The 139644-nt window shown below is 39.5% G+C and overlaps 14 protein-coding genes across 16 annotated transcripts; 4 read left to right on the top strand and 10 right to left on the bottom strand.

Moving 5' to 3' along the window:
- Positions 1-1977: 1977 nt before the first annotated feature.
- LOC117804999 (CCR4-NOT transcription complex subunit 2-like) lies at positions 1978-14772 on the bottom strand. Of its 3 annotated transcripts, none has more exons than XM_034673511.1 (15): positions 14644-14772; positions 10228-10359; positions 10036-10108; positions 9721-9868; positions 8628-8861; positions 6938-7017; positions 6687-6812; positions 6298-6464; positions 6066-6186; positions 5822-5978; positions 4042-4103; positions 3604-3653; positions 3375-3475; positions 2954-3098; positions 1978-2722 (listed from the first exon to the last, which is right to left on the bottom strand). In XM_034673511.1, exons 2-15 carry the CDS (start codon positions 10345-10347, stop codon positions 2636-2638), a joined length of 1671 nt encoding a protein of 556 aa, XP_034529402.1. In that variant the 5' UTR covers positions 10348-10359; positions 14644-14772; the 3' UTR covers positions 1978-2635. The 3 variants fall into 3 exon arrangements, with proteins under 3 accessions (XP_034529402.1, XP_034529403.1, XP_034529404.1); XM_034673512.1 differs by having other exon boundaries at positions 6298-6428; XM_034673513.1 differs by lacking the exon at positions 14644-14772 and having other exon boundaries at positions 6066-6428.
- Positions 14773-19827: 5055 nt separating this feature from the next.
- Positions 19828-20307, top strand: LOC117805261 (histone H2A-like). The gene has a single exon (XM_034673939.1). It carries the CDS (start codon positions 19874-19876, stop codon positions 20252-20254), a length of 381 nt encoding a protein of 126 aa, XP_034529830.1. The 5' UTR covers positions 19828-19873; the 3' UTR covers positions 20255-20307.
- Positions 20308-22215: 1908 nt separating this feature from the next.
- Positions 22216-22626, top strand: LOC117805270 (histone H4). The gene has a single exon (XM_034673947.1). It carries the CDS (start codon positions 22259-22261, stop codon positions 22568-22570), a length of 312 nt encoding a protein of 103 aa, XP_034529838.1. The 5' UTR covers positions 22216-22258; the 3' UTR covers positions 22571-22626.
- Positions 22627-24146: 1520 nt separating this feature from the next.
- Positions 24147-24607, bottom strand: LOC117805262 (histone H3). The gene has a single exon (XM_034673940.1). It carries the CDS (start codon positions 24600-24602, stop codon positions 24192-24194), a length of 411 nt encoding a protein of 136 aa, XP_034529831.1. The 5' UTR covers positions 24603-24607; the 3' UTR covers positions 24147-24191.
- Positions 24608-25882: 1275 nt separating this feature from the next.
- On the bottom strand, positions 25883-26326 carry LOC117805265 (histone H2B 1/2-like). Its single transcript, XM_034673943.1, has one exon. It carries the CDS (start codon positions 26309-26311, stop codon positions 25934-25936), a length of 378 nt encoding a protein of 125 aa, XP_034529834.1. The 5' UTR covers positions 26312-26326; the 3' UTR covers positions 25883-25933.
- A 2918-nt stretch (positions 26327-29244) lies between these two features.
- LOC117805269 (histone H4) lies at positions 29245-29801 on the bottom strand. Its single transcript, XM_034673946.1, has one exon. It carries the CDS (start codon positions 29606-29608, stop codon positions 29297-29299), a length of 312 nt encoding a protein of 103 aa, XP_034529837.1. The 5' UTR covers positions 29609-29801; the 3' UTR covers positions 29245-29296.
- A 2139-nt stretch (positions 29802-31940) lies between these two features.
- Positions 31941-32433, bottom strand: LOC117805264 (histone H2A-like). The gene has a single exon (XM_034673942.1). It carries the CDS (start codon positions 32391-32393, stop codon positions 32013-32015), a length of 381 nt encoding a protein of 126 aa, XP_034529833.1. The 5' UTR covers positions 32394-32433; the 3' UTR covers positions 31941-32012.
- Positions 32434-36963: 4530 nt separating this feature from the next.
- On the bottom strand, positions 36964-37681 carry LOC117805260 (histone H1-like). Its single transcript, XM_034673938.1, has one exon. It carries the CDS (start codon positions 37631-37633, stop codon positions 37013-37015), a length of 621 nt encoding a protein of 206 aa, XP_034529829.1. The 5' UTR covers positions 37634-37681; the 3' UTR covers positions 36964-37012.
- Positions 37682-42720: 5039 nt separating this feature from the next.
- Positions 42721-43670, top strand: LOC117805432 (histone H1-like). The gene has a single exon (XM_034674162.1). It carries the CDS (start codon positions 42721-42723, stop codon positions 43582-43584), a length of 864 nt encoding a protein of 287 aa, XP_034530053.1. The 3' UTR covers positions 43585-43670.
- A 2587-nt stretch (positions 43671-46257) lies between these two features.
- LOC117805263 (histone H3) lies at positions 46258-46798 on the top strand. The gene has a single exon (XM_034673941.1). It carries the CDS (start codon positions 46281-46283, stop codon positions 46689-46691), a length of 411 nt encoding a protein of 136 aa, XP_034529832.1. The 5' UTR covers positions 46258-46280; the 3' UTR covers positions 46692-46798.
- An 885-nt stretch (positions 46799-47683) lies between these two features.
- Positions 47684-48063, bottom strand: LOC117805268 (histone H4). Its single transcript, XM_034673945.1, has one exon. It carries the CDS (start codon positions 48045-48047, stop codon positions 47736-47738), a length of 312 nt encoding a protein of 103 aa, XP_034529836.1. The 5' UTR covers positions 48048-48063; the 3' UTR covers positions 47684-47735.
- A 2177-nt stretch (positions 48064-50240) lies between these two features.
- On the bottom strand, positions 50241-51037 carry LOC117805266 (histone H2B 3-like). The gene has a single exon (XM_034673944.1). It carries the CDS (start codon positions 51026-51028, stop codon positions 50657-50659), a length of 372 nt encoding a protein of 123 aa, XP_034529835.1. The 5' UTR covers positions 51029-51037; the 3' UTR covers positions 50241-50656.
- Positions 51038-54417: 3380 nt separating this feature from the next.
- LOC117805101 (histone H2B 3-like) lies at positions 54418-54845 on the bottom strand. Its single transcript, XM_034673699.1, has one exon. The coding sequence runs from the start codon at positions 54836-54838 to the stop codon at positions 54467-54469; it is 372 nt and encodes a 123-aa protein (XP_034529590.1). The 5' UTR covers positions 54839-54845; the 3' UTR covers positions 54418-54466.
- Positions 54846-59727: 4882 nt separating this feature from the next.
- On the bottom strand, positions 59728-135947 carry LOC117804670 (potassium voltage-gated channel subfamily A member 1). Its single transcript, XM_034672970.1, has 4 exons — positions 135847-135947; positions 135695-135753; positions 109240-111823; positions 59728-62806 (listed from the first exon to the last, which is right to left on the bottom strand). Exons 2-3 carry the CDS (start codon positions 135723-135725, stop codon positions 110091-110093), a joined length of 1764 nt encoding a protein of 587 aa, XP_034528861.1. The 5' UTR covers positions 135726-135753; positions 135847-135947; the 3' UTR covers positions 59728-62806; positions 109240-110090.
- Positions 135948-139644: the final 3697 nt, after the last annotated feature.

Genomic DNA, 139644 nt, shown 5'->3' with positions numbered 1-139644 from the left:
TCAGGATCTTTGAAAAAGAAACAAAATATATATTTGACATTGTAACATTCACTCACAAGTCGTCAGATTTGCCAAATATTGACAAATCAAATGAATAAAATAATAACCAGTCAAGACTCCTGGCTCAGTTTCATTACCAGAATATTTATTATTTTATTCTTTTTCCTATTAAAACACTAGCTGCCATATTTAATAAAACAGCCAACGGCCAAGTGCCTCAGTCCTCATCCTCCAATCAAATCTCCTCCAGCGAGTCACATGGGTCTGTGGGCGCGTCCTTGGCTTTTGTTGCTAAAACGTGGTTGGTGGTTTGTCGTTGTGGGGTGGAGTCGGGCATGGTCCCCTGTTAACCGTCTCCATGGTGGTCAAAGTATTGCATCGTTTACTGGCGGCCAGCGGCGGGAACGTCTCCACGCTTTCAAGACACGTTTCTCTTTTTGTATTTCCTCTTTTTCTTAAAAATACTGCCTGCATGTATGTGTGTATATATAATTCAATATATACATACATAACTGTACATTTGCACCTCCTGGAAGAGTAGTTTAAATAATGAAATTTAAAAGAAAATAATTTAATACTTTTTTTTTGGATGATTTCAGTTTTCAGAAGAAAAAAAGTGGTTCAGTATTTTGGGGAACAAAGTCTGTTTCACTGAGACGAGCGGATTGACACCAAACTCATGCCTGCAAATAAAATATAACGCTACTGCTAGTAGCTGTTTAGCTTAGCTTAGCATAAAGACTCAACTTAGTTTGTATGACCGCTACTAAAGGAAACAAATCCATGGGACTGCATGTCTAAAGAGTATTAAAATATATATTTACCTCATTTGTTGAATTGAAACAAAGACGTATTAAAATGAGTTAAAATTACATGTTGAGTTCATGCTAAGCTAAGCTAGGCTCAATTCCCTGGCTATAGCTTTGTATCAAGTGTACATACATTAGAGTTGTGTCAATCCTCTCATTTAACTTAATTTAAGAAAGCAAACAAGTCATTCCCTTAAAATGTAGAACTTCTTCAGTAAAGAGCACTTCGGCAATCTGATTGGTTGGACTGTTGCCGGGCGGAATACATAGTCCAATTACTGTAGGAGGTGATACAAAAAGTAGGAGAAATCAAAGATTAAATATAAAGAACTGGGACGCCATAGTCAAAGAAAAGGAGCTGAAATACTGCAATAAAAAGAAAAAAAGGAAATGATAAAGAAGGAATGGAGGAAATGTGGAAAAAAGTGGAATTTTGAAAGATGTGCTAACTTCTAAAATTATTTAATCGACTCAAAAGTGACATGTAGGAAAAAAAAAAAGTGGAAATTTTATATTTCGATATTTCAAGGTATGATTTATTTTGAAAAGGTGTTTCATTTAATTTTTGGTGAATAATTGGCAATATTTTATATTGATTTGAACAAAATATTAAATTCCATGAGCAGAGAAAGTGCCTACTAAGTTTGCATTAAGTGTTGTGTAGTTAAGAGAGCTTTTATATTTTCAAAGCAAGATTCAGAATTTACTTTACTATGTACTTTCTTAAAGTTTCTACTGAGATCAAATGGTGCTTGTATTTTTATATGAACATACATTTTAAATTGGGAATATTCTTTTTTTAACTCATATTTTAAAGCTGAATAATGAAAAAAATGAAGTTAATTTTCTGCCCCTTTTCTCTGTTTGTGCTTCTCAAAATTGAGTTTTATTTTTACTCTGTTAATCACAGTGAGTTGAATTTCTATTCGCACTTTTGGTCAGGACAAAAATATATTTTATGTCTGTAATTTTGGGAAACTACAGGATCTGAAGAAAGTACTCAAACATCTTGATTTGATGGTTTCAATAAATACAACTACATGTTGAGTTGTGACGAAAATTCACTGGGCTTAATAAGCTTCAGTGTCTGGCGTTACACTGGATAGGAAAGGAAAGTTTAAAATGAAACCTGGTGCGGCCACATGACATCCAAGAAACCAAAAAAAGATATTTTTCTTCTTTTATTATGAAATAGTGCTACAATGTACATTGCATTTCCTCTCCTGACTCTGGGCTGTCTGCTGATGTGTTCTCTGATCTGTGCTGCTGGAAAAGAAACCTGGTAATGTAAAGAGATGAAGGATATTTCCTGCCAAAGGTCAAAGGTTGGAGAGGTGAGACACAGAATGTGAAATAATTATCCATCCTGACTGGTGATTTTGCATTAAAATCTGGTTCTTCTTTAAAAGCTTCTCTAGACAAAAATAGTCAAATTCTTCAGAGCGATAGAAAGAGGAATCACTCCATCAGATGGACAGTTATTTACAGAGTGTGTGTCGCTGTCGCTGTCTGTGTGCGAGTGTGTGTGTCTAAGTGTTGAACTGTTTGTGCTCCACAAAACTGAACCAAACTCATGGAGGGAGGAGGAAGGTAAAATAAAAAAAAAATAATGAGGTAAAGAACAAACAGAAATCTGAAAAGTTAAAATCATAAAGTCTATCCAGTACAGAGGAGGAGGCGGGACATCCTCTCCCATCCCAAGTCCTGATTGGCCAGATTCACTTAGAGAGTGTGGAGGGGGGGAAAAACCTAGAGGATGATGATGATGAAGATGCTGAGCCAGGAGGGCCAATGGCAGGCAGGCAGGCAGGAGGAGGTAGAGCCAATCAGAAGGCCTGCTGGGCAGGATTGTAGTTGAATGTGGAGGGAACGTGAGGTCGCTCTTCTAGCTTGTCGTACTCCAGATGGAACTCCTGGAAATAACAACACACGAGTCAGATTTACGATTGTATGAGACTTATTTTAAACATGTTCCTTAAGCACTTTGTTAAAACATAGTAAGCTGTGTTTACACTAACAAGATGTAGGACACACATTTCACCAGCAACTTTTTGATAGATTAATCGGGCAAGGGGTTAGAACCGGACGAAGAGCAGGACAATTAAAAACAGCTGCATGAGTGTCTGTGTGTGTGCATGTTTCACCTTTGCCACCTTCCTCCAGTTGAGGCAGTCGAAGAAGTAGTAGGTCCCTCTCTCGTAGGCGTTGGTCTTCAGCGTGGGCTCCATCCCCGGAGCTCGAGTGATCCAAACCCGCTCCTCTTTATGGTACCTCCAGTCCCTGTTAAACCTGAACACACACACAAACACACAAACACACACGCAGGTAAATAATGGTTCACTTGTTCTCCTGACAGCTCTGACATCGTCATATGGGGGAAAAGAAGGAGTAAGAGATGCAGCACTACCAGATTATTCAGTCAGAACTACACCCTTGATGTATTCAACAAACAAAACCTGATTCAAAGTCTATTGAAACAAAATGTTATTTTGTTTTTTTATATTTTGTAATGCTGTTTGGATGGACATGAGGCAGGACTGTGTGTGCCTGTGGTTGTGTTCTTACAGTTCTACTGCAGCCAGAAGTTGTAGTAGGTCTCCTCCGTTCATATAGTAGAGATAAAAGAGCAGATCTTCACCATACCGAGACAGTTTGATAGCTGCTAACTGTGGACATAAAAAGATCACAGTTGAGTTTAGACATCTGATGCCTCACTTCATCTTCATTAAGTACCAAATGTGGCAAATCAAAAATGTGGCTGATATCTTCGACAGGAAGGCAGGAATGTACGCACCTTGTCCCTTATGTGGATGTTGGTTAAATACTCTGATGGGACGTGGAAATCTGCAGGAACAAGAAGAGGAGGAAAAACTCATCAGTTTGTGTCCACCTGATGAGTTCAGGTTGAATATTCCCTCCATAAACATCAAGAATAAAATCAAACTTTGATTGATTTTGCTATGTAAACATACTTCCTCCAACATGAGGGGAGTGAAACTGCAGTTCTGGTTGTTGTTTATCTTTAAGAAGAGGCAGAAACTAAACCTTTGGAACAATATTATGTAAACTTCAGCCTTCACTTCCAGTTTTACGGCTCATCAGACTCGTGACATGACTCAACAAATATAAAGACATTTTTCTTCCCCTAACAGTTACAACACTCTCATTAGGACACAGTCAGTTGTTTACACATGATAAACATCCTACTGTGGTGTAAGAAGTTCAAACTTACCTATGTCCTGCGGTCGACAGGGAGCCGACGCCCAGGGAGACGCAAACTTAGGATACAAATTTCTAAAACAGAGACAGAGAGAAAAAACAGAAAACAGTGAGCAAAAGTTAGAACTCTCTTGATGTGTTCATATCATAGACTGTATAAATAATGGACAGAGTATCCGTGGTGTCGCCTGTGGTGGGTTGAAGATCAAAAAAGCCTTGGAATTACTCGTGTACATTCACTTGAAGAGGAAAAAACTCCCACAGGACTCTGAAGTAAAACTGATAAAACAAATTCCTTTAATCCACAGTTTTGTTAAACAATCTTACTGGATGTTTCAAAGTCAAGTTTTCCTAAACAAATAATTATAATACTACAGTAAAGAAACCATGTGGCTCGGTCCTTGATTGATCCTCAACTGTCCCAATCTCACCCTACAGACACACGCAAGAGCTCTATCTCTTAAAGGGACAGTAACATACTCACTGCTGACAACAGTACCATACTGCCTTTTAACTTTACAAGATATCCACATGAATTAAATCTAATTACTTTTAGCTGACTCAACATATTTTATCACTTAACTTATACAATAAAATCACAAATATGAAGATTAACTTTCAACCCAAAATTGTTGATTATTTATTTACCTTTAACATGCCTGAACGTAACTTGGCCCTTACATCGCCCATCTGTTTCTGAAGCGCTGTTTTGAAGCCAGTCAGAATCGTTGAAATCAACATAACTGCTGTCGAGCTAGTGTGACGTAAAGAGGCGGGCTTTGAGCCTCCTAGCCAACAGCTACAGTGTTCCCGCCTGTCAATCAAGTCAACTGTGCCTCTCATAATGGAAAACTCATAATCTTAATATCTTTGAAATTGCTGTGTTGTGAAAAAAATTCACCCCCCGTACAGTGTGTGCCGATCAAGAAATTAGCTATCCAGACTACACTTGTTTTTTTTGTACCAGGCTGTAAACATGTTTATTTCTGCTGTAAAGATCAGCTTTTTTGAATTGGTGTGTATGTGGTTTCCGGTACTTCCGGAGCCAGCCTCAAGCGGATCCTCGATGAACTGCAGTTTTTAACACTTCCGCTTTGGCTTCAATTCTCGGGGCCTGAGGTTGCCGCTTGGTTCATATGAAGAGGCAAAGCTGAATCGAGTGTTTCAGTTTGTTACAAGCATAATTTGCATCACTGTTAAAGCAGAAGCATAAGAATAAGCCTCATCTTTTCAATAAATTGCACAGAAGTTTTTAAAGACATGTTTGAGCTCTTTACAGAAAGAGGTGTTGACTCCAAAAGGGGATAATCTACCAAAAACTGGACCGTGATTTTGGCTGTTTCTTTCTTTTTCATCTTCATTTGTATGATTTTAACTTAACCATCAACATTAAAGCAGATTGGGAAATATGCTCCCTTTCTTATTTCTGTGTGGGATGCTTGAGAAACAAAGACAATCAGTGCAAGTTGACATTTTACAGATAATGTTGAAAATTAAACATTTTTTAAGAAGTTGTGTTTTCAAGCTCCTCTATCCTGTTTTTAAGCTCCTCCTGCACACTTCCTGTCAGTGAGCTTCGGTTGAATTTACCTCTCGGGTCTGTTTGATCCTGGCAGTAATGTTCTGTCTCATTCTTTCATTTGTGCAACACAATAAATAAACAATAAAATAAAAGTAATGCTTAAATTTTAAATTTTTCCTCCTTTGATTTTGTTTAGCACACTAAGCTTCTGTTTATCTACGCTTGTGTTAAATGTACTGAACGTCAGTGTGTGTGTGTGTGTTTGTCGTACTCGGGTGAGTTGAGGTTGAGCCCGAGCGTTGTGAGGTCTGATCCCAGTGCCAAGTGAACCATGCCGGGGTCCGTCTCCGCCGCCCGGATAAACGTCAGCAAACCGATCATCCCAAACTGGTCCGTTACCATTCCGACCGGGATGTTGGTCACACGGCCTGGTGCGCAGAGACGACATGTTAGCATCATGTTAGGACTGAGCTCCTTACGTTCATCATCTCTGTGTGGAGGGTCTGCGGACTCACCGTCAGGAAGCACCTGAATCCCTTTCTTCTGCTGGTTGTTGTTGCTCGGTGCCGAGCTCTTGTCGCCGGGAAACTTTGGACCGTCTGAGTTGGAGGCGGGCTTTCCTGATGAGTTCAGATTCTGATTGGACGAAGAAAACAAAGCTGATGAGAGCGCTGCATGACTTAGGAGACGAGGAGACGAGACACATAGGAAATCATGGAAGAAGCAGGAAAAAGAAGAGTGTCTGACCGTTTTGCTGTCCTCGTTGGTGCTGGTGGGGTCTTTTGTTTGGTAGTTTGGCCCGGGGAGAGCTGGGAAATCCTCGTTATGGATGGAGAAGTCCTGAGACTGCTCACTGGACGGCTTGGTGACCATGCCAACTGGGAGACGGGAGGGTGTGTTAGATAAAACACCGTCTACAGGAGTTAAAGTTCACGTGAAGTCTTAATATTCCATTTGTTTTTGGACCAAATATCCCGATTTATAGAGACTCTGATCAATATCACATACAAATAAAATAAAAGCTTGAAATTTGAAAAATAGAACACTAAAGAATTCATTGTGTCAATCATCTTATCTTATCTGCATGTTTAATACTTAAAGAGTTAGCGCTTAGGCAATGACAGAGTTCTTCTTACCGTAGGGAGCCCGACCGGCCAGCGGGTTGAGCAGCGGGGTTGGATTGGAGCCTCCGTCCCTCCGACTTCTGTCTGCTAACGCTGGAAAATCCGACAGGTCCAACCCCGTCACATTCTCGCTGCCGTCTGACAGGGTGAACACAAAAGATGAAATACCGTCAAATGTCAGGGAAACTACACCACGGCCCCACGGGAGCTTCAACAATCAGAACAATGAAGGAAAAAGAAAAAATAGGTGTTTTGTTTCGTACCTGTGCCATTGAAGATGTTGTTGGAGAGGGAGTTGTTCAGGTTGTAGCCTGGATTCCTGTTCACACCAAACCCTGACATACTGAAACACACAGAGAGAGAGGGGCTGGGTCATTTCAGAGTTCAAACACTGAGATCCTTAGAAACAGAAGTGAAATCAAACCTGTCATCAGGTCGTATATTCTCTCCAGAGCTATTGTTTCTGAATTTGAAGTTTGGTCTCTAATGCTCGGTCTCAAACTGTTTTTAAAGACTGAAGCACTGAAATAAGTTTTGACCAGAAGAACTAACAGAGGAGAGGTTAACATAATGAAACCAGAAAAAGAGAAGCTCATGCTTCTGTGGATGTGACTCAGCTGAGACGGGAGTCGTGTTACGTTTGTATTCAGGTCAAAGTGAAAGAAGAAGAAGTGGTTATTGCAAACTGATGGTGTCACTGTATGTAAAGATGAATCAATGAATTGATCTGTTTATGGATAAAACATCTGATAAAAATGTTTTATTTTTGTGATGCTTGCAAACTTTAGATATTTTTTAGACTTCAGATGCCTTCAGACTGAATTGTTGTTCAGTTCAAAATGAATCACATAAACAAATTATTATTTTTTTTTTCGGTTTTCCAGCTGTTAATTTATGACCAGGCTTTCTCATCAGTCACGTTGCTGTGTCAAATACTTAAATCTGATTGGTCAAAACCCCTTGACAATAATAATTTTAGTTAATCAATTCTAAATGCAAAGCCAGGGACAACCCGGTCACACACAACATATCAAATCAATCCATGGAAGGAGTTCAGCAGATTTCACCTCAGCCTGTTGACACTGTGGCAAAACCATCTGTTACCGATAGCATCATGAACATCATGGAGGATATTTTTAATGTTACTCTCAAGGCGTTTTTCAACCAGAGGAACTTTACCCCGGAACCACTTGCGTTTCGACCAGTGGACCCAGGGTCTAAATTTAGTTCAGGGGTAGATAATCTCCCCCCTGAAAAGCCCCTGCTAGGGGGAAGTACTTTTCAAAGGTCCCAGGGCTTTCAGGGGGCGGGGCCTGCAATGCTGAACGTGTCTGATTGGTAGATTAACCGCAGTGTGTTTATTCCGCCCGCCGTCCACAATAACATCACACACATCTGCGATTCACTTGATTTCTCTTTCTTTCATTAGTTTTTATTTGTTCTATCTTTTTTGTATGTGTGTGTACTTTTCAAAAGAAGAAGCTGTGATTCTCTTGATTTAGCAGCTTGTAACAGTGGTCTTCTCTCAGCCCACCGTGAATGCGTCTCTCCCGGTGTTACGGTTTTAAAAGTGACCCTGTAAACTGGAGACCTTCAGCTGAACGTGTCAGTGTTTGTGGAGTTTACACAGCTGTTGAAACACAGAGGGAGTTCCTGGGAATGCAAACTAGTTTAGTTTTTTATTAAGATTTCATAATATCTTCATCAGATATTTAATGATCGTCTAAAGACGTTTATGAGGGATGCATCCGGCTGGAAGGTCTCAAGTTAACAGGGTTGCTGTTTAAACCAAAATACCGGCCGATCTCTGCCACGGCCTTTTGAGTTCAAAAGGATTTTAAAGCCGTGTTGAAACGTCTTTGCTACTCATGCTTATCTCCTCTCATGTGTTGATTCAGTGAATCCATCTGTGCTGAAATATAGCACCATCTAAAATGTGTGTGCGTGTGTTACCTGTTGATGGTGAAGGGCTGCCGCGCTTGCTGCTGTTTAGGCATCCCGATGATGCTCGGTGACGACCGGCTTGGACTCCCCATGCTGCTGCTCCTCCCTGCTCCGACTCCTCCGACTCCTCCCCCTCCCCTCTCCACGCCGACTCCGCCCACCATCCCGGGCGACTGACCCGTCGGACCGCCCACCTGCTGGTTGTGGTTCATCACGCTGCGGCTGCTCATGGGGAGGATACCCCTGAGGAGGAGAGGAGAGGAGAGAGGTTAGGAAACGAAGCAGAGGAAGATAGGAAAAGAGAGGAAGAACGGAAAGAGGAAAAAGAAGAGATGGGGAGGGAGTAAAAGAAGAGAAAAAGGAGGACCAAAGGAGCAGGAGGGGAATATAGAGACGAGAGGAGGAATAAAAGGAAAAGGAGGGACGGGTAGAGGAGAAGGAGAAGAAAGAGGTGGAAGAAGAGACAGCAGAGAAAGCGGAAGAAGAGAGGAAAAGGGAGGAGGAATGGAAAGAGGAAAAGGAAGAGAAGGGGAAGAAAAGAGGACCACAGAAGCAAAAGAGGGAAAAAGAGGAGAAGGGGGAATAGAAGGAAAAGGAGGGGAAGGAGTAGAAAGAAGACGAGCAGTAGAACGAGGAGTGGTAGAAGATAGAAGGGAAAGAGGATGAGAAGAAGGAGAAAGCAGAAGGAAGAGAGGGAGAGGAGGATCAGAGGTTAAAGAAGAGAAGGAGGGGAAGACAGGGAGGAACAGAAAGAAGAGAAGAAGAGGAAGGAGGGGGGTGAGAAGGAGATGGAAAGAAGAGGAATGAAAGATGGAGCAGTAGGAGAAGAATGGGATAAGAAGGAACAGGAGGAAGAAAGAAAAGTAAGGAAAGGCTAGAGGAGGAAGAGAAGGGGAGTAGATAAGGAGACAAGGGAAGAGGGGGTAAGATGAGGAAGAAAAGGAGTTTAAAGAAACAAAGGAGGAAAATGAAGGGGAGCCAGGGAAGAAGACGACAAAGTGACAGAGGACGAACAGAAGGAGTTAAAACAAGACGAGGAGGATGAAGAAAAGGAGGATGTGGAAGAAGACGAGAAGAAGATGTGTGGGTGTGTGTTTGGTACCTGCTGGGCGAGGGCGGCGTGTGCATGGTTCCAGTGTTGGGCGTACTGGCGTGACTCGGCAGCTGACTGCCAGACTGATTCAACCCGCTCCGACTCAACTGAGGAGCCGCACTGCTGTTCATCCCACGCATGGGGAACCCCAACGCACCTGGACAGAGACAGAGACAGAGACAGAGACAGAGAGAGAGAGAGAGAGAGAGAGAGAGAGAGAGAGCGAGAGAGATGTTATTAAGAAGTATTTATGTTCGTACTTCTTCTCTCTGAACTTGTTGTGAGCCTGTGTGTGATGCTGATGGTGTGCGTTCTTCATCTTACTCTGGGGGCCATATAAACTGGCTCCTAGCTGTGACAGTTGACCCGTTGAGGAAGCAGAGGATGACGCCAGCATCTGAAGACAGAGAAAGAAAACAAAATCCTTGAAATCTGGTCAACAAAAAGCAAGTCAGCCATCTTTTTTCAAGTCATTATTTTCTGACACTCTGCTCAAGGGTGTGACCGAACACTCACGTCTTTGTCAGGGCGGTGAGGAGGGAACATGGACTGTTGGGTGTAGTAGAGGCTGGAGTCGTCCGTGTAATCACTCTCTACCCCTCCCTCCATAAACTTCTTCCGGTTAGCACCAAACATACCGCGTGTCACCTGAGAAACAGACACAGGGAGTCCAGTTTAAGATGCTGTGAACACATGTTTATCAAAGCGACACAGTCAGGACTTAATTAGCATAGATATGCTCACATTCATACTTATTAAAATACTACTTTTAATTGAACACTTCATGGCTGTTTATCATTTCCTGCTCACAGTTTTAAAGTATTAGAACAAAAGTTCATCAGAATAGTTTTGTTGCAGGTAATAAATCTGAACATTTTGGTTTATTCAAAGGGCTGTGAACAGTTTTTTGGGACAAATCAATTACTGCCATTTTTTTTCCAATAATTTTTGATATTTTAATTTGTATATGTTAAAATGTAAGTCTAAAAGTTCAAATGCAGAACAGCTGATGGAAGTAGGAAACTTTTTCTATTATGTTTTTTGTGATTTTTAACATCTCAGAATATACTCTGAGTACTAAAATAATGTTTCTGCAATATATAAACTTTTAAAGCTGCATTCATACAGCTGCGAAAGTGGAATTGACTAACACTGTAGTAGAAAAATCACTCATATATTGTATAATGAACTCAGGTTGGCAAAATACCTGACTTTTAAACTTTGATACCATGGCTAAAAAAGCCCCTGAGCACTAAAAGTTTTCTTCTTTAGTACCACCCATAAACTGTTTAAATAATGGATGTAGCATCTGTGATGTCACCCGTCTGTTTCTGAAGCCAGGCGGCGGCGGCACCCATACTGGAAGTGCAGAACTCAACACAACTAGTGTGAGGTAAAGAGGCGGGCTTTGAGCCTCCTAGTCAACCGCTACAGTGTTCCCGCCTGTCAGTCAAGTCAGCTGTGCCTCTCATAATGGAAAACTCATAATCTTAATATCTTTGAAATTGCAGCGTTACGAAAAAAGTCGCCCCCCGTTCAGTGTGTGCCGATCGATAAATGAGCTATCCATATGTTTTTTGTACCAGACTTTAAAGGGGACATATCACGCTTTTTTCATCAATATATATTGGTCTAAGAGGTCCCCAAAACATGTCTTTAAAGTTTATGCTCAAAAAAACACTTTGAAATCAGATTTTGGTCTGCCTGAAAAGTCCTCTTCTTCATTCCTCATCAGAACACTCTGTTTTCCCTCTGACCACGCCCCCTCCGGAAGTGGATGTGCCTCGGCTCTCCAGCACGTTGATCTAATGTTTACATGTTGGCTGAATATACACGGCTGCTCAGAGATCGCGTTACTTCAACCCTCTGAATCTGATCCTGACGGAGAGGCGCCTGTAGCAGGACCTTTCTGAAGGATTGGTCATAGATTTAGTGTTTCTTGTTGTTTTATTTATCAGTATGTAGACGTGTGTCTTGGTACACAGCTACAAACATGTAGCTATGTGGCTATGCTAACTAGCGCTAGCACTTATCCATGATAAATAAACATCATCCACTAGATCTTCAAATCTGCAGACGTGGGGAGTAAAACCGACCTCTGCCAGAAAGGCAGCGGGACCTTTTATGAAGGATTAGTCACAGATTTAGTGTTTCTTGTTGTTTTATTTGTCAGTATGTCGACGTGTGTCTTGGTATACAGCTACAGCTACAGCTACAGCTATGAACATATAGCTATGTGGCTATGCTAATTAGCACTAGCACTTATCCATGACAAATAAAAATCAACCACTAGATCTTCAAATCTGCAGACGTGGGGAGTAAAACTGACCTTTGTGTTTATTAAGACAGCCTACAACTAGCATGCCTCCCTCCTAAGCTCCTTGTTTGCACACATTTGTGCAGGTAATGAAAAACGGGCGAGGGATTCAGTATTATTTTATACAGTCTATGGGCTGAACAAGCTCCGAGCTCTGACTCCGTGACAGACCGGATATTGTTGTTACGTAACAAAAACACGGAAGTCTGAAACGGCTCGTTTCACACACATTTACAGAAAGGTGTAGAAATCAAAACAGGGGCAGAATGGATTTTTTTCATTCTCGGGGGGGTTTGTAGACATGCCAGGGAGACATATTTCAGGTAAAGAACCATTAAAAAGTCAATTTTGCATGATATGTCACCTTTAAACATGTTTATTTCTGCTGTAAAGATCGGCTTTTTTGAATTGGTGTGTATGTGGTTTCCAGTACTTCAGGAGCCAGCCTCAAGTGGACACTCAAGAAACTGCAGCGTTTATTTGATTAGGACAATTCACCTTAATCAACATTTCAACAGTATGCCTCAATGTAAATATGCCGGAATTAGGACTATGGATAAAATTTAGCTATTGTGGTAAGGCAGGTACTTAGAAAATATAAAACATAAAACAACAAGTTTTAAAATTACAGGATGCCACAAAACAGTTAACAGGACACTGCAAGAACTGACTTAACAGATTATGTATACAAAAGGTTTGTGATTTTTAAAGTTACAGTAGTTCTCAAGCTCCCTGATGTGAGCTGGTAGTTTGTTCCAGGTCTGTGTGCCTCTGACAGACTATTTGGCTGAATTTGGTTTTACGTCTCTGAACCATAGACTGTATAAAATATGGTCGTAGTATCCGTGACGTCACCCATCTGTTCCTGAGAGCTGTTTTGAAGCAAATCGACGGCAGCAGCCATATTGGAAATGCAGAACTCAACCAGGTAGAGTGTGATGTAGTTTGAGCCTCCTAGCCAACAGCTATGTGCTCCCGACCGGGAGTCACGTCAGTCATGTCCTTATTTGGGCAAAACTCGTAATCTTAATATCTTCTGAACCGTCACGTTAGAAAAAAATTCACCCCCCGTACAGTGTGTGCCGATAGAGAGATTAGCTTCGTAGAGCCAAGCCGTTTTTTGAACCAGGCTGTAAACATGTTTATTAATGCTGCAAAGATCGGCATTTTCACATTCATGTCTATGTGGTTTCCGGTGTTTCTGCAGCCAGCCTCAAGCGGATTCTCAATGTATTGCAGTTTATAACACTTTCGCAAGGGCTTCATCGTTTGAGACCGGAGGTTGTGCTGTACATCACATCTCCTCTTGTTTGTGCTCTAAAATTTATTGTGTTCTTTTTTTTTATATATAAATTTGAGCAATGATTGAGGGGCAAGCCCATTCAAAACTTTAAAAAACAGATAGATATCAGTGTAGGTTTGAACATTTTCAATGTTCAATGAACATTTTCAATGTTCAAAATATTAAACTTCCTGACTATATTGCAATAATGGAAGTTGAAATCAAAACATCTTGTATAGACTTTTAAATTAATAAGAAGAAGTGATTTTAATTAAGCTGGTCACAACCATCCATTTACAGACTGACCCTGAGCTAAGCTCCTCAACATTTCAGCACATTGTGAGCCTCTGAGCAGGAGCACCAGAATATCACATCTCCATTTAAAGGTCTACCTGACTTAGAGTTAAACAGGGGTGAAAACGTGGCAGCTAAAATATATAAGGTGATGCAAACATGCAGCTCACAGCCGTGTGTGAGCAGTAATCTGTGTGGATTACTTCTGTTTACTATAAAAGTTTACAGCAGAAGTGATACTGAGAGAACATGTGGTCATTAAGCACCTAAAATATCACCCACGGAGTGACTTATTGTTGTGTTTGAGGTTAGAAATCACACCAAACTTTGTGAAAGCTGCACACAGCAGAGAGCAGCTTAAAGCAAAGCTGCAGCACTGTCGCAAAAAGCTAATGTTAGCCGTTAGAGCTAAAGCTAGCTCAGATACTCTCTGTGACGTTAATTTACATTTTAAACAACCAGTTTCTTAAGAGCCGGCATGAAATCAACATTATATCACAACTTCTTCAAAGCTTCCGGGTCTAACTACAAACAATGGCTGTTAGCTGAGCTTCACCTGTGAGCTCTAAAATGTGCCAGGAGCTCCAACTAGCTGACTAGCGCCTGTAAGCTAAGAGCTACTTCCATAGGAATGAACGGGGATGTTAGCACGAGAGCTAACACTCGCTGCTAGCTGAGCTAATCGGCTAACAGCAAAGAAAAAGCGGCACAGAAGGGTCTGTTTAAAGAGTTAGAAGGCTTTCCAGCAAACAGATAAGAGAGGTTTTTATACAGGTGTACAGACACACCACCGGGCTGAGGAAACCGGCAAACAGGGGGGGTTTAGTCCTGCTTTGGGCCTGCTGCGCCTCCGTCTATTAGTCCCCAAAACAACAACAAAAAGAAACGAAACCCGGGTGCCGGTTGTGAGATTAGTTTGTCCACTCGCAGTCAAATTTCGGCCGCATGGTAACTACAACACGAGTGGGATGTAATTCAAATGCAGTTATGGTCAGGTATTGCTGAGAAACGAAATAAAACCACCAAAAAAGGAGCTTACCGCATCAATCTTTCTTCCCCGCTACAATCCAAGATGGCGGACATCTCTTCGCCAATCAACGAGGATGCTGGGATGTCTTTCGCCTCTGACCCCTGAGCCTCCATCACTACTACTCCACCGAGCTCCATGCTCTACTTGTCTGACAAACCTGGACCATTTTACTCTATTATTTACCTAACTCTACTTTATATTATAACTCCACTGAGTTTCCACACTATATCACTCACCTTCAGTGTAATCTGAGGGGTTTAAATCCCATTGTGCTCAGCTACATAGCACTTTATTTGCTAACTGGGCCTTTCAGTCCAGTATATTAGGCCAGGGGTTCCCAAACTTTTCAGCCTGCGACCCCCAAAATATAGGTGCCAAAGACTCACGACCCCCCCTGTCCCTCAAAGTTATCTAATGTGGCTTCATTTAGCTGATCTGCAGAAAATGACCCTACCTATATGAGCATGTGGCTGTGTTGTTTCGTGCCGCCATTCATTTAAGGTTCAAAGTTTTTTTTATTGTCATACCAACTCAAGCTGTCGCATGAGATGGAACTAAATTTTGATTAAGTATGGTATAAAGTATGGTATAAGGCACACAACAAGGCAAACAATTTTAAAAAAGAAGACAAGCAAGAGCATTAACCTACTGCTACTGATGCTCTTGAGCCCACAACCCCCAAAATATAGGTGCCAAAGACTCGCGACCCCCCTGTCCCTCAAAGTTATCTAATGTGGCTTCATTTAGCTGGTCTGCAGACCCAACATATATGAGCACACGGCTGTGTTTCCTGTGCCGCCATGAATTCAAGGTTTAAGTTTTTTTTAAGAAGAAGAAGAAAGGTACTTTATTAATCTTTATTAAGAATTCAATGTTTTGCTTGTGCTATTTTTTTGGACATGCTACACACACAGTATATATATACAATCATGCACACACATGCAGTGAACATGCTTAGGGAGAGATGTCAGAGTGAGGATGCTGCCATCAACCAGCACACCCTGAGCAGTTGGGGGTTCGGTGCCTTGCTCAAGGGTCACCTCGGCAGTGCCCAGGCAAGTGAACCAGCACCTCTCCAGCCACCAGTCCACTTGCCAAGCTTCATCCATACTGAGACTGGAACTGGCAACCCTTCGGTTCCCAAGCCAAGTCCCTATGGACTGAGCTACTGTGGCCCATATTTTATTGTCATACCAACTCAAGCTGCCGTATGAGATGGAACAAAACTTTGATTAAGTATGGTGTAAAGCAGCCCTACTCAATTAGCGGCCCGCGGGCCACACAACCCTTGAGTGGACCAAAAGCAACCCTCGAGTGGACTGAAAGCAACTGCCGAGTGATTGTGACATGGGTCCGGCAAGAAAGAACTGTGCCCACTTTTTATATTTTTTCACTATATGCACTGATGTTGTGACTGCCTCAGATGGGACCAAATATGGAAAGGGACAAACTGTGTTTTTTGTTATTTCAAAAGAAAAAAAATACCTCAAGTTCTGAAAAGTTGCTGTTAAGCAAGTTACTTTTTTATGCACTTTCAGATGTGACCAAAACAAAAGATGGTGTTCCTAATCTGCACTTTTTTTTTGTTCATATGCACCTTAACATGTGCTTGTATTTAACTGTCAAAATGTGTTCAAGTTATGTGTTGGAAATGTACAATTTAAAGAAGCAGTATTTCAGAATAAGTTTAGTTTAAGTACTGCTCTTTTATTGTGTTGATGCCCTTTTGGATGTGGCAATATGTTAATAAACATCCAGTGTGTTTGTTCACTAACCTTAAACATAGGAGTCATCTGAAAGGCAGAAAACTTATTACATTTTCTATTTCCAAGTTTTTTTTTTTCAAGTTTAGCTACTATTTTTTGTTGGTATTTTGTACTATAATGGTTAAAATGCACTATTTTTATATAATTTTAAAAAAAAAACATTCTGGAAGAAATCTCAAGACTACCTATTTCTGTCTTGTGACCCCCCAGGGGGTCCCGACCCACACTTTGGAAACCCCTGTATTAAGCCACTGAAATGACAAGTAAAAAATAATTCTACAAGAATAAAGTAGTAAGAGTAAAAGTCACACATTTGTGAGAATAAAGTTGTGCATTTACAGAAATAAATTTGTAAATATACATATGATTTATAAAGGGGAGGTCATTAGAGGAGCCAGCTCTCTGAACTAAAATGAAGATCTTGGATCATCTTGTGAAGCTCAACTCAACAGATGAGGATAAACAGTGGTTGCAGAAGCATGCACAGGCTCCCTATTAGCCTGCCATCCTTCAGAATAGACCCAGTTTCTTTAATCTTATGACAATGTGATGCTGATGAGGTAAAAAGATTAAATATTGAGTTTTTTTTTAACACAAACCTATATTAAAGTATGTGTCGTTGGAGCTATTAACATTGTTTCATATGTTTGATTCATTTCACTAATCAATTCATGTATTGTTGTTTCATTTGAGGTAATAGGATTAAGTTTGATGCCTTAGATGTTATTGATATATTTCGTTACTCATTTTTATAGGTTGATAGCTTTGGACTGGGTTACGTGTATATACATGGGCAGGTAAGATAGGAGGGGCGGACGCCGGGGGAGGGGAATGGTTTTTACTGTGTTCAGGACGGTGTGGTAAATACATATTGATCCAAGAGAAAAGAACCGGGATCACTTTTTGTTCCCCTTCAGTAAAAGGAGTTATGAAAATGTACAAATGTCTGCTTAGGGCTTCCATACAGTTCGTCCAACCCACTTTACTTTAATCTGCAATCACCACAACACCAGAATCTATTCTCCCATCCATTTTGGACTTCTGTCCATTCTATGATAGGATATGAAACGATACAGTACTATGATTCCAGCCTTTTGAACCTCCATAACCCTACCTCAGCTGCTTTTTGCACATTAACCGTTTACTTAATCATTTACTTATCTAGAATACTGTCTGCACCTTAACATCATTTGCACTGTTATCTATTTACATTGTCCATTTTTAAACTGTCACTGCACTACCTGCACTGTGTACATAGGCTGTTTTTGTATAACTGTATTTTATTAGTATTTTATTGTATTTTATATTCAAATTTTTAGATATTTAAAAGCTGGAAGAGAGAAACAGCATCTCATTTTTCCTGTATGTCTTGTATATATAGGGAAAATTGAAAATAAAAACCTTTGAATCTTTGAATTTTTGAATCTTGAATAACTCCTTTGTATTTGATTTAATCACAAAGCACATTAAATACATCATCCATACACCACATTAGTTTGATTAAAAAGTGGTCACTTGTCATTTAGTTTGTAATACTACAGTAACTGTACTGTTTTTGGACTATTTTGTTTTAAATTAAAAAAAACATTAAATACCAAACCAATATCAAAACTGTGCAATGCCATACAAATGAAGAAACTTTTATAATTAACCCAAATCTTCAGAAAGACATAATATACATACACTTTTTTTCAGACTCATATCCATACCATCATAAAAAGATACACATGGTCAGCAATAACTACAGTTAACATGTTCATCATGATTAAAACATAAAAAGACATTTGTTCCAGTGATTCCAGAAACAAGGTAAATACCTTGCGTCACTTAATGTGGGCTGAGTGGGCTCCTTAAAATGACATTATCTGAACCACTAGGGCGACACATGCATTTATACATAACATTTCTTAGCACTCCAATAGCTGGAGTATTATCTCTTTAAAGCATATGTATATTATAATCATTATAATCAAATCACAGCTTAAACATCAACATGAAAGCAGATTTCTTATTTCTGTGTAAGGTGCTTGAGGCAAAAAGACAATCAGTACAAGCCTGGGTCTCGCCCCAAACTACATTGCAGAAATACTAACAAATTACGAGCCGTCTCGCGGCCTTAGATCCTCAGGTGGGGCATTTTTGAATTGTTCCAAAGTCAAGGCTCAATTGCAAAGGGGATCAAGATTTCTACATTAGAGCCCCTCGACTTTGGAACAACCTCCCTGAGGAGATGAGGCACGAAGAGTCAATGACATCTTTTAAACCTCCTCCTAAAACCCATTTTACATACTTGCTTTTATGTGACCTCATCCTTTTAACCGCTTTTACTTCTATTTTATTATCATTTTAAGCTTTTATCCAACTAATTAATTGTTTAAAATTATATTTGATTATTTTATTTTGTATTGTTTCATTTTTTTTAAATGTATGACTTAATGTTCCTAATTTATCCTTTTCACTTTTTCTAATTTTCCCGATCTAATGTCGTCCTCTCATCCGTCCTCTAATTCTGAAAACCTCTTTTGTCCTTTTAATGCTTTCATTTACATATCCTTATTTATTGATTTATTACAATGTTACAATGCCATTTAGCAGACGCTTTTATCCAAAGTGACGTACATACGAGAACAAGAACAACACAAGCAAAGATCTAGACAAGAGGAAACAAGATCAGTACAGGTAACAAAGTGCTTTAAGTCAATTTGGGTGCAGGTACTGCCAAGCAGTGTAAAGGCAATGCACAAAAGTAAGTAAGGAATTTATTTATTTATTTATTTTTAAATAAAATAAGGAACATGTACAATGAAGCAACCAAACCATTTAAGACCTTCCATTATCATCATCAACAATTAACATCACCACAATAAAGACCAAAGTACCAAGTGCTGGGTAACTCCAGAGCTGAACACAGATTCCCAGAGTAGAGCAGGACAGTGCAAATTAAAGATTATTTTAACCAGTATACCAAAAAGTGTATCTAAATCTGACTACCAACCAAAGCTCTAAGTGTTTAATATGAAATATATTTGAAAAATGACATGAATGTGAACAGAATGACACATATTTTGGGAGAAACATTTTTAAATAGAATCATTTAGACAGGATCAGTGGTTAGGCTTGTACTTCATGAAATCACACAAAAAAATATCACTTCTAAATCTATGCTGTAACAGAAAACGTGACCATTTACATTAAGATAATTTTTTTAAATTTATTAGTTTCTCATCCTCGCAGGAAACGCATGTGGTTTCCGTTTTATATTATTTTGAAAATCTTCCCGGAAGTACAAGCGGGCGTTATGTGACAACTACGGTGACTTCACAATTCTATTCTGACTTCTGATTGGACGATCAAACTCACGCGATTTCAGACCAATGAGCGATCAGCTAGGCGGGGCAAGAAATCATATATAGATGGAGATTCTGCCAACTGAGTCATCTTCTATCTTATCTTACAAGAAGGAAAATTCAACCATGTCTGGAAGAGGAAAATCAGGAAAGGCAAGAGCAAAGGCCAAGAGCCGATCTTCTCGTGCTGGACTCCAGTTCCCGGTCGGTCGTGTCCACAGACTGCTGAGGAAGGGTAACTATGCTAAGCGTGTCGGTGCAGGAGGACCAGTGTATCTGGCTGCAGTGCTCGAGTACCTGACCGCTGAGATCCTGGAGCTGGCTGGAAACGCAGCGCGTGACAACAAGAAGACCAGAATCATCCCCCGTCACCTGCAGCTGGCAGTCCGCAACGACGAGGAGCTGAACAAGCTGCTCGGTGGGGTGACCATCGCTCAGGGCGGCGTGCTGCCCAACATCCAGGCCGTCCTCCTGCCCAAGAAGACCGAGAAGGCCCCAAAGAAGTAAATCTCTGATATCCACAATAAACCAAAGGCTCTTTTAAGAGCCACCCACTCTTATCTAACGAGCTGATCCTCATTTAGATCTGTGAAGCGTTTTCTATCGTTTGCATCAAAGGCTGGTTAAATAAAGCGGCCTGCACTAACGGCCCCTACTCCCTCCCTAGTCCCTACTGCTACCCTACTGAAAATTCAACATTCAGGAAAGCTATTTTGCAAGTGCGCATATTGAATTTGATAAGACACTAAAGGAAATAAATTGAGAGTTAATTTGCTAGGTTAGATGACTCAAAAATTCCATTACTAGCTTTAGGTATTATCAATCAATTGAAGTGTGGTGGCTTTTTTCAAAATGACTACTAATTAGGATATGAAAAATGTATCTATTAAAAATATATTTTAAAAGGAAATGTGTTTTTCAAAAACTTTAAAAACAGATATCTGTTTTTGCAAATTAGCTCTTCAAACATAGAAACTTTGATTGAAATGTATCTACAAATTATTAAAATAAAAATACAACAATTTGTCTGTACAGAGTATAGAAGTAAAATACACAAGTAAAATTAGCCCAATAGTGCTCATTTAGCAAAGTAATATAATACATGTGTTAGATTACAATATTGCACATGTAATTCAAATATATTCCTAAATCCATAAAATATGTGGGTTATTCCTCAACATTTAATGAATATACGGTTGCAAAATTTTGAATTCTGGGGAAAAAAATAACAAATATAATGTCAAAGTAAAGGACAATTGTGCCTCTGCAAATTCAAATGCAATACTTGACGGTTGCATTTTGGAGGGAAGAGGTGTAACCATGAGTTTGTAAACAGCTGACATTAATAATGCCAACGTTTATCATATTGTTATTACAGAAAAATTAACTTATCCTAGGATCAGTTAAATAAGCCCAAGCCAGAGGGCAGATTTAGCAAATGAATATAATAATAAATTATGTCATGTATTAGATCACAATATTGCACATGGTTATTGAAATGTGTTCCTAAATCCATATGTGGGTTATTCCTCTCCATTAATTAACTATATGGTTGCAAAATATCAAATTCTGAAGGAAAAATAAAGAAACTAATGTCAAAGTAAAAGACAATTGTGTCCCTGCAAATTCAAATGCAATATTTGACAGTTGCATTTTGGAGGGAAGGGGTGTAAACCATGAGTTTGGAAACAGCTGACATTAATAATGCCAACGTTATTATATTTTATATTACAGAAAAATGTACTGATCCTCAAGTGAGATGTCCTAATATCTATTTTACCTGAATCCTTGCCAATTAACTAGTTTTTATAAAAAAAACATTTAGCTTCAGAATCAGAATCAGAAATACGTTATTTATCCCTGGGGGAAATTCATACACAATAAGTAAGAATATCTAATAATATTAATAGAAGAATTAATTCGTAAGATAGAAACACTAATACAATGAAAATATTAATAATTAAAGTCATATAAAAACAGAAGACAGATTAAGTTATGTAGAAAACAAATGGTTGAAGTCCCCCTGAAAAATATGAAAGTAATAAATGATGACAAATCAATACATTAGAGTAATAAATAAATAAATGATAATGATTAATGAAAAGATATACATTTATGTATAAATCCAACATTCGGTGCCATTGTAATCAACAGAGCTCTCTGAAATTCCCATCTATCAAACCCAAACACTCACCTCTGATTATGCAAATAAAACTTTTATTATAATTCGAGGACCGTTTAAGAAACAGTTGTGAAGCTGCGCCTTATCAGAGCTTTGAGAGGCTGTTTCTACCAACATATTGAATATTAATTTGAAAATATTTTGGAGGGAATTTCTTTCTACACCGGAAGTGTAATGGCTTACATTCTGTAGCTTGAAAGCGGATAGGATAACTGGCGGGCTCTGCGCGAGCTGCTTTGTTCTGTGACGTCCGCCAGCAGGCTTTAAATACGGACGCTTTCGCAAGGAGGGGCATCAGTTTGTCTTCTCAGTCTCACTGAAACTTGAAAATGTCTGGACGTGGAAAGGGAGGAAAGGGACTCGGAAAAGGAGGCGCCAAGCGTCACCGTAAAGTCCTCCGTGATAACATCCAGGGAATCACCAAGCCCGCCATCCGCCGTCTGGCTCGCCGTGGCGGAGTCAAGCGTATCTCCGGCCTCATCTACGAGGAGACCCGTGGGGTGCTCAAGGTGTTCCTGGAGAATGTCATCCGTGATGCCGTCACCTACACCGAGCACGCCAAGAGGAAGACCGTCACCGCCATGGATGTGGTGTACGCCCTGAAGAGACAGGGTCGCACTCTGTACGGCTTCGGCGGTTAAACAAGACCTCACTTCAACAACAACAACGAAAACCAACGGCTCTTTTAAGAGCCACCAACTACAACTACAGAGCTCATCCTGTATTATTATACTAGTAGAACTAAAATGAAGAAATAAGAATGACACTTAATCATATCAATCAATAGAAGACTACAATTCTAGATGTTAGTGTAAATGGATAAGTAAGCATATTTTTATCATAGCAGTACGTAATAATATGCAATTTAAGACTGATTTTTTTTTTTAATGTCACTCTAATTCAATTCAATATGACCATTATCAATATTCTTAGACGGTCTGCATCAACAACATAGAAGCCATGTAAAAAAAAAGCCTTGTATGTTCATGCATACACATCCAAATGTATTTTAACCAATCACATGCTGAAGGGACCATTCACACCTCATAACTATCAGTCATTGGTTACCATATAGTCCTGCACCCCGTGGAGGTGAAGGCTGACAAGATAATTATGGCCAAGCTCTCGTCTCTGATGGGACTTTTTTTTTTATATATATATATATATATTCATGTACTGTACACCTTGTTTGCTGCTGTGACTCCATGGATTTCCCCAGTCTTGGGACCAATAAAGGACTATACTAGTACTTTATGTTTGGAAAGTGTATTATAAATATCTTAATATAATAGAAATTGTCTATTTTACAGAAGATGCTAAATAACATGTGATTACAATGTGTAGATGTTATTTAGCATCTTCTGTAAAATAGACAATTTGTGTAGATGCAGTAAGAGAGTGAAGAGCCACCCACTACAACAATCTACATTTATGTGATTATATCAGTAATACCACTGCAAACAATCAATATTTACCTTTCTTTAAATAATTACGATTGGAGACTACAGATGAATACTATGTGTTTTCAATGCATTTCAGGGTAAAGAGTACTACAATGTTTATATAAAACACTTAATTTCAATAAAACAATGGAGTGGTAAATGTTCTAAAATTCACAAAAAGCCATTGGTTAAAGGAGCCTCTTTCACAACCATCTTGTGGTAAATGGCTAATTGACATGATCCATATTCAGGTTTTTCATTTCATGCAATCAGAAAGCTCATTCAATAAAGCATGGTTATTTTGTTCTTGTTCAAATCCTACTTTAACTGAAATATTTTTACTATAGTAGCAGCCTCTCCATTTAATGTTTTATTTCCATCCTGAAGTGCAAGTCATTTTTAATAATATAATACTATTTTATATACTTCCCAGTTGTGGGAAAAATAAAAGATAAAGATTGTTTTATCTTATCTTATTTCAAAAGAAGGAATTTAAGATGCTGGTCTCCCACCCTCCTTTTCTTGAACCTCAGATTTTAAGGGTCTGTTTTATAAAATTAGCTGTTATTTCATATTACTATGCTTTACACTTGTTTTTTTTATTACTCAGTACAGCATTTTGTTGCTTGTATTGAAAAGTGCCACATGAATATATAACCATATTAATTATAGTTAGTATTTCATCGACTGATTCCACCTTCCTCATTGAAATGCTTAATTTCTGGAGTGAGCGTGTTTTCATGTAATTCAAGGAAAATCTCTTTATACAGAAGTAGGTGGCTCTTAAAAGAGCCGTTGTGTGTTTGATGGTTAAGGTAACTTAAGCCCTCTCTCCACGGATGCGTCTTGCCAGCTGTATGTCTTTGGGCATGATGGTGACCCTCTTGGCGTGGATGGCGCACAGGTTGGTGTCCTCGAACAGACCCACCAGGTAAGCCTCGCTGGCCTCCTGCAGGGCCATGACGGCGGAGCTCTGGAAGCGCAGATCGGTCTTGAAGTCCTGAGCGATCTCCCTGACCAGGCGCTGGAAGGGCAGCTTGCGGATGAGCAGCTCGGTGGACTTCTGGTAGCGGCGGATCTCTCTGAGAGCCACGGTCCCGGGCCTGTAACGATGGGGCTTCTTCACGCCGCCGGTGGCCGGGGCGCTTTTGCGGGCAGCCTTGGTGGCCAGCTGCTTCCTGGGGGCTTTGCCTCCTGTGGACTTACGGGCGGTCTGCTTGGTTCTTGCCATTTTCTCCTGAGTAGAATCAAAGATGTCAAGGACTGCTGAGCGAGTCGTTTATATACGGAACGGCAGCGCGCGGGCAACGCTGATTGGGCTAAGACTCGCACGTGACTTCCTCCTCACCAACCAATGAGGGAGAACAAATCTAAAACTTTAAATTTACCGCTCAATGATGAGGGCAGCTTCTTAACAGTCCCTTTGTTGTGGTTATTTTAGTGTTTATACGTCTATACAGAAAGATGATAATAATATAACAGAAATATTAAACTTGAAATATAATTATAAAACGCGAAACTACATGAAACAATAATAAAACAATACATAAATAACATGAAGTGGAATGAAATGTGTGGTTGATTCAAACAAAGCATTGTTCTATTGCATTATACATGAAAAAACCCTATACAATGTATACAATGGCATTTATTTGTATGCACTTTTCAAGCTTTTTGACCGTTTTGGATTATCTGATCCTCTAACAAAAAGTCACATGTTGAAATAATATAAATGAAAAGATCTTAAAAAAAAATATATTCTGACTGCAGACTGAAAGTATAACTGAATAGATATTTTTATCCTAATCAAAGACTAGTACATGCAAACTGCATTATTATGCATTTGCCAACACTTATTTTTTGTGTTAACTCTAGTGTTTGCAGTTTTTTAATGCTGGCTGTTTATTGCTCGATGCAGAATGTGATTGCTTCAGGGAATATCACACAACATGAAAGCTGCCTGGCTTTTTATAAAAAAACAGGCAGAAAATGGCAAAGGGCCAATAATGTTGAATAACTGCCAGAAGTTGTGGCTAACTAGGAAATAGGGGTAGAGGCACTCACTCATAGCACACCTTTTTGACAATTCTACAGCCATAAAATCAAAATAAATCCAGGCAGCCTGAATATAATTATGATCTAAGAGGGAAGATTTTTTGCATGTTCATACTCACTGTAGCGATAATAAAACATTACCCTGATGCTTTGTTTATTTTACCAGTGTCCTATTGTGTGTTTATTCTTACTGCTTACTTTTGTGATATGTCCTGTAGCACTTTCTTGTCCAGGATGAGTGATAAACAAAATGCATTATTGTATTAATCATTACTCCAGGGAAGAAACATTGGATATGAATCTGAATGTGATATTATTGTCAAATTTCTACATTAGAATTAATTGATTGAGGCTGGTTTTCATTTTAAATAAAAAGACAGGTGTAGGTTTTATATACATATACATATATAAAATCAAAAACAGCTTGATAGGAACAGATTCTCTTTGGTTAAAGTGGGTGGCTCTTAAAAGAGCCTTTGGTTTATAGGAGTCAGGCAGCAGATGAATTTACTTGGAGCTGGTATACTTGGTCACAGCCTTGGTTCCCTCAGACACGGCGTGCTTGGCCAGCTCGCCGGGCAGCAGCAGGCGGACGGCGGTCTGGATCTCCCTGGAGGTGATGGTGGAGCGCTTGTTGTAGTGAGCCAGACGTGAAGCCTCACTGGCAATACGCTCAAAGATGTCATTCACGAAGGAGTTCATGATGCCCATCGCCTTGGAAGAGATCCCGGTGTCGGGGTGGACCTGCTTCATAACCTTGTAGACGTAGATGGAATAGCTCTCCTTCCTGGTCTTTCTCCTTTTCTTGCCGGGCTTGGCCGAAGTCTTGGACGCGGCTTTCTTGGAGCCCTTCTTGGGTGCGGGTTTAGCTGCTGGATCAGGCATGGTCTATCTTGAAGGTAGCGATTCAGAAAGAGTGCCGGAATAACGGTCAGCGGCTGTACTTAAAATGAGTTACATGCAAATCAAGTGTGGCGTCTCCACTCTGTGATTGGTTGATTCTCCAGCGTCACAGCGCCAGAATGCGGAAGTTCTTCAAGTCTGGCGCCCGCCTGTGATGGAGCTCATTTTTTCCCTCCTGATTGTGCAGTAATCTCGTGTAAACTTAAAAATCTGCAGTATTTACAGTTTGACAAGTTAATAAAACACAAATCTGCATATTTGTAACACACTTTATGATGTTAAACAGCTAATACACAATCAGGGGCAATTTGTATGTGTTATTAAGGCATGGGTGGCTTTTAACTTTTTAAACTTAAATGAATCATAATAATAATTTATTTATAGAGCGCTTTCAGTCAGTGCTTAAAGTGCTTTATAAAGCTTAAAAACAAATAACAAACAAAGACACAACACACCATTAGAAACATCAACCCTAAGCAACAGTAAACAGGTCGGTCTTCAGCTCTACTTTAACTTTAACCCTCCTCCCCCTCCTCCCTCATGTTCATCCTCCTCCCCTTACTTGAGTGTTCCCGGTCAAAATTGACCGGTCTGTTTTAACTGCACAAAACATTGCCAATGTCTCATAGTAGTGGTTAACATGAATAAATGCAGTGAAAATACAAATAGGCACTGAAAATGTATTCCAAACTGAACATGTAAGGAAAAAAAGAAATCGAAAACCAGAGACCAAACTGTGTGTGTGTGTGTGTGTGTGTGTGTGTGTGTGTGTGTGTGTGTGTGTGTGTGTGTGTGTGTGTGTGTGTGTGTGTGTGTGTGTGTGTGTGTGTGTGTGTGTGTGTGTGTGTGTGTTGGGGCGGTGTGTATGGGGATGTTTGCTCATCTGACCCATTCATTTCCTGGCGGTCACTTTTGACCGGGACCATCACAGGTGTAACAAGGTTGATCAAAACACTCAAAATCCAATGAAAGTAGTGATTATCACTTGTATATGTTCAAGTGCACAGTGTGAAGGATATCATGAGGCCTTGAGGCAATCAGATGTAAAACATAATATTTATGAGTTTTTAAGTTTTAAATTGGTCAGATGTGACCCAAACACGACAGAAAGGTTAAACACATCAACTGAACATGATAATCTAATGTCAGCAGGGAGACTGTTCCATAAAGTGGGTGCACAGAATGAAAAGGCCTGCTCACTAAAAGTCTTTTTAAGGACCTTAGGAACACTTAAAAGGCCTGTCCCCTGAGAACAGGCAACCAGTGAAGAGAGGAGAGCACTGGAGTTATGTGCTCAAACCTGTTTGACCCAGTCAGAAGGGGGGCTGCTGCATTCTGCACCATCTGCAGACCTCGTAATTAGCCAGTGGTGTCTCCCCTGTAGACCTGGGTTCCCTGCAGACTTGTGTAAAACCCAAAGTCACAAACCTTTGACAGCAATTTTAAACTTGATAAACATATAAAGTTTAAGTCAGTAGTTAAAACCAGTTTTTATCATCTGAGGCTTTTATCCAAATTTAAATCTGTTGTATCTTTAAATGATTTGACAAAAGACGAGGGGTGGCCAAGCTTTTTCAGTGGTAGCTCCTAAACTGTGGAATGAGCTACCCCCCAAGTCAAAATGCCCCCCACTCTGAATACTTTTAAATCAAATCTTAAAACTAATGTTTTACTCATTGCCTTGTAATACAGCATGAGAGTTTGTCTTGGTCTCTGTTTTAATTTACTGTATTTAAAATTGTACTATTATTTATTTCTACTGTTTGTATTTGTTGTGCAGCACTTTTTAAAATGTGCTATATAAATTAAATGGATTGGATTGGATTAGATATTCTCATGGTGTTGATCGATACCATGTCCTTCACACCTTAGTCACGCCTTGTTTCATAACCAGACACTTGTTTATGACCTGTTTAACTCAACTGTATTTATTCAGCACCTTTCATACATAAACACACGCAGCCTGAAGTGCTTCACACAATAACAGAGACAGAAAACAGCAATGGTAAAATTATAAAAGGCATGATTATACATAAAATACTTAAATGTGAATCCAATCAATACAGTAAAATTAATAAAATATGTAATAGTGGGAAAAAAAGTTGAAAATATGGTAGCATTAACAATATCAGATACAAGAAATAAATAGATACACATTAAATAAGAAATGAATGTTAAAGCAATGATTATGAAAATATGTTGTTTAAGTCTGTGAGCTTCGGTATGAGGAGACCAATTATTTTAGAAGCTGTAGTGGTTATGCGTGTGAGTTTGGCCTTGTTTCAAACAGATAACATGTTGGATCATGCTTTGATATATCAGCAGGAGGAGACAGGGGGCGACATAGAGTCATTTTTGTCACTGGTGTGCTGGTTGAAAGCGAATTGATAGTCCAATGATACTCGAGGTATTGAAAGCTATGGACTGTTTCTACAGCTTGTTGGTTGATGGTGGAGTGCTGAGGTGAGGAGGGGCTGATTCATAATTATTGAGCGGTCAGTGCGTCCGCCATCTTTTAAGCTATTCAGTCATATTGAATTGAATTCAACCTTTATTTAAACTTGAAAATCATTGGAGGGCAGGCCCTCATTTACCATGACCACAGGCATATAAAAGAAACATTAAACTGAATGACAAGCAAATTAAATAAATAACCCTAAATGTAATGTGATGTTACAACCATTGAAAAATAATGTTACACAAAGTCAGTGAAAACAGGTACAATCACTGGTTAAAAATAACGATTAAGAATGAATAAAAGAAACCAGTGCATTTTTTTTTTTTTTAAAAAAGGGCTTTGCAGTGAGAGTTCCATGCAGATAGTGCAAATACACAAATGCAGATTTTCCCAGCTCAGAATCAACTCGGGTAGTATGTATATATAGTTTAGTATAGGATGAGCTCTGTAGTTGTAGTGGGTGGCTCTTAAAAGAGCCGTTGGTTTTCGTTGTTGAGGTGAGATCTTGCTTAACCGCCGAAGCCGTACAGAGTGCGACCCTGTCTCTTCAGGGCGTACACCACATCCATGGCGGTGACGGTCTTCCTCTTGGCGTGCTCGGTGTAGGTGACGGCATCACGGATGACATTCTCCAGGAACACCTTGAGCACCCCACGGGTCTCCTCATAGATGAGGCCGGAGATACGCTTGACTCCGCCACGGCGAGCCAGACGGCGGATGGCGGGCTTGGTGATTCCCTGGATGTTATCACGGAGGACTTTACGGTGACGCTTGGCGCCTCCTTTTCCCAGTCCCTTTCCTCCCTTTCCACGTCCAGACATTTTCAAGTTTCAGTGAGACTGAGAAGACAAACTGATGCCCCTCCTAGAGAAAGCGTCCGTATTTAAAGCCTGCTGGCGGACGTCACAGAACAAAAGCAGCTCGCGCTCAGCCCGCCAATTTTTCTCTTCCGCATTCCAGGCTGAGGACTAACAGCTGCTGCCTTTGCTGTTGAATTAAAGCCTTCAAAATAAAAGCAGAACATATTGCAGTGACGCCATTATTACCCATAGGCTATTTTTCTTTTTCTTTCTTTTTCTTTCTTTTTCTTTCTTTTTCTTTCTTTTTCTTTCTTTTTCTTTCTTTTTCTTTCTCTTTCTTTCCTTTACTTCAGTTTATCTTTACTTTATATTTATTTATTTACCTCTGTCTTTCTTCTTATTTATCTACTCCCTTATTTCTTTATGTATTTATTTTGGTGCCTTGGTCCACAGTATCCTGTAACCTCTTGAGTCCTCTGCCTCCCTCCTCCTCCTTCCACCACAGATCAATATGGACAGAAAAGGGTTACAACACCTTGAGCTGTCCAACCAGGCTCAAGAATCACCTTAGCCTTGACCCATATACTCTTATAACTTGGGGTGATAGTGTTCAATAAGGTGGTAACACTACTGAATCTGGTCAACTTTGCATTATGCTTTTATTTCTAACCTTTATTCAACCAGGAAATGCTCATTGAGTTTAGATATCTCTTTTTCCAAGAGAGTCCTTGCCAAGATAGGCAGCAGCACAGTTACAGAGTTACAAATAGATAATATACAAATAGCAGACGCATACAACAGCTTCACAACAAATATCTTACATTATCATTTAAACAAAACATCTGCAGACAGATGCGTCAGCCTCCAACTCATGTAAGGACCGCTTAAAAGCACAAAAAAATGATGAGACCACAAAGTTTCAGATCCTTTTGTAAGGTATTCCAGGTCGAGAGTTCCGGCCCCTTAGAACACATAGTAATAGGAGATCCTGTGATCATGATTATGAGTTCCTGAGCTCTTTTGTGCAATGTAGGTGAGGAGGTAAGATTGAAGTAGACCTAAGATGCACTTATAGATTAAAAGATGCCAATGTTTTGGCCTGCGTGATGATAGGGAACACCATCCTACTCTTGAGTACAGCACGCATTGATGAGTCATAGTTTAAAAATTGGTGATAAACCTCAAAGCTCCATGGTACACGGTATCCATAATATGCTTTGTAAGCAGTTTAGCAAGATGGGTGCAGTCCACACTGGGTGTCTAGCTTTGGATAGCTTGCTAATATTTATGTTATTACTATCACGTAAGGTTATTACAGTATTACTTTATTGCTAAAACATTTGTTTAAACATTCACGCTTTCCTCAATATAAAACCTAATTTTCAAATTACATTCACCAAACCTCTATCTCTTCCTGCAAATCCAAACAATGTTGTCAGATCATACGCCAAGTCAATCAAAAAATAATAAATACTGAGCACTTATTACACACTACATTACATTTGTTTTTAAAAAAACGCTATTCTCAGGACATGAAGCTGTAGAAATAGTGTTTATTTTTTACAGTAGGATACATTTTTTTTTTTTAATTTAGCACCTGTATACTGTACAAAAAAATAAAGTAAAACTTATATAAATGAGAAGCACATTACAGTGTAATCCACAAAATCAAACTGAAGTATTTATGGTATCTACAATCATTCAAAACATGGGAGAAAAAGGTTTAGTATTTTAGCATCTCCTTATTAAAAGGACAACTGAAGATATATCTATTTATCTATATTTATTATTTATGTGTTTTTCTAAGTGTTTTTCTAAATGTATTTCAGTGTTCAAAAAAAAGGCCATCAAATAATCTGCATATTAAAGTCGTTAAATGAACATGTTTTTCATGGGAGCCGTCGTTCAGACTTTGCATTTTATTCATTTTTAAATCACTGTAAGTATTGGTATCAGATAAATTGTGAATAAAGTAATCCGTATTGTATTGAACCATCAAGTGTGGTATCGTCCAGCACTAGTGACCAACAATCTTTATTGCTGATGCCTTGGAGGGAAATCATGTCAGTATCAGTTTAAATCACCTACAGGCGAAGCAAACAGGAGTTAGTCAGCATTTTTGAGACAATCTTCACACTCCTGTAAACGAACTGACAACACAGTCAGTCCTGTGGATAATTAAGTAATTTATTAAGTAAATTAATATTATACATTGATAATAATAATTAATAAAGTTAAAACAATTCTAAAATATAATATAATAATAATAATAATAATAATAATAATAATAATAATAATTAATAAGGTTAAAATAATTATAAAATAATTATATAATATATTGTTAATTAAGTACGAGGAAAGCATCTTTATGGTAGAGCTGGGTGGCTCTTAAAAGAGCCTTTGGTTTATTGTGGCTGTCAGAGATTTACTTCTTTGGGGCCTTCTCGGTCTTCTTGGGCAGGAGGACGGCCTGGATGTTGGGTAGCACGCCGCCCTGAGCGATGGTCACCCCACCGAGCAGCTTGTTCAGCTCCTCGTCGTTGCGGACTGCCAGCTGCAGGTGACGGGGGATGATCCTGGTCTTCTTGTTGTCACGAGCTGCGTTTCCAGCCAGCTCCAGGATCTCAGCGGTCAGGTACTCGAGCACTGCAGCCAGATACACTGGTCCTCCTGCACCGACACGCTTAGCATAGTTGCCCTTCCTCAGCAGTCTGTGGACACGACCGACCGGGAACTGGAGTCCAGCACGAGAAGATCGGCTCTTCGCCTTTGCTCTCACCTTCCCTGTCTTACCGCGGCCGGACATTTTGATATCCGATGATTGATCCTCTCACAACAAAATTAAATGTATTTAGAAGGCAGTTGACGCATCTCGAGTCTCATGTGTTTATATAGTACTACCTTCTAGCATTTCATTGGTCATTCACAGCCTTAGCCTTATCGTCCAATCAGCAACGTTATAAAGTGTCACGTCACATGTATGTAAGTTCGGGACTTCCGCACAAAAAGTTTGGGACTCTTCAAAATAAATCTCAACAAAATGAATGTCAATTAAAAACATTAAGAAATATCAATATACAAAAATAAAAAAAAGGAAAATTGACATCCACAACACGACTGTGATGATATATAAAAAACATGCATTTATAACTAATTATATACATGAAGTATGAAAAAATAACCTATTATTGTAACATTAAGCAGGCCTTCCTATAAACACCCAACATCCAAAAGCAGCTAATAATTACATGTTTGTATATTTATGTCTACCTGACATTTTTAGTCACTTACAAAAAAATATAATTCATAAATAAATAAATAAATAAAAATCTCATATATTAATGTCTCTGAGTGTGTTTTTATACTGTTTGTTCTCATATAAAACCTGGTATCTGTATATTTGCTATATTCTATTTTATATTCAATTTTTATTATCATGATAATGATGATGATGATGTTTTTATTATTATTATTATTATTATTATTAGTATTAGTATTAGTAGTAGTAGTATTAGTATTAGTATTAGTAGTAGTAGTAGCAGTAGCAGTAGTAGTAATAATAATAATAATAATAATAATAATAATAATAATAATAATAATAATAATAATAATAATAATAATACATTTTATTTAAAGGCGCCTTTCTCTGCACTCAAGGACACCACAAAGATATATAAATATATATATATATATATATATATATATATACATATATATACAGTATATACATACATACACAAATTTTCATCAAAGGAAAAAAAAATCAAAATCAAAATGAAAACAATATAAACTGACAATGTGGTAAGATAATAGAAACAATAAAAAGTGACAGTGCAATTGGAGTCATACGGAGTAGGTTGTTTTAAACAGATGTGTTTTGAGTTGTGATTTGAATTGGTGGAAAGAATCAGTGTTTCTGAGTTGAGGTAGTAATGAGTTCCAGAGACAGGGCGCAGAGCGACTGAATGCTCGGCTCCCCGTAGTGGTGAGACGGGTGTAGTAGTAGTAGTATATTTTTTAAACTATGTAAGTACATTATTTTATGGTCATGTCGCCTGTTGTAAGCTGCTGGAACATCTAATGGATAAATAAATAAATAAATAAATACTTAAATAAATAAATAAATAAATAAATAAATAGTACTACAACTAATAATAATAAAAGCAGCATTCAGTGCGCTTTTAAGGAAACTTTATATATTATAAATCATGTTTTACGGCATAAAATGAAATGTCCCCTTCAAAGAGGGAGAGAGACTGCTGCTGCAAATATCTATTTCAGACTCATAGGTCCAAAGCATCATAAAAGAAAGTGGATAAAAGCTAGAAATAAATAATAACAGATACAATACAGGTCAAAAATATCTCGTGTCACTTCATGTGGGCTGAGTGAGCTCCTTCAAAATGTCATTATCTGAATCAACAAGGCGACACATACATGTATTCATAACATCTCTTAGCATTGCATGAAATATAGAGCAAACACAGCTTGCACTTGTCCATTTTGGTAATTTGAGAAAGATTCTATGCAAACTTTCTTCATTCAGTAAAACTAAATAACACAATCATGATTAAATACCCCGACCACAGCTTTAGTGAGGACTGTGTGGACCCCAGCTGCGCCTAGCTGGCAGCTGCTGTAACAGAAACATACCAACACACGGCGCACAGGGTGTCCTTGTTATCTGTCTGCTAACAGATGCTTGTAACGTTACTCTGGAGAATGTTTTCAGCTTAGTTAAGCGGCACAGTCACGATGCCTCACTGCTATCTTAAAAAGGAACCTTTAGCACTTTTATCATTTTGTATCATGTCTACTGATTTGATCATTTGTTTTGTTATACTAGTTTTAGGATACTTTAGTACAGGGGTTCCCAAAGTGTGGGTTGGGACCCTCTTGGGGGGGTCGCAAGACACAAATGGAGGGTCTAGAGATGTCTTCGGAATTATAATTTTTCAATTATCTAAACAAAAAGCACATTTTACACATTATAGTAAAAAAATATCCACAAAAGCATTAGCTAATCTTGAAATAAAATGAGTTTTCTGCCTTTCTTTTTACCAGATGAATCCTAAGTTTAGGGTTAGTGAACAGTTAATTATCAAAAGCATCAGTAGCAGCAGGTTAATTCATAGCGGCACAGGAAACACAGACACATGCTCATGTAGGTAGGCTAATTTTCTGCAGACCAGCTAAATGAAGCCACATTAAATCACTTTGAGGGACAGTGGGGGTCAAAAGACTTAGGCACCAGTATTTTGGAGGTTGCGGGCTGAAAAGTTTGGGAACCCCTGCTTAGTACATTTTGTTTGTTCTGTCTTGTAACTCTGTAATGATGAAGTATACCTCCAGGTACAAATAATGTCACTTGAACCTGATCATAACAAAATTGGTGATTGGGTTGAACTGCAGACAAATAACATCCCCTTTATCTCAGTCTTGTGGGTCAGCATTTCAGCTCATAAAATCCAGACTTCTTGATAAACCAGGAAGATCACCTCCCTTTACTCATGTAAAAAACTACAAATTAAATCTTGATCACATATGAACTCATTTCAGAAAGTAGAATTAACAGTTTAATTTATGCTAACTTTAGTAATAATAATTTTGTTTTCCTTTTACATTCCATTTCCACTACACATTGTTGCATGCAGGGAATCAGGTGTTAGATGACTACTGTTCTCCTGCAGGGGGCGCCCAAGACACCGTTTTAAAAGATACTACTTGTGTTGCCTCCAGGCTGCACTGGATATCCACCTAAACTTTAAGAGGCCATGCTTTTGAACTTTTATTTAATAAAATACAATATATATATATATATAAACACCAGTGAGATATATGAAACTAAAGAACTAGCTTACAAGTGTGGTGGGAAAAATACAGACATGATAGTATGTTGTTCTTGCTTTGATCAGAAGCTAGAAACATTCACACATACCAAACCTCCTGTGATTTGCATACTGTTATCTGTTCCCATGGCTGAGGAGCAGACCATAAGGTGAGAAGTCAGGAAGGTGACCAGGAAGCAAGAGGTGATAAGAAACTCTCTTGTTTGTCTTACAGTTCTTTGAAGATGCTTAATGATGTGTTAATACTATTCTCTGAAGAGGATAAGTAACGTGTTGTATCTTCACTCTGGGTCAGTTGAGCAGACCTTGTCTCGGTTGTTAGATCACTCTGCCATCTGACCGCTTTGCAAAGCTTACTGAAGGCCGGAATAAAGCTCACAAAGACAAACCGTTGTTTTTTGAGTCTATCATTTCCAGATTTCCACCACACAAGCTAGTGGTCAAAATGTACATTTGTACATTCTCTGTGTGCTCTTGCCCTACAATGCAGTTCCTCCTTTTATCACACCTACCTCTCTAACAGCTAACAGGATACACACTGTCTACCTGCAAAGTGAGAGATTGAGATATTCTAGCTATGATATTTTTTGACTAAGCTGTGTTCATTAAATTGATACATTAAAAAAGATGGGTGACTTGAAGATGGGCGTGTGCTTGAGCGATGGATTTGAGCTAGAAACAGATGGCGAAGAACACAATCAGTGAAGCTAAAGAGGGATTTTCTGTAGAGGAATCCTACATGTTCAAAGAAAAGCTCCAAATAATGCCTGCTGAGCACAACTGGGACGTTTCCCATTACTGTTAAACATTCAAATTTTGGACACATCTAAATTTAAGCCCATAAGACTCACTTCAATATAAAACACTAAAAACCCAAGAGCTGAACCCTGAAAACTGTCCCCTCAGTCAGCTGGTGAGGAAGCTAATCAGCCAGACTCCATCAGCACTGATCCAAAACACAACCAAATTAAACTCATCATGAAGCACTCCAAAGATCTGTATTTAGAACACTGGAGAAACCAAAGACTCAAAAGTAGAATTAATTGTTATTTGACCCTAAACTGTGATTATAAATGATCTGAATATCTGTACAGTGTCAGTAATACAGATGCGTTTTGTCTGTTTATGTACAGAACTCTGCATCAGCTGTGGTCGTTTTAAAGCACTTATAATAAGTTAATAAATGAGTTATACAACCTGGTGCATAACTTACCTATCTATTTATCAGATATGTTTACATAGTGTGTATACATATGTAATACTTCCTATATGTTATTTTTCATTGTACTCTATTTTAGTCTATCTTACCTTGTCATTGCTATTATTAATATTATTATATTTTTTAACTATGTTAGTTCCCTGTCCTTTGTTGTAAGCTGCTGTAACAATGGGGTCCAAGAAAATATATCTTATTTTAACAACCGAACCAGACACTGCTTCTTTTCCTCCCTGTAACCATTAAGTCTTTAAAGTAAACATGAATAAAAAGTTTGATAATAACTGTAGGAATCAGCTCTCTGTAAGATGTGGGTGGCTCTTAAAAGAGCCTTTTGTTTGTTGAAGGAATCTTGACAATTTACTTCTTGGCTGTTTTCTTTCCTGCCGTCTTTTTGACAGTTTTGGGTTTAGCGACCTTCTTGGCTGCCTTCTTCGGGGTGACTGCCTTCTTCTTGGGGGCAGCTGCTGCCTTCTTCTTCGGGCTCTTGGCGGGCTTCTTCGCCGGGGCTTTCTTCGCCGGTGATTTCTTAGCCGCCTTTTTCGGGGTGGCCTTTACTGCTTTCGCCTTCTTCGCGGGGGATTTCTTGGCGGGTGCAGTCTTCTTCGCTGCTGGCTTCTTGGCTTTGACTGCGGCCTTCTTTACTGGTTTCTTGGGTTTCTCGGCGGTCTTCTTCGCTGCTTTGAAGGACCCGGACGCGCCAATTCCCTTGATCTGAACGAGATCCTTCTTCTCGCACAGCTTCTTCACGGCGCGCTTGACCAATATTGGGTTCTCGACGCCCTTAGCGGCAAGAGTTTTCTTCAGGGCCACGTAGGAAACCCCTTTCCTCTCCTTGGAGCTGGACACGGCTTCCAGAACCATATCGCTGACGCTGGGTCCAACCTTCTTCTTTGCCGGCTTGGCGGCCTTCTTCTTCACTACCTTGGCTGGTGCGGCGGCGGGAGCCTCGACGGGGGCGGCGGGAGCGGTTTCTGCCATTGTCTTTGTTGAGTGTTTCTCTGGAGCTGATCACTGAGAAAGATGCTGGTGTCCCATCCAAGAGTGGAACTTAAACACACCATGAGAACCGTAGAGACTCAACTCGCTCTGCCGCTCACCCTTTCAGCGTTAAATCCGTGTCACCCTGTGTTTTCTCTCCACAAATAAAGCCATAAAATAAACATCTCCAAGAGGTCCTAATGTGTAAAAATGACTTTAACAGATAGAGAAGAAGTCTGTCTTCACATACATATCAAATGAAGCTTACATTAGATTTGTATTTTGATTTAGAAGCCTGTAAACCTAGTCAGAATAGTGCCACTCGGGACTTTGAACGGGAACTTTTCTTTATATTTTAGTTTCTAAAAACTTAAATACTAATCAGAAACCTGTAAAAACCAAATTAGTAATAAGATAAAGAGTTTGTTTCAAGGTTTAGTGAACAAAAATAAATCTACCCATTCTACTTTTGTTGTAAACTGATGTTAGTTTGACTCTTGCAAACACACTGAGAAGTGAGCTGGGGCATCACACTTGTTAAGGGGAACAGTGACTGTGCTTAGCATTGTATTCATTCTCCATGAATTAAACTTCAACAATTATACAAACATAAGGCCTTTTATGACTCTTTCAGATAAATAAGTAAAAACCTGATGATATTTTCTGCACTTATTCCAACTTATTGGGAAAAAAGTATGTATGACAGATCAGCCTTTATGTGGCCTGTGTTAAGTCTCATTGAATAGGGATCTTGCTTTTTTTAAGGTTACACTGAAACTGTATTTGTCTTGATCACCTGAGGTCCTAATGTGTAACAATCACTTTAACAGATAGTGAAGAAGTCTGTTCATGAAGTAGGTTCCTGGAATGGTTTCTAGTTTTCTAATGAACATGAGCCTTGTCAAGAGTTCATTTGTAGAATGACTTGCCTTCTTAATGTGTTTGAGACCATCAGTTGTGTTGTTCAGAGGTAGGGTTAGTACACACCGGATAGCCCAATTTGTAATTCAGATTATGGCAAAACCAGATTATTTCATGGTTTTGATGTCTTCAGTATTAATCTACAATGTTGAAAATAATTAAAAATAAATAATAACCATTGAATGAGACGGTATGTCCAAACTTTTGACTGGTAGTGTACGTCATTGCAATGACAGGATATAATTTCCTGGTCACACAGGCTAAAACTATGAAAGTAAATGTGCATTAAAATAGTTTTGTTGCAGTTCAAAAATATGATTTTTATTTTTGAGGGCTGTGAACTGATTTTTTTGGACAAAACAACTATATTTCAACTTTTTATTTCCAGAATGATCTTATATTCACAGATGTAAAAGGGGGTGCATGTAAAGCACCCCCTATTTCCCTGTTTATTTACAAGAACTAAAACTATACTTTGAATTCCTTGAATTGATTGATAACAAAAAAACTAATATAACACTAGACCTTTTTAATAAGTTTCTTAGAGAGGATTTCCCTCTTAGCAGCTGAGATATTGCATATATATTAATGTATGTATTAACAAGAGTTATTTGTCCCACTTTTTGTTTTTGTTTTTTCTTTGTTTCCTCTTCATTGTCTCTTGGAGTATTTGATTTGTCTGAAGCATATGTCTGTAGTGTTTGTCATTGTATTTTTTACCATGTTCAATTAAAAAAAAACAAAAAAAAAACAGTTGTTTTCAAATTTGTCAAGAAGTCAGATAGTGAATATATTTATTCAACTGTGTGGTTTAAATGATGCTTTTGAAAGTATATCGGCTGTATTTTTAAATAAATGCAGAATCTGCAGAAATGAGTGTGCCAAATTATTATGCAAGTTGGTGATTAGAGCATATAACTTGTGAAAATTAAAAACTAGGCACCATTTTAAATGTTCTGTTGATTGAAAATAATAATATTTACTACAACTGTATTAAAACTTCAACAAAAACAACAGTTTTCTTTACATTTGTATACAAAATAAAACTGTTAAAGTCTTTAAAACATTTCAAATGTAAAGTTTTTCTCAAATGTCCAATATAACCTCCTTTTCTTTCAGTGAGGGTCAGAGGTCACTGGTAAACTCATTTAGTGAGGTTTCTGATGACTTCTCTGCTGACTCTGTGAGCTGTACCTTATATGGCTTTCCAAAGAGGCTCTTTTGAGCTGTATTTCTTGCCATTACTGTAAATTATCTGCTTTATTATTGACCACAAGTTCTCAGTCGGGTTGAGATCGGGTAAGCAGGTAGGCCAGTTCAGTGTATATACATATATGTTTTCTTTTTTTTTTTTTTACTTTAGGGGTGGTGAGGTTTCATCCATTTTAAATTCCCCCCAAAAAACATGGAGAGACATGTGCATTTGAGGCCCCAGCTAGGTCACACCCTTCCAGGACACAGTGTGAACAGTAATGCTTCATGAAGGTCTGTAGGCCCTTTCCGAGTGGTTTTGAATAAAATACATGACAAAGAAGAGGAGCTTTCCATCACACCGAAAAGCGTGTGACCTCCTGCTGCCAGCAGGAGGGGCTATGGTAAAGCTGAATATTTGCATATAGATGTGTTAAGCCTGGGACACTTATCATGCATGAGTGTGTTTGTCCTGAACCAACAAGCTTTCAGAAAGGGGGCCAACTTAAAAGGAATAATTACAAGTGAAAAACACCCCAAAAAATTCAAGAAATGAGACAACAAACAACACAATAGTCCCTAATCACTACATGAGTCGAACATCCATTGCATGGCATGGAGTTTTTAACAACATAAAGCAACTCCATGTCCAAAAAGAAGTGTTAGATCAGGAGCCTTCGAGCATTATGTCAGTCCAGGCCTGACCACACATGACTGGAGACAACAGAGAAGACAGGTAATCACATCCCAGCTATTTATATACCAGCATCAGATTAACACAAACTGATGTGTTCAAAGTTTGCAAATCAACTTCAGAACTTCTCATGATTGAGCAGCAACAAGTACAAAATCAAAACTTGAGGAACATACGACAAGTAAAAACTATCTATGTGAACAGAGGCGTTATCAGGCTGTTTAAGGGGCAGGGGTGAAAAAACAAAAAAAGGGCACCTCCTTTCAAACCCCTGGTACCGCGCATGCGCCAACCAAGCATGCAGCCTGTTAGAGTTGCTCCTCTTTGATCATTTTTCTTTCTGATTTTTCTTCTCTTTCTTCATCATACTTTGTCGGATTTTTCTCTGGCAGTTTGTTTAAGTTGTGACCTCTTTTGGCCTTCCGTTGGTGAGAGTTGTGAATTGTTTTCATGATGAAATCACCAACTTTAACTTTACTTGCATGACAGTTTTACTAAACTATACTTTTGTCTTTGATACATTTAAATAATAATTTAATTAGGCTGATTTTCACCTCAACAGGTGGTAGTTTAGTCATGTCATTAATCCCCTGTCAAAACTGTCAAACAAATATTGAAAGTCTTATTGTACTTTTATTTTTGATAGTGCAGGCAGTGATTTTTATATTGAAAAACACATCTGTTTTAGCTCGATCAAGTTCTACATGGTAGCATTTCACTCAAGCTTGGACTCGACACAAAGGGTTTAGACCACATCAGCATGAGCAGGTTACAATTTCCTATAAAATGGTTAAAAAAAAGTCAAATACAAATAGTATTCAATACAACTATAGTGATTGAAACAGGTTTTTTTTTTGGGGGGGGGGGGTTTCCCCAAGATTTGTATTAATTTTTCACATTTTGACAAAAGGAACAAAACAAAACAATAACCCCGCTCTTTACAGTAGAAAGACCACCGGGCACAACCGCTGGTCAACCATTCAGACCAAGACATAATATTCCACCATCCAAGCTAGGGTATCTTCAAAAACAGACAAGATAATAACAAGCAACATTGACAATAGTTACCATATCAGTAACAGAATAATAACAGTTACTAAGAATGTCTATTTGACAGCAAAATCAGCAATAGCAACACTATTACCAAAAAAAACAAATACAAAAATCCCAACAGGTTTTTAAATGTCAGATGTTCCAGAAAAAAATATATACACTACCAGTCAAAAGTTTGAACACACCTTCTCATTCAATGTTTATTATTTATTTTAATCATTTTCAACATTGTAGATTAATACTGAAGACATCCAAAATATGGAATAATCTGTTTTTGCCATAATCTGGATTACAACAGTAGTCAAATAGGGCTATCCAGTGTGTGCTAACCCTACCTCTGAACAACACAACTGATGGTCTCAAACACATTAGGAAGGCAAGTCATTCTACAAATGAACTCTTGACAAGGCTCATATTCTTTAGAAACCATTCCAGGAAACCACTTCATGAAGCAGACTGAGAGAATACCAAGAGTGTGCAAAGCTGTCATGAAGGAAAAAGGGGGCTACTTTACAGAATCTAAAATATAAAACATATTCTGCTTTGTTTAACACTTTTTTTGTGAATTAGATAATTCCATGTTATTTCATAGTTTTGATGTCTTTGGTATTCATCTAAAGTGTTTCAAATAATTAAAATAACCCTTGAATGAGAAGGTGTTTCCAAATTTTTGACTGGTAGTGTATACATCAAGAATATAGAGTGAGACATTGAAAGGACAATGGCTGTGTCATTATGGGAGAGAGGTCCCAGCTCGATTTTCAGTGTGTTTGCAGGTATCAAACTAACCTCTTTTAAAACCAAACGAACCGTAAAATGTACATTTTTTTAACCACAAACTCTTAAAAAAATATCCATACTTGACATTTATATGTTTTAAGTTTGGGTGTGATGTGTTTTAAAGCGATAGAAGAGAAGTTAAGGAGAAAAACCCCGTAGCGGAACACATTACGGCACCAGCTTGGGTAGGTTTGAATGCTTCTGTATCAAAATACAGAAATATTTCAAGCTTTCTTTAACTCATAAGTAAACAGAAACTTCTACGCCATCAACTGATGTCATTTTTTTCGCTTTAGTGCGTCCTATTTTGTGTATTCTGAGGGTTTCATTGTAAAGAGAAAACACAAGTCTCTCACTTCCACTGACACGTTGCTGGGTTGAGTTGAGTCTCTACGGTTCTCATGGTGTGTTTAAGGCCTTCGGGAAACCGGTGTTACTACTAACCAACATGGACACCGAGATGAAAGAAGTTGTTCCCGCCGAGGCTGTGCCGGCTGAAACGGCCCAAACTGATGAGCCGACCGCAACTGATGAGCCGACCGCAACTGATGAGTCGACCGCACAGGAAGAACCGGAAGAACCTGCCAAGAAGAGCAGGGCGACCAGGGCGACCAGGGCGTCAAAGAAACCAAAAGTGCCCGAGGAACCCAATAAACCCAAGGCAAAAAAGCCACGGAAGAAGAAGATCAGTCACCCGGGGAACAAGGCCGGACACGGCTCTGGAGATCTCATCATGAAATACATGGCAAATTGTAAAGACCGTAAAGGCACCTCAGGTACTAAGATCAAGAAAGCCCTGATTGACAATGGTTTCGACAGGCCTGCTACAATTAAACGGGCTCTAGACACACTTGTGGAAAGGGGGGAACTCATTCAGTACAAGGGAACTGGTGTCTCTGGGTCCTATAAGATGGGCAAGCCATCTCGTAATCTGAAGAAGGCACTGAAGATAGCAGCAAGGAAGAAAGCAAGGTCTGAAGCGGCCGAGGAGTCTTCAAAGAAGACACCCACGAAATCTCCAGCAAAGAGCCCGAAGAAGGCAGCCACCCCGACCAGGAAAGCAGCTTCCCCCAAGAAGAAGGCAGCTTCCCCCAAGAAGAAGGCAGCTTCCCCCAAGAAGAAGGTAGCTTCCCCCAAGAAGAAGGTAGCTTCCCCCAAGAAGAAGGTAGCTTCCCCCAAGAAGAAGGCTGCAGCTACCCCCAAGAAGGCTGCTGCTTCCCCCAAGAAGAAGGCTGCAGCTTCACCAAAGAAGACAGTCGCTCCGACGAGAACTACAAGGAGGGTTTCAAAGCCCAAATCAGTGAGGAAGTAAAAGTTTACTTCATCAAACCAAAGGTTCTTTTAAGAGCCCCCATATCTTACAATGAGAGCTCAAATCCTACAATAACGTCCATTATTCAATTTCTAACTAAATAAGACCTCATTTAATGTTTTATAACGTTCAATTATGTGAATGAATGCATTAACATAAAAAAAATGCATCATGTATTTATAGCATCAGAATTATTTCATTTATCCTGGGAGAAAAATTCAGTTGTTTCAGAATGCTTTTATACACAGTATGAAGAAGTCAAAATATTAATAGAAAGAAGCAATAAAATGAGATATAAATACAAATTATATAATGTAACCTGGATTAATAATAAGTATACTGATAAATACAAAAGCACCAGGAATGAAGGTCTTGTATACAGGATGGCAGGGATATTGCACAGTGTATTGCACGTTATTACACAGAGTACAGAATATAGTTCATTCATCAGAGGGAGGAGTTGTACAGTCTGATGGCCACAGGTAGGAATGACTTCCTGTGGTGTTCTGTGGTGCATTAAGTGGGGATCAGTCTTGCACTCAATGTTCTCCTGTGATTCACCAGCACGTTATAGAGACGGTGAATAATAGGTTTTGATATAAAATAACTTCCTGTGAGATTATGGCCCACACCTGTGGAACACCCTGCCTGAGGATCTAAGGGCTGCCCAAACTGTAAACATTTTAAAGGCAAACTCAAGACCTACTTTTTTAGTCTTGCTTTTAACTAAGTTTTATCTTTATTCTTAATAGTTTTTATTTATTTATTTATTTATTTATCTATTGTTTAAAATTTAGCTTATATTCTACTTTATTTATTTATGTACTTATTGATTTATTAAGAAGATATTTATATTCGTTTAATGGTTTAATATTTTAGTGTTTTATTATCTTGGAAATGTATTTTACTTTGGTTATTTTAATTTCCTGTTTTGAGTTTTAACATCTTATTTTACCTCCAGTGTTTCCTCATTAAGATATCATGAGAGCATTTCCTCAGTTCATTCAGCAACTTATTTTTATTTTTTTATTTTATTTTTTTATTGTTTTTATCACTATTGTTGCATATTGTGTTCTTAACCTTAGGATTGTGGGGTAGGTTTGGGGTCGGGCTGGGAGTGAGTGGGATCTTTTTTTTAATTTATTCTATTTGAAGTTGTTTTTATGTACAGCCCTTTGTGTTACAATGTCATTGTATGAAAAGCGCTTTATAAATGAAGTCTGATTGATTGATTATGTGTCTACATGGAATAATCACTGTAATCCATTGACACATAATTATTGAAACCAGCATTGCATCATGATTTTTGATAGATAGAAATTGAACAATGTTAATGGATGCCATTATTTATATTCATATGTAGAAAACATGTCCTCAAAAAGGCCCTTTGTCGTACAGCACAGCATACACATATTAACAGCAGATCAGACAGAGACTCTAATAATCCTAATATCTGTTATCAGTGTTGCAATAAGACCATATCCACAGACATCATAAAAATTCACAGTGCACTCTTGGTCATGTCCACAATCATAATTAAATTAAATATAATAACATGGGTGTACTGAACATTCCATAGTACTCCTAGTAGACATCCATAGTCCATGTAATTTCCAAAAAACATTTTGGTGCAGCTTCACATGAAGTTCATCATAATTTTTGTTTTACCTGTCACTAGTCTGTGCAGATTACTTCTTTTGTAAGTATATGTAAATGTACTTATTTAGTTGTGTACATACTTTTCTTTATATATGCTTATTTGCTTTTTAAATGCTATTTATTTTTTAATTATTTCTATTTTACGATTTGTTTACTTTATACTGTTTTGCACTATCTACTTTGCTGCTGTAACACTTTTTTGGACAAATAAAGGAATATCTCATCTTATCCTTAAATAAGTGCAGTGAAGTACAAATGGTTTTCTAATGAAGTGCAAACACACCTTAATATCCTGAAACCAAATGTTAATAGTAAAAAAATTAAAAAGGTTTATAAAGGAAGGAATGGTCAAACTATGATGTAAAGCATTTCCTCCAGACTGGTTAATATTTATCTATTTTTCATGAAGAATCTGTAACTCCTGATGAAAGCTGGACGCAGAGTACACCTCTTAAAATATGTTCTACCTTCAGAACATGTCAGTTTCTAGATTTCTTCTAGATTTACTTATATCATCTTCCACCTAAGATCACCTTCTTTCCTGTATTTTTTTTCCTGGTTTCTAATTTAAATAAAGGTATTTTAAAGCGTATTTCCTTCTGAATTTTTTATTATTTATATTTTTCAGATATTCATTTTTATTTTACTTTAGTTTGACTTCAAATTTTAGTTAAAATTATTAACTTATAACTTATAATTTAATATTATCAACTTATCAACTTTATACCAGTGTTACTGTTGGAGGCAAATCACTAATATAATATATTATATTATATTATAATATATTATAATATAATATAATATAATATAATATAATATAATATAATATAATATAATATAATATAATATAATATAATATAATATAATATAATAGGCCTCTTTCTTTTGTGGAGAGAGTTCCTTCCGACTTGGATCACGTGCAAACTTGAACCAATCACGTGTTGCTCGCGCTCAGCCCCGGCTATATAAAGCCGACGCTGCTCCGACTAAATCATCGTCTTATCCTTCGTCAGAGGAAAAGCTGTCTATCTGTTAAAATGGCAAGAACCAAGCAGACCGCCCGTAAGTCCACAGGAGGCAAAGCCCCCAGGAAGCAGCTGGCCACCAAGGCTGCCCGCAAAAGCGCCCCTGCCACCGGCGGCGTGAAGAAGCCCCATCGTTACAGGCCCGGGACCGTGGCCCTCAGAGAGATCCGCCGCTACCAGAAGTCCACCGAGCTGCTCATCCGCAAGCTGCCCTTCCAGCGCCTGGTCAGGGAGATCGCTCAGGACTTCAAGACCGATCTGCGCTTCCAGAGCTCCGCCGTCATGGCCCTGCAGGAGGCCAGTGAGGCTTACCTGGTGGGTCTGTTCGAGGACACCAACCTGTGCGCCATCCACGCCAAGAGGGTCACCATCATGCCCAAAGACATACAGCTGGCAAGACGCATCCGTGGAGAGAGGGCTTAAATTACCTCAACCATCAAACACACAACGGCTCTTTTAAGAGCCACCGACCTCTGTAGAAAGAGTTAAAATCCTATTACTAAAATGAATACCATGTTCTATCCAGTTTATAAAATGTCTTAATATTCAGTTGGCACATTCGAGTTAAAAAAAAAAAAGTATATATGATTTCTTCAAACTAAAAAAGTGCACAATTTTTCTCAGTTTTTCTTTCTTATGCATCAGTTAAATTAGTCATTTATACAGGTTAAATGAAGCTTGATCTTTAATCTGGCAGCATTGACTGAATCATTTTCCATGAATATTAGTTCATAAAGTGCATAACTGTATTAGAAAATCACCATTTAACATTTAATCATTAATCTTTCATCAAAGTTTTTTGTGAGTGTTTCATTCTTCACTATAACCATACCACACATCATAGTACATGTGTATGCAGATTTTAGTCTGGATTATTAAATAAAAATAGAAACCTATTCCTATGACATTAAGTAGTGTTGACAAATATTGAGACTTTTGAACATAAACTAAAAGTGTATTTATTCATTCTGGGTTTTATGAAGTTTTACAATTTCAATCCTTACCAAATACTGTAATATTGATTTAACTGTTTTATTATTTATCTACTCAGTTGTATTGACATTTCTCGCCTTTTTTTTTTTTCCAACACTTTACCCACTTTAAATCTATTTATACTTTATTTTGATGCTGCAACTTTTTTTAAATATATGTTGGAATGCATTGGTCTTCATTTAATTTAATTTTAGTTTTTTATCTTTATTATTCTTTAAGATCTTCCCCTATCTAGCCATAGTTTTATTTCTGCTTCTTTGTTTTTCATTTGATGGCATTTGTAGGAATCACGCAATATAAATTAAACTTTATTCATTGAGGTTACACCCACACATACTTTCGCATAGCAATAATAGCGATAACATTGATATCTTTCCACACATATGTATTAGTATAACACAGGATGAGCTCTGTAGTTGTAGTGGGTGGCTCTTAAAAGAGCCGTTGGTTTTCGTTGTTGAGGTGAAATCTTGTTTAACCGCCGAAGCCGTACAGAGTGCGACCCTGTCTCTTCAGAGCGTACACCACATCCATGGCGGTGACGGTCTTCCTCTTGGCGTGCTCGGTGTAGGTGACGGCATCACGGATGACGTTCTCCAGGAACACCTTGAGCACCCCACGGGTCTCCTCGTAGATGAGGCCGGAGATACGCTTGACTCCGCCACGGCGAGCCAGACGGCGGATGGCGGGCTTGGTGATTCCCTGGATGTTATCACGAAGGACTTTGCGGTGACGCTTGGCGCCTCCTTTTCCGAGTCCCTTTCCTCCCTTTCCACGTCCAGACATGTTTATCAATCGAGGTTGTTCGGTTGAAGTGTGAGTCAGTTGGGAAGGCTTGTGTTTTTAAAGCCTGTCAGCGGACGTTTCAGAGGCACACAGCTTCCTGGGAGGGACCTTTTTTTTCTGAACTCCACCTACTCTCAAATCCATTCACTGCTTTGTCCTCACATTTTCATTTTATTTCACATTAATTATACCTGCATTCTCCTATTGTAATTTTTAAATTTGTGTATACATTATATATTCTTTGCATGAGTGAGGTTCTAATTTGCTTCACCAGCGTTAAAAACCACTCCAATATGTTGCAAAAAACACAAGTTACACAAAGCTGTTTTCTATTTTTCAGCCTCAACTTTCTTATTCAGTCATTCATCCTTGTGGACATAATATCTTCAATATGTCTAACACTTCATAAGCTATCATTGTGAAACCTCTTGTACCATGTAGAGGACATTCTAGCTGTCTTCATAAGGTATAGTCTGTCAGGGTGTTCTTATCTCTACAACAATTTTCTGGGGACAATAGATATGATGTAAGTTGCCACATGGGCATCTACTGTTTTTCTTTTAAGCATTCAATGTCTAATATGAGGAGACTTTTGATCAAGTAGCTATACAGTAGACCCCCTATAATGAACATTTTGATTCTCTTTTGTTGTACAATTTTGATTACATATTAATTGTGTCATGTATAGGGTAGAACACAAGATACCTCAGTTTGTGAATGGAGGCTCAGCCATCTGCTTTCATGTGGCGAGGGGATAGAAGAGCAGAGTGGAGATTATAGATTTAAAAAGTTTAGTTATTACATTTATATATGTACTGATTTTGCTTCAGGGTATTATCTTTTTTTACCTGCGGTTATTCCCAAACCTCAGTAGTGTCATTCTGACTGTCTTGAGTTAAAATGTGATTATAGTCATTGATAAGGTTACATAAATTCAACAATGTGCTCTTGAACGTGTCTGACTTTGCAAAAAAGGATAGGAACAGGTCACGGGAATTAACCTTTTTATTTTAACAGTGCAGTTATATAGCATTGATAAATGCTAAACAAGAATCCTTGGCTTTTTACTTTTTTACTCTTTTATTTCCTAAATTGAGCTCTTACTATTCTTTCATTGATTTTATTTATTGCGATATTGTGTATGAATAAATTGTATTTTAATATCTGTACAGCACTTTGGTCAACTGAGGTTGTTTTAAATGTGCTTTATAAATAAAAATAAATAAATAAATAAATCATATCATCACAAGGGACATAAAGTTGGCAGGGCATTTTCTGTCAGGCCCCCACAACTATGGAACGCCCGCCCTACCTGAGGAAGTGAGGTCGGCTTAAACAGTACCTGCTTTTAAATCACTCTTAAAAACGTACTTTTATAGAAAGACCTTTTTAGTATAAATTGGCTGATTTTAATGTTTGTTTTATTGGCTCAATTGTTTTACTCACTGCATTTTTCACACACTCTTAAGTCAAGTCAAGTCAACTTTATTTATATAGCACATTTAAAAACAACCAGTGTTAACAAGATAAAAAGTACAAAGTACATGAAGACAACAATAAACAACATAACAGGATATTACTTTCCTCCTCACGGGGAGAAGGCCAAAGAGAAGAGATGTGTCTTCAACAAAGATTTAAAACATTCAACAGTGGGGGCCGATCTTAATTGGAGTGGCAAGCCATTCCAGAGCTTGGGGGCCGCTGCTGCAAAGGCTCGGTCTCCCTGGGTTTTAAGGGGACTTTCAGGCACATCCAGGAACAGCTGGTTTTAACAGCTCAGGTCCTACAACTAATGTTTTTCCTTGCTTTTAATGCTATTTCAATCTCCCTGTCTATTTGTCACCTTGGTCTGAAGCACTTTGTATGTGTTTTGAAAAGGTGCTATATACATTAAATTATTATTAATACAATGAGGTACATAGTGACCCATGTGTTTGTGTAGACTGTAATTAATGATATTCATAACAAGTTCCAGATAAGGGAATGACATAGGGTTGGTTATACAAGAGGTTGAGTCAGCACCTCTGTTATTCAGCATGCAATATTTGGGTTCACACAGGTCTGCAGATTGATAAGGAAATCTCTTTAGTTGGGGTAATTGAAGAAGCCAATCATGAATGGCAATAAATAAATAATATTTATATTTAAACATGAGAACTCTTCATTGGGTTACAATTTAATAAGGAAGATTGTGCTCTTGCGTTTGGAGTGAGTGGCTCTTAAAAGAGCCTTGGTTTCAGGGTTTATGCAACAGTGCGGTTTACTTGGTCTTAATATTCATTTAGTATTTTTTACATCTACAGTGTCCAGGCACATACAGGTTAAAGGGGTATAGAATACATTTATTATAATAAAATTAATTTTTTTAATAGTCATATTATGACTTGTCTCAAAGTGGTTAATAATACCAGAGCTTCATATACACCTTGGTTATTCATCATGCAATCATACATGTGTCGATCTGTTGCAGTCATGAATGGCATCACGGTCTCTCTGCACCACACACCTCTATTGTGTAACAGTTTCATAAAGGAGGATTGTGCTCTTGAGTTCGGAGTGAGTGGCTCTTAAAAGAGCCTTTGGTTTGGGGGTTTAAGCAGCCAGGCAATTTACTTGGAGCTGGTGTACTTAGTCACAGCCTTGGTTCCCTCAGACACTGCGTGCTTTGCCAGCTCGCCGGGCAGCAGCAGGCGGACGGCGGTCTGGATCTCCCTGGAGGTGATAGTGGAACGCTTGTTGTAGTGGGCCAGACGTGAAGCCTCAGTGGCGATACGCTCAAAGATGTCACTCACGAAAGAGTTCATGATGCCCATCGCCTTGGAGGAGATCCCGGTGTCGGGGTGGACCTGCTTCAGGACTTTGTACACGTAGATGGCATAGCTCTCCTTCCTGGTCCTCCTCCTCTTCTTGCCTCCCTTGGTGTTAGTTTTTGAAGCGGCTTTCTTAGAGCCCTTCTTGGGTGCGGGTGCCTTTCCTGACATGATATCGATATCAAGTTAGCGAGATAACTAACATGACTGACACTGGCAGATTTTAAACACACAGGATGCAAATGACTCTGCGCTGTCTCCACTCTGCGATTGGCTGAACCGGCACCACGTGACTAAATGTTGAAGTCAAACCATGTAGTGTCGGTTGGACTTATCTGACTGTAGATCAGCGGTAATATGACAGAGAAACGGTCACATGAGACGGAGTCAGGAAGTCTCAGGGCGTTTATTACCTTTTTTTTTCTTACCCATCAAGCCCTCATTCCACATCGGTAATAATGTGCTGACTAAAGACTCTAAATAAGACTCATATGATATGACATACATGTGCAGTATTTTCATTTCCGGTGCAAAACCTTGATATCCATGTGTCATATTGTAATTTATCCCATTACATATTTTATTATTACATTAATTTACTACATGTGCACTCTGGCGTTGGCCAATTTACCTTATTTAATGTATTTAAAAGCTACTTTTATACCTTTCCTTGTATAGATAGTATTTTTATTTAGAATTTTTGGATTTGTTTTTATATTTATTTATTACCCTTACTGTCTTGTTGTTAAATTGTAATTAATGATATTCATAACATAATTTCCAGATAAGGGAATGACATAGGGTTGGTTATACAAGAGGTTGAGTAAACACCTGTTATTCAGCATGCAATATTTGGGTTCGCACAGGTCTGCAGATTGATACAAGGAAATCTCTTTAATTGGGGTAATGAAGAAGCCAATCATGAATGGCAATAAATATAAATAAATATATATATATATATATATATATATATATATATATATATATATATATATATATATATATATATATTTAAACATGAGAACTCTTCTTTGTACTACAATTTAATAAGGAAGATTGTGCTCTTGAGTTTGTAGTGAGTGGCTCTTAAAAGAGCCTTGTTTTAAGGGTTTATGCAACAGTGCGGTTTACTTGGTCTTAATATTCATTATATTATACTGTCTTGTTGTTAAATTACCATACACATCATACACACACAAAGGCTCTGTTAAGGGCCACTCGCATCCTGAAAGAGTTAGAATCCTATTCATATATTTAATTTAAAGCCATCCTTATATTCCATCTACCTGGTCTCGTAAGATGACTTGATATTTAGTTAGCACAATCAAGTTTTTAAAAAAAAATCATTAGTTTACTTTTTTTACAAAAATCTGAGCATTTTTTTTTCTTTCAGTACATGATTAAACATATAGTGATTTTTTTTTGCTCACATTAGTGTTGACAGAACTTCAACACCATGAATGTCAACATGCATTTCAAATTATTAGAAAGCTTTGCCGAGGAAAATTAAAATAGAGGAATATACTCTTTACATTCTGTGATACATCCGTTAAATTAATCATTTATACAGGTTAAATGAAGCTTGATCATTTATGATATCCACACATTGTGCCATGGACTTGAATCATTCCCCAAGAACATTAAAGTGCATAAAATACTTTGATTAGATCATCACCATCCTGAGATAACGAATGAACATTGAATTCAACTTTTATCATTAATATAATTTTAATGTGAGGGTTCGACGTGTGGTAGTTCTCGTTCATCAATCACATGTCACAGAACCAACCAATGAGAGGCTAGGATGACCGACCTCCTGATACATGTAATGAGAACTACAGAAGTACATTCAGCATGTTTTGGTCCCAACTAAACGACCCTGTAGAAGAAATTCGAAGATCCTAACTACAGAAATAATAACTTACATAGACTTGTAAGTAAAAAAACGGAGTTTGCCGCTTGGAAACGAGCCGAGTCAGAGCTCGGAGCTTGTTCAGCCCATAGACTGTATTAAATAATACTGAACCCCTCCTCCTTTTTTCATTACCTGCACAAATGTGTGCTAACAAGGAGCTTAGGAGGGAGGCATGCTAGTTGTAGGCTGTCTTAATAAACACAAAGGTCGGTTTTACTCCCCACGTCTGCAGATTTGAAGATCTAGTGGATGATTTTTATTTATCATGGATAAGTGCTAGCGCTAGTTAGCATAGCCACATAGCTACATGTTCGTAGCTGTGTACCAAGACACACGTCGACATACGGACAAATAAAACAACAAGAAACACTAAATCTGTGACCAATCCTTCAGAAAGGTCCTGCTACAGGCGCCTCTCCGTCAGGATCAGATTCTGGATCAGATTCAGAGGGTTGAAGTAACGTGATCTCTGAGCAGCAGTGTATATTCAGCCAACATGTAAACATTAGATCAGGGGTGTCCAAAGTACGGCCCGGGGGCCAATTGCGGCCCCAGGTCCATTTATTTATGGCCCCAAGCTTCCATCTTAAATTTTGTTATTTATAGCAAAGAAATTAATCACAGTTTCTTTCTACAAACAAAACTAAAGTCAATCCAGAAACGTCTCAAAAAGCTTCATATGGACTACCTGTCTAAAGCCAAAGCTCTGGGAATTCTGCAAGGCAGCAATAAAGAAGAAACATAAGGACTCTTAAAGTTGACAAGTTTTCAAATTATTGTTTTTATCATGATGTGAAAATGTTCTTGATGAACACTAAAACTTCAGAAGACACAAAAGAGGACACAAGACAAGATCAAATTCTGAAATTGTGCAGAAAAGGCAAAATTTGGTGCATCAAAAATGTTCAGAACTCAGGAAAATAATTATTTTGTTCTTAAAATGTTGCCTGCTTGTCAGAAAGGTCTTAAAAACCACATAAAAAAGAAGTGTGATGGAATCTAGATCATGATCCTGCCATAGGAAAATAATGATACAATACTTTTCCCACATTGCCGGACCCTAATGAAAAACATTTTCCTTCAGAAGAAGATAACATTTGCTCATGTGTACATGGCTTGTGGAGAACTGAAGACTACCTAGTTACTGATTTATTGAGACAAAATTTAAAATGATTGTTATTAAATGAATATTTCATATATAACTTTTGGGATTCCTAAGTCTCAGTAGGAGCCACTAGCCCTGAGGTATTCTGACAACATCATATGTGGCCCTCTTTGAAAAAAGTTTGGACACCCCTGCATTAGATCAACGTGTTGGACAGCCGAGGCACATCCACTTCATGAGGGGGCGTGGTCAGAGAGAAAACAGTGTTCTGAGGAGGACTGAAGAAGTGGCATGCCAAAATCTGATTTCAAAGTGTTTTTTTGAGCATAAACTTTAAAGACATGTTTTGGGGACCACTTAGACCAATATATATTGATGAAAAAAAGCATGATATGTCACCTTTAATGTTTTCATGTAAAGCACATTGAGTTGCCCTGGTGTATCAAATGTGCTACACAAATAAAGCTGCCTTGCCTTGAACTCTACAAGTCTTCATTGTGTAATAGTGCGAGAAGGATTGTGCTCTCGAGTTCGAAGTGAGTGGCTCTTAAAAGAGCCTTTGGTTTGGGGGTTTAAGCAGCCAAGCAGTTTACTTGGAGCTGGTGTACTTGGTCACAGCCTTGGTTCCCTCAGACACGGCGTGCTTGGCCAGCTCGCCGGGCAGCAGCAGGCGGACGGCGGTCTGGATCTCCCTGGAGGTGATGGTGGAGCGCTTGTTGTAATGAGCCAGACGTGAAGCCTCAGTGGCGATGCGCTCAAAGATGTCACTCACGAAAGAGTTCATGACGACCATCGCCTTGGAGGAGATGCCGGTGTCGGGGTGAACCTGCTTCAGGACTTTGTACACGTAGATGGCATAGCTCTCCTTCCTGGTCCTCCTCCTCTTCTTGCCTCCCTTGGCGTTAGTTTTTGAAGCGGCTTTCTTAGAGCCCTTCTTGGGTACGGGTGCCTTTCCTGACATGATATCGATATCAAGTTAGTGAGATGATTACCTGTAGGTACACTGACAGGTTTTAAACACATAGGATGCAAATGACTCTGCGCTGTCTCCACTCAGTGATTGGCTGAACCGAAAAATACGTCACCAAGTACAAAGCGCGGAAGTCATTTCCTGTAGTTAACCGGTTAAACTGACGCAACCCTCGGCAGGAAACATGAAGTAACATGTCCATTAAAGATGGAAACATATTGCAGACTGATGTCTTCTTCCTTATTTAGTATTTTCATATGATTTTTTTATATTTCTCATGAAGCCATGTATTGAATCAGTCACTTTTTTTGGCAAAACCATAAGCAGGTTTCACCTGTTAGACACAACTTCAAACACATTCTCACTCACTACAACTCATGTTGCACTGTGATGCACTTGTGTTGCACAATGGTAAGCACAAGTAGAAAAAGTTAAACACATTTGAAGCACAGGTGTCACAGCTTAGTTTTTTTCGATTGATAAATTAAATTCCATTGTAACATTGTATATATCTAAATTGTATTGTATTCTAGCTTTATTTATGTATTTTATTTTTACTTATTTTATTTGATCTTATCTTATCTTATATTTATTTTATTTTATTTTATTTTATTTTATTTTATTTTATTTTTGATCTTATCTTATCTTACCTTACCTTACCTTACCTTATTTTATTTTATTTTATTTTATTTTATTTTGTTTTATTTTACTTTTTATTTTATTTTGTTTATTTTTTTCTTGTCTTTTCTTTTCTTTTCTTTCCTTTTCTTTTCCTTTCTTTTCCTTTCCTTTCCTTTCCTTTCCTAGGCGAGCCCGGTTTGGCAGAAGCTTCGTCCCATCGGCCATAGCACTGCTAAACAGAATGCCACTGTAATGTGTCCGGCGTGTTTATATGTGTCCGGTGTGCATATATGTGTCCAGTGTGTTCATATGTGTCTGGTGTGTATATATGTGGGATGTGGTGCACCATTGCTGTGAAGCTGGGTGGATGTTTATGGTTATGGTTCTATCTATCTATCTATCTATCTATCTATCTATCTATCTATCTATCTATCTATCTATCTATCTATCTATCTATCTATCTATCTATCTATCTATCTATCTATCTATCTATCTATCTATCTATCTATCTATCTTTACTTTACTTTACTTTACTTTACTTTACTTTACTTTACTTTACTTTATTTTACTTATTGAAACTTCTTCTTGATTGTACTTATGGCTGGGTTGCTGTAACAACTGAGGTATGATCTGAAGACATTGTTTGGTTTTAAAGAAAGAGTCAGAGGTTTGGTGATTGTAGTTTAAAAACTGGGTTTTTTTGCTTATAGTGTTGAGAAAAGTGTGGTGGATGTCAAGAAAAATGTTTTAGCAATTGAGAAATACTATAATTATGCTATGTGTGGTAGGAAACAACTGTTTTTAGGACAGTAATGTGTCTAATACAACATATTGTTGATGTTTGAGATTAAATAAATATAAAACTACACATACAATAATGCTTCCTGTCTAGATTCATCTGTTTTACATAAATGAGGGATTGAACCCTGTGGAAACACACACAGTGTAAATACAGTTGTTGTGCATGTGATAGAAAAGCTCCCAAGCAGGTTATATTATGTAAAATCAATAACCGTGCAGTTGGTCCACTTGTGTTTGTGCATTCAAATCTTCAAGGCCTCCCTTTCTGAGACGGCTCTGCTGCAATATGAACCAGCCAATGACACCATCTAATGGACTAAATCTGAAACTGTACATTTTGTGATACAGAGAGAAGACTGGAATATGATATTAATGCAAAGCCAGTTAACATCAACAAGGACAGGCTAAATATCGATGGCACGGTACAAATCCGCTTGAACTTTTTATGATTCTCTCTACATCTTTAATTATGAGTTGTAAAAAAAGGTTAACGCAATAACAAAAACATTTCCACAGGGATATATAAATCCATTCAGTGCCCCACCGACCTTGAGAGACCAAAAAACACATGTTCTTGGGAATTTATTGAAGCATTTTGCAGAAGTTAAGTGTGGTATCAATTTTAAATTAGCATTTTAAAAGTCACTATATTGTCTAATTTTTTGGCCCTGCTTGGAGGAAGTATGAGGTGCAGGATACACCTCAGTTTGACCTTCAAAAACAAATCAGTATCAGCTTTAAGAGGGATTCTATACAGGTTATTTTAATGTCTAAAATCACTGCTGCAGGGTAATGTAAGATGAGGGGATTAACAAGATACTGCAGAAACAGCTTTTCTTTTTACATTTTCAGTACAAAAAATGCTTGAAAATTCATCTATTTTACTGTTGAAAGTAGGGTGATTTTTTTGTTTTGTTTTGCTTTGTAAAAACCTGGTTTAGTTTTTAATCAGCAGACATATAAGTGACCACTTTGTCCACAGGAGGCACAGAAACAGAAGTTCCTCATAAGAGCTTTAAGTATCCCTTGATTCATGTTTTATGAGCTTATAGAAAACTGTGGTGAGTTTGAAATACATGAAGTTGTTCAATGAGACAAAATTGAAATACAACCAGTCAGCGGTCATGTTTGAGTTTGTTTCAGTTTATTTCATAACTCTTCTGCATATATCATTAACAATTTAACAAACAGGATTCATTTTGTTAAAAACACAATGTAACATTAACGGGATGAGGTTTAACATGTTACACTTAAACCACTTAAACACAGAGAACATCAGAAAAAAAATTTGGCTTTTTCAGACCAATTTGGCAGCGTTGTTTTGGGGAACGGCGTCAGTAAAGGTACTTGATGGACGGAGGCAGCTTCACAGATGATTCACACTCACAGGCAGCGAAGTGTACGGACTCCACACGGGGGGGAAACTACCTCCACTACTGTTGGCAGAACACAACACCCCTGGGTGGATATAAATGTAGGGTGGCGTTCAATCAAAATCATGCATTAAAAGTAAAGATACACTTTGCAGGTTTTCCTACAAACAGTCGCTTTTCAAGATATGTTGTTAAAAAATATGGGTTTGAATGAGGGAGGACAGGTGTGTGGGACTAGCAGCTCCAGTTTGTGCCTCTGAGGGGGGGCGGTGATTGTAGTTTTTACATTTGGGAGAAATGATATAAAATAAAATAAAATAAAATAAAATAAAATAAAACAAAATAAAATAAGATGAAATATAATAGTATAAAATTGAATAAAAATAAAACAAAATAAAATGAAATAAAATAATATAAAATAGTATAAAATAAAGTAAAGTAAAACAAAGTGAAATAAAACAAAAATAGAATAAAATAAAAATAATAAAGACTAAATGAAAATAATTAAAATAAAACCAAATAAATGTGTTATATAAAATGAAAAAAGCTGTAGTATTATGAGAATATTCTTAAAATGATGGAATCTTAATATTAAAAAAATGGTAATATTATATGAATAAAACAGTGAGAGAAAAAAGTTATGACATTGCATAAAGTGAATTGAGGAAGTACATTTTGTGAATAACTTATTTTTAATTACAAAGTCACTCTCAGAAAAATACAAGTTTTTTATACCATTCTTTTCATTTTGTGAAGTACATGTTTTTTTTTTTAGGATGAATACCATTTTATGGTTGCTAACACATTGCTCAAATGTAAAAAATGACAACTCCCTGAAAGCACAAACTGGGCCGAGTCGACCACTGTTGCATTTAGTTTGACTTCATCACATATGGTGAGAATGCTTTTGTGTGTGTGTGTGATGTGTGTGTGTAATCTATGCAGTGTCTAATGGAGGATGTTTGTAGGTCTTCAGGATAAGGCTGGACATCTCCGATCTACACAGTACAGGGATAGCAGCTTCGAGGATACACAGAACACGTTTCACAACTGCAGAAAACAGGATTAAACAATAAAACAGGAAATACTGTAAACTCTCAAACAGAGGCCTTGAGAGGCTTTTATTTAGATGGCTCATTATTTCAGTAATGTCAACGTATTTTAGTGATGACCAGAGGTGGGCACAGCTAATCAACTTAAAATAGATCTGTTAACCGTTAATCTGTTAACAAGGACGTTAACTCGGATGTTGATCCATTAATTCTGTTCAAACTTAAAAGAAGTTAAAATTAATGTTAGTCCAGCAAAAAAATATAATCCAAACACAATAAATCCCTCAGATTACTCCAAATATACAGTGGCTGCATGCTCTTGCTCAAGTTTTCTGCAATCCATCTCAGCACCTAACAGCAGAGTCTGGATCCTTCCTCTTATTGAAATGTACTGTGGGTTCAATTGGTACACCTTCAGTGCTGCACTGCAAGTCAGTCAGTGGAACACTGGCGCCCCCTAGTGGTGAGAAGTTTGAACATGCATTACATGATGCAGATGTGACAGCAGTGAGATAACTTTTAACATGAAAGTTACAACATTAGACAAAAAAAAAACAAACAGAATTAAAATGAATTTTAAAATAAGCATTTTCAAGTTAACGTCCTTGTTAAAGGTCAATAAAAGTAGTGACACTGATTATTAACAATTCACAGATTCACAGACGTGTGCCCAGCTCTGGTCATGACCCTCCCTCTTTTGATTTGTGTTAACTTCCTCTTTCTGTTGATTGCTGCAGAAATATTAAGCGTTACTTTTACCAGCTTGATGCAGTTAAAGTCAATGAGAAATGTTGAAGCTTTGATTACTCTCAGATGTCTATAACATCTGAAGCAACTCTCTGTGGGTTGAGTAAATATGTTTGTTAAACCTTTAGATCACATTGACTTGTTTCAGAAAGTCAATAAATAAAGAAAGTCATGCCTTAATTATTTTCTCACCATCTTTGTCAAAGACTGTGAATATTAGTGGACCAGATCTATTTGACTTTAAGGAACTAGCAACCTAAAATCATCAAGCAAGGCATGCACCTAGTTTAAGAATGATGGAACAGGTTTGTATTGCTTTATTTTCACAGTATGAGATGGATAAAGTCATTGCTTATGACCTGGTCATGACAACCTTTGTGTCGGGTACACAAGGGCCATAAAGTACCTGAAACACTCTGGACTCCATATTTGACATTCTCTCACTTTCATCGCTCACATTAAGAGCTCTGCTTTAAACCTTAACTGATTTGATAATTCAAAGGTTGATTTGAAAATTCAGCTTGACTCGGAACAAATTCTTAAAGACGTTTCACCTCTCCTCCGAAAGACTCCTTAGAAGTGAAGAAACCTGTGGGAGGAGAGGTGAAACATCATCAAGTCCAGCCGCCTTTTCGGATCAAGCTTGACCTGGATGACTGAGAACCTTCACAGAAACCGCTTTGATAGATTGTACAAAGGAACCAACTAACTGGTCTGCAAACGGCAGCTGGAGTAAACAAACTAGTAAGGAAAAACATGTCAGAGTTGGAGTGGAGGATGAAAATATATAACATTTGATTCAGACAGTTACATTTGAAGAGGAGTTTAAATGAGTTTAAGACTCCAACATCAGTTATTCATGACCCCTCATTGCATAACAGGATTTTTTAGTGCACTGACGAACTCATTTAAAATATTTATAAATCTATTTTGGGACACAGCAGAATAATAATTGAACTTCTTTTCCAGAGCTTTAGAGAACATTGGTTCGTTTGGAGATTAATCTTCAGTAATCACGAGGAAATCAAATCTAGTGCATGGTGAAAGGTGCTTTGACAGGGATGCCAACTTTAAACGGTGCTGAAGAAGTGGACGTAGATTTACTGTTTGAAAAGTGAAGCCAACATAGAAGTGTCTTAAGCCTGCAGTTCTTCCGGCGGCCAGCAGAGGGCGTGCATTGGTAGCAAAAATAAGTCTGATTCTGTAAAAGTCTATGAAGAAAAGGTCCTACTCAGTTGATTTATTCCCTCAGTTAAAATTGTCCTAATACATTTATTGTCTCACATTGGACTCATTTCCTTAATCTTTTAAAAATATTATTATTTATTATTATTAATAATTTAACATGGCTAAACAGGATCACAGAGTCTGCAGGTAAACAATGTCAAGTTGGTTTGCTGAGTGTGGTTAACGTTAGCAAAGCTAGCAGCATCTACTTTTAGTGCTCCTTGCAGGTTAACATCTGCATGCCTGTGCTGGTTCCTTATTGCTCTGGTGGAGCGGTTACATGTCAGTTTAACCAGACACAGCCTCCATATTATCTCTATTTTCAAGATCAAAATACTGACAAACTGCATCTTTCTACGAGATGCTTTCCGTCTTCTGTGCTTGTTTACATCAGGGTAGTAGAGTATTAAAGCATGACAGAGGACATTAACCAGAGCAACAGCTCCAGCTAGTGGTGAGTGGGTGCACTGCAGTTCAGACAAAGCATATGACTGGCTTATTGTGGGTTTTAATACGAAGAAAATTAATAATTAAATTAACAGACTAATAATTCTTGGGCCGACTAATCGGGTGACAATATTTTAATCATTTCGTCAACTCAGCGCTCATGTCCCTAGCTTTTATCTCGGTTTTAAGTCTTCTTAAATACAGCATTATGTTTATCTTAATTATGGTCCCTTCTAGAGTCTCTAAAATTTAGCGACACAGCATATGACTGGCTTATCAGGGGTTTTAATACAAATAAAATGAATAATTAATTTAACAGACTAATAATTTTGGTGCCGAGTAATAGGGTGACAATATTTTAATCATTTCATCAACTCAAAGCTCATGTCCCTAACTTATATATCAATTTTTAAGTCTTCTTAAATACAGCATTATGTTTATTTTTTCAATTATGTTCCCATCTAGAGTCAACAAACTTAATGTTTAAAAACAGTGGTCCACAAAACTATGGGTAACTTTTGGGGGGCTACACTTATCTTGTTCAGTCTATGGTAATAACACTTTTATGTCATCTAACTAACCAATCAACAGCCATATCTCTCTGGTCCTGTTTTTATTTTTTTAACCTTTTTCACTGTGAATCTGGTTCTTACAGCAGGACTGGCCTTCCCTCTATGTTTTTTTTTTATTTGAGAGTTCACAGTATTTGACCTCCATTCTGGCGAACACGCATTCATTTTCTCAGGTTCACACATACTCATGCCACTTATAGTTGCTTGACTGATATGTAAGAGGAAGTACAAAATAACAGCAAGAAGAACAGGCCACACAAAGGTAGAGAATACTAAATACTTCAGATTCAAGCCCCTGAACAAACAGAAGAAATCAAAACATCTCTTAAAAAATCCAACAGCGAAGACGAGAGGAGCCTGTGGTGTCGGCCCCGCACTGTGAGACCCGGAATGCATCGTGCTGTCAGGGACACCGGTGCATTCAAAACACCGGTGTATTGTTATCTGAGATAGGCTATGGCTTTTGGCCCTGGTGGGAGCGGGAGGGGGATGCAGTCAGGGAAAGCTAAACTTGGACAAAACATCTTCAGCAAAAAACAAAACGTCCTCTCTCCTTAAAAATGTGTGCAGATGATTTTTTTTTCCCTCGCCTCTCATCTGTCTTTACACCGTCGTCAGTTTAGAAAAATAGAAATCAGGAAAACATTGTTACAAAAATAAACCAAAAAAAGTTTGTCCAAAGTCTACATCCACACGACAACTTCACATAAATATCGACTGATATTGCACAGCGAGGGATTTCTTCTGATAATGAAGTAAATCACTGACACAATTTGTAGAAAAAAAAGAACACGTTAGGACATTAAATGATCAAAACTTGCATGTCCTGCTTAGATTTGATTGTTGTTGTTTTTTTTCTCCAGAGAGACAAAGTGGGAGAGCAGATCCCAGGCCCTCCTACATCAGGCAGATAAATCCTCAGAGTCCTGCTCGAAAGAAAACGTAGAAAGAAAAAAACGCTTCTGAAGTATCACCGGTGAATTTTGGTTGAAGGCACAGAGTTCCAAAAAGGGTTTGTGGATGCTGTTTTTTTTACTGCAGCAGCAGTAGTTTTGAATGAGTTTGTCTTGGTGGAGGGGGTCGACTCTCCTGATGATCGGAGGGCAGGGCTTCAACTCTCTGTGGAGACACAAACAGACAGGACAGAGGAAGGACAACAGGTTACTGTTTATTAACTTCTTTTGAAAATCTGATGTGTAAAATGTCTATGAGCAACATGCAAGTTTACAAGACTGTCAGCAGCAAAATACACAACCATGTAAGTTGTCTGTGCAAGCAACTTTTCATGGCAAACCTTAGGAAAAAATGAAGCCAAAAACCAAAGTGCCAAAAAATTGTAGTTCCACAGAGCTCCACTAGAGGCTGACTCCAAAAGTGAGTCAATCCCCATAGAGCCCCACGTCAAAATGTCCAACTTTACAACAGAATTAAAAGTGGTGGGTAAAGAAGATTATGGGGAAAATACAATAAAGTTAGGAGGTAGTTTTCATTCCTTTACAACCATATTAATGAACAACATTCAAGATAATTTACATGTATGTAAGAAAAAGTAAAAAAAGTCAACACAATATACATGAAGCCAAAGCAGCAACCTCAGGGTCTGAAAAATAAAGCCAATGCAGCAGTGCAGATAATGACAGTCCCTTAAGTGTCCACTAGAGGCAGTCGCTGAAAGTGAGTCAGTCCCATTGACTGTATAAAGAATGGACTATCCGTGACGTCACAGATCTGTTTCTGAAGCCCTGCTTGGAAGCCAATCGTCGGCAGGTGCCATGTTGGAAATGCTGAACACAACCGAACTTGGTCCAAGCTAGTGTGAGGTAAGAAGGCCGGACATTAGCCTTTTCGCTAACAGCTACAGGGTGCCCGCCTGTCAATCAAGTCAGCCATGTCCTTATTTGGGCAAAACTTGTAAGTTTAATATCTTTGAAACTTGTACAGTGTGTGCCGATAAAGATATGAGCTATTCAGACCTAGACTGCTTTTTGAACCAGGCAGTAAACGTGTTTATTATAGCTGTAAAGATCGTATTTTTTGAATGGGTGTGTATGTGGTTTCCTGTGTTTTTACAGCCAGCCTCAAGTGGACGTTTGATGAACTGCAGTTTTTAGCACTTTCGCATGGGCTTCATATGTTAAGACTGGAGGTTGCCGCTTGGTCAGTCCCCATAAAGACCCATGTTAAAATATCCAACTTTACAGCAGGACAAAACATCTTTACAGCCTGGTACAACAAAAATAGCTTCGGTCTTTATTGCAATTTTTCCTATCCCTGTTGACTGTATAGGGCTGAATTGTTATATAACTTACCTGTATCTATTATATTAAGGCTTAAAGTTATGCATATTTAGGGTAGTGGCTTCTTTTAGTGGAAGGTGGGAGCTGCTTGTCTGCTTGGTGCTCACCTAGCAGACAGCTCTTGGCCGTATTTGGGGTTTTGGAGCCTTTTGGAGATTTGTTCAAGTAGATGTCAGACAAATAATCCGTCTGTCTTCGCGCTTTATTGGATTAACAGACCGTCTAAGAAGTCTGAAACCCAGTTTTCTCATTCTGTCAAACTCAACTATTATTCTACGTATACGTTAGCCTTAATCAGCAGGTGTCTGTGCTCACATAGCTCACTACAGTGTTTGTCAAAATTGATGTATATGTGGCAGCCCCTGCCTGGGACTCAGGGCTGTTGTCTGCTCATTCCCGTAAAGCCTCTTTTTAAGTAAAGCGGGTCATTTATGTACTCTCCAACTGCTCAATCTGCAAACATGAACACGAGCGAGCAGCAATATTGAAAACCTTCAACAAGCTCTGTGAGTCGCTTTAGTCTGATAAATAAACAATTCCCGTCAGATACCGCCACAAATAGAATCTAAATCTGTGGGAGAAAACAAATCTAATCCTTGAGCTCCACCTCTTTACTAAACACGGCCACTTCTGGGCACAGAAAAAAACAAAACATAGAAGGTTTTGGTGATAATGCCCAACCCAAGGCTTCACAACCGTAGTCCATAAACCAGCGGCTGACGTGACTTTTGCTGCATCCACTTCTTGTATGGAATCAGATTAATCCATATTTATGTTTGTACGCCGAGGTCAAGGGCGATGCATTGTTCAAACAGACACAACATGGATCAGGAAGTGTGCAGTCCTTTAGGCTGAAAACTAAACCTGAGACAGAACCGCATCTCTCTGCCAGGTTGTTCAAGAGATGGATTAAAGAAAAATATCAAACAGCTTTAAAACATAAAAAGAATGAGATATTTTTTGAGAAGTGTGTGTTTTTCCTCAAACTGTGATCAGAAGCCTCTGTATGTGCCTGTGGTCCTCCCACCCCCACCTTTCACCATCTTCCTCGAAGTTAATCCTGCGTGCAGCGGCAGATGGAGCTCAGAGCATCCAGTGCTGCTGTGCCCTCCACAGCTCCTGTAGTTATGAATGATTGCATGGTCTTAGGCATTAAGTTGGATCAGTGTAATCCACCGCAGCATATGCAGCCGCCCACGGCGCCAAATCCAGCAGGCAGGAGAACTTCCCTCCCTCACTCTCCCATGCCGGGGAGGCCGAAAAGTGTCAGCAGCGTCCCAACGCCCAAAACCTGCTGCTGCATAAACACAGAAGCATACTACCCAACACCAGCTCTTGATGTTATCATTACACACAGAACAGGTGAGGTTTATTTCATGAGCTGATGATGAAAAACAACATTGACTTTTAAAGTATGAGCTCGACCTCATCTTGTTCATCCAAAATTCACACCAGACAAAGACAACAGCAAGTACCCTGTGCTGTACTGGAGCATTCGCCTGTTCAGCCCTCAATGATTTAAACTAAGAATACTCTCTTTAAAGGTTAATTACGCTATTTTTAAAGCTGAGCCCTACACTCTCTTATTTATTTTTTTAGTGTAATTTGGTCTCTAAATGTCAAATAGATGCAAAATTCTTTGGAATAAAGTTTCAGACGTCAGGAGCAGTGTAATCCGTGACCAGTGGAAGTTTGTCCACTTTAAGTTATTGTCAGCCTCAGATTGTTATTCTAGGTGTCTGACAACATTACAGATACAATTAAGATATGACAAAATACACTAAAATAGGTTATGATATGATACAATAACCAACCAATAAGAAACTACCCAACATGATACAATACGATAGGACACAATAAGCTACGACACAATAGGGTACAGCACAATATGATGCCATACAGTACATGTCATGTGATATGGTACAACATGAAGCTGAACCATAGACTGTATAAATAATGGACGTAGTATCCGTGACGTCACCCATCTGTTTCTGAAGCGCTGTTTTGAGGCCAATCGGCGGCAGCAGCCATATTGCTGCTGTCGAGCGATTGTGACGTAAAGAGGCGGGCTTTGAGCCTCCTAGCCAACAGCTCCAATGTTCCCGCCTGTCAATCAAGTCAGCTGTGCCTCTCAGTGGAAGACTCGTAATCTCAATATCTTTGAAATTACAAATTGGTGTGTATGTGGTTTCCGCTACTCTCGGAGCCAGCCTCAAGTGGACACTTGATGAACTGCAGTTTTTAGCACTTTCGCATTGGACTCATATTTTTAGACTGGAGGTTTGCTGCTTGAGCTGAACCTGAATGAGAGAGATCGTGGTTTGGGAAGCTAAAAAACAAATCACTGCACTTCAATAAAATGTCAAAGCCAAATGAGCCCTTGTGCTTTCAGAAAGGTGTCGGTCTAGGCACGATGCTAGACTAACAAAGGAATGGACCAAAACCAATAGAGAAATTAGAGTCACTGATGGGGGGTAAAGCTCAGACTTTCATACAACTGAGACGAAAGTGAGCCAACTGATGGTGTCGACCTTCTGGTGAGTAGAGAAACGACTGAACCAGGAGACCTCGACCTCCTTGTATACTGTAGCCTCACTCAGCTGATTGCCATCAGCTGTGAAGGAGATCATTAAAGATGTTCCCAATATCGGCTGATTAGTGAGGAAACCTGTGACCCAGATTTAGATCTCTTTCTAATCCAACACTTCTATCTAATTTAACCTGCAACATACTGGATCAGTCCATAACAGATATTGTATAAGGTACGACACATAAATGGCATATGATCGGCAAATGAGGAATATGAAAAGATAAGACACCATATAACAGAATGCTACATGACAATACGACAAGATATGATACATCAATGTGAAACGATATGAAATGCTACATTATGGATACGATATTGTCCAAAGAGGTTGATTTGGTCTGACACAATATTATACTAAGACAGTTCTTGTTATTAGACCAGTGTGTTTTCTGTTTACCTTGACATGTTTCAGGGGGCGTGGTCATCCCGCCGCTTCAGGTAGGACGACCAAACCTGTATAAATCAGCTGACAGTCAAGTCACAACAACATCACGTGACTCCTCTGAGGATGACTGCAGGAAGTTTGTAGTTGAAACATGTCAAGGTAAAAAAGAAAAACACACCGGTCTAATAACAAGAACTGTCTTAGTATAAGGGCACGATATGAAACGGTACGAAACGATGAGATATGACATGATATGAAACATTATATTGTTCCCTAAGGAACATTTGACCGAAGAGTTGCATATATTTTGAAGGTTCTACAGTGGTATACAAAGAACGAAAAGAAACTGCCATTCACACCTACACAGAGCAATACATACCAATGGACAACACAAAACGCAACATGTGGCACATTACCCACACTGCACATGTTCCACATAAAACCCAACATAAGAGCAAAAGGTAAGAACACCAGGATGCTGTTGCCCAACCCATACAGCCCCTACTGATCAACTGGTGTGCAGTTGCTTTGGATTAGCTTGTTTATTGTGTTACTATGGAGTTTGATAAGATTAGTTTGGTTCCAACACAATATTAGAGCAACACACAATAACACAAGAGATGTGACAGTGCGGCTAGAGCTGAGTTTGTTTACTCTGTAGATTCACAACAAACTAAAAGAATGGATTATTTTCAATTCTTAAATTTGTTCTTATAGTCTGTTTTTTTTTTTTTTTTTTACCTTTGCTGTTTTAATTGATGTGTCCTGTAGCACTTTGGGATTTGCTCAAAATGTAAAGTGTGTTAGAAATAAAATATATTATAATTTGTTATCATTATTTTGATGTAAACAAAATTGCTACATTGATCTCGAGTGAAGATCTTTTTTAATTTAAGTTCAGGATCATTGTTGTCTGAAAGATTTTGATTTTACAGCTTTATAAGACTTTGTGTGGATCTGTAAAACTCCATCGATGATCGGAGGGTGATTTTAAGTTGAAATTAAATTTAACAGAAAGAGCCTGGTGTGAAGGCTGAAATTCCGTACTCCAAATCCTTCTCCAGATTCACTTTTCATACTACTAAATATTGTCTTTTTTTCTATAAAACTCCGAGTTTGGCACTGACACGCACTCAGTCAGATAAATAATCATCAATCTGTGGTCGAGGACAGATCAGGACGATTACAGGATCAGTGATGTCAGAAGATCCAATGATTAAGCCATTCAGAAAAATCCTGCAGACACGATCCTTAGAGTTCACGGAGAGGTGATGGTTAGAGTTCACGTTCTGAATGACGAATGAAAAGCTGACAAGCGATCAGTTAAAGTCAGGTCTGGTTTCACATTTATGATACTTTAGATATCCACCAATCAGAGTGTGTGAAGCTAATTCACAAATATGAGAACATATTACATTCTGCACGTAAATATAACTTAAAAAATAAACATAATTTTTTTTGTTTTGAGCTTAAAATGTACTAATTATCTCAACGTCTAATTCAATATTAATGCAAAACACTATTAACACCAAATTAATTGAAGAACAAGTCAATAATTTGTCCAACATAACCAGAGTGACTCTATCTTGGACCCCACTGGTCTCATGCTGTTAAATGCCTCTGGGAATAATGGCTGACTGTGCAGCCAGCTGTTAGTGAAAACAACAACGAAGTACTATCAACAACTTGAGAAGCCACCATGTGTTCAGATCAAATACAAGAAGAATTCACCACTCAAGATATGTCTGCAAAATGAACAGTGTCATCTATGGGTTTGTTACATCCCACATTTGTTCAGCTGTTTCAGGTGAGTCTCAGTTTCACTGTTAATACCAAGTCATGCAGAGGCTTCACTCTGGCTTACGTCAGCGGTATTAACCTGAAAAATCAACTGATATTCCTTGATCAACGTGTCTTCGCCAGGACTGTCCTCAAGAGGAGAAGAGAACGATTTAAAACGTTAACATGTTTGTTTGTTGAATGGAGATCAGATCCATCATTTCTGATGCATTCCAGGAAGTCAGGAAATCTAAACGCTGATTGTCTTATGTGAAACAGCACCAAACAAATTTGTGTTTCAACATAAATGTTTCATATAGAACAGAATGTTTGCTCAACTTTCACGCAGATATCTATTTATAGAGATAAATCAATAGTCGTCAGCTTACAGCTGTTGGGGCCCGGTGGCATTACGGTGGCTGGTGTTCTGCCTGATTTTGCTCTCCACACAGACTGTAGTCTGACACTGATAGTATCAGCAAGCTTTGGTGTATGCAGGGAACACAAACAGAAACCATAACACTTTAGTCACTTAACCACAGACTGAAATCCAGACCCCTTAGAGGAGATAATGTTGACTCAGTCCCACATACTAAAGTAGAAATGTGGATTCACTTGGCACTGAAAAAAGTCCCAGACAAATGCAATTATTTTTGAAAAAACAAGATCAAGCAATTCATACAGGAGATATTTTTGATGATTTATTATTTAGCTTGCAGTTAAAGTCCCAGAAGTGGTTTGTTATTGTTTGGATGTTTTTCATATTCTTCCTTGCTGTCTTTTTTTCAATGTTTTGTGTATTGTCTAATTAATATTCTGCATTTTATTGCTATTTAAAAAACAGGACAGCAATTTTATTTTCGACAAAAAAATGTGACTACCTAAAATTGAATTCAACTGAGTTATTTCAGACAGAGGATCCAGTGTAGGGCCCAGTTAACTTCTTTGGGTAATTTCCATTGATGATAAAAAAAAGTGCCCTAATTCAAGTTTGTAAAAGTACCTTTGTCATGTCTTAAGATTTATTTTTACTTACTCTTTGACTAACATGATAAAGAAACTCTTGGAACAGATCTAAACTGATTGGCACCTCTTAATTTGGAGATACGTTATTTGGATTAAGTGAACAAGTGCTACATTTCTTCAACATTGCTTTTAAAAGTATGAAATCTATCTGGGAACTATTTCTCTAAACAGTGGTTATTCTTATGATTGTCCACTAGATGGAGCTGCAGTATCTTCCACATTCTTCCCTTCTCCTTGTGGGAGTTCTTTTCTTCTTTTCTCCTGTTTGTTTTCTTTCAGAGGAGAGACACTGCTCTGTTTTTGTTTTCTTCAGTTGTTGAACTTTCCTCATGATATCATCTACATCTTTTCTTTCATGAAGTTGTTCATTCATTAAACCAAATACGCCGAACAAACTTGTGTTCATGGAAACAAACAGGAGTGAGGCCTCTTGTTTGTAGTTTCATATCTCTACAGATGTGATTTTACATTTTGATGTAAACGGTGAGATTTGGACGCTCTCTTTTGCTCCGGTGGTCTCTGAATCTTCTGTCCATTTAAAGCAGAATGTGTCGTGCATTTGTCAATGCAAAGCAGATTAAACACCCTGCATGTGTGTGTGCGATGGTTCAGTGCAGGCGGTATGGAGGAGTCACCAATACAGATGATGTGTTCTGCATGTCTGGCGTTACACAGTGTGAATATATGCACAGAGAAAAGCAGTATGTGTGTGTGAGTGTGTGTGCGTGTGTGTGTGTCAGATGTGATGATTCACTGCTGTGGTTGTGAAACATCACGCTAGCCTGGAGGCTGTTTTTTATTTATTATTTTATTTTTCTTGTCTGAATAGGAAAAAGGAGATGTATATTTTTATTGTTTTCATTTATTATAAAACTAATTTAAATTTTTGATTGAAAAACTTGACTGACCCTGAGTCTCTCTTTAAGACACGTATGACTTCATTAATATTTAACTGATTAAAACAATGACAATGATCGTAACAGTACGTATAATAAGTGGCAGCTGTCTGTCATTTGCTCGGGTACTTATAGATACTATTTTTAGAGGAGTTATAAAGTAGTACAATTCAGACGTCGTAGTAACATCTTTAAGTTTATATGAGCTGACAGGCAGCTGTACCAAGTCCAAGCTGTGACACATATATCTGACGGGCCATCTTATTATGTAAAACTATATGGGAATATAAAGAGAAAATATAGGCTACTATTCTGAGTCATTAAATTGACAGCACAGAAATCTAATGACATTTAAAAAAACGTGTTATAGTGTGAAATAAATACATTGATTGAAAAGACATGTTAGTAAATAGATCATTAAAAAAAAGCATTCATTTTTTTTGTATTTAATGCCACTAATTCTGGAATCACATACACAGATATTTGACGTTTGTCCCCCTCTGCGCCTCCATATAAAACATGGAGGGACAATGTCTTTTTTAACCACTGCAATACTGAAAGTTTATAACAACTGAACTTCCGTTGCCTTATTTTAGGTCTTATTTACTAGTTTATGATACATTTAAAATCAAACAATTCCAACTTGTTTGCTAAAAATGAACAAAATTGCAAGATGGAATACAAATTAATATGATTTTTCATATTTTACAAACAAATGTGGGCAACATTTCAGATTGTGGGGTAAATATGTGTCGGAGTAATGTCAGGTATAGAAACTACATCCGGTTCTGAAAAGCTTGTTCAAAAAGTCACACGAGTGCCCTGTAGCACTTTGACATTTGCTCCAAATGTAAAGTGCGTAATAAATAAAATATCTAAAATAATATATAATAGTTATGCGAGAGGGATACAAAATTTGCACAAATTGTGGGGTCATCAATTGGTAAAATTCCTTAAAAGAGCATCATTGGGGCGCTGGTGGCCTAGCGGTCTAAGTGCCCCACATACAGAGGCTACAGTCCTCGTCTCAGGGGTCGTAGGTTTGATTCCCGGCCAGTTGACCATTTCCTGCATGTCTACTCCCCACATTTCCTGTCTCTCTTCAGCTGTCCTATACAATAAAGGCAAAAAGGCAAAAAATATCACTTAAAAAAAAAAAAAGCATCATCAACATAAAAATTACATTAGCCTGCTCTGTTCTTTGTTGCTTGGGGTTTTTGTTTGTCCCTTTACAAACTTTGTGGGTCAGATTTGGGGTCCAAAACACTTGGCTATATTTCATTATTTGTCATTTTAAATGGAGGGACATGGCTCAGGAAGCATCCTCCACTGTTGCCATGCTACAGAGTGCTTTAAAGTGTCTTTAAAAGTGTCACAGACAGAGGCTGAAAAACATAGTTTTTGACTTCCTGCCTGCTGTGTAATGCTGTGCTTATCTAAGACAGGGTGCGTCAGGGTATTTGAAATAGTCCATCACAGTCGTCTTTTTTTATGCATGTCAAAATCAGGAGTTTATAAATTGGGATATGCCCTTATCCAGGTTTTGAGAGACACAAAATTGGTACCTGTTGAACTCTTAAAGAAAACTGGACGCTGTGGCAGGTTTCCACCTAACCCTAGTTCCTGATAGCTGTTGAATACCTGCGCTAGTGTGACAGCAGCCACACAAACATGACAGCGACACCAAGAGTGCCTTCTGGAGCGACGAAGATGCTGAGATTTTTTTATTGGTAATGAGGAAAACATAAATCAGCCGTTTCTAGGATGTAACAAATACTTAAATATCTCTTCATATGTTCACTCATGTGACATTTGTTCCTCTTGGGACACTACACAGAGGGTTTAATGTCAAATGTATTTTTTGATGCTGACAGAAACACAGGGCTTTATCCACGACCCTGTGTACAAATGTAATGATAATACACGTGTCTTATCTGTTTTTTCTTTTAGATTGTAGTATTTGGGCTCTGCAGCATCTCAGCGTTGCACAAACCAGACTATAAACAAGATTCTGATGATTTAAGATATTAAATAATCCCTCTAGCTTAAATATCTGTATTATTGGAGTGTTTGTTGAGTCTTAAAATAGACAGACATGTCTGAAAAATGTGTCTGTCGGATGTGTTTTCCTGCAGAGACCCTCGTTGACCTCGGGCTGTGAAGATGGGCGGCGGATCACAGGGCGCGCTCGGCATTATGTACTTAATAACTGACACTGCAAATCCCGGCAGGACGGGTCGTATCAGACAGCACACGCTGCAGCCCGCACGACTTAACTTGAGCCAAAGTGTTTTTGTGACTATTACACAAACAGCACCGCAGTTTAAAAAGGACACACGGACACACACACACACAAACACACACACACACACACACACACACACACACACACACACACACACACACACACAGACATACAAACACACACACTTCAGTTCTGGAAACATAAATTGACCATATCCAAATCTCTTTTCACACCCAACCTACATAATCCAGGGTCGGTCTGTCTGAATCCAGCATGGATGAGAATTATGTAAAATCCGACAGTAACAGACACTCAAGAGGAAGCTGTTACATGATATATTTTGTACATAGTTATAAAATAAACTAAGGGTTACTGGAGCCCTAAAATACAAAGCAATGATCAAAAAGTGTAGCTGTAGAATTAGGCTTCAAAAAAGACGGTAAACTTTACATCCTGTCTTTTCAATATCTGGATTTTTTTCACAAGGAATACCTATTTTCTTGGAAAATAGAATAAGAGTGTTGTCAAAGGATAAAAGCTGAAACAACTTGGAAAATTACACGTTATGGGTTGAGTTATACTTTGATACATTTCTGCAAAACACCAGCTAATTTTCCTGCAAATTTCCAGAAAGAAAAATTGACTTGTTTACACAAGATAAATGCTTCTTATGGCTGTGTACCTGTAGTGACCGCAATAGCCAGGTAACTCACAACACGATACGATACAAATACAGTATGATCTGCTATAATACAGTATGGTATGATACAATACAACATAAGGCAATAAGATGTGTTACGTGGCATGATGTAGTGTACTCTGGTGTAGTGTGACGTGAAGTGAAGTGGCGTGACAAGGCAGGCCTGACGTGAAGCAAAATGAAATAACACAATACGATACAATACAAGATCCAATATGATATTAAACAATACTATCCAATATAACTCAACACAGTATGATCTGTTACACTACGGTATGACGTGACATTAGATGCCATTAAGTGACATTACGTGACATTATGTGACTTGGCACGCTTGGTGTGACGTGAAAAAACAACACAATAAAATATAATACAAGATCCAATATGATACTATACAAAACTATACTATATGACTGACTAGGATACAATATGATACAAAACAGTATATATTACAATATTTTACGATATGATACAAAACAATACAAGACAATGAGATGTGATTCATGACTTGACGTGACTTGACGTGACTTGACGTGACTTGACGGGACGTGACGTGACGTGACGGGACGTGACGTGACGTGACGTGACGTGACGTGACGTGACGTGACGTGACGTGACGTGACGTGACGTGACGTGACGTGACGTGACGGGACGGGACGGGACGGGACAAGCGTGAAACAATATGATACGATACAATAGGGTAAGATACAACATAATACTATAAGATATTTTAAGTTTGGATACAATTTGATAAGATGATATGGTACAATGAGATACAACACAATGCAATACGATGTAATAAGGCATGATACAATATGTTACAATATGATACACTCCAATACAATACAATATGATGCAATACAAAGTGAACCAACAGGATATGATGCAATATAAAGTGAACCAACTGGATATGATACAATACAATATAATGTGAAATAATTGAATATGATAAGGTATAACAGTATGATTTTTTATGAAACATCTCCATACAATATGACATGAAAGGATAAAATACAACAAAGTGAGACAGGATATGATACAATATGAGACAATACAGTCTGATATGATTCCAGATACTGGATAGCATAGCTCACTATACTGATAATATTAAGTGATTCTCTGATAACTAATGAATTGCACTATAGTCATGTAAGACTACAACATGCTATCTGATCAGCTGAAAGTGCAGGATTAATGTCATTAGTGGCAACGTAAGGAGTCAAGCTGAAATTGTATCGTGTGGGTCAGGACGGTGTTTTATTGTCGTGTACATCCCAACCCTATATACCACAAATAACATGTTTAACATGTTGTGGTCAAGACATACAGCCATATTTCATCATTTAACATTATAGAGGAAGACGACTTTGGAAGCTTCCTCCACTGTGCCATGCTGCAGAGTGGTTTAAAGGTTTAGTGCCTGAAGGGCCTGGTACAAAAAAACTGGGTTGGTCTTTACACCACATGGAGTATGTCTATTTGTCTATATCTGTTGGTTAAATTAAGGCTAAAAGCTCAACATGATTAGGGGCGGGGCTTATTTGACTGACAGGTTGGCACGTTTTATCCTCAACTATGGCTTCAACATTAGCTCGCCTGTGTTTAAGTTAGTTGGAGTCAGCATTTCCTATATGGTGACCACCATCTTTGCGATTCACAATGCCTCATTAGAAACAAATGGGTGACATTGCTGAGACTGTGGGCATGTTTTAGACAGTCTATGATATTTGGTCATCAATCAAAGATGATGGTACTGGATTAAAAAAAGCATCAGAGTCCAGATCTCTAGACACATCCAAAACCAAAAACATGAACCTCATGACAGTCATTGGAGGATTACCAAACTCAGCATGAGTCATCCTCCAGAGATCAGGAATATCAGCACCATCTGTATTCTAATCCATCCAATGGTTGAAAGGATATTTCAGTTATGACCAAAGTGGTGAATCAACTGAGCGATTTCAGCTTCACCATAGAGCAGTGATGGCTAAAAATATCCAGAGTTAACAGAGCAAAGAAAATGCAAACCATCCTCAGGGAGCAGTCCAAAGCAATCAGAGAAACTAAAGCTAGCAACATATAGCATTGTTTCAGTAAAACAGATGCTAAACATCCTGTTAAAACAGAGTCATCTGTAGAGGTGAGTGTAGGGATGTAAAATCAATCTGGAGCCGCAGGAAGCAGGATTAAAACTCCACTCAGCCCCTGTAGAATTTCATTGGCGTTTATAAAAGTTGTGTTTATAATTCATCATAATATTCACTCTTCTATGAAAGCCCGCTTCCAAAAACTGGAGGAATGCTAAATGTTCCTGCAACGGTTCATCTGTGAGCCACAGAATTTCTGCTCCATTTATCCTTCTCCGGTTTCTGAAACAGTCTGAGAATGAATGAAGAACATTCGGCGCCGCTCGGCATCAACACAGCCCACGACTTCACACCCTCGTCCTCACCGAGAGGGAGGTGTGATGAAGATGGGGTGCGGTGAGACTGTCTGCTACAGAGACGTTCAACAGAGTCACAGATCAGGCATGAACCATTTTTATTCAATAAAAGAGACGCTGCTGAAAGAGGCTCTCATTCTCATGAAGGCACATTTTCTGTGAGCGGTTACATCACAGAAATGACCGAATCAGAGTCATGCTTCTTGGGAACTGAATAAAATATTAGGTTACACTTTAAAAAAATGCACGTGGTTGTACTGCAGGGGAGGAGGTTGTTTTATTTTGGAACAAACATTTAAAACTTTTAGGATCTAGGACTCAAATAATTCTGATATTTAAACATGCATAGGTCATTTTTTTACACAATTCGGGGTCCAAACGACTGACGGGAACTAAAAGTTTTTACAGTGATCCAGTGGATGGCTTTAACCAGCGGCCATGAAACAGGCTGTAATGGCAGCAATTTAACCCTTATGGGCAAACATATGATCAAATTCAGACCACAAAATGTCTTGTTTTTAAACTGACAGGCTCAGATTGTTACTCTAAGTCTCTAACGACATAAAAGAAAGGATCCCTACAAAGATGGACCTTTATGTTGAAGAGGAAGATTATTTTTTATTACCAGCAATAGCTTCTACATCACTCCTCAAATCCACTAAACTCCATTGAAGGAAATCCTAATTTTACCCTTAGAGAACACAGGAGTTGTTGGTCTACCACTGCCTTGAGGGGTTGGTGAGTTGGTGTTGTTGTGCTGTTTACTTATCCGAGTCAACTCAGTGGGATCGTGCTTGTGACGCGTCTTGCCATAAATCAAAATCAAAGTCCAAGGTAAGTGTTCCATTTATTAACAAAACACTCAAAAAAATCAATACCAAAAAAGATCTGAATAAACGATGATAATGACGATGACGGTGGCGGTCAACAAAAAATATTCAACCTCACTCACCCTCTTTGTATACCTCCCGCCACCCAACTGAGTAGGTAGATAAAAGGTAAACCACACCCATGAACCCAACACCGGAAATGAATTCAACCATAATAAGGAAATAATCATGATCAACAAATAAGACATGAAAAGCAACATTATGGCCCCTACACACATTATGCTACACACATGCTCACTGATAGAAGCAGGGGTAGACCAGCAACTTCCATGTTTGCAACGTTAAACTCATATTTTAGTCAATGGAGTCTGGATGCTTTGCAGAGAGTGATATTATCAGGTTTCAAAAGATGATATTTTTACATGGCTTTCAGCTGTGGAAGAAATTCAGATATATTTAACCTTAGAAAAACTAGCATCCCATTGTTGCGAATTCAAGTCTCACACTCAAGATTTCACTTCTGGCTCCGTTTGCAGGGGTGTTTTTACTATTTCTGTTCCTGTGTGTGTCCGGAGATCCTATGTGTAACCATGGTTGCATTGTTTACATACGAGATCAGCTGTTAGCAGCCCGAAGCATGTCGATGCTAAACGATGCTAGGCCCGATGTTCCCTGCGAGCTGAGGAGAAGGAGGCAAGGATGACATGCTGGTATTGAGGTGCAAGCTAAAAAAAGACGACATCGACCTGTCCTTCCACTAGGGCTGTCAAAATTGCTCCAAAATGACGTTCGAATATTCGCTCTAAAAAAAAACATAGGTTCGAACCATTCGAATATCTATATTTGCGCATTATGTCAATCACAGGTGGACAAACTAATACAAAAAGATAACTACTTGTATATGTGTTTTTATTTATGATAAAACATACCTACACATTACAAAACAAGTAAATGACCTAATGGTTTATACCGTAACACTTTTAAGACCGGAGACTTTTCGCTCGCTCGCTCGCTCGCCCCCCTCCCCTCTCTTTGCGTAATGCACTGAGTGAGTGCTGAACAAGACTTGTGCGAACAATTAAAGGTCCCGACTCTTGTCCCTAATATAGGCAGGCTTCATTCAGTGATTGAAGCAAATATTATTAACATTAATTGAAGTTAAAAACGAAAAAGTAGTCCACTCACATTCTTGGCGCTTGTATAAAAAAAGAGGAAAAACTGCATTTTATCCCAGTGTCACTGATTGTTGGGCTCTTTTAGTCCACTGTCAATGTAGGGTCTTAGGCCTGACAGGTTATTTGCCAAAAACACAAGACAGTCCACCCGTGAAGAGGCCCGATCTCTTTGTTTTCACTGTATTCCCAGCGGAGGAAAAGACGCGTTCAGAGCGCACTGAGGATCCGGGGACGGAAGATTTCTCTCTGCCGTCTGCTTCACGCTGTGCATGTGCGACTCCTGTGACCTGTCCCTGACGGTCATGCAGTGCGCCCACTCGCAAAACAGCGGCCGATGTGTTTTTTTCCACAGTCGAATATTAATTTTCGCAATCGAATATCCGGTTTTTTTAAATATTCGAATATATATTCGAATTTAGAATATTCGTTGACAGCCCTATCTTCCACCCAACGTTATGGGGAATGTAAGATCTAACAACAATGAAGATAAGGTGGGCGAGCTAACCCAGCACCAGAGGGAATACTGGCAGAGTAGCATAATGCTAACAGAGCTAACACCGGACACGAACGCCACATTGGAAGGATTTCACCTGCTGTGGGCGGACAGGATACAGGAGAGCAAGACTGAACTAACTGGTGAAGAAGGCCAGCTCAGTCCTGGACCCTGTGGAGGTGGTGGCTGACAGGAGAATTATGGTTAATCTGTCGTCTCTCATGAACATTTCTTTTCTAGATATATTCTTGTTGGAATTCTTGTACTGTACACCTTTTTGTTTGCTGCTGTAACTCCATGAATTTCCCCGTTGCGGGATGAATAAAGTAATATCTTATCTTATCTTAAAACAATAAAAGTATGAACAGTTAAAAGCACCAAACGTACAAAAACAAAAGTACTTTTTTTCTCGATGCGAGTCCCTTTAGGAGTGGAAAAGTACCAAATATATCATTCTTCCTCTGGTTATTATTGATGCATTTACGCACAAGCAGTATTTTCATTCCACAGCTGTGGTTAGTGAGGCGTATTGTAATGACTTTATGCGTTGGTCAGAATCAGTACATTGTCATTTTCAAGTACACACCGTTGAATACATGGAGATGAAATACTGTGCCCCACAGATCGGACATAAAATAAATTAAGTTAAAAATAAAAATAATGGGTGCAGACTTGGCCTAATGGTTAAGTTGCGCGCCCATGTAGCGGGAGGCCTGGGTTCAAATCCAGCCTGTAGCCTCTTTCCTGCATGTCATTCCCCCACTCTCTCCCAGCTTCCCACACCATCCACTGTCCTCTCCTCTATATAAATAAAGGTGTAAAAGCCCCAAAAATATAACTTAAAAATAAAAATATAGAACATTTTAGCTAAAACAACTTAGCTAAAAAAAAAAAAATTAAGTGTGGGTGTTGAGGTGAAATGTGTATTGCTGTTAAATGTATTAAAAGTGCAATAGTACATAAAAGGATGCAATTAAATTAAGGTGCCATTTGAGAAACATTTCTCTCATGATGCAGGGCAATGACCAATAACTCTTGGACTATATGAACCATTCATGTGATTTGTTTGTAAAACAGTGTTTCAAGTTGTCAATAAGCTACTACATTAGTTGAACTATGTGAAATAGAAGTACAAAGAAGTACAAAATATCAATATTTGTGTGAGAAGCTCAGAATTCTGCCTCCATGTAGTACCTGAGGAAGTGATCATAATTCAATCTCCTCCCCTTATGAACCTTGCCTAACTCTGTCACGTCTGCATCAGCGCTGACACACATCTGTGCGCCCGCCGCGGGCCTTATTGGAAGCCGTGTCGTTAACGGTGGCCGACTGATGAAAGTCAATCAAGCGAGCCAAGTGGTGATTGGCTGGCCGGGGAGCATGTGACCTCTGCACCCTGTGTCTGCAGTGACACCAACAGCGGCTCCGCTCTGATTACTACAAACACACACACACACACACACACACACTCACACACTCACATATTTTCTATTTATAACCGCAGTTAGACATGCTGAATATTATTACTGAGCAATCAAATCTGTGAGCTCATGCATGGCTGATGTAGCACATGCAGGCGAACGTGCCACCGCCGCAGCCAGCAGCCGAAAAAAAAAAAAAAAAAAAAGTCACAAGTTACATGACGCAGTTGTGGCACCTCGTCTGTGGATAATGAAACAGGATTTTCCCTCTGTAAGACCCTAAAAATAGCTCCTAAATTCAGAGAGGGTGCTGTCTAACCTTTCAGGCAAACACTCTGCTATTGGACCAGGTCTTTACATCATCACGTTACGTCACATAAAGGGTAATTACGCAGAATTAATCGTGTAACAACAGGATGTCATCCATCGCTAATTCGTGGAACATAATTTTCTGCTTCTGAAGTCAGATTCCACGGAAGTTAAATAAGGGAGAACAGTCACGTCATGCAAAGAGTTCATAGAAAATGCTTGTTAGATTAAATGAAAGGACTGCGAACGAAATATTCTCCATCTATTTAAAACTATTACCTTCACATTGTATTATTACTTTCATACTTTTTAATACTGCAAGCTCTAAAACAACATAATATGTATTATTCTTAGATAGTATCAAAAATATCAAAGCTATGAACAGACTGATCTATAATCATGGTTTTAACCCAAAGCTACTGCAAGCAGAAAGAGAGAGAGCAGCAGCGGTCGAGCTACATAGAAGTAAAGTGAAGAGAGCGAGCACAGCTAATGAAAATAAAACAGTGGAACCAAAAAAGGAGATTATTTATCAGTGAAATGATATATCAAATGTTGGACTCTGTGCAATGACTATATCTGAATCTGCACTGTTTGCAGCATGTTCCCAAAAATAAATAAAGGTACTAAACTATGGATGACCAGGAGTTTCATTTTCGTTTACGTGATATTAAAGCTGCTGTTGGTAGTCGTGATATAAACATCAGTTCTGAGATTTTGAATGACAACACTACCCTTCCCCTCTCTGCTCCCATAACCCCGCCCACAAAAGATTGTTGTGCGCCTTCTATGAGGAAGCAGTGGCTTCCCAGCCAACCAGGGGCGATGTAGTGGGGCCGCCACTCAACCAATCAGGACAGAGGGTTGGGGAGTAGCTCTGATTGGTCCGTGATAACGGGAACGAGGGGAATAATAACATCACTTGATACAAAGGCATTGGAAAACACAGAGACTTTGCCATAATCTCAAATGACTTCACATACAGATGAGTACCGATGGGTATTATGACCTTTTCTCCAAATGCAGCAAAAAAAAGTAATGTTTTTTACACCATTCCTACCAACAGCAGCTTTAAAGCAGGTATCCACATTGTTCAACTTTTACTAACATTGTGTCAAAGCATCAAAAATATGAAAGAGAAGAAGAGTTATCTGAATTTGGTACTCAACGGTACCAACTTTCGGTACTTTTGTGTTTTTATGTAGTAATAAATATTGTTTTTTTTAAAAAATCTCAAATTTGTTTAATTTAACATATCTATTTAATTTAACATGAAATGAACAGAAACAGGATTATATAGGTGATTAGATATATTAGCTGACTCGTGCTCATGGGTTCTAATTGCTCTTTCGGGAGTTTATCAATGAACACATATGAATGCCTGCGGACGGGAAAAAGTCAGATCTCCATCTCTTTATAATAACAGGACACACAGCTTTCTTGTTGGGCATTCATGCACACAGGAACGGTTATAAACGGGGTTAGGTAGTCGGAGCGAGAGGGTCAGTCTCAACCATAGACTGTAGAAAATAAACTTAATCCTCCTGCTCTGCCTCACGGTGAGTGTGGGCGCCCGTCAGCTGCAGGCTCCGTTTGGCGCGCTCCCGCGCAGATGCAGAGAGCAGAGAGCAGAGAGCAGAGACGTCCACCAAGTTAGTCTCTGACTTTATTACAGGGCGAAGTATGGAAATCACTTACTCTTCCACTCCCTCACAGTCACAGGGATGCATTCAGGTACCGAAACATGGTACTGTTTGATTTTACGTGAGTCGGTACTCGGTAGTACCGACGGAATTCGGTCGGTACGTATAAAAGTACCGAATTCGGTACCCATCCCTAAGTGTGACGTTGCCGCCTCGCAACATTTCACAATTTTTCCTCTACGTACATAATGTAAAATAAATGTCCGTCTGCTCATCATATTCTTCTAATCCCTGGCCCTAATACTCCTCTGAATGTCTGAGACTGAATGTTTATTGTTGAGAATGTGTGCTGTTGCTTCTCTTGAGCGGGTCTTAATCTTAAAAAAAAAAAGAGACGTCTCATCTCTGATACAAACCTGGCTGAATAAAGATGACATCAAATTTTTTTTCAAAATGCAATAATAAGTCCCTCAAAGTGTCAAATCAATGTTAAAAAAAAAGATGATTGATTTCAGGATCCTTGAACATGAAGATCAGAGGAGCCAAGGATGAAACTGTCCTAATGGTGGACATTGGACAACCCACTCTCCCTCTTGGCTTTTATTTCCAACCTGGCCCTGGCTTCCTTTTAAAATCATTGTAAATAATGCACTTGGTAATGTGTAATTAAAATACACATTTGTCTGTTGGATAATGTGCAGTAGCAGAAAACGGATCAACCCAATTCATGTTAAAATATGCGTAAATGTGAGGTTTAGTAATTCAAGAAATTTAAATGAGGAAAAATGAATCTAATTGGCCATAAGAGAAAGACAGAGACGTTCATACTGCTGGACTCTAATGTTCGCTCAGGTTTACAGATGAGATCCTTCCTGCTGATGTAACACAGACAGGAGGGACCCGGCCCTTCGTGTCCGATCTGAGACGTTTGACGATCATCAGGACGGACGGTGAGCTGGAAAAGATCCGCCTCAGTTTGACCTTTGGTTTAAAGTGAATTCATTACGCTGCCCTGTCGAACACTGCACAAATGAGGGGGGACGGCGAGGACTCCTGGGGGCCTCACACCGGCCCCGGGGCCCGCTTCATGTGTCTGTCATCTCTGCAGCACCGAGTACACGTCTGAGGAGATAAAACCGCTCTGACCTGACGACAGAGAGGCAGGGGAACGGAGCGTGTTTATTCATGTAATAAAAATGTTGAAGCTTATTTATGCGTCTTCTCAACCAAACCTCAGAGGAAAGATCGAGCATTTAATCCACATATGATATAAACAAAGAGGTATCGTTGTAGATTAGCCTACAACACATGCAACTGAGAAAATCTCTACACATGTACTTGCTGGCTTAAGTCTTAATCCAAGATAGTTACTGGCTGTAAAAAGCAGTCTGATTGTATAGCAGTCTATGAGAAAATGGTCCTAATTCTCAGTTGACTTATTCCCTCAGATGGTCTCAATCTCTAGTTTCAAGTTTCAAGAAAAAGCTAAAACTTGCACTGTATGTCACATGGATGTAGTCTCAGTGATGTCACCCACTGTTTTCTGAAGGAGCTTTATGAAACCATACAATGGCGGTGGCCATCTTGGAAATGATGACTCATAGGCAAGGAGGTAGAGCCGAGGAGGGGATTTAGCCCCCTGGCACGCCTGCCTGTCAGTCAAATCAGTCACGCTCTTAATTATGTAAGACTATTTATAACTCTAAGCCTTATTATCATCAAAATTGATGAGTTATAAAACAATCACCACACAACAGTGTGTACACATAAAGACATGAGCTATAGAGACAGAAACAGTTTGTATACCAGGCTGTAAACATCATTCATTTGGTTGTGAAGTTGGACATTTTATGATGGGCACTAATGGAGCTTCAAGTGCTTTTTGAGACAGCCTCATGTGGACGCTGGAGGAACTGCAGTTTTTGGCACTTCAGCAATGGCTTCATTTTTCAACTCTGGACATCGTCACTTGGTCCAAATGTGGTCACTTATAGCACCAAAAAAGCAAAATGGCCTCAGCAAAAAAACCACATGGGAAACGTCACAGTGGTAACATCCAGGGTCGCTGGTTTGAGTCCCAGCATGGATGAAGTTTGGCAAGTAGACTGGTGGGTGGAGAGGTGCTGGTTCACTTGCCTGGGCACTGCCGAGGTGACATTGAGCAAGGCACCAAACCCCCAACTGCTCGAGGTGCGCTGGTTGATGGCAGCATCCCCACTCTGACATCTCTCCCTAAGTGCATGTCCACTGCATAAAATTGTATGTATATACACCAAACCGTGCGTGTAGCATGACCAAAAAATAACACGAGTGAAACAATTGAATTTCCCCCCTGGGGATTAATAAAGTACCTTTCTTCTTCTCCTTTCTTTCTATATACAGTACCAGTCAAAAGTTTGGACACACCTTCTCATTCAAGGGTTTGTATTTATTTTAATTATTTTAAACACTGTAGATTAATACTGAAGACATCAAAACTATGAAAGAACATATATGGAATTATTTAATTCACAAAAAAGTGTTAAACAAAGCAGAATATGTTTTATATTTTAGATTCTGTAAAGTAGCCCCCTTTTTCCTTCATGACAGCTTTGCACACTCTTGGTATTCTCTCAGTCTGCTTCATGAAGTGGTCTCCTGGAATGGTTTCTAATTAACATGAGCCTCGTCAAGAGTTCATTTGTAGAATGACTTGCCTTCTTAATGTGTTTGAGACCATCAGTTCTGTTGTTCAGAGGTAGGGTTAGTACACAATGGAGAGCCCTATTTGACTACTGTTGTAATCCAGATTATGGCAAAACCAGATTATTTCATAGTTTTGATGTCTTCAGTATTAATCTACAATGTGGAAAATAATTACAATACATAAAAACCATTGCATGAGAAGGTGTATCCAAACTTTCTACTGGTAGTGTATATAACATTTAATTATGAGACAACTCACTGCTCACTGAAGGTTTGGTCAAACAAGCATGAGGATAACTACATGTATTTGGGACTTCATGTGGTAGATGATTCCCCATTTGGAGCTCAAAAGATTATTCTACTTATTTGAACCGAACCACAAAAACAAATATTACTCATGCTTTTGCTGTCAGTAGAAATCCCAGGAAAACAAACACGCTGGAGCTGAACACCACAGAGATGTTTTAGATACTAAAGTTTCACAGCCGAGCGCATAAAAACACTGTTCCAGCCTACAAACATGTTTGCTTTGTTTGTAGTTGAACATATTTGTGTAGGTGATTGGGTTGTTTTAAGTGTTAATGAGGGTCTGCTCAGCTTGCAGTGATGCATGTGGGCTGTTAAACATAAAGTAAGTCACAATGTGGTGGAATGGTTTCTGTTATAAGAGTGCAACAACAGATTATCACCCAAAACAAAGCGCCAAAAAGAAGAGTGTGTGGATTTTCACCTAAACAAACATGTAAGAAATGATTCATGTTTGAAACTCCTTCAGTAAAGAGGAGGATCACACCTCTTGAATTCAAAGTTGACACTTGAAGTGCTGCTGTTTTGTTTTTTCATTGTTTGCACTGACGCTGACCTCATGTCTTGTTTTCCAGCCTCTCTCTGCCCACTGCTCTGTCTTTTTTTTTTTTTTTCATGCCCACGTATTATTATTTAACAGTCCATGCTGACCTCTGATCTGTCAGACAGACGGTCTGCAGCTTGATGTCCAGCCTTGCAGGCAGACGTGTTTCTGCAGAACAAGCACACAGAGAACTCCCACAGCAGACAGCCAGAAGTGAATGATTTCCATGTTAACATACAGATGGGCTCGATTTTGGCGACAGTGGTCCAGTATTAACATGATGGTTAATGCAAATCACATACAGCCAAATCCCTTTTAGACAATTTAGAATGACTGTTTTAGTTAACATAATCTACATCTTAAAATATCTTAGAATTCTGCACCAAAGCAAACAAAGTTCAGTATTTTGCACCTGAAGGCTTCTATAAGTGTTTTTTTCGGCCAGTTGGGGGCAGAAAAGTAAGCAGTTAACCTACAATGGACATATTATAAAATATCTATTTGTCATAGTCCACTAAAGCTGCTTATTTCCACACCAAACATCCATTTTTGTGTCCACATGATGAATGTGAGTCCAACATTCTCTCTCTTTTAGCTATGTTTTTGGTCTCCACCACCTCCTGAAGGACATATCTGTGTAATTATTGTCTGAACTTAAACTAGTTCATTATCAGGTCTTGGGGTGTGTCTGTTTGTTTTTTACAAAGCAACAAAACTAAGGCTCAAAAATGGAAAGAAAGTCAACAGGTGAAAAATTGCAGTTCCTTGAACGGCCACTTGAGGCTGTCTCTAAAAGTTATAATGAACAACTTTACAGCAGGAACAAACATGTTTACAGCCTGGTACAAAAAACTGTTTTGGTCTTGTTAGGTCATTGCTCCATTTCAGTCAGACAACTCACGTTTAAATTGCAATTGTAGCAGCAAATACATATTCATGTTTGGCGCCCAGGCTCCGGCCTCATCACTCCCTGCAGGTAAGTTTACATGCAGACTTTGAGGAGTGATGAGCAAAACATACTAAACACCCCCGGAGCCTGCAGGTGGAAGCTGGGGAGGCGGCGGGGAAGAAGAAAATATCAGCAATGGCATGCAGCAGCAGAGTCGTTGACAGGCAGAGGGAGAGATGGGAGATTTTTTCCCAGTTTAAATAGACCACCAATTTGAGAGGCAGAGGGCAGGATTGGATGACGGATAAGAGAGTGGGACATGTGACGTGTATGGCATTGCAGCTCGAGTTGTCTGCCTGAACTAGCTCGCAGGCGTCGCTCCATTTATGAAACTTTACAAAAAGGATTTTTGGAACTCAGCCAATTCAAAGATATGAGGGCGACAGATTTTGCATACTTAGGCATCATTAGAGGCGTGGCTGACTTGACTGGCAGGGGATTGAGTTGTAGCCGTGTGCATGGAGGCTTAAAAGCCCACCTCAACTAGACCTTTTTTGCCTGGAGGTTAACCCAAGGTTAGGCAGAGTCAGCATTTCCAATATGGCGCCCACCATTGTTTGGCTTCATCACCCCTCTTCAGAAACTAATTGGTGACATCACTTAGACTATCACCATGATGTAAAGTCTATGATTTTGCCAAAATAACAGTTTGAAACCAAAACATTTAATTCACAAAATACAAAAAAAATTGATGGCGCTCATATTTAAGAATCTGGAACCACCATATTCCATATTTTGCTAAGTAAACACCAGACTTTGAATTTCTTATCGAAACATTATTATTCTTTGCAGATATTCTATCCAGTCTTCTATCCAGTCTTCTACCCATTAAAGTCCCTTCTTGCTAAAAAAACAAAATAAAATACCAGATGACAATTGGCAAAATGAAAAACTTGTGGCTTCACATGATGGTTCATAAAGCATTTTGTGAAATCATGGTGGCTACATCCACTTTTCTAATTACAGTTGATGGTTTTACTGCATTTTTGCTGGGATACAACTCTATGAGAGTACAATAGTTTAAGCAAAATATGTATGTTAGAATCCAGAAGGCTAAACAATGAGCTTAAACTCACAAAATCAGAGGGAATACGAATCTGGCTCTTATAGTCATTGAGTTTGAACCATTTTTTTCAGGAGTATTAAGAGATTATCAAATTTATAGAGGCAGGGCTCATTTACTAAAACCACCCGGGGTTAAAGGAATTAAAAAGCCAGATATAAATGATCTGTAGGTGTTTTAATCTTATGTAACTGCATGACAAACACTACACACAGCCTCCTCTACATATTAACAAACAGCCACCGGACAAACAGGCCTCCTCTCAATGCTGCTCTCCTCCTGCAGGTCTGACAACTGATGGGCTGTAAGCAGCAGCACCCTGAGGTGTGCACCACCACCACAACCACCTCCATCATCATTATCATCACTATCACTATCATCATCATCATCATCATCATCATCATCTTCGTCGTGAGTGTAGGTGCTGTAGAGCCTGTGGCAGACCGCTGCGGTGCTGCTCTTGGATCAGATGATGCAGAAGTGATGGCACAGCCGCTCATGTGGAAACGTTGCATTCAGTCGGTTTGGTTAGATAACGTTCTCTGATGCCTCTTTGTTTGCTTGTTTTCTGCTTATTTGATTTTTTTCCCTCTCTGCTTACAGAAACAACGCAAGCAGGAGTGACCCCAACAAATCTGATACTGGAATATAATCTGCCCTAAAAATGTTCAGCATACGAGATATTCATTCTGATCTCTACACACTGATTTGCAGACTGACTTGCTTTTATGTGACTTCAACCTTCTGACCACATTTTATTTATTTTTATTTATGTTTTATTTAACTAATCAATTATTTTTAATTATTGTATTATTATTGATATATATATATATATCAATATTATTTTAATGTTCTTAATATATCCTTTTCTATTTTTTCAGATGTAATGGTGTCTTCTTCCTAAATCTAAAAATGTTTATTGCATTTAATGCCTTTATTTACTTTTTTAAAATGTATTTATTTATTTTTTGAAAACCTTTATAATCAATGATTTATTGGTTAACCATTTCATCACTTTATTCTGTTTAATTTGCATTTATTATTTTGAACCTTCTGCATTGTATTTTGCCCTTACATTGTTAGAATTGCTGCACCCCTCTCTGTCTGTTAAAGGCTTATTTTGTCATTCAATCCTGCACCATGCTTTGTTTGTCAAAGCACTTTGTAAACATTTGTTTTAAAATGTGCTGTTTAAATAAAGTTACAATTATTATTATATTATTCATTCAACCTTTGCTACAGCTGAGTGTTTAGATGAGGACATGTTTGAGAAAATATGTAAAATGTAATGAAAATAGTACGTCTAGGGTGATCTTTTAACAAATAGTTGTTCCATTCATTTTAATTTAATATTTTAATATTTATTTTATATTAAAAAAATCAGTCATTAAGTCCTTTGGTGGTGGAGGATGTATGCTCAGAATAATACTAATTAATTAATTAATTAATTAAATCAAATTAATTAAGTTTATCAAATCAGTATTTGGACGTTGTGCTATCCAATAAATATATAAACCAGTGACTCAAAACCTTATCAAGTTGCGACCCCAAGAGTGATATCATAGTACGCCCCACTTCCAAGACAATGGAGCATAATTCCCTGATCACAGATGAACCATCCCGGTCCCCTCATTTACTGTCATCCATGGCTGCCTAGCAATACTTCTGTCTTTACTTCTCTTTTCCCAAACAACACACACATCTGTGACTATAACACTGAGGTTTGTCACAAAGCATCGATTTTCTAGAAGCTCTCAGACTTTAACACGCTTTGAGGTGAAACCCCCTCGAGCATTTTCTCTCTCAGAGGTCGTCTGTCTCTGTGCTTGTCTGAGCACAATTTCCAATCAGTGTTTTCTGTCTGCTTATTAATCACAGCCAGGTTTGTCAGAATCACATCACAGTGATATTAAAGTGCACGTGATGTTTGAACTCAAACCTCCCCTCTGGTTTAGAAAAAGAAAACAGCAGCGGAGTGTGTGATGTGGATGTCAGCGGAGAGGCGGGAGCAGTGAGAGCGATTAATTAGCCTCCTCAGCAGAGTTTCTATATATTTGATTAATTCAGGCCCCCACAAAGCTCTCCGCTTTAAAGATAACTGCTCTTCTCTGAGGCTAAACAATTAGGTTACATAAGCTCATCGGAGTCTTACATTCCCGTGTCACAGACCTCGAGCCAGCTGAGTAGCTCGGCTGAAAACCCTTCATTATCACACGCCGACGAGGCCATCATTTTCTATTTACGCACGCTCTCTTTCTCTCTCTCTCTTTCTCTGCACACACGGCTCCATTAATGACCCGCTGCAGCCCAGGTTTAAAATAACATACAGGAGGATATAATGAGCTCCACCGTGCTGTTCTCATCCGTTATTTTCTGCATAATTATAGGTGAGTGTTCATGGTGTGTTCAGGGCATATTGTAACGTTCATTGTATGTTTGAGATGATTTGAATCAGTTCAGGAGCGGGTCCTAGGATCAAACATAGCTCAGAGGTCTCAAGGCACGTATAAATACTAGTAGTCAAAGCTGACTCTGGTATAATACTGATGAAGGTACGTTCAATCCAGCTCTAAACTTATTCTTAAAATGTGTTATATGGAAAAATACCAGGTTTGCACAGAGGCTACCTAATTGGCTAACTGACAATTCCAATCTACGTCTCAAAACGACCCCAAGCTACAATCTAACATCATATGGCGAGGGTGGAGCAGTCAGCTGGCTGCTTTTAGGCTCTCTGCTTTTGATTCTTGGAAAGCATTTACACATCACAGATAAAGAAAAGCTGATGTGAAAGTTAAGATTCACAACGAGATGAAAATATTCAAGGTCATAGTGCCATTCACAACAAAAGTTACCACATGACAACTTACGAAACGAGCAGGACTAAACTCTGTTATAGTATTATCAGGGATCGAACATTGATCAATCATGAGCAGAAAAACTTCCTTTAACAGGCAGAAACCTTCAACAGGACCAAACTTATCTGTCAACAGCCATTTAGAAATTTACTTTCAGCTTTCTCTGACTAAAAAGCACCATGATTTCTAAGTTTGGAATCAACGTCCATCTACTGGCTTCACATTTTATACATCAATCCATCCAATGTCAGCTTATCCATTCCTCTATACATCCATCCTTCTAATGTATGCCTATCCATCCATCAATCAATCCATCTAGCCATCCATCCATCCATCCATCCATCCATCCATCCATCCATCCATCCATAAATCCAATGGCCTCCCAACCATCCATCAACCCGGCCATCCTCCATTCAGTCATCCATTCATCCATCCATACATCAATCCACCCACCCACCCACCTATCCACGCACCAATGTCTGCCCATCCATTCATCCATCAATCCACCCACCCATCCACCTATCCATGCACCAATGTCTGCCCATCTATCTATCCATCCATCCATCCATCCATCCATCCAACATTTCTCAATCCATCCATCCACCCATCCATCCATCCATCCATCCATCCTCCACCTACCCATCCATCATTCCTTCATCCATCAATCTATCCATCCTCTATCCATCCATCCATCCATCCTCCACCTACCCATCCATCATTCCTTCATCCATCAATCTATCCAATGTATGCCCATCAATCCATCAATCATCCATCCATCCATCCATCCACCCATCCATCAACCACTCCTCCATTCATCTATCTATCCATCCACACATCCTCAATTCATCCATCCATAATAGATAGTACTCTATCCATCCATTCACCAAGCTTTCCATCAGTGTATAATGCAACAATTCATCCATGTATCTATCAACCTATTTAACCATCCATCCATCCATCCATTGACTAATGCATCTTTCTTTCCATCTATTTATCTATCCATTTGCGCATCCATCCATCATGTGCAAGTAGTTTAAGTGCTATTTTTGAATATTGTCAATTTGCTTTACCTAATTCAAGAAAACCTTACTTCACTTCTCTTTAAATAATTAGATTAATGAACATTTGCTCTCTAACAGCTAAATTTACATAATTCATTTGAATGTGGTGTAATTTTGGTGACACTAAGGCAACTTTACAGCCTGAACACACACCACAGAAGTGTGTGTGGTCGAGCTCTGAAGCTGACCACACTCCTCAAAACGGATAACCATGTTCTTTACCTCTTTAACTGCCCACATTCAGCTCAATAAGACATGAATTTCACATCATGCATTCACAAATGTGACTTCATGCTAGAGGAGGTTACATTGGACGAGTTGTATTTATTCAGGTAATCAAGGAAGTTACGTTTAAGCCTCAGATTTCTGCATGTACAGTAGAGCTCTATCTAATGCTTAAATACAAATATACTGAGTAATCTCCCTGCAACGTTTGCTTGCATGTATACAGGACTGCTGTCAGTGTGAGCATGGCTGCAGTTCAACTGCTTTTAGGTTAAAGACACAAACTGACACTTAAAGAGCCTGCAGGGATTAAACTAAAATTAAACATTCACTCAGCTTGAACACGAATTTCCTTTCAGCTTTCACAGCCCAATGGACGCCTCAAAGTCGTTTCACTTTATCCTCAACTCAAAATCCCAAACAATATTTAACAAGTGAAGAACTTATTCTTCTGCTCACAAACATTGGGGGTTTTTAACATCATGGTATGCCAGTATAAACTGTTTGACATCCCTTTGAACCAAACACATGTGGCCGCATGTGATCGTGACTCACTGGAAGATAAAGCAGATTTTAAGCAGCAGGTAAATTCAAACTTTGCTCATGGACTCGGGCTGATGACTACCTGTGCTCCTCAGCCCACGATGTACCTCCACACGAACACACACATACACACATGGATCACTTCTTATGCAACGGGGAGGCTTAAATCCATCAGCTCCCATCAGCAGAGATTACTGAGTAAATGTGGGGGGAGAACAGAGATCTGAAGGAGCGCTCTGAAATATACGCTAAGTACTTTTCAGACACATTTCAGCTGCAAATCCAATCCTCAGCTGCTTCCAGTGAGTCCAGTGTTTAAAACAGTATCTAATGTGTAATTCATCCTTAAAAAATAAACAAACACATATCTATTTCTGACACTGTCTTTGGTTTAACGCTGCTCATTCAAAGTCTGTCTCCAGTTCTCCTGTGAAGCTTCGTGGTGACTCAGCTGTTGTTGGTTAAAGAGATTGTAGACTCCAGAGAAACACCTAAATGTGACGGAGCAATTCATCAGCTCTCTGTTGTTTTTTGAGGTCAAAATGTAATCTTGTTATTTTTCTGTTCAATCTTTTTTGTGTTATTAATCAGATTAGGGAACAAAGAAGAAGGAATTGGTTTTAAAAACCCTGTTTGCCCCCAAATACTTCAAACATTTACAGAAGTCAGTTTACATCCAATATGTTGCAAGCACACGTATGACCAAATGAAAGACTTGGAGGCATCAAGCTGGGTCTCCATCATTTAAGATAATCGTAATAAGATGAAACAATCGCAAACTCCTGAAAACTTCCCCAAATGTTCCGTATGTGAACTCAAACAGACAGAATTTTCAACTCAACTCCATCGGACAAAATTCCTGCAGAAAATCTCAGAAGAAAGTTGTTGAAAATGTCTAAATTTCAAGAGTTGAAGAAGCTCATGAGAGTTAATGTTGTTGATAATGTGATCCCTGATATAATTGGGATGTAGCATCAATATATATGTACATGCTTTGGTCTGTTCTTAGAATCTATTGTTAGTTATGAACAGTTCGGTGCTACACACAATTTAGCCACCAAAAAGGAAGAAATGAAAATCGCCAGTGAACAAAAAGTACAGTGGCTGACGAGGGCATCACAAAACCACATGCAGAGTCCAAAACAACAGAATAGAAACATCATGCAGTCTGATCCTGAATAGGTTCTCCTTCACTCTCTCTCCCCACAATAACAAGTTGTTCTCCTCAGCGCCCCCTACAGGCCTGGAGCACTTTGGGTTGTGAAATATTTGCAACAATTTTGCTTTTGCATGTTTGTGTGTTTTTGACTTTGCTTTGTTTATGTGCGTACAGCATTTTCCTTGTTAACGCAGTTGTTTCAACTCTTTTCAGCTTCTTTCCATCATATTTGTTTTGGAGATTTATGTGTGGTGTTTTTTATATGCATTGTTCTTGCATTTGAAGCCTGTTACATGTAATAAAAAATGTTCGGTTCAGACTGATTGTACTGATAGCATTTGGCTCTTAACGAGAAAAGCAACACAAAGAACAATGGCCAACTGGTTAGCATTAGAGCTACAGCTCCAAGTCAAACCAGACAGCACACCAACTACAGGGACATACATATATGTACTTTGTCAACATTTGAAAGAACTGATATATTGATTGATTTGATTGGAAAGTCAAAATGCATTTCAGCTAAAGGGGGAAAAGAACACTTTGAAAAGACTCTTCTCGTCTAGAAGACAGATTTTCTTCAAACCAGGAGAAACTCCTTTTATGCCTCAACAAAGTAGTTTTTTCTTTGACTTCAACCAGGCACAACCCAAGCACAGAGGTGAAGGATCCAAAAGCCATGAAATCAATCAAATTCAGCTGTCATTTTGAGGGTCTAAAGGGATTTTTGGAAGTCTGAAGGCATTCGTGAGCAAATTAGGGCTTAAAGGCCCAATTCTGTCCCCCAATCATTTCCTTTTTTTCCCCTTTATGGTTTACACCAAAGATTTTTGAATAATGCACATAACTAGCTTGAGTTAATTCCAGTAAATGTCACCTGCTAATAAGAAATATAATCAAAGATAGATGTCTGAAATAGAAATATGTAGCAGTCTACAGTTGATCACACTACTGAGCTCTCAATCTGCGACACAAAGGACACACTAACACACAGTGTCTTACTGCAACCAGCATACTGACATGTCCACAAAACCAGCAATACAGAGGCACGAACCAACGCTGCTGCAGCCAGCTCACATGAATATTTGAAGGATTTCTACCAACAAATCAGAGAGAACAACAATCTGTTTAGAACAAATTGTGCCTGCCAGGTCTGTGCGATGGATTTCGTGACTTGGAGTACGGATCAGTCCTCTATATCCCCACTTTGATCTGTGTGTAATGACCTCTCCTTACCTTAGTAGATCAGGAGAGACAGCAGCAGCACTGCACTATGGGTAACTCTCGGCTAAATGATCTAACTGAGGTAAGGAGTCCAAATATTACACATGCAGAAGTGTTCAGAGAGGGACATGTTGCAGATTTAAACACAAGGTATGACGCTGATTCCAATTTCTGATCTGATAATTGAATAAAGAGTTTAATGACTTTAAAGTAACAACTTTTTTGGGGTAAACTCGACCACAGCTCTGAAGGCCAAAAAAAAAATGGAATGTGACTAAAAATAAGAAACCTTTTTGTCTAAAGATAAAGACTGAATCTAAAACAGTTGCCAGAATAAAGTGAGCCTGTGAAGAATGTTATTTGATTATGAAACAGTCTAAAATTTGTATTGAAGCCTATTTAAAAAAAAAGTTCCATCAGCCACCAGAACATTTCTATGTGGGTACTTTTTGTGCCTGTGACAGCTGCCACAGAGTTTAAACTTCTGCCTGATTTATTCTTTGGCGTCGACTCTTTGCCGTAGTGGCCAACGGTGTTGTGACCACTAGATACTCGTGCATTGGAGAGTCTACATTGCTCTGTAACACTTTGGCTAAAGGCTAGTCAGCAGTGCAATTTGAAGTCTCGCCATAGCGTCAGTTTTCAATCCTGCTATATTATCTGCTTGATTGTGTGCAGGAAACAAGGGGAACTGATTTTGTTGGAGTTGGAGCTGATTAATGTTGAGCAGCAGTCGATCAGACTGCAATGATGACACAAAATCATGTAGGCAACGAAACCAGAAATGGACGACACCAAGTGGACCGATCATAGTTACATTTTTGACAAGGTTACATGTGTAGGCTTCTGCTTAGGTACAGATCTATGTGGACCTACGGCGTACATTTGATGCAAAAGTATTAATCTGGAATTAGTATCAGATTTGTTATTTTACGACACACTGCAGAAACAGCGGTTATAAAATGTGTGGCCCCAAAGATGTGTTGTGGTATGCAGTTCACAATCTTAAGAAAATGAGGGATGAGAATCTTTGTCATAAACATAGCCAAGCTATGTGCAGGACGAGATCGGTAAAGAGAGATTTCCTCCACAGGGGGTGCCAAAATCAACACAACCTGAAAGATTCTCACAGGAGCTTTAAAGAAAAGAAATATAGCTTAAAAAAAACATGAAGTATAGATGATATATATATCGCTGCATCTCTATCCTGGGTTGTCCTCAGTCCTTCCCTGCCTGAAGGGAATCTAAGAACAGAAAGCTCTGATGGCATGTCACTGAGAAAGAGTGCTTTTTTCATCGAGTTGGTTGGCATTCATATTTCAAGCCTCAGAAAGCATGTGACACCAGAGACTGTCTCCTACCAGCTGAGTCAAACAGATTTACCCGACCTCACCGAGGCAGGTCGGAGGATTAAACCAGGTGTTTATCAAGCTCCACAAACACTGTGTTCTTTGTCATTCAAAAGAAAATAAAAAGCCTTAAAGGTGTCTTTGTAACATCTTTAGATTACGGTGAAAAATCCCCGGCAAATGTAGAACACTGCTTCCTCTGCCTGTCACTGGCAGAGTAAGCCAGGATGAGCTCAGCCCCATCTTTGCTCTCTCTCTGCTCTCCCACTTTTTCTGAGCAGCAGTGGAGGTTGCAGCTGAGGACTGCCACTGTGTGCGTTATGTAACTTCCTCATTGCATTGTCTCTCCTGCTTCCAGCGCTTTCCCCAGCCTGTGCAGAGCAGAGCAGGGAGAGAGCACGGGTTAGGGGAGTCAGGAGGTCTGCAGAAAGAAGCTCACGATAATCACCTCATCCTCAGAAACCAGCGAGGAAAACGCTCAACAGCCTCGTCTCTGCCTGCGTGTTCGACCGCGGCATTCAGAATTAGAGCCAACAGCTTCACTCATGTGTCTCCTGCTGAGCTGCACAATCACATATTTACTCATGACAGGCGTGTTTTAATAAAACTAATCATGTTTGATGGGTTAGTGTGGTAACAGCAGTGTAATTAGTTCTGCTAGCAGCTTCTTGGTAATATTTCTTATGTTGCACTTCTGTCACGCAAAACACCATTCGCCTCCGGATTAAATGCATCTCAGAGGGTAAAAATAGAAACACAATAATGCATGACATGTAAACACCGCACTTCAGCTCGTGTGTATTTATTTATATGAATGGTGGAGAGCACACCAGGGCCAGATCACAGAGCCAGTGTGGATTAGTCACAGATAAATTTTTTAGCGTCTCTGCGCTCCCAGTAAAATGAGATGTCAATCAATCTGACAGCTGTGACCGCAGAGCTCTGTCAGCGTGCAAACTTTTTTAATCTCAGCCAAGTTTTTAGGACACAGCTAAAAGTTCAGGATCGAATCCTGACAACACACAAACATGAGGCGTTCAAGGACGGAGAGCCAATCGGGAAGTAATCAAACCTGCCAATTCAAAGGCAGCAACTCAGGTTGAAGAAGTAGCTCTAATTAAAGCCAACAAAGAGTTAGCTAAAGTTGTCTCTAATGTCCAGCAGGGGGCGACTCCACTGGTTGTAAAATGCAATCTGACTTTATGGAAGTCTATGAGAAAATAGTTCTACTTATTAGCTGATTTATTCCCTCAGTAAAACAAAATCATCCTCATAAGTTTGTGTCTCAGTCTCAAGTTTGAGGTCTTCTTCAATACAGCATGATGTTTCTTTTGTAAAAAATGGACCAATTTAAAATCAAAGAGACCAGAAAGCAGGGGAGTATTTAAGGCGGGGCTACCTGAGATTGACATGTTAAAGGGCAGGAACCTGGAAAACGCCTTACTGAGCATTTGCCTGTCATAAATACAATCAGTTGGGTACACAATACAAGATATCCAAGCTGATTATGGATCTATTCCCCCGTCCCAAAAAAATCATTAAAGGCCAGATTTCCTGATGGTTCTTAAGATTATCTTGCCAGATTTTCCAGCGGTGGTAGCCAATCAGAGTGCAAGCTGACTGAAGAAGGAAGCACAACAAACTTGAGCCATGATGACAGTAGTAAACCCAAGCAATGAACCTGGGGGGACAGTATTTTCTCTGTCACTGCCCCCATCATCTGGAACTATCTCCCCCAACACCTCAGACTCTCTCCCTCACTCACCAACTTCAAACCACCTATTTAGAAAGGCTTTTAACGTATAATTGATAGATTTTTTGATGTTTGTTTCTGTTTTGTTTGTTTTTTTTTTGCTTTGCTTTCCTTTGCTCTATTGTATATATTTTTTTTTTTTTTTGTAAAGTGTCTTAGAGAAAATTTTAAAGCACTTTTATAACTAAAATGTATTATTATTATTATTAGGTAGACGTTAGAAAATGAAGGACCAAGTTGTTGTTGAGTGCGTCTACAACCTGTCCCCTAAAATCTACCACAATCAAACTGACAAGTGTGGAGTTGGACAGAATGCAGCTAGCAGCATTTAGCTTGACAACCGTCCTATCGGTCGCCATGTTTGTTACTCCAAAGTCTTGTTTGACCACATTTGATTGTTGATTGTTTCCAGTTTATAGAGAGTGGAGTTATTGTTGGTTGTTGGTGAATGGATCTGTTGGTGTGCACTGAGTCTGTAATATCTCTGCTGTTCACACACTATAAAAACCAAACAGTCAAACCTGTCATTATTAGTCATCATATTTGGGCTCTCTCACATTTTCAACCTCTGTTTAAGATTTCAGGAATCTGTCAGTGTGAGCCAGGCTGTAGATGTTGACCACCAGTTAGTGCACTTAATTTAAAGTCTGTTTTAGCCATCTCAGATTAGCATTTAGCTTCAATACAAGCAACATCTACTACAGATTCACCTTGTTAACCAAGCAAGCACTGATTGCTCTCCATTGGCTCCACCCTCGTATCCAAATGTGGTCTCTTCTGATACAAAACACTTCCAAACCAAATGCACCAGAGCAAAAGTCCACAAGCAAGAGTTGCTACCTTGCTATAGCTACTACTAGGTCGGATAGCCTCACCACAGTCTGTATTCAAATGCATGACAACAACAAGAACTACAGTGAAAACAAAAATGTCTTGAAGCCAAGTCATGTCAATTTGTACACGATAAGGTAGATGCTAGGTAACACTGGGGACAGAGGAAGACAAGACAATCAGACAACACTGCTTCTCTTTCTCTGTTGGAACTGAATCCCCCCAAACTTAGCCCCAAACCACCAAGAATCAGAGTCACAACATGTTAGTAAAGCAACTTTCTAGAGGCTGGAAAGTCTATTTTGAAGGAGCTATGCCAACGGCCCCCCCTAGATACTGGGGTTTATGCTAAGCTTTGGCTAAACCACACTTAGCACACAGCAACAAAACTAATACATTGATCTAAGGGATTTGCATCTATTGCTATTAGTAATTGGTAGAAGAAAAATCAGTACACATACAGCACTATGAAATCCTCCACTACAAGCCAAAGTCCCGCATTTAAACCCTGATGGAGAGGAAAAGTAAGAAAGGATGCAAATATTGTTTCTCAGTTGCATTTCTAAAGTGAAATGCTAACAGAGGACTGCTTGCCCTGGCGTGATGCACCTCCACCGAGCTGCCTGCTCGACTGTCACAACGAGAGGTGAGCCCGTTTCCTTTACAAACCTGACAGTCAAAGCCAATTAGTGGAGTTATTGTTCTGCCCCGCAGTCCCCTGAGCTAATCATCTGACGTATCCTTCATCTCTCGGGGTGCCGGGCTGTCATGACATGTCTTTTCATCCGACTGAGAGTGAGATGGCTACCGGGGATTTCCCAAAATGTTGGACCGCTGCTTTTTTAGGCCTCTGTGATACGGCAGTGAGAGAAGTCATGGTGCATTTACTCAAGTGCTGTGCTTTGTTACAAGTATGAGGAACTTATAACTCCACTACATATCAGAGGGGAATTCTTCTTCCTGCCCACATTCATCTGACAGCTGAACTCACGTTACAATCTAAAGGGTGAGTCCAGTACTTTCAAACCGGGGACCGCATTACTTTAACATATGATGTCTAAATTAATAATTGATAAAAAATGTTCTGCAAGTTTCAAGTGTGTCACTTCAGCTGAAATCAGAGAGACAGGCTGTAATGGTTGCAACGTTATCTGGCAATTAGGGGATGACAGTGGTTTCTTCAGCTTCCTTTTTTAATCATGTCCTGGCTCAAACTTTGCTCATGGACTTGATGAACTTTGCTTCCTGAGATGCCTGCCCCCACTCCAGAAAACTTTCCTCCAGGAGGGGCATGTGTGAAAAACAACTTGCAGATAATGGATGTTGCTGGTCTACCACTTTACAAAGATATTGTGTAGGATCAGAGCTTATCATTTAAAAATCATCCATCCATCCATTTTCTTTCACCTATCCTTGGTTGGGTCAGGGAAGCAGCAATCTATGTAGGTCCACCCATCCATCCCTCTCCTCAGCAATGCTTCCCAGCTCCTTCTTGAAGATCCCAAAGTGTTCCCAGGCCAGACAGGATATATAATCCCTCTAGCTAACTCTGGTTCTAGCCAGGGGCCTCCTCTTAGTTGGATGCACCTGGAAAACCTCTAAAAGGAGGTGTCCAGGAGACATCCTTATCAAATGCCCAAACTACCTCAACTGGACATTTCTACTTCAAGCCCCATCCTGATGTCTGAGCTTCTGACCCTAGCCTGAGTCCAGCAATCCTTAAAAATAAATTAACTTCAACCGCTTAAATACACACTCTCATTCTTTGGTCACTACTCAAATCTCATGGCCATAGGTGAAGGTTGGAACTTAGATTGACCGGTAAATCCAAAGCTTTGCCCTGAAGCTCAGCTCCCTTTTTATCACGATAGTCTGGTACAATGAACTCCTTGCAATGCTGCACCAACAGGACTGTCCACCTCACGGTCATGACATCATTAAATATATCAACATTAAAAACACAAAGTCACACGATAACAAAGACAGACTAAAAACAACAGGCAGAGGTAGACAAGCAACTTTCTAGATCCTTTAGATAAAACATTGTTTTTGTCAATGAAGTTTGGTTTATTTGGAAGGAGTGATGCATCAAAGTCACCTTAACTTTTGCCGTAGGGATCCTTTCTGTAATGATGTCAGACTATAAAATAAGTTTGGGGTCTTTGTCAGATTGTTTTGCACTCATTTCAGATGTTTTGTAACTCAAAATTATCAATGGTTTAATCAAGGCATTACTGGCCGAGTAGGTCAGAATGAAATCTTCAGTAGCAGTCCCATCTACTTTTAAAATGAACTCCACTCCACAGCATTAATGTACGGATAAAATCAGATGTAACACAACAGAGCAGTTTTACTCTCCAGTGTTTCCTTTGGTGTAAATAAATCCCTGGATGATTACAGCCTCTCAGTAAATTACTGAAAGCAGTATCAGACTTTCCAGGTTGTTTTCATGTATCTGTGGATAACACTGAGCCTCTCCTTGGCAGCGTTGGTCCAACTGCAGCCGCCGGCCGCCAACAGCATACGGCTTCCCCTAATTGGGATCTGCGGAGCGGCCGCCAGTTCACCAGATTACACAGCAGCCGCGGCTCTGCCAGAATTTATGAGTATTGGACTGTGTCCCAGTGCTCGTGGATAGTCCTGTTTCATCTGGCTAATTAATGAGTCTAGCAGATAAACGAGGGTTGTAGAGCAGTTTAGTCCGATAAAAACAAACAGCAGGGAGGAAATAGGTGAAGTTGTGATAGCAGCTCATTACACTACATGGCCAAAAGTGTGTGGACACGAGAGCACTGCAGTCAAAACATGTAATATGTTGTCATAATGAGGTTTTCCTTCCTCAGAACAGGAGGATAAAAAGCAGGTAAACAGCCTCACAACAGTGGCACACTAACAGACGGCATGCAGACAGGCGGCCACGTAGTTTAGGCTAAAGAGAGATTATCATAAGTGGAATAAAGGATTTATGGGTTTTGTCAGTATTTGACTCAGAATTAGAGACTTAAAATCTGCAGGGGATCAAAGTTCAGTCTTGGCTGAGGAAACAATCCCACAACAAAGCCTGAAAAGTGGTTCAGACGTTCAAGTTTTTCCTCAGGATTAAATAACTTCAGTGATCCTCTGCCTTCTTTATCCAGTGCCATCATCAGGTCACTGTTTTCATGTGACCAAATATTTGGTTTAAGAGCTTATACCTGCAGAGAAAGAATGACGTTCTCACCAGCCTGAGCGGTTGTCTGTGTTCTCTGCTGAAGTTAGCTTCAACTCACTGAAGCGAGATGTTGAACATTGTTAACAACTATTTAAATGAGCTTCAAATGAGCATGTGCTGTTTGTAAATTACAAGAGGTTTGGAACATCATGTGAAGGTATAATGTCCTCTATAATGTTTAATGAAGGTATATACATCTCTCTTTCAATTCATATACATATGGGTTGTAATTATGAACATTTGGCGTTGTTGGCTCATTTCGCCTGCAGCCTCTATTAACATACATACATCTGAACATCTGCCATCCTTTCAGATTCGATTCAGGAGTGAAAACTAGAGCAGAAAACTATGAAAGAGTAAAAGGTACAACATCCCACTGGTGTTTACAGATCCAACAGCTCACTGTGAGTGTGTTTTTAGCAGAAAGACAAGCTGGAGTCTGAGATGACCAAGCAACCATGAGCATGCATGATTCTGCAGCAGTGAACAAGAACAAGAGATGGTGATGGAGGCTGTAATTACAGAGTGAAATGAGATGAGAGTAATAAAAGATGCAGGCTAACATGTTGTGTGCTTGACTGCATCCAGATGCTGCACTGCTGGCCGTGTGTCAGCGTAGGTGAAGCCACGTGGATCTGCAGCACAGATTTTTGTCCTGCAGCTCTCCGCTCGCTGACACAAGCTCCCGCACGGCAGAGATGACGCTAAATGACTGTTTTTCTTCATGCATAAAAGCAACTGTTGTCATGGTTATACAGTCCACATACTGTAGAGAGGGAGGGAGAAATTAATAAACACAGGGTTATGTAATCAAACTGGATTCGGGCAGCGAAGGAGACCAGGATCGCTCACAGAAATCAACCGGGGAGTCGGAAATGATTAAAGGCTAGAGGGGACCCACGATGGATGATGAGGTCAGCAAAAAGCCAAGCAGAGATGATTTAGCACAAAACAAAAATGCAACATCACATTTTAGGATGCCTGAAAGCTAAACTTGAAAGTACCGGAATCACGCAATTCAATCAGAGCTCTTTGCAAATACTTAAAGAAATGTTCAGTTAGCTACATGAACAACAGAGTGTTAAAGTATCTCCATGAAAGAGCAGGAGAGTCTGAGAGTGTCTCAACTGTCTGGCTAAAAATACATGGACACCCCTGTGTACATCATATTTTTTTCATGGTTTGGTTTTTGTGCCTCAGTTTGATTTCTTGACAAAGCTTTTACAAAACTTTGGTTAGTGTGGCTTTCGTGTTTTCAATTTGGCTTTTCTCCTGAGAAAAAATACCTAAAATAAAACCCATCTCCATCGCATTTTTAGACGCTTTTACTTCCTGAAAGTTTTCTGTCTCTTGTGCTGAAAGATCCTCAGAGACTGCAAGAGTTCATGGCTATGCCAATTGCTGGCTTTGAATGTCTAAGTGCTACCATACTCAAAATATCAAGTGTTTTATTAATGATTGAATTACAAAGCCAAAATGCCATTTAGCAGATATAGGTATATGCTCACCATCACAGTTAAGTGTGCTAGCTAGCTTACATTAACAGCTCTAATGAGGTGAAACTGCAAGATTAGCTAACAGTGTAAATGGACAATTGAACAGCAGCTACTTTGGAAAACTCCCAACTTTGACCAAGGGAAGTTACACATGTTTTTTTTCCATAAATAACAGGATATTAATTAAAAGTTAAAGAACGCTAATGCTTCACACGTTTAACATATTAGCTGGTCTACTAGTTAGGTTGTTGGGAATGTCTGGATTTCTGCAGGTATTTGTTCACAAAATAAAGTACGGGATAGATTAAAAGTTAGATTTGTTGGTGCATTTTTGCCTTTAATGGCAGGACAGCTCAATAGAGACAGGAGATGTGAGGAGCAGAGAGTGGGGGAGGACATGCAGTAAATGGTCGAGGCTGGAATCAAACCTGCGACCTAAGCGACGAGGGCTATAGCCTCTGTCCATGGGGCGCACACCACAAGGCCAACGGTGCCCCACAGGATATATTTAAATGTTGAAATGATGACGTGCAAGATGAAATAGCTTTTGAGATAATCTTTCATTCAGTTTTTGATAAATATCACCCAAAAACCACCAAGTCAACATCATGGTGGCACAACAAGAAAAGTTAGAGGGGCAACAAAGTGATTTAGATTTCATCCTATGGGGACCATGAATGAGCTTGCATTGCCAATCAATAAAATAGTTATTGAGATAGCTCAGTCTAGAGTCAGACCCAACCAACAGACACGTTTTCATCTGGAGAACGATGCAGCTCACGTTGCTAAAGACTGGGTTCAACCTTAGGTCACCTGTGGCATTATGGTAGTTTACCTGAGTGGTGAAAATCCCTGCAGCAGATCAAACACAAAAACTGAAACAATAATGTGGGCTTGCTATAACAGCACCCTGGTGTTGTGATCCCAGGCATGATCCCATCTCTCGTCCACTTTTAGCTATGTTTGTTGCTTTTCCCTGCTTGACTAATACTCAAAAAACTACCTTCTATCCGTCTTCTGCTCGCGCCTGTCCTCCCAAAAAGTTATGAATGAACTTTGGTGGGTTATTGTCTCCCAGCTGCTCGTCTTCAGGCTCAGCTGTATATCTCTTGCAGTAGCCTTTAACCCTGTTGGCAGATCTCCAGTCTGTAACCAACAAACACTTATCCTGATGTACTAAAGATCACACTGCCTGCAGAACGCTCTGTCAGCCTGTATCATTATCCTCCAAACAACCATAATGTATGCAGTATTGACTCTGCAGCCAATGGGTGTCACAGGCTGATTTAACGCAGATAACTATGGTCATTTTCTGAATTTAAAGACAGGATAATCTTAGTTTTAACAAAATGTTTGCTTCTTACAATCTTATAAAATATTTCATAACCAAATTGAAGTATTTAATACTTTTGTTTTTTCAAATCAAGACATGTTTGAAGGGATGGATCCAATTTTTTGGAGCAGCGTTGTATGAGTTGTACAATGTTATCAATCTACAGTGTATTATATTCAGATAATACCAAACCATACCATTTTATATGATACAATACAATATAAACACTATGTTATGATACAATACAATATAATAAAATGCAATAATTACTCAAGCAAGCAGTCTTCACTTCAATTTCAAGTGTTTTGGAAGCTTTTTGTTGCCTTGTGGTAGTGCTGGTAATTGATAATAAGATTTTTAGATTCATATTAATCTTCTGTATTTTTAACAACACATTTAACATTGAAAAAATGTTGTATCATACTGTATATGTGTAGTCCTTTCACTTTTTTCTGAGTTGCTGCTATCACAGATTTCTACCCGGCCTGATTCATGCCCGACCAAGCACAACCATTCATCTAATCCAGGGTGGGTTTAAGTGTGGTTCAATGACTTTTATGTACAACTCTAGATGCCTGCCACTAATGCCGAGGGCTCTGAATGGGTTATCATGCCAGTGTTAATAGTAAGTGATGGCTTCTTATAATGCAATGAAAAAAAGTACATGTATGAAGCTTAACTAGAAACCATACAAGTCGGATGTGAAAGTAGCCACTTAGCCAAGCAGCACACAGCTACACAAGCAAGTATTAGATATAATGTATCTGGTAGTGCGGTCAGGTTTGTCTACAATGGAAATAAAGTGGTATGTAGGCTGTGTCTGGTTGAACTTGCATAAAACCACTCAACCAGATATTAGGCTGGTGGTGCTAGCTCTGCTAATGGTAGACACCAATTTGACATTGCTTACTGGCAAACTCTGCAATCCTTTTTCTAACCATGTTCAATTATTTGAGCTCAGTTTTATTATTTTCTGAGTGTTTTTACCTTTGGACTAGTCAGTTAGTTGGGGTTTAAATTTCCAATTGGAACATCCCTACTTATAAGGCCTGTTGTAGGTTGAAAATTAACTTAAATGACCCTTGTCATCATGGGTCTTTTTGCTATTGTGTGCTTCATATATTTTCACATCTTTATTCTACCTTCCACTGCTGCACAACAATTTGAATTAGTTAGTTCTAGATCTATTTTTTCTTAAAGCTGCTGCTGGTAGTCACAGAGTAAACATCTGTTCAGAGAGAGGGACTTTGAATGTCAACACTATCCCTCCCAACCAGATTTCCTCTTAGCCCCCCAACACAGATCGGCGTGTGCAGTCATGATAGTGCCGGACTCATAACCGATCGGAGGACATAGTAGGGGCCGCCTCTTAACCAATCAGAACAGAGGATTGGAGATTAGCTATGATTGGTCCGTCATAACGGGAACGAGGGGAATAATAACATTGCTTGATAGAAAGGCATTGGAAAACACAGAGATTTCGCAATAGTCTCAAATTACTCCACTTACTGATGAGTACCGATCGGCATTTTGACCATTTCTCCAAACCCAGCGGAAAAAAGTAACGATTTTTACACCATTCCTACCAACAGCAGCTTTAAATAAGGCCTTCTCTATATTTTCTTGAGGCTTTTAAGTATTTAGGATTTTGAAAATAAAGTTAGAGATAAAGTTTCAATCAAAAGGGTTTTGTTTTGACCTCAGTAGTTTTGACCTCTTAGTATTTTTGCTTTTGCTACACCTAACTTTCCACATATCTTTTTCCTCCCATGTTGTAAATGTGCTTCTTTGGTCTGTTCATGGAAAGAGGCTTACAAAAAATCAATGTGCATGAGGATTTGTGTTCAGAAGACGACCAATGAGAGTGTGCGGTTTGCATTTTCATTTGAAGGCGGATATAAATCATTATTATTAAAAGACCGTTTACGCATTGGATAAAAAGACTGTATTCAATATCTCCTCTACTACACACACTCACACAGACACACAAACACAGACACACATCCATCTGTAATGGCACGCAGCAAAGCTCGCTCTAATCTGCTTTGAAAGACTTCCAACTTGTCCTCCAGTCAAACGGGTCAAACACAAACTCAGCGTTCATTTTGTTCTATCAGAGAGTCCTAAATGCAGCCTGCTCCCACAGTCCGTCGGAAACATGTAGAGGTCGAAGGACAGAAAATACGACCTGAAAACAACCAAACCCACCATGAGCAGGATTAATCTTTAGCCTGAGGATGGTAAACTTTTTTCTAATCCATCAGTCACTTCGGACCGTGGGCTGCAAGAAAAGCATGATGATTCAGAAATCTTCCCTCCAGCAGGAAACTCATCAGACATGGCTTCATAACTGGTGCTTATTCAGAGGACGGATGACAACGTTCAAGATGCCCTGACCTCCAAAATTAAACAACACGTCCTTATAACCAAACTGCAGAAAGTGTCTATCGCCGATGACTCCCAAAAGTTTGATTAGATTTGAGAAAAGATCATAGTCCGGCTTTAAATCAGCCAAGTATATGTTTGTACATAAACTAAGTTATGTAAAGAAGTCAACTAAGTATCGGCCCGTCCATCCACTGACCTCTCCTTGTACATTGCTCTTTTACTACGTCTGCTGACTTCTTCTTCCATCCTGACATAATTCCTACGACTACAAGGTTGCACATTTTAACACGGCTACGAGTCGTGTTAAAACATTTGTGCACACACACACATGTAAATCTGGATTTTGGGGGTCTGAAAATAAAGAGGTAATCAAAGCACACATCATGCGTCTCAGAAAATAAATTGGCATGCAATCAAATTCTTTACTCGTCATATTTTGGCACTTGAGCAATTCAATTCTGTCTGAAGCTAATAGTTATTCATGTGGTTCAGGTACGGCAGCAAAAGCACTTTGGCTCAGGTTAAAGAAATCATCACACTGGAAAATACTCCATCAGCCAGGGTCAACCACTTTGCACATACCACAAATATCCTAGTTTATCTTTCTATTAAAATGTCAAAATAAACTCAGAAGGTATTTATTTGATTAAAAACTAAAAGCTTTTGCTAGACACGCATTCACTGAAAGTCACTACTTATCAAAGTTACCATTAACACCGAAACACTGACAGTGTGTGCAGGTAAAAGGTATTAAAGCATGGACTTTATCCGACCTCGATTCAGTCAGGTTTTAAAGGCTAATAAATAATATTACCAGTTACCTGTAGGTACCTGTATTACAGTGTTTACTGCTGTTAACAAACTGTGTTTTATCCTTTCATTGTAACTGCTACACCCCTGCATCAAGACCAAGCACTGCACCTTGGGGGACAGAGCCTTTGCCATCTTTGCCCCAACTCTCTTGAACTCTCTCCCTCCACACATCCACAACTCTGACTCTCTTCAATCATTTAAAAACCATCTCAAGACCTTCCTGTTCAAAAAGCCTACAAGCCTGTCTTTGTTCTGTTTTATTTATTTGCTTTATTTTTCCCACTTCCTATAAGTACCCAGAAAAGCCCCACAGAAGTCCTATCAATTATTATTACTATCACTTTTATTATGAGCAATAAGAAGCCACTTTTTTCGTCTATTGCCTGATTACTGCAAAATAAAAGGAGCAACCTAATCAGGGCTACATATTTGATACTGATTGGTAGTGTTATATAATTCATGTAGTCTTGATTTGGGTGTGTGCAGTTCAAGTAAATTCCATCACAACATTGTCAAATTGTATCATATAAAATGTAATTTCCCAACAACAAAACTATGGCCAGTGGAAACGCTGAGTAACTCTGGAAAACAATTATCCCCAGTGGCTTGTGAGCTAATTAGTAAATGTCAAGCTGTACAGCCTGATGTTCATTCATCTAGAGTCAAAGAGACCGGGAGCAAGGGTCTCCAACACGTGACCCGTCCACTGCTTGGAAGGATGTATCCGCCCACTTCTCCAAACATTTTCTATTCTGGGTTAAAACGCAAGATGGTGACGGTCAACATGTCCCACTAGAGTCTCAATGACAAGCACAACTTATATTCTAACATCTGAACCTTAGATTGACTCATGCACCGTTATAAGAGTCTTTTAAACTCTCAAATATCCGTATAAGCCTCTCAAATACGTTATGAGTCTGGCTCCAGTCTTGTCGTCCGATGGTTGGGTAACTTCGGAAACCCCCTCCCCAACACCTTTAAATGTTTGGGGGGCGGAGTCTGTTTCTGACGATTTCTGGAACTTTCCAAAACTGATGATATGACATCACACCCCCTCACGCTGTGATTGGTTGGCTGTTTATAAAGGAGTCTCTCTCTCTGACTCTTTTGTGTCAGCCTTCACACAACCACTTCTGTCTTTTTCCCTGTAAGCAAAGTGAGCTCTGCGCAAAACGTCTTCATTGAGAAACAGCCTTAAAATATGCGCTGCTACCTCCTTATGTCTCCCAAATCCTCATTTTCACAGTTTTTTTTACTCCATCCTCAAATGTGGACAATCACAAGACATGGAAAAACTTCACATTAGTTTTGTGCATGCATTCTTTAGCTCTTTACATACAATAAACTTGAATTTAAGGGCAGAAATTAGCCAATAGTGTTACGCCATACATGGGGAGCTGTCCTTTCAGCACCATATGCACGTATGGCGCAACACTGTTGGAGGATATATCAGCTTATCTGCACAAAAATCATTCTACATTTAGAATATGTAAAAAAAAAAGAACAGTCACATATTTCTTTTTCACACTCACCTGGTTTCTGCGTTGCTTGAGCTCTCCAGATGGTCTCTGCGCTGTCCTCTTTCTTAACAGTCGTTCCCTCAGGTAACATACTTCCATATTTTGTCCTTTTTTTGTCTAAAAAATCTAAAATGTTCTTTAGTTTAAAATGATCGTTGTCAAGGCTAAAAATCCTTTCTTCAGACTTGTTTAGAAAAAGGAACGATCTCACTTCTTCAACAGAACCTGAGTGGACAAACACAGGTCTCTGCATTTTCAAAAATATATTTGTTTTCTTTTTTTTTGTTCTCAAAATCTAAAATAACACCATAATTAAATCCATAAATAGTAGGCCTGTGGGAAATATGTACAGATTTGCTGCAATATTTCAGCGTAAACATAACGACTAATTATAGGGAAGGTATTAAAAATAAGATTTGGCTTTTTCTTGTGTTGCACTACTGAACATGGACTACCTCCTACATTATGTACAGAGTCTGGCTGTTCCTGTTAATCCTCTCAACATGTCAAGTAATTATTCCCAGTCCTGGTGTCATTGATTATCTGCAGCATAGACAACATGTCCTATTTTTCCACACTCTGAGTTCTTTAGGTGTTCCTGCTTTAAAGGGCGGCTGTGTTGCATGGCATGCACTCTGGTTTGTTAACTCCTCAGTTTTATCTCCAGATGAGGAGGATTAAAATGTGCTTTTTATAAATCCACCCTCTCTTTCTCTCACTCAGAAAACTTTTCAGTAGTTCAGTAATTTGATCCTCCAGACTGCTGTGTGCAAAGACTTAAGAGCCCATTAACTGGGGTTTATTCTACACGACTATTGGGCTGTAAGAGTTTTTTTTTAAACTGGAGGAAGCAGGCTGCAGGACTACAGGTCTGTCTCCCGCGTGTCCAGGCAGAACGCGTAAAGGGATCTCTTGAAGTCCATGCTGCTGTTCGCTTTGATGTTCGCTTTCTCAACCGAAGCTGCAGACGCGTCGTTGTTCTCCATGTCCTGCGACTTGGTGGAAGATTTACTTCCCTTGCGCTTGAGTTCAGGACTGTCCCGGCCGCTGTTAGCATCATCCTTCAGAGAGGACTGATCTTGGTCCGTCTCTCGGTGGTAGAAGTAGTTAAAGTTAGACACGATGACGGGCACAGGCAGTGCGATGGTGAGCACGCCGGCGATGGCGCACAGAGAGCCCACTATCTTACCCCCGACCGTGACCGGCCTCATGTCTCCGTAGCCCACAGTTGTCATGGTGACTACGGCCCACCAGAAGGCATCCGGGATGCTGGAAAAGTGCGACTCCGGCTCGTCCGCCTCTGCGAAGAACACCGCGCTGGAGAAGAGGATGACTCCAATGAAGAGGAAGAAGATAAGCAAGCCGAGCTCGCGCATACTGGCCTTTAAAGTCTGACCCAGGATTTGGAGCCCCTTTGAGTGCCTGGAGAGTTTAAAGATCCTGAAGACCCGGACCAAGCGGATGACCCTGAGGATGGCCAGACTCATGGCCTGCTGTCCGTTCTGGTGCTCTTGGCCCTGCTGCTCCGCGAGCTCCGTGCCCACTGTGATGAAGTAAGGCATGATGGACATGATGTCGATGATGTTCATGACGGTCTTGGAGAACTCGGACTTGCTTGGGCACGCGAAGAAGCGCACGAACAGCTCGAAAGTGAACCAGATGACGCATGTGGTCTCGATGATGAAGAAGGGGTCCGTGAAAGTGAGGGACGGCCGTGGCGCGGTGCTGTTGTCCATCCGGCTGTTCACTGGCAGCTCCCTCTCGTCCCTGAACTCCGGCAGCGTCTCCAGGCAGAAGGTGATGATGGATATGGTGATAACGATCACGGACACGATGGCGATACCCCGCGCCGGACTGGAGCTCTCCGGATACTCGAATATGAGCCAAACCTGCTTCTGGAACTCGTTCTGGGGCAGAGGCTTTTCCTCCTCTTTTATAAAGCCTTCATCCTCCCTGAACCTCTCCATGGCCTCCTCCCCCAGCTGATAAAACCTAATCTCATCCGCGAACACATCTATGGACACATTAACTGGTCTCCGGATCTTCCCCCCAGACTGATAAAAATACAGAATCCCATCAAAACTCGGTCTGTTTCGGTCGAAGAAGTACTCGTTCCGGAGCGGGTCGAAGTATTTTATCCTCTTTGCAGGGTCTCCAAGCAAAGTGTCCGGGAACTGGTTCAGAGTGCCCAGCTGTGTCTCATACCTAAGCCCGGCTATGTTGATGAGCACCCTCTCGTTGCTTTCAGCGTCCATGTCCATGTCCAGCAGGTCCTCATCGAACAGATGAGGACTGTGGTCCGCGCGTAAAAGCGCATCCATGGCGTTCTCGCTGCAGCTGAAAGTGTTGTTCATGTCGTTGATTTTCCACGGGCTCTGATGGAGATTCTGCTGTGGGAGCGGAGTACTCCCCCGGGTGTTCAGCTCTTTCCCGAAATCCTCTCCGAGTCCACTTTGAACGAAGCCCGACTGAGGGACGTCCAGTGCGTTCCGGCAGCTCTCCTCGGCATTATTGCCTCCTCCACCGCCGCTCCCTTTGGCGCCGCCGTTCTCAAAACTCACCAAGGCTATCTCCATTCTGCAGCCATCCACAGTTACTGCTTGAAGAATGAAAGAGACTTGTTGATCCGGAACGCAAACATCCTCTCTGATGGTCCAGGGAAGGAGAAAGTAAAAAAAATAGAATAATAATAAAAGACGTGCAGCAGATGAGATGGAGCTGTTTGGATCACAGCTCCTCCAGCAGCCGCAGCTCCTCTTTACATGGATGCATATGTGTTTCTGTTGCTGTCGTTAAGGCTGTAAGCCGCTGCCGCCGCTGCTGTGGATGAAGTAAATATTAAAAAGAGAAGAGAAGAGCAGGGGGAGAAGACCCGGATGAGAGAGTAGGCTGTAATGATTATTCCTGACGTCAAAAGTGCTGCTCAGACCGTTTAGCTGCCTCTGAAAATGTCTGTGGATGTGAGACAAGCTGTCAACTCAACTCTCTCTCTCTCACTCTCTCTCTCTCTCTCTCTCTCTCTCTCTCTCTCTCTCTCTCTCTCTCTCTCTCTCTCTCTCTCTCTCTCTCTCTCTCTCTCTCTCTCTCTCTCTCTCTCTCTCTCTCTCTCTCTCTCTCTCGGGGGGGCGGGGTCACGGTCTGTGGCCACAAATTGCGCGCACTCAATGTTTAGAGTGGGGGATAAATTGTTCTTTTTTTATTTTATTGAAGAAAAAAAATGGAGTGAACAAGCAAAAAATCTAGGACAGATGAAGTTAATTACTGTTACAGTAAAAATAATAATAATAATAACAATCAACCTCCAAACTACCTGAAAGTTTACAAGTAGGGGAGACTGGGGTCAGACGCAACCAATGGTGTAGAATTGTGCATGGACTGTATGGATGTGTCCCTACTAATCTCAAATGATGGCTGAAATGCCCCGACCAATATCAAGGTTGAAGAGGAAAAAAAAATTGCTTCATGTGGCACACAAAAGGTAAAATCCTTTCCCACCGCCTCCCAAATACTTTTTGATTGGCTTAGCTCCCTGTAGGCTGTTTCACTTGCAGGTTTCACCAGTGTTGACGGTGCACTCGTGTCTGAGGATGGACATTTGAAGCTATTTCCCCCCACCAATGTAAAAATTAAAACTACGGCCTAGGACGCAACACTTTTTAATATCTCAATCTTAACTATGTAAACCCCTTATGCCCCCAGCTCTGCATCTTAGGAGATATATCTAAAACACAAACACGAAACCCTACATCTAGTGCACTACTCACAGCTCTAGCTATCGCCAAGAAGAATCTTGTAATAGAACATACAGTATATCCCTAGAAAAACTTTCTGCCTCTGTTAATCACAAATCAGCTGACTTCTCAAAAACCTGGTGTACATTCATCAATAAACTTACCTCTGTTACTGCCTGATTCCCAATCCACAGTATTAACCCAAACACATAGACCAACTTCTTTTACTTAGACACAACACATGCGCACACGTGCAAAAACAGGCACGCACACACACCCCTCTCCCTTTATGTCCCCTAACCGCATTCACACTCCCTCACTGTACTATAAAACGTTAAATGTATGTCAACATCACTCAACATATTGGACACTCGACACTTAAGTATTATTATTATTATTATATATTTTTTTATTATATATTTTTTTTAATGTACTTATTTTCTTTCTGTTATTATCATGTATATGCATGTCTGCATGTATGTATATGTATGTATATACATGTGTATGTATGTATGTTTGTATGTTTGTATGTATGTATGTAGGTATGTATGTATATATATGTTTTTTTTTGTATACGTGTGGCTAAAATAAAATAAAATAAAAAACTATGTAGACAAGACCACTCCATTTGACATACATTAAAATAACATTTATCTTGTAATTGCTTCATGATAACAGATTTGCTGTTTTTATTGAATTGAGAAAAATATGTGCTAACTTTTTTGAATCTTTGAAACATTACGTTTTATTTTATTATTGTATATAAATGAATCTTATGAGAATAATTGTTGTATTAATATGGAAATTATTATTCAGTCAGGCAGGGCAGGCACTGAATATTTTGAAAGAAAAGAGGAGACTGTATCAAATTAAAATGAGGTCTTATAAACGGATGAGACTATTTAAAAATCTACAAGGTAACACTTTTCATAACTTTATGTTTAAAAATGTTGAAAGGTATTCAGTTTACCTCTGTTGACTTCTTATACTGAGTGCTTGAATATAAAGCGTTGTGGACTCCACCGTTCCTCCTCTTTCTTTATTTGCGTGATTTTTCCTCCTCTTTTAAATCTTACATAACCCCCTCTGTCTGTTTGAGTATGTGAGCTGCATCAAATTCAAACATCCTTAATGCACACAAATCTATTTCCTTACAGCTGAGCACAAAGACCTGCTTCCACATGATGACATCCATGCACTCTTCTCTTTCATTTCCCCTCTTTTTGTTGCCTTTGTGTCCGAGTCTCTTCAGCTCTCTGTGAGGAAGGACGGATGGATGGAGGGTCGGGCCCCGGGGCCGCACTCTGCACTCTGCTCTGTGTCCGGATGCTTCCTCGTTCTGCTGCCTTTGAAGGCGATGGAGCGGCCCTTTCTTTGGCTTCATGCTAACACGAACATGTTTGTGCAGAATAGATATTCTCTGTTCTCTGGTCCTGCTCATAAAAACACTAACGCCCTGTAATCACAGCTTTTAGATGTATTTATATCATCTATTTATCAAGAGACAAAATACGGATTCTAACCTTTCATATCATACGACATTAAACTGTGCAAACAAAGTGAGAGTGGAGCTGTAATCTCAGATTATAGTAAAAAATCACTGCTGCTGTTCTTTCTTGTACAAATAACAGATGGTAAGTCACTCTCTTTTATGGTAAATTGGTTTAACAACTATCTGGCAGACTGACACAGTGTGTGCACGCAGAGGGTTACATTTACAATTTAATAACAGTGACCAAAGGAGTGCCTCAGGGGTCAGTCCTTGGACCACTCCTAATCATTCTTCATGTAATAACATCAGATAAAACAATTAAAGTGTATATATTATATTTTATGCTGACGACACTGTGATGTACTGCTCAGCATCGACTCCAGATCAAGCTCTCTCCCAGCTACAGCTTGGTTTTTTGAGAACCGTCTAACAAAATTTGTGATACGAAAAACTTGTTTAATACGTAGCAAAAAAACAAAAGTCAGGCTGTTTACGAACAACTGCCTTCAATCTCTACCTCTCAGGATAAGGAGATTGAGTGAATGTCTTACTACAGATACTACTAAACTAAAATACTATTCGATAATCATTGGCATCTATTCAACGATTATTCAAATATTCCCCCCTCCCTGTCACGTTAACAGCCTGTTTGTGTGGCAGTCTCATTAACCAGCAGCAGGACGAGGTGCTGCTAGTAGCGGCACTAACGGCGTCTGTCTCAATCTTTACATCAGTGTTTCTGTGATGCGGCGTGGCGTGTGTGTTTACATTTTAAAGCCATGCTCGGTCTGGAAATACGGGTGTAGTAGTGTGAGATTCAGAAACGGAGAGAGCTGCTGCGACTGTCCCTCATGTTTTCTTCTTCTTTTGCTATTTAATGCAGTTAGCATTCTTCTTCTTCTGTAACTTAATGCGGTTAGCAAACAGCTTTAAGACGCTCTATAGCCACCGTCTGGCGGGAATACAGTATTACAATCAGGCACCGGTGAAAACAATGTAAAATTGTACTTTTAAAATAAGAAAATATTCAAAGTAACTCTTCGATTTTTACAAAGTGAACGAATATTCAAATATTCGAAAATCATTGCCCATCCCTAACTAATACCACTTGATAAGACTTATATAATGCTTTTCTGGGTATTCAAAGATGCTTTACATAAAATGCGTTTAGCATGGTGAAAAAAACTGAATCAAGACTTGTTTTTAATTTTAGAATCAAATCCTGCCTTTCTCTCGAGTCTGGAAAGAGACTGGTGTCTGTCACTTTTTTGCCTGGGCTGGACTATGGCGATGTCTTGTATGCACGCCTCTTCTCAGAGCTTAGAATTACGAACGTGTTGGGTGCCTCCTTGTCCAAACGTTGACTAAAATATAGGCGTATTCTTATGTATCAGTCTATTTTAGATCTGCTTTGTTTGTACCTCTTAACATTACATCAGACAGGAGAGTACAGGAACTCATAACCATCAGTCCTAGGAACTTTTCTCACAGTCTGTTTTAACGGTCAAACCTGAGTTGTATAAAAAGGCGTATTAGTTTGCTGCTCGCTTTGCTGAAACTTACAGATCTAATCCGTAAGTTTTTAGGATTATTTTGAATAACTTGGAGGCAGACACATCCAACTACAGATGTTCTGCTTCACATATCAATGATTATTATTGACTTATTTTCCTTGTTATTCTATGATGATTAAATTAAACATCAATGTGTTGATATCAAACCGTTATTAATTCAGGATTTACTCGTTAACTCTGACAGTCTGAGTGTCTTCTTTAGAGATTTTAGCAAACTGGCCCTTTAACAAAGGAACATCTGAAAAGCAGTCACTCTGAACATCCCAAACCCTAACTGGCTTGTACAAGGACACACACACACATTCACACACACACACACACACACACACACATGCTCAGAGCCAGTGGACACACAGAGGCTGAGTGTGTTGGGTTCTAAAAGCAGAGAAGGTGACCTATTTAAAAGGTTAGTTTCTTAGCCCTGTGGGTGGATTAGGAAAACAAAGCACGAGCACTATATTTATCCTTTTCCTTATCTAATGCTCCAGCCTCATCATGATAAGAACTGTGTGCATCTCCCCGCCCCTGGATTAGTGCACTGTCCTCAGACTGCAGCCATGAATAATAACTCACCAACATCCATCTCTCTCTGTGGGACTGGCCACTGGCTACGCTGCGATTTCACGCACTGGATACAGCCATTAGGATGTTTTTACAATAAACTTCAGAATATTTGTCATGCGGACGACGGCGGCTTCAAAAACGTGAATCTGTAGCTTCCTGCTGCGGGAGGAGAAGACGAGGGCAGAGAACAACATGACCGCATGAGAAGGAACAAATATCAGCGCAGATTATTTTTGTTGTAATCTGTGTTCACATGTATGTTTCTAAATCCAAATACGCTGCTTCTGATCACTACATGCAGGAATCTGAGGGAAACATTACTATAATGTCATTCTTACAAGATAATCTCATACCTGATTCATGGTGTGTTCGTGTGCAGTGGGAAAGTCAGTATTCAGAGTTATGATTTCAGACAGTAATCCAGAAAATAACATTCATATTCAAATGATTTGCAGCATCTGTAATGTCCTGACATTTTCTGTAACCACGGAGTGATCACATGCTTTATATGTTTGAGAAATTCAAAGCACTGGTTTGGATATTAAACAAGTCTAAATCCTTACGCTCACAGGACCTGGAGATATCTAGTAATTCTTATATTGAGGAAATCATCCGACATCGTAATCCCAAGCAAATCTGCCATGACTGTCATTTTTTAGAGCAAAATTTCAAGCAAATAAGGAACTGTATTTCACAAAACAAAGAGGTCATATTATTAGATTAAAGTGAAAAGGCATCTCCATGATTTGATGTCATGCTTATTTATTTATTTATTTATTTAACTTGCGCAATGAAAGACAGCCAGAAAGGATCTCTAAGTCTCAGGAGGTTACCAGGTATTACTTATTACATGCAAATAAGGAAACGCCAATTAAAATATGAAATTTGACAGAATATAAGTTTACACCAAAACTATTACTGAAACTTTTTGGAGGTTACTCTAATTCAAGTGGTTATGTCTCAATTCAGAGAGCAGCTTATTTTAAGGTAAACAACCTTGTAGTGATTTAAGACTTTTCTCATGAGTTTTCCTTATCATTGAAAACTAGGTGAAAATTGTGTTCTGGTGACGGACAGGTTGGTGTTGACGATAAAGAATTTTACTAAGCATGTCATGCTAAACTAAGGCTGTGTTTCAGCCACAGTGGGGTCCATTTTGGTAAGGTATAGTACCCGATTTTTGGCATTTTCTTTTTTTTTTACTTTTTTTTTTATTTGCTTTTCTTGATGAGGTTACATCAAAATAAACACATTATGCAAACTTTGGTGTCAGTTAACAAACGTCAGTTTAGCCTCCTTTAAAATACTCCATTCTCTTCAGACTTTCTGATGGGTTATAAAGTCAGTCCATTTTTTTCCATTTTCCTTGGCAGGCAGATTGTTGAAGTCTTAAATTGTGTGTGAAGTTCTCCATATCGTGTAGCTTTTCAACAATGTCCAACCAGTTTCTTTGAGTGGGGGGGGGGGGGGGGGGGGTCCTCCTTACACCACTTTCTTGTTATTGCTTTTTCTGATGCCAGCAATGATTGTTGGCATTTTGACCATCAAAAAGTGGAAAAGATACCAAAATAGCTGATCCATACCATCCGACTTTCTTGGCACCCTTCTGTTTGGGGGGTATGATACCATACCTATCCGTGTGGCTTGACACACTGCAATCCATTGATTGAGAGAGAGGATATAACCTGATGTTATTTGATCAGTAAAATGATGTACCTCAATGGATTATGACTCCATTGCATGTACATTTTTATTCATACCAGGGAGTGCTTGTTGTTTAAATAAAAAGGTGCTCATCACAGACACCAGCTGAGCAGAGAGAAGGGCACATGGATGGATGTAAAGAGAGAGGGACATTGTACAAGACAAAATATTTCCTGTAACGTGATGTTATTGAATAAGTAACATGGCTTACCTGCAGCCAACGTATTTTGTGACAACTTTTTTTTTCCACCGAAAGCTCAAATAAAGCGCTCTGCTAGGTACTTCTTTTATCAAATAACTTCCCTGAGTATAACTTTAAAATAAAAGCATCGAGTGAAAACAAGGGGAGTCTATCCAAAATAAAAAAGGATGAGGCTGTTGCTTTGAAAAGCATTCCCAAAGTGCTGTCATGCAACATTTTCATGCTTTTAACATTAATACAACTGATATAAAGCCAATACTGCAGGATCTGCATATGCCTTGTAGAAAAAAAAAACCTTCTTTTCCCTACATTTGCAGCGCGTGGAACACACACGTGAGACTCGAATGCTCTGATCTGTTAACATACAAGGCAACATGAAAATCAAGCCATTCCAGAGCTGTCACTCATCATACACGCTTCCTGAGTGAAGTGTCAAAGGGTACGGTTCACTGTGGAAACACAAGCAAGATCAGGGAGGGTTTGAAGCAGATGCTCTCGGTTATGGAAAGTTCACTGACTCTTGTGTTTGTGTTTGTTACGTTTCCTCTCACCGCTCCTCCTCTGCTCTGAAGGAGCACACAGTTCTGCAGGAGCCTCATTGGTCAACAGAGCTGTCAGTCATGGTAATAAACCCCCTTTTTAAAGCATCAAGTAACTAATTCAAACTAAACTAGTAAAGAAAATGAACACTTGGACATAAATCAGTGTGATATGAACTAACTATAATGACAGAAACCATGTTTGAGAAAAGTTATTTGAAGTGTATTTTGATTTTATAGTTTGACCCATGTCTAATCTGTTAACATGGAGGAGGCGGAGTTCATGACCTAAACTGCAGCCAGTCAGTGTGTTGGCTTCACTTTTACAGAGCTGTCAAGTTGTCTGTGTTTTGATTAAGTCTCTGATTTCAACTTATAACTTATACTTCTCTCTCACGCACACAGATGAAGTATTTGATTATTAAAATAGATTCTTGGGGACTTTATTGCCATTTATTCTTTTTTAATAGTCTGAAATTCTTAGGAGCCAAATATTTGTACTCAAAACTATCCACTAGTGACACTTCTGTCTTATTATCAGTAGAGCTGGTGCTGTAGTTTTAGAAGCTACTGCAGTTAGCCGTACATAATGTCTCTGAAATTAAACCATTGAAGTGTATGTGTGTGTGTGTGTGTGTGTGTGTGTGTGTGTGTGTGTGTGTGTGTGTGTGTGTGTGTGTGTGTGTGTGTGTGTGTGTGTGTATGTGCGTGTGTACATGTGTGTGTGGGAGACGGTGAGAGTCGAGCCGAGTCCCACTCTGTGGTACTCGAGGTCTTGTTGCCAGTTACAGATGGAAACGGTAACCATAACAACAGGTAACCACTAACAACCAGCAGCATCCATAACGACTGCAGCTCACAAATTAGCTGTTCTAATTACAGAGACGCCGTTCAGAGCTGCTGCTGTTGCTGATAACAACAGGCTTTACAGAGTGCAAAAACACAACAGGCGTGCATCGCGTCCGCAGGTGTGGAGGTCTGAGGACAGAGGAGGAAACAGGACACCAGAGTGGGACTGTGGATTACTGTAGAGTGGGCATACTCTCATTGGTCACTACAGTGTGTGTTGTAATTATGTTTTACACTTTTCTCTTTTTGTTTTCTGTTTAGCTTTGGTTCTTTCTTTCTTCTTTTTCGGGGTTCTTACTTCTTTTTTGGTTCTTTATCCTTCTTTTCAGTTCTTTTTTCTTTTTTAGTTCTCTGTATTTTTTTGGGGTTCTTAATTCTCTATTTGTCCTCTGTTCATTTTTTGGTCCTTTTTTGTCTTTTTTGGTTCTTTTTTCTTTTATGGTTCTTGTCCCTTTTCTGGATCTTAATTGTGTGTTCTCTGTTCATTTTTTGGTTCTTTGTTATTCTTTTGTCCTTTTTTTTCCTTTTTCGTTCTTTATTTTTCTCTATGGTTCTTTGTTCATTTTTTGGGTTATTTCTTTTTTTGGTAATTTTTTCTTTTTTTGGTTCTTTGTTCTTTGTTCTTTTTTGGTTCTTTATTCCCTTTTTGATTATTTATTATCTTTTTGTTTCTCTGCTAATTTGTTGTTTCTTTGTTATTTTTCTTTGAACTTTGTTTCACAAAGGTAGATTCAGGCTCTGGTATTCTTTATATATAATTTAAGGTCTGAATCATTGGATGGAACAAAAAGATTGGAGTTACCACAGTAGATTGCTTCAGTCTGCTGTTGTTATAGAGGAAGATGAGTTTTAAATCGGAGATAGCTGTTACCTTGCTCTCTTTAAAGACACCTCACTCTGTTGACATGAACAATATTTTCAGCCTCGACTAAGAACACCATGTTCTCGAGGTAAGATTACGGTCTTTATCAAGTGAGTCTGGACCCTTTGAGGAGAGAGGGTTTATGTCTGAACATGGTTTAAAAAAAGAACTTCCTCTTCAATAAAAGGTCTAGTTCTTGAGTGACTGGTCTACTGCTGCCTCAGTTTGTTTATCTGTGTTACTGTGGATATTGAATGGCATTTGAATAAACACTGACACATAAAAACATAACAAGCCTGAAGATTGTAAATAAAGAGGTGATATGCAGAAAAATTCTGCAGAAAACAGGGAAGACCGTACCTGCCTAAAGCTTTCAGTCAAGCTGGTGAGCTACAATAAACCCAACAGATAGCATGCATCTCATTTGAACCAAAAGTAAACATACGAAAGGTACAGGGCTGTAAAGTTGTCTGAGTTTTCATCATCCGACATACAACCAGTTAGCCTCTTGCTAACTTGTTTGTCATTGTTTTGCTATGTGACGTTATAGGTTAACAGGAAGAAGGTCTGACAGTAAGAAGAGAGGGGATATCGCCACCTTCTGTCGTGGATGGGTTCAAACTTTTGTCAATAAATACATTCTTGTCTGGTGCTTGTATACTTGGAGAAGGACAGTCTGATAAATTGCCTACTCAAGCTTTAACCGTAGCTCAACTTAATTGTGATGTAAACATACTGACTGGTTCTAGAATCTATCAATGTTGAGCTGTTTTAATCACTTTGTAAGTTTGTTTTCAGAGAGACAGAAACAATTGATGAACAAGTGACAGAGACACATTTTGACACTTTTTTGTAAAGTTTACCGCCTGACATGTTGTTAAAACTTGCACCAAATTTGAGCGCTGGTGGCCTAGCGGTCTAGGCGTCACAGTCCTCGATGCAGAGGTCACCAGTTCAAATCCCGGCTGCGTCCATCTCCTGCATGACTTCCCCAGCTCTCTACTCCCCACGTTTCCTGTTGCTCTTTAGCTGGCCTATCAAATAAAGGCAAAATGCCCAAAAATACAACTTAAAAAAATAATAATTACGCCAAATGGGGGCGCCGTTAGCCTAGTGGTCTCGTCACAGAGGTCGCTGGTTCAACTCCAGGCCACAACCATTTGCTGCATGTCGTCTCCCACTCTCTACTCCCCACGTTTCCTGTCTCTCTTCACTGTCCTATCAAATAAAGGCAAAAAAAAACCAACTTGTGCCAAATGATGATTTGATCCAACTTTAAGATGAGGAGGCTGACATGATCACAAAGGAATAGACAAACTAGATAAAGCTTGTTAGGGAAGTAAGTTTGTTACCTTCGGATGGAGCAAGGCTAGCTGTCTCCACCTGTTTCCAGTCTTTATGCTAAGCTAAGCTAATAGGAGGAGGGCATTAATCTGAACATGTAAACTCTGCAAATAAAACTTAATTTTGTAAAAAAGAAGGTGATTTCTTCCATGCACCTGCCAGCTCTCCTTTCACAGGAGGCAGATATGTGTTCCTGTTATTATTTGTGTGTGTATGTGTGTGCGTTACAGTAGCAGGAAAACGTCAGATTTGGTGCATGTGAGGAGACGAGCGGCGCTGTGGGGCTGACAGTAGGCCTGAGTCAGACTCCCCAACACCTGAGGGAGCTTCACTAACCCCCCCATCATCGCAGATCTGTGCATGTGTGTGTGTGTATGTGTGTGTGCATGCTTCACACTGTGTGTACTCTGCTCCATGTTTCACTCTGCATGCACTCGTCTGTGTGTTGTGTGTGTGTTGTGTGTGTGTGTGTTTGTGGGCTCAGGGCGGCTGCGTGGAGCGAGCGGCATAGAGGGGAGAGCGGGAGGAAACGCTGCGATGAGTTTAAGAAGTCTTGACAGCAGATGCCTGCATAATAACACACAGAGAGGACATGTGCAAGCAGGAAAATCAAGGACACCACGTCATGCGTGCCAGTCATTTAAAGTAACAGTTTCCTCTCACAGCTTAAAACGTGCTCACAGATTATGTGCAGAAAAGGCTGCAGATGCTGCTAAATGGATTTAAATTTCAGTGCTGTGAAATAGAACCGAGGCCGGATTTAAGACACTCGTAGTGTATTTTGATGAGGTTGGGCAGCGTTGCCAGGGAGAGGACCTTTTTTTGAATTCAGCGGAGTATGACTGGTGATTGGTGGCTGCACAGAGATTTGTCAGCGAGTGTTTGAACAGATGCTGATGTGTAGGAGGAGGAGGAGGCCGGGTTCAGCCTCGACCCAAACAAGAACAACGCTCATACAATCTGATGGAACGAGTCGTTACGAATCCACAGTCGGAGCAGAGACCAGAAACACGTTCAGGTCCTGATTGTGCAGAGAAAATAAAAGTCCGGAGACGTCTCTGTCAACACGGCATCACATCACGTCTCCGCTGCTCTGCCTGATTCTCACAGAAATAAACTGCCGTTGCCGTGCAGGAAGCAATCTGAGCGTGCTCACATTCTGCTCTGGAGAATTGGCCGTGAGTGTCAAGATGGCTGCGCTTTAAGATGAGCTCCAATCTATCTGCGTCTTCCTCCACATCATGAGCCTGTGTTTGAGTGTATGTCTGTATTTGTGAGGACAAGGCTGTGTTTTTAAAGCTTGTGGGGACATGTTGGCCTTTTATATTTGAGGTGCAGCCAAAGGATTCAAGCATCGGTTCATTAGACCGACAGTGAAACAAGAAAAACTCTTGCATTCAAACATCCAATTTACTACAAATGGAGGGAAGAGCTCAGAGTCTTTAAGTTCTTACATAACTTTATAATTAGGAGCTGATGTGGAAGGAAGAACTTGCTGAGGAGTGCTTGGACTGATGCAACAGAGGTGTGCAAAACACATCAGCCATCTTTAGCACTGTGCTGTGAGAGGCACGTGAAATGACACCCTGACACACAGAAACTTCACAAATACAGACGTGAAGGTGCTGTAGCTGTGATCTGCTGAACCTTGTGGAGAAAGTGATAAGACTCCACAGAGCCGACACGTTTAATTGCTCTAAGTGAGACGGTGTTAGGACAGCAGCTACATGAACGTGCAAACTTGACTTAACTACTTTTATGAAAGATACTGTTACAATTGGGGTTGTGAGTGCATCAACCTTAGACCCTTAATTTAATGTTGCCTAAAGTAAAAAGTACCCTTCTCTACAACTTTAACACAGCAGCACTCACCCAGAGGCCTACACTACAAAGCTCAACATACCCTGGGTAACTTTTAGTCATCTGGCTTAATTTATCCTGACCAATAAGATCACAGTCTCATAAATCTGGTTATCAACCTGATAAATCAACCAAGAGTTACAGTGAGGGGGGGAGTTGACATCACATGGTCATTCACTAACATGCATAAGTCTGCCGTCAACAATTTGTCTGCAGTTCCTCGAGCGTCCACTTGAGGCTGGCTGCAGAAACACCGGAAACCACATACACACCCATTCAAAAAAGATGATCTTTACTCTTTTTCTAATGCAACAGTTCAGAAGATATTAGGGTTACGAGTTTTGCCCATTTAAGGACATGACTGACTTGATTGGCAGGCGAGAACACACTAGAGCTCTTGGCAAGGATGCTCAAAGCCCGCCTCTTTACCTCACACTAGCTCAACAGAAGTTAGGTTAGGTTAGGTTGACTTCAACATTTCCATACAGTCCATGGTTTATACTCTAACAGTAATTTATAGCTCCAGTCTATTCTAACGGCATGTCTGAAAGTTTTAGATGTAATATTTCAACTGCAGTCCCAACAGTATCACATGGAGCGGTATGGATTAACACGAATGAAAGCATGACTCAAAGTGATAAGCACACGTAATTGTACCTCTAATACAAAGGCTAAAACAAGTTCAAGGTCCTGATGTCAGCCTGTTTCTCTCCGTTGAAGAAAAGCTCAATCAATAACTTCTCATTTGTATATGAATTTTTCACATATAAAATCATACAGTCAGCTAGACAAAGTGTCCTCCCCTCTCTCAAAAAGCTCACAGAGCTCCACGATAAAGAGAACTGATTGGTCAGTAGGCAGAGTTTTCTACTTATCCTGCAAACCGTTGCAGATCAGGTTATGTTCTTTAAAATTCAACAGAGAAGTGTTTCCTGCAACTTCTGTTGATCAAACTTGACAGTCTAACAAATTTCAGGTCCTACTGTTTTATCTGCACCAGCTTTGCAGGGGCATGTCCAGACTTTTAGATTGGGGTGCCTCAGCCGGGGGAACAACAGAAGTAAGGATGGCCCGGATATGCATGAACATGAATTATTAGCATTGTCCCTCTCATCTCAATCTCCCCCTTCACTTTCTACTTCAACAACTATCATTAAAATATTGCACAGCTATTATATTCTGTGTAAAAGTTTAGTATAATGTTTCTTAAGTTATTGTTTATTTGCCTAAGGAACTTAAAGTATATTTATTTAAGCCTATTAGTAAGACAAGAGAAGATAATCCTTCATTGGTCCCACAACAGATACATTTGAATTGCTACAGCCTTAAGGCTGATTTATACTTCTGCGTCGCCCCTACGCAGCAGGGGCTGACACGGACATGAGCCCCACATACTTGTGCGTCGGTGTGTCCGTGTCGCGCAGCAATTCTCCACCGAAACGCCTGAGGGCAGTGTGGTCTCTCTGATAGCCGGCCGCCTGCTTCCGGTCCCGCTACGATCTCTGTTTACTTTTCCACAGAGATTCAGAGCAGCGTTATGTTAATCTACATGTTGCTGTTTATCATACAGACATGATTACATGAAGAATAGAGAGGAGGAGAGGAAATACACGGCCGATGTGTGGCCGATGTCCGGGATCCCGGAAGTGCTGTGAATGCGGGAAAGACAAAGCCGTCGAGCGGACCAATCACAGAGCTTGCGGTCCGCGTCGGCTCTACGCGTAGTTACATTTTTGGAGGAGGTGCACGTCAGCTTCGGCGTAGGCCTCTGCGTAGGTACGGGAGCTACGCGGACCTACGGCGTAGGCTACGCCGTCGATTCGACGAAGAAGTATAAATCAGCCTTTAATGGAAAAAATGTAACATTTTCTGAAAATGGTTGAGCATGCATCATTTCTTATTCGAATACTCTATTAACCGCCAGAATAACCAGTAGATATTCAATTACTAAAATAATTAATGCAGCCCAAGAGTCAGTACATAGAGGGACAGATAAACTGGAAACCAGAGTCAGTAGTACCTGGATTTACTTTTTTTAATCACAAGCATCAACTCAACTGAGCTAACAAGCTAATTGAGGCAGCATAAAAAGCTGAAGTTAAAACGCTGCACACCACTGATTGGATATTGTGCACAACTCTGTGAACAAGAGGGTAGTTTGGTCAAATGGTTCGACTTAGCGACTTTGCAAAGAGTTATACATCTGAAATAAAAATCCACAGCATAGACATTTTGATACGTAACCAAATGTTCTGAGCTTCAGGTCAGTGAGTAAATTACATTATATAAAGCCTGAGTTCAGTCCTATTGAAGACTCAAACACCGGAAACACACAAGGCTGCGTTTCACACTTTGCTGGTTTGATGCTCAGCCTAAGTTGGATGCTATCTGCTGTGGAAAGCAAGGTAGAGAAAGTACCTGTTCTGATTGAGGAGAGTCGAGTTGATTCAAAACTATGCAGATCTGAAATGACCGTTAAAGGCCTGCAGGTAAACAAGAGCGACACAAATGTTCCCTCTCAGGTAAAAGAGAGCAAACCTGAGAGGTCATGGAGTTTAGGTGAGAAACAATGGGCTGTATTATGCCAATGAGGGTCCTCATAAGAATAGGAGCTGTGTGTGTGTATGTGTGTGTGTGCACTGAATGAGCACTGAACTGGAAAATAACTGTGACTAGAGGAACCATGGGCCAATCAGCAGCCTCCACTGGTCACGAATCACACCTCCAGCTTTAACATGCAGCCCGGGTACCCCCCCCAAAAAACACACACGCATACACACATACGTACATGCACACACGGTAAGGTGTGTATGATGGAGGAGGGGAAGCCCTACCCAGGCCTCGGAGTGTGCGTGTGAGTGTGTGCATGTTTGTGCGTGCGCATATGTGTGTGTGTGTGTTTAAAAGCCCCCAGGAACCCAGATCACCAGATACAAAAAGAAAATCTCTGCTTGTTCACAGCAGCCTACAGAGGATATTAACAACGCACACATGCACACACTACACACTCACACACACACTCACACGCTCACACAGCTACAATAACTCAACTGAGACTGTGGGGGGGGGAGAGGGAGAGAGAGAGAGAGAGAGAGAGAGAGAGAGAGACGAAAGAGAGAGAGAGAGAGAGAGAGAGAGAGAGACGAAAGAGAGCGGATTACAGCCTCAGAGAAATAATAACAACAGCCCCGGCCTGCTCTCTACACACACTCTCGTAAACACACACATGCATGTCAGACCTAGGAGGGAGGGAGGGAGGGTGAGATAGGGAGGAGGAAGGGGGGAGGTAAGAGAGAAGCCCGTGTGTGTGTGTGTGCTGCAGGAGTGCCGTTGAGCAGAGGGATGCCATGGATGAAGAGGAGGAGGTGGAGAGGTGGATTGTGTCGAGGGATTTTAATTGACAGCTGTCCAAATCCCCAGACAGATCCTCTCTCCCTCTCTAAGTGTATGTCGCACACCCTCCCAGTCCATCCCTCTCTCTCCCTCTCTCAGACGAGGGTATTAAGAGTGAAAAGCTTTAGGAGGAGTGAGGTATTAAGGGTCCTCTGCTCTCTCACACACTATATATGTGAGTGTGTCAATGTATATATTATATACAGATATTTGCACGCATATGAAGTACATTTACAAAAGCACTGATTTCAGGCACTTTTGCTACCTGCTGCTCAACAACTTCTACTTCTACTACACCAAACATCTTAAATAACCCAGAGAGAGGCATTAAATTATGCTGCCCCAGAAGGTGGCGCTAAATTCTAGCTGCATTTGTCATGGATATGCACTCACAAACAAACAACAACACCACTGCAGGCTGAGCTCAGCTACCGCACTGGTAGCTAGCAGGATTGTGAACTCCACATGGTGAAAACAGATGGTTCTAGAAAGAGCTGCACAGCTGTGAAGTGCACTTTTATGAATGCAATGGAAATCATCCCGCAGGAAGATAATTTAAAGGTACAGTGTGCAGAAATTGGAATATTTAACATTATCTGGACTGTATTGCTCCCTTGCTCACCCTTCTTGTCAATGTAGTGACAGTGGCCTTAAAGGACAAGAAGCTCCTGTGATGGTGTATCAATGAGAAATATTTTGCGCACAACTACTTCTTCTTCATTTTCTAAACAACTAATTTGTTCTGTGCTACTGTGGAACAATGCCAGTGCAAGATGGCGGCCTCCATGGAAGGCGGACTGCTCCAATGCAGCTACAAAAGGCTCATTCTCAGTAAACGAAAACAAAACAAACATTATTAAGTCTTCTTTAATCTTTTACAACTCGCCTAAAAACACACTTTTATATTTTAGTTATTGAGTCTAGCCCTGAATAGGTTTGCTATTCCCAAATAATTGTTTGGTTTGGTCTCACATTGTGTGTATTTATTTATTTATTTATTTATTTATTTATTTATTTATTTATTTATTTATTTTATTTTATGTTATTTTATTTGTAATTTTGTTATGTATTGTACAGCACTTTGGTCAGCTTCTGCTGTGTTTTTAAATGTGCTCCATAAATAAATTTGACTGGACTTCACTTGATTATACTCAACTGATTAAACACTTTAAACAAACATATGAATAATATATTCTATTTCTACAAAGTCTGCTAATCTAAATGCCGCCAAATACTACACACTGTACCTTTAAAGTCAACAAGTAAATTTTTTGTTGCATCACCCAACCAAGTCAGAAAGCCAAGAAACTGTAAGTGAAATCACACTGACAACGTTGGAATAACTTGTTTGCACATGAATAATGAATATGTACAGTAAATCTATTATTTACCCTCATGGTGACCCCCAACCATAGACTGTATAAATAATGGATGTAGTATCCGTGACATCAACCGTCTGTTTCTGAAGCGCTGTTTAGAAGCCAGTCGGCGGCGGCAGCCATATTGGAAATGTTGAACTCAACATAAGTGTGACATAAAGAGGCGGGCTTTGAGCCTCCTCACTAACAGCTACAGTGTTCCCGCCTGTCAATCAAGTCAGCTGTGCCTCTAGTAATGGAAAACTTGTGATCTTAATATCTTCAAAATTGCAGCGTTATGTAAAATTTCACCCCCTGTACAGTGTGTGCCGATAGAGAAATTAGCTATCCAGACTACACTTGTTTTTTGTACCAGACTGTTAACATGTTTATTTCTGCTGTAAAGATCGGCTTTTTTGAATTGGTGTGTATGTGGTTTCTGGTACTTCCAGAGCCAGCCTCAAGCGGATCTTTCATAAACTGCAGTTAACACTTCCACATTGGCTTCAATTCTCGCAGTCGGAGGTTGCCTTTACCTTTACTTTATTCTGATGCAACTCATATTCCAGATTTTACAATAAGTAATGGTGTATTATTAAAAGTGTAGATACAGATGTATTTATATTAGGGGATGGAGCTTTAAAAAAATGTACTAAGCAGTTTATAAATGTCTTATGGCTGACTCAGTCAGGTGGTGCCTGTTTTAAAGACAATCACAACATTTCATTCTATTCTACCAACAGAATGCGACAGGAGTGGGCATCACTGAAGAGATATAGACTGCTTCAGCCTGCAGCATTGAAACAGGCTGTAATGTCTGCAATGTAATCTCTGCAAGGACATTACTCAATCAAATCCTTCAGTACAAACATTCTCAAGAAAAGTGTCCACTAAAGAAAAATATGTTTTTGTCACTGACAGGCCCAGATTGTTATTTTAAGTGTCTGACAACATTACAGAAAGGATCCCTGAATAGAGAAGATTGAACATGGTTGTGTTCAAAGCTAAGAGACTCAGGACTTGCTGTTTCACTGCTGCCTTGTTTTTGTTTTTGTGTTTGTGTGACTTAGATGTTTCAAACGGTTGGCGCAATTCAACAAAACGCACAATAACACAAATTGCCCAACCGATCAAGACTAGCAATCCTGTTTACTGCAAAGTAAATGGACTGTTATGCTGATGGGAACTGGTGATGTCGAAGAGAGGAAGAGAGGAATGTGACGGCTGTTTCTGGTTTTCCCTGAAACAGAAAGGCCTTTATTTCCTGTAGGGATCATTATTAATGTCTGACTTTATGTATACCAGACTTTCCTGTAAGCCAGTTGGTGGCGCTATATTATACTACTTCTAGTTTCCATCATATTGAAGGTATGATTCCATCCAACTACTGTCTTTGGAAGAAGAACAGTAAAAATAATGATACTTTGGTTTTAAAGGAGTCTGATGTGAGTGATGTATTTGAGATTTAGCTTGTGTAAAAGTGACATGTTGGTAAAGCAGGATTATAAGCAGAGAGATGTAAGTGAAAGATTAAAGGTTCTACCACTTTGTCCTGTGTTAGATGTTTTCTGTAAAGAAAGTAGAGCGTAAAACATTTATCAGGAAACAGCTGAGACATCAGAGATAAAAACAAAACAATGAGACAAAAGAGGCTTAAAAAGTATTTTTGGTGCTGGTTCATGAAAAAGCTCCATAAATATGTAGAGATTTGAAGATATGAACATGCCACTGCAGCGTCATGACTAAACCAGATGCCTTCAGAGTCCACAGAGAGCTACACGCACACGCGCACACACACACACACACACACACACATTAAAAAACACATTTAGACACACATACTCAGATAAATGTAAACACACCCCAGGAGAGTAACAAGAAAAGGAAGGACAGATTTTTTCAGCATGAGGGAGCATCATCCTGCACATTCAATTCCCAACCACAGCACACACACACACACACACACACACATTATCACACACATTAAGCACACACACAGGTTTGCCCTACTATGCCTCTTACTGTGCCGGCAGCCTTCAGTCCGCACTCAGAGGTGGTTATATAATTCGGAGCTCTTTTTCACATCAGACAGCATCTGTGGATCCTCGGGGGAGTCGACCATCAGTCCGCTTTAAAACCTCCACAGCTCCACGAGCAGCAAGTGAAAAGATTTGACTCTCTGTTGCGTCTTTTCTGTAATCGCCTGCTGTGCACACGTTCGCTCTCCATGGTGCTGAAACAGAGCGGTTTGGTCATCTTGTGGTGGTTTCATGTTTGAGCTCTTGGTTTTTATGCAACAAAGCGAGCAGAGAAGTCAAGTATATGTTCCATCACTTTCTACTTTCTGCTGACTCCCTGTTCCTTGGGTTCAATGCACATAAGAGTCATACTTTCCATGAGTTTAGAACTTTAAATAATGAATATAAATCACCTTAATGCATGGAATTAAGCAGCATTTTTTCCCCATATTCATTAGATTATGTGGTATTTACGAAATCCTCGATTGTAAATGCATGCATTCATTATATTTCCTCAGTTTTCCCATGGCAGCGAGTTAACTTCAGTTGCTTTCTTGAGATCTCAACTTATTTTTCTTGCTTTCTTCAGATACAATAACTAGTTTCCCATCATGACAGATTAATTTTAGGGATTCAAGATATGGATTTTTATGAACAGATAGCAATAACAGATACTAACCGGCTCCTGATGCTGATACTGATTAGATTTTTACTCTTTTTTAATTTCAAAATGAGTCGTTTCTGCACATCTAAGAGTAAGAAATGCTAAGATTTAGTGAGCAATGATGCATATATCAATATTCTATACATCTGAAATCCCCATACCAGTTCTAACTCTTCAGTTGTCACTTGTTTTTCTTCACTGTGAGCCGCAGCTCCCCTCTGCGTGCCATAATGTCTTTTTCATGACAAAGTCTTCATCAAGCCCCCGGGCTGTCAAACTAAGCACACTCATTGGATCAACGTCAGATGTCCATATGTCTGCGGTCAAACTTATGTCACTGACGCTGTAGTGGATCAGACTGTGAAAGTGTGCAAGGATCGCAGAGGAGGGAAGTAGCAGCAACTCTGGATACTGTTCAAGATACACCATTAGAGAGTGAAATTGGTCTTCTACCTCAAAAAAAGGTTCAAATGAACTGATTTTGTCATTCATCACTTAAGCTCTGGGTTGTCTCTGATACATTCTTGGCAGTTCTCAAATACCCGTTGAATCGGCCTTACTGCACTTGCTATTTTCTCTAATGCTAGCTGTTGGTACTGCTGTTTTGCATTTTTTTAATACATCTTCATTGCAATGACAACTTTTCAGGTGGCTTTAAATATCAATTGTATTAAAACGTTTCGAATGTTCTCTATTCTGAATACTTTCTGCACATTTTGCAAGTTGCAATCATTATTTAATCCTCCTCTAAAACTATGAAAAACATCCACACCGGTGACGCCATTTTTACTTTCCTGTTGCAGCTGTGCTTGTTATTCCTCTCTGCACCAAGCGGCAACCTCCGGCTGCGAGAATTGAAGCCAATGCGGAAGTGTTAAAAACTGCAGTTCATCGAGTGTCCGCTTGAGGCTGGCTCCGGAAGTACCGGAAACCACATACACACCAATTCAAAAAAGCCGATCTTTACAGCAGAAATAAACATGTTTACAGCCAGGTACAAAAACGAGTGTAGTCTGGATAGCTCATTTCTTGATCGGGGGTGAATTTTTTCATAATGCAGCAATTTTGAAGATATTAAGATTACGAGTTTTCCATCATGAGAGGCACAGCTGACTTGATTGACAGGCGGGAACACTGTAGCTGTTGGCGAGGAGGCTCAAAGCCCGCCTCTTTACCTCACACTTGCTTGATAGCAGTTAGGTTTATTTCAACAATTCCAATATGGTTCCCGCCGACGATTGGCTTCAAAACAGTGCTTCAGAAACAGATGGATGACGTCACGGATACTACGTCCATTATTTATACAGTCTATGGTAATGACAGATCACATTGCACCAGCTACTATGTAATAATTTGTTTTCATCCAATGAAACTTACCGGATGAATACATAATGATAAAATATTCATAATAAGTCAGGTGAAAATGACGAGAAAGAATGATGAAAGAACTGAAACAATAGACAAATGTAGGAAACTAGAGAGTCCAGTTCCTTCTTAGATACTACATATTGCATATAACACCTACAAAGGACCATTAGAAAGCAATATACAACATTGCATCATTGGTATCACACCTGAGGGCTTGGACCCCAAGATAAGAACAATCCTATTTCTGTACCACACAACTTACTGACTTTTTCAAATTTTCATAACCTGTCAATACAACTTTTTTTTGCAGCAAGCACGCTGACTTATCCGCGAGGGATTTTTTTTTTTTATTAATAATGACTCAGCTCAATTAATCGCCCCAGTTAACCAGCAGGCGCAATTCAGTCCCAGCCAAAAAGTGTCCAAAAGCTGTTTGTAATGACGTTAAACACACCTGTGCCTCTCCTGCTGTGATGAGCCAACATGTCTGCTGGTTCAAAGGGGCCTATAGGAAGAAGAGTAGAGCAATGTTGGAAAACAAATAGGATTTATATGCGGTTCATTATGAGTATATTGTATGTTCTCTAATACTTAACCAGTTGAAAGAGTATCCTGATAACAGACAGGCCAGCAGGGGAGGAAAGCGCCGTCATTGCAAACCCTGGATGTATTCAGAGAGGCCGCATAACTGCAGATATTTCTCCTCCCGTGCAGGCCTGATATTCACGTATAAAAGTCTCAGTCTCAACGTTATGGGAGCGGACATGTTTGCTAAATAAACAAGAGCTGTTTTGCTGTAGCGCTGCTGCCATGCAGCCTCTCGTGCTCCTCTATTTGTTTGTTATTTACCGGCGTGTTGTTTGAGAAGTGCCCAGCAGGAGCAGCCTGTCCTACTTTATCTCTCATTAAACTGGTCACACATCAGGGACGTGACTCACAAATACAATCAAGTCAGAGCGTAGTAGCACCACATGTGTCCCGGAGGCTTCCTCGGCCTTATTTCTTCAGACAGGACGTTTGGATTTTATTTTCTTATCTCATCGTTTATCAATAAACCAAAAACCCCGGGCTGTTTTTTCTCTCTCACTTCATCTCGTGCAGCTATTCATTCCCCCTCATGCTTCTGCACTCATTTTCCTCCCTCGCTTTTTTGACATCTCCCTCCTCTCTTCCCTCTCACCAGTTCACAGGTTACCATGGCGACACACAGTAGTATTGCCTGTTGCCAGGGCTCATCTCCACACGAGCTCGGCGTCCCTCCCTTGGCGGTGTGATGGATTGTGTATTGGATATGAGGATGTGTAGCCATAATGTTTTTTTTAATAAAAAAAAAAAAAGGAGTGTAGCGCTGTGGAGGAGCCACAAGGTGGAGCTGCAGGCCTGATGGAGCGAAGCAGAGAGCTGGCAGAGGAAACATGATATGTGTGTGTGTGTGTGTGTGTGTGTGTGTGTGTGTGTGTGTGTGTGTGTGTGTGTGTGTGTGTGTGTGTTTGCAGTGAAAGTGTCTCTCTTTCTCTTTCATAAATGCCAGTCATGTCCATGGTAACCACAGTGTGCAGTTATGAGGGAGGATTAGTATTAAAGGAGCTCCCACAGTGTTGATATGGGAGACAGCGAGTCAAACATGAAGTCTTCGAGTGAACGTATGAAATTACTCTCAAATTATATCACGTTTAAAAAATAATTGTAATAATTTATGTTGCCTGTTTGATCTTGCTAACTTTATTTATTTGAATTTAAAAAGCGCTCTATAAATAAAAGTTATTATTAATTAATTATAAATAACGTTTTTTAAACTGCATTGCTTGTTATGAGCTTAATGGGATATTTCAGGTTTTTTTAAGTGGGGTTGTATGAGTTTTATGTTGCTGTAATTGTATTAGCCACAACAGATGCCGCTTAGCTCGGACCCTGCAAAGAGAAACAGCACCCAAGCTAGGCTACATATTTCTGCAGACGGGGCCACTTCTGCCACGTTATTTATCTAATTTTGAAAGACTCTGATCGAAACACTCATCTCGGTTTAGTTGATTTGTTCTGCACTTCACTTTGCCACCAGAAAGTCTGTTCGTTTTTGCATTATATGTGGATGCAACACAGGCGTGCTCTTCCGCCTGCAGCGCACTGATCAGCTGTTCAGGTCTGCAGGATTCAAAGTGACCAAAATACAACTAAACTTAATAATGGGTGATTCTGACTAAGCAGATGTCATGCCGTTTACTGCAGACACAAGTAGACACCTTTATGAGGTGAAAAGGCGATTCAATGCACTGGAGGAAAAAAGCAGTGAAACTTCTGAGCTAAACTGAGGAGCAGGCAAGATCCAGAGTTACCTGGTGGTGCAGGTAAAACACTGAAATGTCCCTTTAAGAATCATAGGCAAAACCTGAGTGATGCATGACATGAAATAACTTCATAAAAGGAGATTCAGTGGGATAACTGCAATAATATAACATACAATATGTATTATTATATAGGCTATACAATATTGAAAAAAGAAAATAGTGGCCAGTTAATCGGACTAGATATTGGATAGTGAAGGATACAGCCTGTCCATAATAAGAGGATAGATTATAGAAGTCTATAAGGAAAATGGATTACTTCTTTAGATGTAAAAAAAAAAAAAGATATGAATGATAAGGGGATTTTAAATGCAGATGTAAATGAGCTTTTGCAGCACTAAGAGAAATAGCCCAAGAAATAAACAACATGAAGCCATTAAAGTCACTTCTATGTTTACCTGCAACTCGACAGGATTTACAGTACATAAGCAATCAAAGCCAACAGCCAATCAAATCACCTGAATCTTAACAACACTGAATCAGCAGTGCAGGTAACTCTCAGATACATAGACTGCTAATATCGCCTCAGAATGACACCATGTGTTTTAACAGGATCACCTGACTACACAAAGGTTGAATTAATTAATGAACACCTGTCCCTACCTGTTATACTGTCTGGGTCCTGGGAGGTCATCTCCTGCCACCATGTTCTCACGCCGTACCTGTAATATAAACGTGTGTGATGTTATTTTGAGTAATAAATACTCTATCCTAAAACAGCATCACATTGAAGATGTATTTCATGTCTGTCTGACCTTACAAAGGTTGTCTTTTCATGTTTCTGTCGTTAATTATCTGTTTCAGGTGAATCTTGATCAACCGCTCCAATTTGATATTTTCCGCTTCACCTCTGACGTCACACGGACGGGTCCAGCTGTAACGGGGGGGGGGGGAGCAAACGGGCGGTACCAATATGTAAAAGCAAAGGTGAGCACAGTTAATCAGAACTTTAACACAGTTAACAGTTAATCATTTGACAGAGACGTTAACTTAGAGAACACATATCTATTAGTTGAATTTAAAATTAATGGAAGTTGATTTTAAGGTTAATTTTGACACCTGTTGAAAGCCAAATGGTCCACCCCCTTTCTACAGCAAAGGGTCCCCAAGATCCAAGTCTAGGAGATAAAATCCAAACACATTTCAACTATAAAGATCATTTGATTACTTTGAATCTACAAAGGCTCTATGCTCTTTTTCATGCTGTCTATAATTCATCTCACCATATTGGATCCTTCCTATTTTGGGCCTTACATTAAGTTATTGGCCGGAAGTGAAGTCAGTTCAATGCAGAATTATGACAGCGTATTTTAAAAATCTTACAAATATCACTTCTAATGAATCTCAACTTGAAACTAGAAAAAGTGTGAAGAAAACGTGAAAAATCTCAATATTTGAGTCAATAAATCAAATGTATTGGATAATAACTGCAAGTTTGTCCTGCCATGGGAATCAAATTGTTATAAATGAGTTAAGACATTTTTGTTTTACATTTTAAAATAATATAATTATCTGAAGAGTATTAAAGGTGACATATCATGCAAAATTGACTTTTTAATGGTTCTTTACCTGAAATATGTGTCCCTGGCATGTCTACAAACCCCCCGAGAATGAAAAAATCCATTCTGCCCCTGTTTTGATTTCTACACCTTTCTGTTAATGTGTGTGAAACGAGCCGTTTCAGACTTCCGTGTTTTTGTTACGTAACAACAATATCCGGTCTGTCACGGAGTCAGAGCTCGGAGCTTGTTCAGCCCATAGACTGTATAAAATAATACTGAATCCCTCCTCTGTTTTTCATTACCTGCACAAATGTGTGCTAACAAGGAGCTTAGGAGGGAGGCATGCTAGTTGTAGGCTGTCTTAATAAACACAGAGGTCGGTTTTACTCCCCACGTCTGCAGATTTGAAGATCTAGTGGATGATTTTTATTTATCATGGATAAGTGCTAGCGCTAGTTAGCATAGCCACATAGCTACATGTTCGTAGCTGTGTACCAAGACACACGTCTACATACTGATAAATAAAACAACAAGAAACACTAAATCTGTGACCAATCCTTCAGAAAGGTCCTGCTACAGGCGCCTCTCCGTCAGGATCAGATTCTGGATCAGATTCAGAGGGTTGAAGTAACGCGATCTCTGAGCAGCCGTGTATATTCAGCCAACATGTAAACATTAGATCAACGTGCTGGAGAGCCGAGGCACATCCACTTCCGGAGGGGGCGTGATCGGAGAGAAAACAGACTGTTCTGAAGAGGACTGAAGAAGAGGGGTTTTCAGGCATGCCAAAATCTGATTTCAAAGTGTTTTTTTGAGCATAAACTTTAAAGACATGTTTTGGGGACCTCTTAGACCAATATATATTGATGAAAAAAGTGTGATATGTCACCTTTAAGAGGCATTAAGTGGAGTCCCTATATGTCCTATGATATGTAGGCAATGTTGAGCTCCTCTTAAAATGCAATATCCATCTCATCATTTCCTACATTTAAAAAAAAAAAAGTGCATTAAGAATATATATTATATGGATGGATCTTAATGATAAATTCTAAAGAGAAATATTAGAATAGGTTATTTGAATCTGGCAAATAATTACAATAACATGATAGTGTCAGGGAATATCAGGTACATTCAAATACTTTTTAAAATCTTAATCTCCTGATTTAAAATAACTCCTGAAAACACTACACTGATTTAATCTTCATCGTGTTGAGCTTTTCATTACCACAACAGGTAACTCGTCTGATAAAAAAACGTCCTCTGGGCCTCTCTGCCTCTCTGCCCTTCTGTTCTGTATTTAAAATCCTGCGGTCCCTGCTCAGAGTTTTTGGTGCATTTCAGGTTTCGACCTATCATTACTGAGTTACACTCTGGGAGTTAGCATGACCCAGAAACTCTGATTAAAAAACTTCTACAAACTGTGAAGAAACTGCCGGCTACAGAAAAACAACACAGACAAAAAGATGTGAGGAATGAGGAGGGATTGTTGTTGTTTGATTGCGTTCACTTTGCACAAGTAAATCCTGCTGTGAAGCTACAAATGTGGATTAAATGCATGAAACTAAGTGGACCATATTCCACAAATGTTGATATCATGTCAAACTGCTTTGTCCCAGTTTTTAAGTCAGATAATCTCAATGACATTACCCAGTGGTGTCTGAAAGGGTGTTATAATGCTAATTAATGGCGGCGGCCATGTTGGAAATGCTGACTCAACCTAATTTTTTGCTTGTCCAGCCGCAGCTTGCTCAGCAAACACTTACATCATGCCCACCACAAATTTTATTCATAAGTCCTTGTTTTACTATCTTCAAAACAGAGGTTCATAAACAACAAAAAAATATTAATAATCACATGTTCAGTGTGTACGAGTGGAGCAATGGGCTATGAGCTGACATGTTTGAACTAAGCTGTAAAATTTGACTCTTGGGTGTTAATGGGGATTCCTTGGCTTTTGCAGCCAGCCTCAAGTGGACACTTGGGGAACTGCAGTTTTTTTTGCACTCCTGCATTGGCTTCATAACTCAACACCACAGGTTGCCACTTACATCAGTCAGATAAAGACAGGAATATTTGAGACATTCCAGATGCAGCATGATGTTTTTTTTCTTAGAAAGGCTACAAAGAGAGTTGTAGTGAAATAAATGAGATAGAAGCGTCCCACAGTGTGCCGGATGCTGTAAGCTCTCTGTCATCCTCCGAAGTAAAGCGTCCTCTACTCTCAGTGACCTTCTTCAGCCAGTCTCTCCGCTTCCTCGTCTCTGACTGACATTAATCTGACACCAGTCCGCTCAGCTCGTCCGTCCTCTGGAGACGACTCTCCAAACTGTCCTTTTGTCCTGAAGACGATTGTTTTGACGTATTATTCACAGCTCCTATTTTTAGAGTTCTGTCTCCAGCCTCAAAAGGCATGTCCAATCCTTACAGTATGTGCACTCACACAAGCTGAAGCCAGTATCTGCTGTCAGTGTGTGTTAGAGACACGTCGTCCCGTCCTGTGGAAGGCCTGGCTGCAGGGGCGATGAGCCTGTGTGTGACGAAAGCAACCAAAACAAACCAAAGACAGGAGAAAATACAAAGGGTAAGGGGCAGGGTCATGTAAATGATGCCACGGCTGCCTGCTCTTCATCTGAGCGTACTTAAAAATCTAAGTTTTCATAATGTGGTCTTAAACACAGAGCCACAGCTCCGGGCGTCAACAGCATGTTCTTGAATTACTCGCACTGTGACTTCCCCTTTTATTCATGACTGCTTTCAATGAGATAACTTTTAGTAAGAGAACAGTTGTGTGGTTTACAGCATGGCTATTTCACCCAGTAAAGGAAAACTGCATTTATTAATCTGCTTCCATCTTTGTGTTTGCTTTCCCTGCACAGTACTGGATCATATGAGCTGGAAAAGGTTGTGGTAAAGTTGGGGGTTAAAGGTTAAAGTTAAAAGATCAGCTGTTTCCCTGTCGGAAAACTTTCCAAAAGTTTAGTTTGTTTGTTTGTTTGCCCCATTAGCACCTCATTGGCTTCTGTTCATGCTGTCTTGGATTTTGAAGTGCAG

The sequence above is a fragment of the Notolabrus celidotus genome, chromosome 21 (assembly GCF_009762535.1).
Source record: "Notolabrus celidotus isolate fNotCel1 chromosome 21, fNotCel1.pri, whole genome shotgun sequence".
Lineage (NCBI taxonomy): Eukaryota > Metazoa > Chordata > Actinopteri > Labriformes > Labridae > Notolabrus > Notolabrus celidotus.
The sequence above is the reverse complement of the archived record's forward strand: the minus strand, read 5'-3'. Positions and strand labels throughout refer to the sequence as shown.

Excerpts from the sequence above, each read along its gene's own strand:
- LOC117804999 (XM_034673513.1), bottom strand. The coding sequence starts at position 10,347 with ATGTTTGGTGCTAACCGGAAGAAGTTTATGGAGGGAGGGGTAGAGAGT. Across the intron at positions 3,654-4,041 it reads CTGTCGACCGCAGGACATAG|ATTTCCACGTCCCATCAGAG; the intron begins GTAAGTTTGAAC and ends TTGTTCCTGCAG. Across the intron at positions 3,099-3,374 it reads CTTCTGGCTGCAGTAGAACT|GTTTAACAGGGACTGGAGGT; the intron begins GTAAGAACACAA and ends GTGTGTGTTCAG.
- LOC117805261 (XM_034673939.1), top strand. The coding sequence starts at position 19,874 with ATGTCTGGAAGAGGAAAATCAGGAAAGGCAAGAGCAAAGGCCAAGAGC.
- LOC117805270 (XM_034673947.1), top strand. The coding sequence starts at position 22,259 with ATGTCTGGACGTGGAAAGGGAGGAAAGGGACTCGGAAAAGGAGGCGCC.
- LOC117805262 (XM_034673940.1), bottom strand. The coding sequence starts at position 24,602 with ATGGCAAGAACCAAGCAGACCGCCCGTAAGTCCACAGGAGGCAAAGCC.
- LOC117805265 (XM_034673943.1), bottom strand. The coding sequence starts at position 26,311 with ATGCCTGATCCAGCAGCTAAACCCGCACCCAAGAAGGGCTCCAAGAAA.
- LOC117805269 (XM_034673946.1), bottom strand. The coding sequence starts at position 29,608 with ATGTCTGGACGTGGAAAGGGAGGAAAGGGACTGGGAAAAGGAGGCGCC.
- LOC117805264 (XM_034673942.1), bottom strand. The coding sequence starts at position 32,393 with ATGTCCGGCCGCGGTAAGACAGGGAAGGTGAGAGCAAAGGCGAAGAGC.
- LOC117805260 (XM_034673938.1), bottom strand. The coding sequence starts at position 37,633 with ATGGCAGAAACCGCTCCCGCCGCCCCCGTCGAGGCTCCCGCCGCCGCA.
- LOC117805432 (XM_034674162.1), top strand. The coding sequence starts at position 42,721 with ATGGACACCGAGATGAAAGAAGTTGTTCCCGCCGAGGCTGTGCCGGCT.
- LOC117805263 (XM_034673941.1), top strand. The coding sequence starts at position 46,281 with ATGGCAAGAACCAAGCAGACCGCCCGTAAGTCCACAGGAGGCAAAGCC.
- LOC117805268 (XM_034673945.1), bottom strand. The coding sequence starts at position 48,047 with ATGTCTGGACGTGGAAAGGGAGGAAAGGGACTCGGAAAAGGAGGCGCC.
- LOC117805266 (XM_034673944.1), bottom strand. The coding sequence starts at position 51,028 with ATGTCAGGAAAGGCACCCGCACCCAAGAAGGGCTCTAAGAAAGCCGCT.
- LOC117805101 (XM_034673699.1), bottom strand. The coding sequence starts at position 54,838 with ATGTCAGGAAAGGCACCCGTACCCAAGAAGGGCTCTAAGAAAGCCGCT.
- LOC117804670 (XM_034672970.1), bottom strand. The coding sequence starts at position 135,725 with ATGACCTCCCAGGACCCAGACAGTATAACAG. Across the intron at positions 111,824-135,694 it reads GGACCCAGACAGTATAACAG|TAACTGTGGATGGCTGCAGA; the intron begins GTAGGGACAGGT and ends TTCTTCAAGCAG.